This window comes from Schistocerca serialis, chromosome 4 (assembly GCF_023864345.2).
Source record: "Schistocerca serialis cubense isolate TAMUIC-IGC-003099 chromosome 4, iqSchSeri2.2, whole genome shotgun sequence".
Taxonomy (NCBI): Eukaryota; Metazoa; Arthropoda; class Insecta; order Orthoptera; family Acrididae; genus Schistocerca; species Schistocerca serialis.
Window position 1 is genome coordinate 285,382,448 of NC_064641.1, and position 144,179 is coordinate 285,526,626.

A 144,179-nucleotide genomic window follows, 5' to 3' on the forward strand; every position below is an offset into this window, starting at 1 on the left:
TAGGATGGCACCCTCATAGCACATAGTGAAGGAAAAGTCCAGATACCTAAATAATCTTGTACTGCAATTTTTCGCACATCAATATGTCATGTAAGTTCCTACAAATTAATCACTGTAAAAACAAATGAAGTTTGTATTAAGAGAGACACAATATGAGTGAGCATACCAAAAGCTTAACTGCAAACTCCTACCCACACAAGCAGACAGCACACATTCAGTCCAGCAGGGTTTTGCACGTGAAATTGTTTAGCAACATTTACACAGATAACGTCCCACACCTCACGCCGCCGTTCCTTTCGCTTATCATACTGTGTCCAGTTAAAATCACATCGCTGGACCATTGAATGTATTTCTTTGCTGGACCAATGTCTCCAGTCACGTTATTATACGAAATGCAGTGGACTTCGGAATAAACTACACCATGCTGAGTTCTCTTGCCCGAAATTTCACTAGTTGATAGATGTATTGTTATGTACACCACAAAAAGGACACAGCCTCGACGAGGGAGCAATGTCATGTGTATTTAAGAAAGGTAAGGTGAAGATCAGGCCCGACCCACTGTCGCGTCACCCTGCGCCAATGGCATGACTAGACGTGTTACGGAGGGGTATACAGTCAGCACATTGCGCTCCCGAACGTTGTCGGGATTCTTGACCTCTGAACCCCCACTAAGCGGTCTCGGCTCCTCAGCTGGGCACACGAAGCTGAGTGCGTCCTTCACCACTCCTCCCACAGAGCAAAAATCCCTGACAGTTCTGTCGCTGTAGCTCCCTATATCCATTTAAAAGTCACTGTTACGAAACAAGATGATAATTAATTCCATATCTTCAGCTATTCATATAGATTTGTAATATCTGTTGTTATACAGGGTGTAAATTTTAAGTTGACGAACCAGAGTAAGTCGAAAAATAAGCTTCACACGAAAAAATGTGTAGAATACAAAGTTGATTATTTTCGAGGGGGACATCTGCTGGTGCTCAAATTAGCCCGCCACCCTAGCCCCTGGGGGTGGGGCGGGAGGCAACTTTAAAATTTCAAACGGGAACCCCCATTTTTATCGCAGAATCAGATTCTACATAAAAAACTACGTACATTTTGTCTTAATCATTTGTTTTCATTCTTGGTAGTTGGCGCTGTAATTCAAGAAAATCCATTTCTCATTTTTGCGTGGAAAATGGTTGAGGATTAATAAAAAATAATTATTTACTTCGTAAATTTTGATTCGCTAAAACTAAAACTCTCCCTCTCTCCCCATAGGGTGGGGTTTGAGAAAGAGAAATTAGAGTTTTACAAATGTTGACCCAAATATTAATTTTTCCCGCAGATTCGGATAAGTTTTGTTAGTTTCATGGTCAACATTGGTAAAACTCTTTAATTCCTCTCTCTCAAACCCCACCCTATGAGGAGAGAGGGAAGGGTTTTAGATTTAGCGAATCAAAAGTTACAAAGTAAAGAAGTATTTTTTATCTATCCGTAACCATTTTCCACTCAAAAATGAGAACAGGGATTTTCTTGAATTACAGCGCCAACTACCAAGAATCAAAACAAACGTTTAAGACAAAATGTACGTAGTTTTTTTATGTAGAATCTGATTCTGCAATAAAAAAATGGGGGTTCCCATTTGAAACTTTAAAGTTGCCTCCCGTCTCACCCCCAGGGGACTAGGGTAGCGGGCTAATTTTAGCACCAGCAGATGCCCCTCTCGAAAATAATCAACTTTGGATTCTACACATTTTTCGTGTAAAGCTTATTTTTCGAGTTACTCTGGTTTGTCAACTTAAAATTTACACCCTGTATAGTATGAGTAACAGCAGTGTTAAAAGAATTCTACGGTGGATGATGTAATGAGAAAAAATTTTAGTACTCTTATTGGGAATGCTTTTGTGGCTCCAAACTCCTACTTCTTTAGGAGATGATGAGAAAAATCGAGGTTTGTCGAACATTATTGAAGATACTTATATTTTCATCACATTTTCGTCACATTTTGTGTTATTTCCCATACAGGCTTGGCAAAACAGTGAAATCTATGCAACAGTTTTGTGAACATCACTAAATAGAGAATTCTTTCGAGCATACATGGGTTTCATACTGATAACTGTGCTCGCTCAACAAGTTCGTAAAACATTCGCAATGCATTTTCAATACAAATTACAATTTTCAACATAAAAAGTCATAATTGGCGCACATTCTGTGCACGGTACAAAGACTCACTTGCAAACCCACATTTAGACAAAGACTATACCACTCGAGCCCGTGGCAAAGACCAAGAATCTTTGGTGAGTATGACTATCGATGAAGCTCTGTTTTGTTCTAGAACCGGCAATTGGTCGAATTAACTTTCGTGCCAAGTTTTCAGCATTCACGAGTGAACAGTTACTTAGAAACCATGACTCTTGTAACTGGTAAAAGTTATAAAAATAAAAATAATTATATGTTATTGGACATAACTTTGGAATAGATTTTTGTAAAAATTACGGTGTATGCTACGTCGCCAAATTAATAAATATTTTATATTTTGTTTCATATGACTATTTCTTTTACGAAAAACTGAGTTTTCAATCGAAAAATTATAACACTTCTTGGTACAATAGATAATAAAAGTTATGAGAAATTTCGTAGCTAAAATATTGTAAAATGCCAAACATACGTCACATACGGTCAAGTAAAACAAATGGAACTTATAGGATAATTAACTTTCTTTCAAAATGAATAATACTCCACAGTACTACAGAAAAACTTGGAAAACTTTAAAATATAAATAAATATTTGCATACAATACACTGAACCCACTGGCTCGCCTCTTGCACCTCAGACTTGAAATTTTAGGGAAAATCTAGCTAAAAAAAAAGAGCGGAATAGGAAATTTCGTGGCACAGGTTTGTATCGTAATGTACTAACGATCAAAGATCCTCGTCATTTTGTTCGTTATACACAACCGGGAATCGAATCCGGTTCCCCCAGCATGGCAGTCTGCCACACTGACTTCGGAGGTGCACCTCAACTTGAAAGCAACGCAAAAAACTGAACTACCGTTTTGTTCAAACTACTTAAATTACGAGGTGAGTATGTTATTTTAGACTCTATCAAAAACGGGTTCATATGTCAGTCCTAATAAAGAACAGAGCAGCAATAGCAAACGTCTAGTCTTTATGTCACTACGCATCGCTATAATAGCTAGCCAATTCCAGTTCCCGGACAAGTGCAACCAGCAGAGAAAAACTTACAGTGCTTACTCTTAGGCGATGTGTACATTTGACCAAACTTCCGTTAGACATTATTCTCTCCTTCCGTACTAACAACAGCACAGGAATTTCAGCTCGATGACGTGGAAAGGGCCATGCGGAGATCGTTGGCGTCGCCTCCCTCCGACCTATTAACCAACTTTCGCAGAGGGCACGGGAACCTGCCGCTTTACCTTTAAATCCGGACGGCGAAGCGAGTAGGCATTATTCATATATCCGAAACTAGCTAGAGGTTGGGGTCGAGTAAGGGGTCGTTAGAAAATAGGTTCAGAAAGGGGGTCATCCGTCCTCCGTCGGAAGCTCGTACGGGCTTCCGAGTCACGGAAGCGACCCGCGGCACCGTGTGGGGACGCACAGAATGGCCTGTGACTAAGACACATGCTGGAAGTTGGCGGACAGCTATGGAGTTTTGGTCGTTAAGCCGCGACTGGTGGCTGGCGATGTGAAGTGTGCCGCGCAGGCGATGACCCAGCCGCACCGCATTCCTACGGCTCCTGCCCCCGGCGCCCAGCCGCCATCTCGCTACACCTACACGGCCAGGCCGCAATCGAGACAGCTCCGAAATAACAACTGCTGCCTCCACGCTAGGCGCAAATCCTCTACCGTCACCACAGTGGTACCAGGTGGTTATGACTGAAGTGCAGCAACTCACAGAGGTCCAGTGTGGGCTATAATTATTGTATGGCAGCGAAACTTGGTAAATATTGTAAATGAGTCAATGCGAAATCGATTTACACCTAAAAAAGTTCGTTCCAATTGTGACCACCAGGTGCAAAGCTACCGTTGTGAACGCAAGAAAGACACGCAGAAATGTTTTCATATGACATGGATTAGGAACAGGAGAAAATCATAATGTTGATTTTATTATTAACAGCCATTCCCACAGTTTGTTCAATATGAGCACTGGAGACGTCTACGAGATGCTGTACAGCGCCAGATTTGCACCTGGTGGCCAAAAGTGGAACTAATTTTTTTTTTTCCAGCATAAATCGGTTCTCCTTTAATGCATTAGCATATCTACTAAGTTTCAAATGGTTCATATGGCTCTGAGCACTATGGGACTTAACATCTGAGGTCATCAGTCCCCTAGAACTTAGAACTAATTAAACCTAACTAACCTAAGGACATCACACACATCCATGCCCGTAGCGGTCGCGCAGTTCCAGACTGAAGCGCCCAGAACCGCATGGCCACTGCGGCCGGCTACTAAGTTTCACTGCCCTACGATATTTACAGCCCACACTGGGCCTCGTTGTGTAGCTGCACTCTAATTTTAACCAGTCGGTACATTCAAAAAGAATGGAACTGTATCTGTATCGGTAAATTACGACAAAAAGTATCTGGAACTATATGGAATATGTGGTGAAACGTAGAAATCAACATCCCCATAATTTGATAGGTCTATGGGATCTAATCATCAATGAGTGACTTCAGCGCAGGTTGGTATATCTGAAGAAACTTAAGGACCCTCTTTATCGCCGAACAGAGGACGTAATCAAGACTAGATTCAGTGCTACACGATATTAGCATTACGTCTGCAGGGGTGATTAATTTTGTACTTGGTGTGTTTAATTATGCTGCATAACCTCTTTAACACGAATTCGAAGGGATCGAAAAATCAAGGATTCGTGTTAAAAATTTCATATTACGTGAAGAATACAGATTTTTATATGTATATACAGGGTGACAATTACTGAACTATAAGAAAAAACGTAAATCAGTTACAAACTACAACGTGCACACACTTTATACAGTACGTAAAGGTCACACCATAGATATTCGTATTTGGGTTATGGCATGTTCGATATGCCTGCCATCATAGGCAACGATGTGGCGCAGACGAATAGCGAAACTCTGCGTGACCCGCTGAAGTGTCGGGATGTCGGTGCTGTCGATGACCTCCTGAATGGCTGTTTTCACCTCAGCAATGGTTTTGGGGTTATTGACGTACACCTTGTCTTTAATATACCCCGACAAAAAAAAGAATCACATGTGTTCAGATACGGAGAATATGGCGGCCAATCGAGGCCCATGCCAGAGGCCTCCGGGTACCCCAGGGCTAGAATGCGGCCCCCAAAGTGCTCCTCCAGGACATCAAACACTCTCCTGCTTCGATGGAGTCGAGTTCCGCCTTACATGAACAACATCTTGTCAAAATCAGAGTCACTTTGGACAATGGGGATGAAATCATCTTCCAAAACCTTCACGTACCGTTCCGTAGTCGCCGTGCCATCACGGAATATCGCAGCGATTATTCCGGGACTGGACTTATCACACCACACACACACACACACACCCGTTGAGGGTGAAGAAACTTCTCGATAGCGAAATGCGGATTCTCAGACCCACAAGTGTGCCAATTTTGCTTACTGACGAACCAATCCAAATGAAAGTAGGTTTCGTCGCTAAATCAAACCATTATGCGCAAACTAATCCCCATAATGCCTCGCGGCTAACTGTATACTCTGAACGTCCTAACGCAAACCGTTCAGATGTTATGACGATTTTATTTCAGATAGTTCAATAATTCTCACCCCGTGTGTACAGTAGTACAATAATGCGTAATACACTACAGTATCAATCACTTTACATTACTGTAAGTCACTATAAAGAGATTGTAGAATGGTATCTTTTATTCCTCCTCCTCACTCTCTTCTGATGATTCTTCTTGCACCTCGGTCACAGAGTTTGGATCACCGGACTCCGCAGAAGCACAGACGGCAAAACCGTCGTCTGCACTAATGAATTCCTCAAAACTAATTCAGGGCTCGCAACGTCTCGCAGAGCTGTCCGTTTAACAGGTGAAGTGGCATCGTCTAACTGGTGGAGATCTTCAGTCTCGGTATGTCTCCAGGTTTTGTTAAGGCATTTCTGTATTTGATGTGACGACACGAAGTTCCAGGGTGCTGCAATGGCTTTCATTGCGTCAGACCGATTCCAGTTTGGGGTTGCAGTGTTATTTTCAGCAGCACGAATTGCAGCTGTTACAAGTCGCTTGCGATAAGCACTCTTCGTGAGAGAAACGCTGCCTTGGCCCAGGGGCTGAAGGCGGCTTGTAGTGTTTGGTGGCAGAAAACTGAATCTTTATGTTGGTTGGATTCAAATCCTGTACGTTATGGGCAGTCCAATGTAGGAAGAACATGTCTGTTTTGAGCAACCATTCGACTGTTGAAACGAAGAAGCCACTTGCGAAATGATGTGTCGTCGATCCAAGCTTTCTTATGTGATAGTAGATGCAGGGTAAAGTGTCCATATTTACGTTTTTGAAACAAAATTGTTTCTCGGACTTACCAATAAACCAGGGACGAAACCTCTTACTGCCCTCCGCACTACAAACAAGGGCAACAGTTACAACTGATTAATCATTTTTAGGGTTCCGTAACTCAGTCGGTAAAAACTTAACACTTATAGGATTCCTTTGTTGACTGCCTGTTGTCTGTCTGCGCGACTGTTAAAAAACCCTTTTCTGAGGAGCAGATATACGATCAAGTTGACGTTTATGTCGCATACTAATGTCTAAGATCCCCTGGAAGTGCAAAATACCTAACCTTCTATGTCAATCGAAAGATACGGCTACTTATGTCACATATTTCAATGCTCGTAGACTTACTCGTCAGAGTCTGTAGGGTACTTCCCGTTGACCTAGAATCAGGAAATTTATCAAGCAGCAAGTTTCACAGTACAAATAAGGGGAAACATCCGAAACTAGTTCATTTGTAATTATATCACACGAAAAAATATTTTTTGTCATTTCTTACTTGGATTCCTCTCTGTCCTATTGTTCTCAGAAATGGGTTGACGTATATCTTGACTGTATCGATATCGATAACGCAAAAGTCGCCGAGATTCTCGATTCCCAGTGTAGATGTTTTATCTACATACACAATTAAGTTTGCACTGAGTCCTACTGGCGCTTATCCGGATTTTTATTAATTCTCGTTAAAAGCTTCTTCTGTCTTTTCTTCAGGAGGATATACACCCGCGCTCTCTTGAAACCAAGACTAGTTCTAAGGACCTCGAAGTGATGCACCCAGATGAAGACGAAACTACTGTTAAATTTCTTCTAGAACCGGTGAGATGTAGATATAGTCAGCAGCGGCAGCATCGTACTTAAACGATATGTTTGCGATTCATGGGTTACATCTCATTAAACTCTAATAAACTCTAATAACCACCACCAGTGGTTAAGACGGATAGTTTCCCATTTAGATTCTAACCCCTTCTACTACTGATTTTGGTTGTTCATGGTTACACTAAATCACTTAAGGTTAATTCCGGGGACGATTACTTTGAAAACACAGAGGTCATTTTCCTGCCTCAACCTTGTCCTATCTTAGTTCTCCGTCTTCGACGACTTTCTTGTCGACGGAACCCACACATCTAATCTTCCTTTCTTGTTTCCATAGGCGTTCGGCATTGCCTCATTACATTTTATCTGTGATGGATATGTGCCATCTCTTGATGTAAGGTAAGAACGTTTATTATTTGAGCCTGTTAATAAAATTCCTGAGCCTGTTAATAAAATTCCTCCGTAATGAATATGTGACACAGGTATTAAAAACATATGAAACAAAATAACAATAATGCATCTATGTATTACAGATATCGTCCTGTTACACACGTTCATATTCTAATTATTCAAATCTTTTTTATACTTTCCAGATATACAAATTCCATTTTGTTCTGCGTAAAGTTTGCTAATCAGTTATCAACGAATTTATGTTAAAGCATTTGAATCTCATTAGTGTGTGACATATATATTCGGCAGACTCAACATGCAGTTTATATAGACAATCGGTAACTATAACATACTAAATTGAATTACCAAATTTCGTATGTATTTTGAAAATCGATTTTTTGCACTTCGTTCAGTTTACTGTCAATATTACGCTTCTATGGAAAAGTCGAAGCAAGATCACATAGCCCCTAGCTCTGAACTGGACATGGATGAAGAGCTCTGTTCTTCCGATTTGAGCTGCTCTGTTTTCAGCTCGGATTCTGCTGCCATAATAAGTACCAGGGCCATCCAGAAAGTTATAATGTCAACTGCTGTGTCTTCTTGGCGTAGAGAGTTCTCTTCCACTCAGTATAGAGCCATTGCTTCATTTCGCTCTTGAAATTTCTGGTGACGATCTTGGACATTTTGCTAAACCTAGTTCCTAAAAGAGTTCGCTGTCCACCTTGTGTAGTTTCATGCTCGTTCCTAGCAAAGCAATGTCCTCAACAGCGGCTCTTAGTTGAGTGAATTTGTAAGCCAGAGGGTAGAAATTGTGTTATACGAGCAGTATTTATTGACATTAAGAGCGCGTTCGGAAATATTTAGCTCATTTCTGTTCTTACATTTTATGTCAGCTCGTGTGGGTGTTAGGTTAATGGCTCAGATGAAATCGTTGTAGACGAAGGCAACCACAATAGCTGTAGTGCCCAAGAATTCAGTCGAAGGTCCTATATTGCACAATTTCTATCCAAACGATATTCTGGAAACGCTGGACAGTGAGAAAGCTATATGTCACCAATTGAATATAGGGTTTTTAACTGAATTGCAGTTTGACATTTTGTCTCTTTTGGAATCACATTGCTCCTGGAGGAGACACTCTCCATCCTTTTAGTCTGGGAAACTGATGATTATGATGTTCGCAATGGAAGATTTTCTTCTGACATATGAGAGGAAAGTTTCTCGCGACGACATTCTTCTGTACAAGAATCTCGATTTACCTGTAGCGCCAAATCTTAGTTCAGTTTCGAGCTTTCCACGACATTTTCCATCGTCTTCTACACCTACATCTACATGGATGCTCAGCAAATCATTTTACGTGCCTGATAGAGGGTGCATCGAACCACCTTCACAATTCTCTGTTATTCCAATCTCGAATAGCGCGCGGAAAGAACGAACACCCGTGTCTTTCCGCACGAGCTCTGATTTCCTTTATTTTATCAAGGCGATCGTTTATCCCTATGTAGGTCGGTGGTAACAAAATATTTTCGCATTCGGGGGAGAAATTGGTGATTGGAATGTCGTGAGTAGATCCCGTCGCAACGAAAAACGCCTTTATTTTAGATGTCCAGCCCAAATCCTGGTCTTTTCAGTGACACTCTCTCCCGTATTTCGCGATAATACAAAACGTGCTGCCCATCTTTGAACTTTTTCGATGTACTCCGTCAATCATATCTGGTAAGGATCCCACACCGCGCAGCAGTATTCTACAAGACGACGGGCATGCCTGGGGTAGGCAGTTCCTTAGTAGATCTGTTATATTTTCTAAGTGTCCTGCCAATGAAAAGCAGTCTTTGGTTAGCCTTCCCCACAACATTTTCTATGTGATCCTTCCAATTAAAGTTGTTCGTTATTGTAATACTTAGGTATTTAGTTAAATTTACGGCCTTTAGATTTGGCTGATTTATCGTGTAACCGAAGTTTACGGTTTCCTTTTAGCACTCATGTGGATGACCTCACATTTTTTGTTCTTTAGGGTCAATTGCCAATATTCGCACCATACAGATATCTTTTCTAAACCGTTCTGCAACTTGTTCTGATCTTCTGATGACTTTATTAACATAAACGACAGCGTCATCTGCAAACAACCTAAGCCGGCTGCTCAGATTGTCTCCCAAATCGTTTATATAGATAAGGAACAGCAAGGGGCCTGTAACACTACCTTGGGGAACGACAGAAATCAATTCTGTTTTACTGTGACCTCTCTGTCAGGAAATCACAAATCCAGTCACATAACTGAGACGATATTCCGTAAACACGCAATTTCACTACAAGCCGCTCGTGTGGTACAGTGTCAAAAGCCTTTCGGAAATCCAGAAATACGGAATCAATGTGATATCCCTTGTGAATACCACTCGACGCTTCATGCGAATAAAAGCTAGTTGTGTTTCACAAGAACGATGTTTTCTAAATCCATATTGACCGTGTGTCAATAGAACGTTTTCTCCGAGGTAGTTCATAATGTTCGAACACAATACATGTTCCAAAATTCTGCTGCATATCGAGGTTAATGATATGGGCCCGTACTACCTTTCTTCACCAGAAACAACTGACTGTGTCGACTGCGGCTGTTGTAACGATTTATAGCCCATAGACGGCTTGTGACTGATCGCCGTATGTCGTCATTACGTTATGTTGCCAGACACTGTCTCCACTAGTGGCGCCAGTGCTCCCGTAGGAATTTGAACAGTTCATCGCACTTCTGCTCAGTATCGAGAATTCGCTTCCACTCACGACGAGACCACGGCATGTGCCATAACCCGATTTCCCAGAAATTTTCCTCAGTGGAAGAGGATTCAAAATTAGCCAACACGGATCTCGGCTTATCCGTAGATACTCTTAACTTATGTAAGAAACGACGGACAGAGTTTTCGAAGTAATTTAGATTCCTTTTAGAGCAAGACAATCTCAGCCGAAATCGTCGCACAGTGGCTAGCGTCGCGGACTGTCACTTTTGCGCACCATGTTCGAAACTTGATTATTGTTATTAAGTATTTTACTTTATTTTCTGTTTTTCCATTTCTCTACCCATGTCTGCTGAAGGTTACTACACAAATATTTCTTATTAAGTCAACGGATAAAAGTGCGTCACATTAATTGTAAAATTTCAACTGGGTTTCACAATGTCATACATTTATGATACAAAATATGTGTTCATGGTATTTTCAGGGGTTACAATCTTTTTAAATTCGCATATTCCTATATTTCATTCTTATTTCAATTTTTATATTAAATGTTGTATTCTATGTTATGTGTACTCCTCAGGAAGATTTGGTGCATTCCCTTGGATGATACCGATTTTAGAAACAGTAGAAAAGTAGAAAATGAACACTACGAACATCACGCGAAGGCAAGTTTGCCACAGCTACATTTTTTCGTATAAATCTCACTCGGGAAAGAAACGATGTTAACCTTGCTGAAGATATCATGTGTTGGCAAAAATTTCGCAGCAAACCAGTCACAACTGGACATTTTTACGAAAACTGGCGCTTGAAATTTATTATCAAAGAAGATACACCACAGGAATTTCATCGAATTTCACCGAAAACGATTTCAAATAATTTTCTAATTCATTTTTTATACATTCGCCAGGTATACAATTGGTAGACGAAAAATGACAACGTTGTTTCAATATCCACTGCAAAACATTCGTGTAGCTGTCTTCTTCGGTTATGAGTAGATAAATGAGAAACAAAAATAAAAATAGTAATCGGGGTTCGAACAATGGCGCAAAAGTGTGAAGACTCGACGCTAGCCACACTGTTACCGTTTAGATTGAACTATTTACTCACTGAACGGAAAATCATCTACCTTGAAAACTTTGATCGTCATTTTCTCAGAAATGATCGAGTATCTACATATAAACCGAAACACGTGTTCATTTAATTTTGTTCCACTGATCGAAGTTCAAGGCAATATGGTTACGGCACTTGGGTTGTCCTACTCGTCAGCACTAAGTTTACAGCCACTGTCCCGAATGAAGCTGTTCTTGCACTTTCTAATTTCTGCTGCTTCGTTAATAACACACTGCTAGTATGTAGAAGCGTGGGACCAGATCATTGTTTACGATATTGCAGTGCCGGTATTATTCTGAAGTACGGTGCAAAGTTCCGCTGGACATGCAAGCATGTCCAAAGGAACAGACAGTGCGTCGACTACAGCCGCTATGAAATACATTAAATGTATTCCCAAGTGTGAATACTGACAACCATCAGCTGTAGAATGTAATCACGACAGTGAAAATCTATGTCGAACCGGGACCAGAACCCGGTTTTCCCGTTTATCGCGAGCGGTCCTGCTCAGATTTTTGTTGTCGTCATTCCATTCTACAGCCGATGGTGTACATATTCACAACTGCGAATGCATTTAATGTAGATTATAGTTTCGTCAAACATTATTCTATGATTGTAAGACTGTACACAGTAATTTTTGATGTCCCAAGTTCTCAAATTTTAACATGCATTTGCTGTTCTCCGTAACGGTCGGTAATGGTACGAATACACTGATCGACGTAGTTGTTTCCACACTCACAAGGAATCTAATAGGTTCCAGGAACCTTGAGACCGAGACTATCCTGAACTGATCGCAACATCACGTTCACCTGCTTAGGCGATGGGAAAATAGGCCTTAAGTCTGTTTCCCAGGAGACTGCCTGTTCTGCTAGCTGTAGAGTCGCAAAAAGGAAGAAATGCAGTAAGTAGATTGCCGAAATTATTCAACACTTCTGTGATTTTGTTTTATCGAGGGAGCTGCGAAGAAAGCCTCCATAGAAAATCAAGCAGACCAGGCAGTGTAGAAACTGCTGTATCAAGAGATTGACACGATTTATAAATCAAAATAATTAACTCAAAATGTTTACAGAAATAATCCAAATGGATCTCAAAGGGCATGACAGAGGCTTTTCAAGGACACTACAGTAGGTAAACCACTACCACGAACTATGACATGAATCAAGCTTTGGAATATCAGGAAAAAACGAGGGCATCCGAGAAATTTAATACAAGCACTAAAGAAGTTTTGCCATTACCAAAAAACTATAATAAATTCAGGAAGAAAGAAGATAGTATCAGTAAAACCTGAACAGGGAAGTGTGAGAAGGTTTCATCTACTATATTCAACATGTACTTGGATGACATTATTAGACCGTGGAAAAAGAAAAATAAGTAAGGTATCAGATTAATTTCATAACATACACACACATCAACACTCTGCTCTTTGTCCATACCAAATACTTACGCAGAAAATAGAAAATGGCGCCTAGTTTGTAATACACCGCCTTAATCAAATGTATAAGAACTACCAACAAAAAAATTTCTCTATCGAACGGCATTCAAAGGGAAATTTCAAGTAGGCCCCAGCCAATATAACATGTGACACACTTTCAGCTCTTAGGCTACGATATTAGCAGAGAACATGAAAACGGTGTCACTAATAAGTCAAATACAGAGAACACTGGGTGACACGACAAGGAAGAATATAAAGCTAACGTTTTACAGAGTAATGGCTATTACTGCTCTAACATACAAAAGAGAATCTTGAACATCAACTAAAAAAGACAGAAGAACTATACAGTCGTTTGAAATGCTATTGTTAAGTAAATTAAAGTAAGTACCCTCAAAGACGATACACAAAATAATAGTATAAGAGAAGAACTTAATTATACTCCATATATAAAAAAAATAGAGCGAAGACGAGGAAACTGGAAACAACATATCGACAGAATGGGAAATATTACTTAAATAACTAATGAATTATAAAACCAAGAGCAAAGAGATATGGAGGATGACCGAAAAACGGATGGATACAGTGAAGACTGAAAAAGCTGTACAAATGAAATACTGTTTAAATATACACTAACTAAGCGAAAAAATAAAGCAAAGACGTATGAGATGGAAACAACTTATCAATAGAATGGAGGAACGTTTGTTAAACAAGTAATCAATTATAAATCAATAGGAAAGCTGCATGTAGGATGACCGAAAAACGGCTGTACACCTACTCTGTGAAGTCAAGAAGAAGAAGATTGTTTCCTACTTACATATCGTTTCAGATTTGGTGTATCACTTCTCTTCTGAATGATAACAGTTGTACGAGGCGTGCTTTATAAGAAAGTACGGTTTTGAAATTAAAAAAAGACTTGCTAAGATATCTCAATAATTTTATTTTTACATGAAAGCCTGTACCTTAATCTACTTTTCTACATAATTTCCGACAATATTGAGGCACTTGTCATAACGTTGTACCAGTTTTTGGATACCCTCCTCATAGAAGTCTGCCGCCTTACTTGTTAACCGCTGCATCACCACTATTTTGACTTCGTCGTCGTCTTGAAGACGCTGATCGCCCGGGTGTTTCTTAGAGTGCAGGAACAGATGGTAGTCACTGGTCGCAAGATCGGGGCTGTACGGAGGATGATCTAGAGTTTCCCATCGAAAAGATGTGATGAGATCTTTGGTCTGATTCCCCACATGCGGACGGGCATTGTCTTGCAGCAAAACGATGCCCTTGCTCAACTTCCATGGACTGTTGCTTTGATTCTGGTGTGACGTAGGCCACCCATGTTTCATCGCCCGTAACAATTTGGCTTAAGAAATCTTCACCGTCGTTGTGGTAGCGCTCAAGGAAAGTCAGTGCACTGTCTAAACGTTTGGTTTTGTGCACATCCGTCAACGTTTTCGATAACCAACATGTGCACAATTTTCGGTAATTCAAGTGCTCGGTCACAATGCCATACAAAACACTACGAGAAACATTAGGAAAGTCATCCCGCACGGAGGAAATCGTAAAGCGTCTGTTTTCTCTCACCTTATTGTCCACTTCCTGCACCAAACATTCATTAACGACCGAAGGACGCCCACTCCGTTGTTCATCATGCACATTTGTGCGGCCATCTTTAAATGTTCTCACCCACTTTCTTATCATACCATCACTCATAATGTTCTCTACGTAAACTGCACAGATGTCAACGATGAATATCGATCGCTTTTAGGCCTTTAGTACTAAGAAATCTTATAACATCCCGTACTTCACAGTCGGTGGGACTCGCGATTATCGGAGGCATCTTAAACACTCAGCACACAACGTAAACAAGGAAGAATCAGACTGTAATGGCATCAGTGCGTAGATTAAGGTACAGGCTTTCACGTAAAAATAAAATTATTGAGGTATCGTAGCACGTCTTTTTTTAATTTCAAAACGGTACTTACTTAAAAAACACGCCTCGTATTTTCTATGGGGGAAGGGAGGGCACCGCTATTACTAAAATATTACGGCACAAATGTGGTTAATATGGAGAAGCTTACTGAAAAACACTTCGCAAATGTAGAGAGAAAGTACCAATTTTTTTCCTCGGCCAGTTTCGGTCGTCGCCGCCTTCTCGTGGTCCAGCTCAGACTGATCGCCCTCGCTGACGAAAGGTACGTGTGCCTCGGCACATATCCCTCTCCCCAGTAGGCGCCTCCTCCTCAATGCCGCCATCCAGTGGGTGGACACAGTCATCGGCCTCATCTCCTAGACATACGTAGTATTAATGGTAGTGTTAATGAATCTGTTACTAGCGGCGGTTCGCTCTCCTGTCCTTTTAGTGAAGGACATCAGTTCAGTGCCACCATACCACAGTTAGAATACTCGGTGCTTGTGGACGCCTTTGAGGAACGAATCTCGTTCACAGGGATCGAGAATCCGGCAGGAGGGTACTGCGATCCTGTCGTGGAGATGGAGCTCCTCAAGGTCATTAATGATCCGTGGTATTCCAGCATTAAACGCGGTGTGGTGCTGTGCACTGAATTGTAGCAAGCATCCAAAGTTGCCTCTAGTATTGAAGAGGGGAGTGGGGGAGGGGTAGGGGGGGATGACATGATAACGCAGTGCACATTTAACGCCGAGTGCTTTCGTGAATCCCCTTGAAAGCTGTACTGGCCCAGTTTTCCGAGGTGGAAGTCAGAGGATGAGCTAAAGCACTCAGCCGAATACTACACCTGGACATCCATACACATGTCTATGATTCTGTCAACGGAGGATACAGCTATACAGATCTACTGAAAGATACAGCTAATAACAGGGCATGTATTAATGTCAAAAATGAAACGGATCACGCTTGTTTTGCATGGTCATTCCTGGATTCGGAAATAAATTACAATCGGATCATCCAGAGCGCACATCTCGATACAGCAGTTATCTTGACATTCATTAGTGTTATAACTTTGACGGTATCGAATTCCTCGTCAAGATCCGGACACACCTAAATTTCAGGCACAGAATACAGGAATATGTGTTCATGTTTATGGCCTGCAGAAACGCAAATCAGATTAGCAGGACAAGCATATAGTCGTAGGCCGCCTCCATTTCTCAAAATTTTCGTTGAGTGTAAGATGCATGTAAACATGCTCTTATTCTCTGAAGTGAAAAATAAGGTGACAGGCAATTATCATTCAGTTTCGACCAAAGGCCTGTTCCACCTTCTCACCTTCCTGATGAGTAAACATGAACATAAACAGCATATTTGCTTAAGGTGTCTGAATTATTTTTCCTCAGCAGCGCATCTGGTAGACTGTGCTTCCACGGACCCAGTACATGTTATTGTGTACTGAGGAAGACAAATACTTAAAGTTTAAAAAAGCTCACCATCAGGAGCGATACCCGTTTGCAGTGTAGGCCTCCTCGCTCCTGTGAACCAATGTAAAAGTGACCCTACGGCCTCACCTACTACCTGTACAGAAAAGCAGCACCATATGCGGCAGCGTACCAAATTGTATAGTCCCACGACTCAAGTCTTAACAATGACAGATCTTAGGTCGGGGATAATGCTGCAGATTGGCTGCTCATTGAGCTCGAAAGACTATCACAGGAAGTTGTTAAGCTTTACAGTGACAATGATCCCATGAACAAATCGCATCTGAACGAAGATTTGTACAATAACGCGGTTGACTGTCGTACTTGTGGGCTGCCGTGAGATAGAAAAGCGGAAACTCCTCGTAGGAACCTCTGCCATCTTACGGGGAAGTTTCGTGACACAGCTCACAACACGCGCAATTTAAAGTACCAGTTGCCAAGGCACATAGCCGTTTTCTTCCATAATTTGAACGGATATGACGCTCACTTACTTGTTGAGAACTTTGCTGATTTCAGCACGGAAAAAGGTCAGGTCAGTGTCCTTCCTGAGAGCGTTGAGAAATATATTTCATTCTCCAAAAGAATGATCCCGAGAATTACGCTCCACTTCCTTGACACGGTACGTTTTATGCAGGCACCACTCCAGAAACCCGTTGGAACTGTACCTCTGGAGGATTTGCACATCACTCGAGTTGCATTTTCCGACGAGGAAATGTTCAACTTGTGACTAGGAAGGGGTTTTCCATATCAGTATCTGTATAGTGTGGCAAAATTCAACGAAACCAGGCTATCCAACATAACTGCACTCTGCTGCAATCTGAAAGGTTATACCATAACGGATGCACAGTATAAGCTTGCCGTGAGTGTCTGGCAGGAATTCAACATCACCTCTTTGGGAGAGTCCGCATGGCTTTACATGGACACGGACATACGCTTGCTTGCGGAAGTTTTCGAGAAATCCCGGAGTCTATGCGTGACCGCATATTCTCTTTATCCCACCTTGTATTACACGGCAGTTGGGTTGGATGACAATCCAAATTTCATCGTTCTTGTTAAATGTGGTTGATGCATAAGGTTTATGTGAGATGTATTCCTGGTGTGTAATATTCTCGTCATATTCCACTGGACTAGTTATATCGAACGACGTCATTGCGCGGCTTCAGACCGACTGATTTAAGAAACTCGTAGTTTGCACTTGTTATCACCTTGCTGTTCTGTTGCGACGTGCCGCACTGTCCTGTCTTTTTTGCTGACAATACCCGGCTGCTGTGATCCCTGACTGGTTGAAGCTCTCCGACAACGCTTCCGGTCTGGTAACTTAAAGGCTGTCGATTCTGCCTCCAACAGACCCCAGGTGATTGATGCCCATCAGCTTATCAGCGCTTCTCGGTGTCTACACGTTCAAGGTCACTGCCGGTTCTGCTTTAGATGTAGCCGCACAATGATTTTCTCGCCGCGAAAATCTACAGGTTGGTTATCCTGCTCCACAGTAAGTAGCTCCAGTGAGTCCAAAGCTTGAGCTTTTACTGGGAGATAAATAGTGTTGGTATGGGGTCTCGACGATCTTATATCCTGTTCCGACTGATGGGAAGAATCCGTAAATTGTATGAAGCAATCTGTTGTTGAGATAAGACTTTGTTGCAATGTTACGCTGTACACGGATTGTACTGACAGGAAGTATATCCACTGACTTGTCGGATCTGTAGAAATTATTAGGGTCCTTCTTGACAACCTGTCGTGTTGTGAAATACAGTAGCCGTCCCACTGATCCTTTCTGGTTAAAGTCAGTCTTTGAATTTGTTGTCTTTATTTCAGATGTAAGGGTATTGGTGTTTGCTCGTAGCGCAATTCCTTTTCCAAACCGCTTTGAAACTTCATTTAAATCGTTAATATCGTATGCGCCAGGTTCTCTTGACACAATTTCTTTTCCACCATTAAATTCCATATGAAGTTTATTGTTAGCCTGTGTGATATTCGGAATGCTGTTGTAAGCCTCCAGTCTAATCAGCGCAATACTCCGCTCCCCTTTGCTTACATCAGTCGGTGGGAAGTAAGTTGCGCATAATACAGACAATCGTTCCTTTAAAGTCAGAGAATACCACATTGCATCTGAACCTCGACTGATGGTTGGATGCTTAATGCGTCTCCTTATGTATATGTTTCTTCGAAAACTTCAGGAGGAACTTGATGCACAGATGGCTGCATAAGTAGGTATTAAAGTCTTGGTAGCGATGAAACTTGCAGAACACACGTCTTCCGTCTCTGAAGTATCGTTGTAACTCTTCTGGCAGCTGCAAGTCTCCAAATGAGTCGAAATAGTAGAAGTTATTTGTATTTTAGAAGCTGTGAGGACGGGGCGTGAGTCGTGCTTCGGTAGCTCAGATGGTAGAGCACTTGCCCGCGCAAGGCAAAGGTCCCGAGTTCGAGTCTCGGTCGGGCACGCAGTCTTAATCTGCCAGGAAGTTTCATATTTGTATTTTGCTTAACATGCGCCACCCAGTGGGTTCCTGGTTCCATATCAACATCTAAATTTACAATTCCACATTCTCCGGATTTTGAAATAGTCTTCAGTAGTGTGTCTCGCATAAACACACCACAGAATCTTGGAATGCTGAATTTTTTCCTGGCAGACTAGCGTGTCTCGCATAAACAAACCACAGAATCTTGGAATGTTGAATTTTTTCCTGGCAGACTTGAGCAGATTCGTATTTGTGAGTGGTTTGTTCGGTAGGAAAGATAACGGGCTTTTTTTATTTATGAAGAGACCTAGTCTTTTCTTGTTTCAAGTATAGTCCTTTTCCGATGGCTGCTGCTTCCGTCATGTGGTTATGTCTTCTTGCTTCCTCTAGCTGCTCCTGGGAGTTCTGTGCGTTCTTCACTGTCCTGGTAATAGCCGCAGCACCACCAGCTAGTGAACCCATCACTGAGAGACCTGCGAGGACAGGAATGAGGAAGTGTATAATTCCACCTGATGTCTTGGATATCACCAGAACCCTGGGTGCTGTAACAGGTCCTTTATGCTTCAGGGCACCCCTAACTGCATACATCGCTGTCAGGATACAATTTTTAACACTCCTTCTTCTTCTTTTTGACCGTTATCTTCTTCTTCTTCAGTGCACGACGTGCAGCATTCATAACTTGGTTGAAATTCATCACACCTAAGCCCAACTTAATTTACCACGCATAGTTTTATCAACTACAAATGCTGCAATACGCTGTCCTATACCAATACCCTTTCTCGCGCTTATTGCCTTTGCTGTATCGCCTAAAATTCGATATGCAGCGTGACATTCTGGGAAATTTTTATGTCTTTCGTATCCAATGTCATGTTCCAAACGCGGTTCGTCAAGCAGATTATCCTCTTATCACCGTGAGCCAAACGTTTTCGAAACTTTGTACCAGGTCCATAGTAATTATAGCCCAGAATGTGCAGTTCGGACGGGAAGGTTGTCGAGAACACTACCGCTTCCTATAACGCGTCTCCCATCACGCATGTTATGCTACCGTGCTGGTTGTGCTCTGTGCACCCCGTTATATAGCTAATCGCCAGTGTCAGTTCAACTGTTTTCTGTTGCAGGAAAACCGCGCCATTTAAAAAGAGCTTTGCTCCGTCGACGTCTATGAGAGACATTTGTGGTTCTGATCTCTTCTGCATTTCCTCGGTGTAAAAGTACCCAGAAAGTTCAGTGCCACTACTATTCTTTAAGATGTAAGTTCTGAGATTTGCTCTCTGCACCTTGGAAACTTTAAATATCTCACTCGACCAGTTTGTGAGGTATGACTCCACAAATGCTGTCATGTTTTGAGACATATGCCAAATCATCTACATTAAATTTTTGTTTACATAGATCCAGCATTTTAATACTATAGTACACCACATCCATGAGTCCGTTATCATGAAGATTGATTGGTCTTATCTTTATTGTGCTATGTTTGGTTCGATTCTGCTGTGCGATTATTTCTGGGAGGATACCTCCATTTGTATGAGGCGCGGAGATCAAAACGTATCCATATTTGATCTTTTATTGTTCTGTTCAGATATTCCATGATACTCGCCTTCAGGTGAGTAATGTTGAGTAGTAATGTATTCCATACCGCTGCATCACAGTCTTGAAATACCTATTGTAAAACTCTCCACCGTGCTCAATGTGGAGGTTACCTGTGCATCAATTCGTCCCAGTCTGCAACAAACGCTCAAAGACATCGGCAACAGTTCTCCCCGTTTTTATTTTATCAGTAATGCCCAGGCAAACTTGGAGTTTATACCAGTAACCATTGAAATATATTAGAACTTGTGAATATTCCCTCATATCTACAAGATCAGCCTGCTAGAAGTCATCTAAGCCTTTACCCATAACAAGACTACGAGGGTATGTTTTGCATGCTGGTTTGTGCAGTTCTCGTACTACTGTCTCCACACTCATTCGATTATACCTCTCTCTGTAAGCTCTGAAATTATTGAGATAATCCTAATCGAATGAGTGCTATTGCCCACTGCATCTGATGTCATGAGCAGTTGCAGTCGATCTATTAGCTTATTTTGGTTGTTGTAGTATATAAACTGAGGAGACTGATTGCTGACTCTTTTATGCTGAATGTCAATACTCTCACTAGTGTTACACCGTCCATCTAGTAATAATGGTTTTATAACGTCTCTGTATTTCACACTATGTTGGTTTCCTGCTGTCTTGTGTACACTGGTCAGTCATAGTGTTTCACCATATATCTCCACATCTTTCGGTGAAAATTTTACTGTTTTTGTGGGTTTTAGAAAAATGAGATTAAGTAGACCTGGTGTTCTTTGAAATTCCCTATCCCCTATCTCTATGGGTTTTTTTTCATTTAAAGTCATAGGCTGTGTGCCTAACATGTATGGGTTTTCACAACTGACAGTGACTGTTTTGTCTATACTAGCTTTGCTGTCACAGTTAATGAAACAGGCAACAGCATCATCGTCATCGTTATGTAATTTTGCTAAGAGTTCATTGGGAGATTCAGTAACTGATTTGAACTTTTCTCCCAGTGTTTGCTCTCGATCCAAATGTCCTAACCTCTCTCGAACGGCCTTCTGTGCAGCGATGATCTAATGCTTAGTCGATATTTTGCTATATACTAAGCGGGCTGCTTCACAGGCTGCACCTTATACACACTTCGCTCAATCTTTACAGTTAAGTCAATTACTTTCTTTTCAATTCCAACAACTTTTACAGCTAAGTCGTCTACTTTCTTTCTCAGAATAATGTGGGTGTACATTAGTTCCTTAAAACTAGGCCGGCCGCTGTGACCGATTGGTTCTAGGCGCTTCAGTCTGCAACTGCACGACCACTACGGTTGCAGGTTCGAATCCTGCCATCGACGTGTGATGTCCTTAGGTTAGTTAGATTTAACTAGTTCTAAGTTCTAGGGGACTGATGACCTCAGCTGTTAAGTCCCATAGTGCTCAGAGCCATTTGAACCTTAAACTTAGCATCCAATTCGTTGATCAGTCTCAGAAGAGTCTGGGCATATCTCTCTAGCTACTTAACTTTATGTTCGAGAGACTGAAATTTTCCATCCATGTGCACCAATCCGCCCAGGCTGAGCGCCTGACATACACGCGAACTTGTCCATGGTGTGAGGTATGCTAACTTAATCATTACTGTTTCCGTAGCTATATATACAGAAACTCCTGGAAGTTCCATCTATACCTACCTTCTACATCTACATCTACATTTATACTCCGCAAGCCACCCAACGGTGTGTGGCGGAGGGCACTTTGCGTGCCACTGTCATTACATCCCTTTTCTGTTCCAGTCGCGTACGGTTCGGGCGAAGAACGACTGTCTGAAAGCCTCCGTATGCGCTCGAATCTCTCTAATTTTACATTCGTGATCTCCTCGGGAGGTATAAGTAGGGGGAAGCAATATATTCGATTCCTCATCCAGAAACGCACCCTCTCGAAACCTGGACAGCAAGCTACACCGCGATGCAGAGCGCCTCTCTTGCAGAGTCCGCCACTTGAGTTTGCTAAACATCTCCGTAACACTGTCACGCTTACCAAATAACCCTGTGACGAAACGCGCCGCTCTTCTTTGGATCTTCCCTATCTCCTCCGTCAACCCGATCTGGTACGGATCCCACACTGATGAGCAATACTCAAGTATAGGTCGAACGAGTGTTTTGTAAGCCACCTCCTTTGTTGATGGACTACATTTTCTAAGGACTCTCCCAATGAATCTCAACCTGGCACCCGCCTTACCAACAATTAATTTTATATGATCATTCCACTTGAAATCGTTCCGCACGCATACTCCCAGATATTTTACAGAAGTAACTGCTACCAGTGTTTGTTCCGCTATCATATAATCATACAATAAAGGATCCTTCATTCTATGTATTCGCAATACATTACATTTGTTTATATTAGGGGTCAGTTGCCACTCCCTGCACCAAGTGCCTATCCGCTGCAGATCTTCCTGCATTTCGCTACAATTTTCTAATGCTGCAACTTCTCTGTATACCACAGCATCATCCGCGAAATGCCGCATGGAACTTCCGACACTATCTACTAGGTCATTTATATATATTGTGAAAAGCAATGGTTCCATAACACTCCCCTGTGACACGCCAGAGGTTACTTTAACGTCTGTAGACGTCTCCCCATTGATAACAACATGCTGAGATCTGTTTGCTAAAAACTCTTCAATCCAGCCACACAGCTGGTCTGATATTCCGTAGGCTCTTACTTTATCAGGCGACAGTGCGGAACTGTATCGAACGCCTTCCGGAAGTCAAGGAAAATAGCATCTAACTGGGAGCCTGTATCTAATATTTTCTGGGTCTCATGATCAAATAAAGCGAGTTGGGTCTCACACGATCGCTGTTTCCGGAATCCATGTTGATTCCTACAGAGTAGAGTCTGGGTTTCCAAAAACGACATGATACGCGAGCAAAAAACATGTTCTAAAATTCCACAACAGATCGACGTCAGAGATATAGGTCTATAGTTTTGCGCATCTGCTCGACGACCCTTCTTGAAGACTGGGACTACCTGTGCTCTTTTCCAATCGTTTGGAATCTTCCGTTCCTCTAGAGACTTGCGGTACACAGCTGTTAGAAGGGGGGCAAGTTCTTTCGCGTACTCTGTGTAGAATCGAATTGGTATCCCGTCAGGTCCAGTGGACTTTGTTGAGTGATTCCAGTTGCTTTTCTATTCCTTGGACACTTATTTCGATGTAAGCCATTTTTTCGTTTGTGCGAGGATTTAGAGAAGGAACTGCAGTGCGGTCTCCCTCTGTGAAACAGGTTTGGAAAATGTTGTTTAGTATTTCAGCTTTACGCGTGTCATCCTCTGTTTCAATGCCATCATCATCCCAGAGTGTCTGGATATGCTGTTTCGATCCACTTACTGATTTAACGTAAGACCAGAACTTCCTAGGATTTTCTGTCAAGTCGGTACATAGAATTTTACTTTCAGTTTTTTTGATATATCAATAACAAGAAACCCGGACTGTGTGTGATTCCAGCAATCTGCGCATATATTCACAGAATCATGCGTTGAGCATGTATGTGTATTTTCAAAAACGCTGTTTCAACCCAAGTACCAGCTACATGGTTCCTACATGTACCTGGCAAATGTATTTTAGATTCAAATGGTCTTGTTTGAAAGGTTGATTGAGATTTGTATTATCGCTCATCAACTGTTTTGGGATTCTGGAATACGTCTGACTCAAATAAAATACGTCAATACCCACGTGATGACCAAAACAGAAATACTGTCAAATATGAACACTGTGTTTGGCTTTACTTTTTCTGGCGAGGGATTTGAGTGCTTTGACTGAATGTCATGTATGTTACACCGTCTACACCCTGCAATATCTTTTGCAGTAGCTGGTACTTGGGTTGAAACAGCGTTTTTGAAAATACACATACATGCTCAACGCGGATTCCACCTGAGTGTGTTACTAGTGACAGTTATCTTGTCACAGTTAGATGGACCCACAACTATAGCTTTTACATTATCACACAGGAAGGAGTATCCCATTCTTCTTCTCTTTTTCCAGTCTTCTTCCACGCCATCACAGGACCAGTCACTTACAACAAAGTCCTGCCATGATACCAGCTGCATATGGAATGGCCTTTCATAGAAAAAATCTTTTTTTTTCAGTCTTCATGGAGGTGGCTGTGGGAGCAGTCTTCACTTGCATACTTGCACAAAGATGGGTACTTGCACTAGAGTGGATGAATATCTTGCTTCTTGCGCCTCAGAAGATTGACTGGGCTTTTCTCGAATGGTCTACAGTTCCAGCATAGACATTTATCTGCATGAGTTGCCAAGTGTAACTTAACCTTCAGTATCATCGATTTCCAAGCCGTGTGTAGGGAGCTATGGGCACAGTCCTCAACTACATGATTACAGCTAATATAACTATTAAACCCCTCCTTAGGGGCAGAGACATCTCACCCATAGAACATGTAGTAAAGAGTAAACACATCAGTCCTGCCCAATGATTCAGCACAGACTGAAACTCTGTCACAAGTGTAGGAGGTGAGGGGATGTGGGATAGTGAGTGAGAGGTGCTGGTGGGGGTCGGCATGGCCAACAGCTCCCTCTGATGGTGGTATTGTGAACTAGGTCAGTTAGTCTCCATACCTCAAAGTGAAACACAAAATTTGATATTCCCGCCAATACATTTGAATTTCCCGCCATTTTGAATTTCCCGCCAAAATTTCAATTTCACGCCAGTTCCAGTGGCGGATGTGCAGAGGGCAGGGGAGGGGAGGTGGAAGGGGTCCATGTGCTAGCTGGGGAAAATCCATGACATCATCAGGGAGTGCTGCTGAATGTTTGCAATTCGCTCAAACAAACTGCGGCGAAACTGGCTTTGCCTCAGTGATCTAAGTCACTTCCATGGATATGTGTAAAGTTCTGTCATCTGTAGTTGAGGAGGTCCTTATCGACTATGAGCCACAAGAAAAGGGTTCCTCTGTGGTTGTTTCATAACCAGTTTGATACATTGTTTTTTGCTGTAACACAACAAAGCAGTGTATGACTACAGGTATGTGCACAGCCACACATTTTGTTTTTCTACCACATCTTCTGTGTCCGGAAGTAAACTGACATTATTACTTGGTCCACAGTGATAGGGTAGCAGATGTCTCGGTGTTCCATTTTGAAGAGACCAAAAGCAGTGATTCCTCAAATTACAGCCATGCACTTGATCACTGTTTCGTTGCTGGCCATCCCCAGAAGGTGTTGCTCTCACCAAGAATCTCTCCATCTCATACAAGTGGTGTCACACAATCATTCTGTGGTAAACAACAGCATACCAGTGGATGGGTGGCATGGAAAAGATACCATCGATATGAGATGACGTTCTGTAATAAGCACCACAGTTGGTAATGCTATAAATTTTAGTAATTTTTCCAGATTTTTTCCGTAATTTCAACACCAACCGATGACATAGCAGCATGCTTCCCAATTTCTGTATCGTCGCTAACCACCCTCCCATTGCATTGTGTGTACCATATGCTAAATTGTGAATGTAGATACATGACGGTGCAGTACATCCAATCATGGATAATTCTCGTACATATACACCAAGGTATACCAGACACTGTTCTATTCTGATGCAGTTAGGTTATCAACATATTTCTAGCGCTTCGATCATAGTGCAGAATTTGCTATTACGATTGCCCAGCTTTCTCTATGTGGATGGGAGTCACAGAGTATTCTCGCATTCTTAGGATAAAGTTGGAGATGGAAAGATCTCCCCTCATTGTTGTTGACCAACCCTCACTGCAACACTGTTGCCAATTTAATTTGCAACTGACCAGAAGCAGGAGGATGCTATACACACTACATTCCACATCTCGTGAAGCAACAGAGCGACCTGAGTCCATAACTGCTGTTCAGTGAAGACTGTTCTGCACCAGTCTTACTCATGGGATGCATCCAATTGCACAAGATCCCTCCAAGGGTGTGCATGTCGAGAGGTTAGTACCCCATATCGATGTATTGTAGATATGAGGATATTGTGACCATATAACAGACTGTTAAAAAGACACGTTTGCTTTATGGAGCTCCAGACGGGAGGGGTTTGAAGCATTTTACCTAAATCAACTGTGCTATCACTTCTGAAGCATTGTTCTAGTGTCTGAGGTCAGTACCAAGAAGGTATCGGCAAGAGAGAAATAATCGAAGAACATAAACATATGCAGTCCTAAGGCTACATGTTTCTCCACTTAAAAATACTACTCGTATGATGTTACGTCCATGTGGTTTCCGAAATATTAATACGCCTGCTTATCTGAGTGGTAGCATGCTTGCCTCCCGCACAGTGGGCCTGGATTCGATTGCCGGCCGGGTTAGAGTTTTTCCCGTTCATGGACTGGGTGTTTTGTTGTCCTCATCATCATTTCATCCTCATCACCGGCACGCAAGTCGCCCAATGTGGCGTCGACTGAAATAAGACTTGCACTTCCTCGATGGGGCCTCCCTTCCAACAACGCCATACGATCACTTCATTTAAATTGCGAAATATTAGTCATGTGGAGTGTAAAGCTCTTAATATTCTGATGCAGGACATAAATGTCCAACATCTGACATACATTCACCCTGCAAGTTTTCTGTCCTGCTCACTACGGTCACTACTTTAAGACGATAAAACTACTTCCTTCTACACGAAAGAAAGACATAGATTCTTTGTGGGACATGGACAGTGGCGAACCATCCATTAAGGCTCTAAGGCTGAACCTACTCAAAAAATTCCAAAATAATGCGTCCAAACTGAATTTAATCCGATCTCATCATGTAACCTCGTAAATGTTTTCAAAATATTTGTGTTTGAACTTCGTGCCCTATGCGCCCATCAGTACGAGGTGCATTCAAGTTCTAAGGCCTCCGATTTTTTTTTTCCAGACTGGAAAAAGATAGAAACATGCGCATTGTTTCAAAATGAGGCCGCGTTCATTGTCAATACGTCCCAGAGATGGCAGCACCATATGGCAGATGGAATTTTACCGCCAGCGGCGAGAATGAGAACTGTTTTAAATATTTAAAATGGCGACGTTTTCCTTACTTGAACAGCGTGCAATCATTCGTTTTCTGAATTTGCGTGGTGTGAAGCCAATTGAAATTCATCGACAGTTGAAGGAAACATGTGGTGATGGAGTGGGTGCGACAGTTTAATGAAAGCAGAACATCGTGTGACAACAAACCGAAACAACCTCGGGCTCGCACAAGCCGGTCTGACGACACGATCGAGGAAGTGGAGAGAATTGTTTTGGGGGATCGCCGAATGACTGTTGAACAGATCGCCTCCAGAGTTGGCATTTCTGTGGGTTCTGTGCACACAATCCTGCATGACGACCTGAAAATGCGAAAAGTGTCATCCAGGTGGGTGCCACGAATGCTGACGGACGACCACATGGCTGCCCGTATGGCACGTTGCCAAGCAATGTTGACGCGCAATGACAGCATGAATGGGACTTTCTTTTCGTCGGTTGTGACAATGGATGAGACGTGGATGCCATTTTTCAATCCAGAAACAAAGCGCCAGTCAGCTCAATGGAAGCACACAGATTCACTGCCACCAAAAAAATTTTGGGTAACCTCCAGTGCTGAAAAAATGATGGTGTCCATGTTCTGGGACAGCGAGGGCGTAATCCCTACCCATTGCGTTCCAAATGGCACTACAGTAACAGGTGCACCCTACCAAAATGTTTTGAAGAACAAATTCCTTCCTGCACTGCAACAAAAATGTCCGGGAAGGGCTGCGCGCGTGCTGTTTCACCAAGACAGTGCACCCGCACATCGAACTAACGTTACGCAACAGTTTCTTCGTGATAACAACTTTGAAGTGATTCCTCACGCTCCCTACTCACCTGACCTGGCTCCTAGTGACTTTTGGCTTTTTCCAACAATGAAAGACACTCTCCGTGGCCGCACATTCACCAGCCGTGCTGCTATTGCCTCAGCGATTTTCCAGTGGTCAAAACAGACTCCTAAAGAAGCCTTCGCCGCTGCCATGGAATCATGTCGTCAGCGTTGTAAAAAATGTGTACGTATGCAGGGCGATTACGTCGAGAAGTAACGCCAGTTTCATCGATTTCGGGTGAGTAGGTAATTAGAAAAAAAATCGGAGGCCTTAGAACTTGAATGCACCTCGTATAAGGCATCACTCCTCTATTTTTGTAACCAAAAGCAGCGCGGAATTCTGTTCTTGTTACGAACATGCGCAGTAAGCCCATTTCCTCATGTGGTGGACTGAGGTTTCTACAGTGTGGGTACGGTTTTTAAAATCTGGCGTTTGATTTGTTTCTGCATCTCGCCAGCAGGTGGATACACACCTAAGTGTAATGACAAGTCTTAAGCAGTCCCTTAACAGATAGCACTACTTCATGTCTTCTAGCACGCTAGCAGCAAGCCAGGTAGAATGAGAAATCATTAACTTGTAATTTAAGTGGTTATTTAAAACAACAAGAAGAACTAGAAGACATTCATAATTTATAGAAAATAAATGTCAATGCATCATTGGATGTTATTGCACGATGACAGGAAGTAGCTTATGTTTTTCCGTTATTCCTCAGTTTAAAATTTCGTAGCCTTACTTATTTCAAGCTTTTGCAGTTCTGTAGCGTGCCTAGGTTTTCATATCAACATTACTAGACGAGCTTATGGTGAAACCTCGAACATGAATTTTGTAGTTAAAATGAAGTAATTAGTGTAGTAATTAACTGATTAGCGAAGTATATTTTGGTGTGCCATGTCTCGTGTGAGGTGTCATCCTCAGTATGTCTTGTGTTGTCGAAAGGAAAACTGTAAGTTGTCTAATATTTAAATCACCATTTTGTAAAGTATGGTATTGCTGACTACCTCAAACTCCCATGGATGCATGTATTTCATCACAAAATGTACTGATTTTTTAAAGTGAAAACCCAGTATTCTTCCCTCGCCTTTCTTTGGAAGAACACCTGGTGAAAGAACGAAAGCAGACGCCATGCCTGTCTACTAAAAAATCTTATATAAAATTTATAACGCAATGGTACAATACAAATCCGTGGTTAAGTGGCAGCGTCGTAAGGGACAAAATTTTTTGCTTTTACTGTACTATTTGGAATGGATAATGATGGTTTTGATTGGCGTAAGTGGCGAGTAGGCAAAGAGAGTCTTCAAAACTTCCGTTCGAAAGCTAAAAAGCATTAATTTTCCATTTTATATATCACAACAGCAGCTGTTACATACAATCAGCTAGGCACAGTAAGAATTGATCATGCTCTTTCAGAAGCAACACGCTTGGAATCTTTGAAACACGACGAGAAGGTTTATTGAAATAGAACTACACTGAAGAGCCGAAGAAACTAGTACACCTGCCTAATATCGTGTAGGGCCTCCACGAGCACATAGAAGTGCTGCAGCACGACGTGGCATGGACTCGAATAATGTCTGAAGTAGTTCTGGAGGGAACTGACATCATGAATCCTGCAGGGCTGTCCATAAATCCGTAAGAATACGAGGGGGTGGAGATCTCTTCTGAACAACACGAGCAAGGCATCCCAGATATGCTCAATAATGTTCATGTCTGGGGAGTTTGGTTGCCAGTGGAAGTGTTTAAACTCAGAAGAGTGTTCCTGAAGTCACTCTGTAGCAATTCTGGACGTGTGGAGTGTCGCATTGTCCTGCTGGAATTGCCCAAGTCCATCGGAACGTATAATGGACATGAATTCATCACCGAAGCAGGTTTATATTCTCTCATTTCACAGTCAGAAAAGAAAGAAGCCAACAATTCTGAAAATGGGTTACACATGAAGTATTGCCATCACTTTGTAAACGTGGAGAACACTAGATCAAAATCAAGGTGGATGAAGTGTATCAATGCCAAATAACTTGCTTGTAAAATTTAATTTAAATTCGAAAAGATCACATACCAAACATACATGCATAATGCTGGAGAAATAATAAGTGAAAGAGACAGAGAAATAGATATGCTGTTACCACATGTTGTACTTGAAACAGTCAATCAAAATTTTAGACCAGCTTCTGTTCTTTTAAGATTATTGAGTGATAACTGTGAGTATAATTGTTATATCATTAGAGTAAAAAATAAAAACACAATTCAACAATACTAGAGGTTATCATCCAATTTTGTGAAGAAACGTTAAGACTCAGTTAAATTCCTAATTTGATAAATGTATACCAAAGAATGAAAGAAAATTAGTTTATATCTCAATAAAAGTGAAAACCCAGTAACTTTTCTCATAACTAATTTTTATGTATCATTCATAATGATTTTTGTAAATATCTAAGAAACTAGACACATCAAATTCAACTGATTCAGTCAACTCAAATTTGAGATTCTCAGCTAAATCTGACCATATGTCAGTTTTATTAATGTTAAAATACACTCTGCCTTTTTTGATAATACAATCAACAACAGTAATATTACAATAAATTTCAAAGGGTTTCAAAAATTCAGTAACAGCTTCCATTTATGTATATAAAAATTTCATTGACTAATTTTTCCTTTATTTTCCCAAATACATTACATTACATTACATAAATTATCAAATCCTAACCACTTAACATATCATTAATCTCCTTCCTTTCTCAAAATTTTTCAACAAGATATGTATGTATGTAATTAATTTCCTATAGCTATTGTTGATAAAAATTTCCTTTCACTTCTTCTCCATCCAATATCTTCAGCCCATATGTGACTGGATTAGAAAAAATAACATTTCCAATTTCGAAGATATCTGTTAACCAATCAGCAGCAAACGTTTTTCGGAAATACATTTACGATTTCTAATTCCAGCTTTATCTCATATTTTAACTCTTGGTTTATACCATAGCAGTTAGCTTATAATTTCTGTCATTAACTTCTATTCGCTTCATTTTTACTGGTGAATGTTTTGTATTATTTTATTCATCATCTAATTCTATAACTAAGTCACCTAACTTATAATTTACATCCAACATATAATTTCCTTTTTCTTTTAAAGTCTATTAAATCTTTCAACAACAGGTGCTTTTAATTCTGTATGAGTTTGGTAATAATTAATATTATATTTTTTCATAGGTTCTTGAAATTCACTATTGCTGAATTCTTTACCATTATCTGTCTGTAGATTTCTTAGAATTCCATATCTAAATATTTTTCGCAAAGCATCAGCTACTTATTACCTCATTTGTTCTTGATTTGAATTACCCAAGCAGATTCTAAAATATCATCAATAACAATAAATATTTATAACCTTCATTTTTTTTTAATGCCTTTTAAGTTGCCAGAGCCCATTTCTACTAGATCAGCTTATCATAAATCATCTGCACCAAATGCAAATTAATAATTTCTTCTTGAATTCGTCATGAAAGACTAAGCATATCTTCTATGTGTGTATAAAACTGTGTCCCGGCACCTATAAAATAAGAAGACCAAAAAAAGAACTGGAATCTACCAAAAAAGGATACAAAGGCTATATAAATATTGGAGATGGTTGGGTTCATCCTAATAATGCTTCAGTATTGTAGGGGTTTCTGTTACAGATTACCCAAAATGTAATGAAAAATCCAATAAACTATTAATCGACAGTTTTGTGGCAAAGTTGCTTGAGATAATCACCATAAAGAAAGAAAACAATATTTTGTCCTGAATGGAACATCCATTTATTTATTCATCTGTCCTCATACGATTGACATAGCCTCTAGCCAATGAGTTAAATGGGGTAGGTCATATCCACAATAATGTGAAGATAAAAGTAAGAAAAATTAAGTACTTTTTCCACTAGACTCGTTTGGAGGTTTCTTTAAAAACTACAAGAAAGTGATATGGGAAGGTAACATTACTGTAATTTTTACTTGGAGCTCTAGTGCAAACGATGCCATTTTTTGAGGTGCTGCCCATAATCAAGCTGGTGTTGAAGATGTGACCACACTTCCTAAGGAATACAACAATTTTGTGCAATCAATGGAAATCTGTGTTCCTGTGGTTATATACGAAGCAGAATATTCACTCAAGCTAGAGCAAGAAATACTGAAAATTTCGAAGATTCCCATAGCTTTCTTTGAGCCACAAGCCATAGAGACTGCTGGATTGAATGGAAAGAGAAATTTTGACCAGATATCACCAGTTACTATAATTCTGCAGAATTTGATATGCCTTATTTTATTTTTGTCATGTTTCAAACCAATCGAAAACATAATCAGAGGATTGACTCTTCCTTGTTTGATCACATCAAACTATAGAATTACCATATAAAGAAAGGAAGAATTGAAGTTTTTCTCAAGAAATGTGTGATCTAGATACACCAAACAATTATCTGCAGGCATATGATGGTTCCCAAAATTTTAAGTGGGTCACGCAATTCAGTGGTGATGTTAATGTGAATCATATTCATAACAAATTATGCCATCCTTGTCATAAATATGTCAAGAAGAATGAATGTATTGGCCATACAGAAAAAGACAATAAAGCTGTGTGTCACGTTCAGTGACGAAATTTCAAATGAATCTACTGCTTACATAATCATCTCTGGTAAGAGAAATTTAATGTATTATGCTCAGCACAGAAGTTTGAGTGAAAGTATTTAATTATATAAATCAATTAAAAGTTACATTCCATTGCAAAGAAAGGTAGAGGAAAAATTTATTATGTAATTACAAGGTAATTTCTCTGGATAGTCCTTTTTGTGTAGATTATGCTAGCTTTTTGAATTTTAATAGGGCTTACCTGCATGAGAGAACTGAATCTCGACTGGCCATTTCACGAATTGTGCACAGCTGCTGTGCTCGCTTCTCGCTATCAGACCACAGTTTCCTCTGTGTCTGTTACACAAAAGATAAAGTTATCACTCAGCACTAGTAAAGGAAGCTGCTAACAGAGGTCTCTAATCAACTTTACCACTTGAAATCCAACTATATATGTCATTTGTAAACAGTTTTTGCTAGCCAGTATGGGCAAAGATGGTGCTATAGCTAATGGTTTTGCCAGCCATTACTAAATCATTTGCTGTCATGCATTCTTTGAGAACATCTCATAGCTAATATGGCAGCTCTCATCTGGCAGCTCATCAATCTACAAGCAGAAGAAGCTGGGACCGTAGCAGTGTCACAGAAAAAAGTGACAACAGTAGCACCATAAAAAAACCTGGAGGATGAAAACGAGAGGCAAGCAAGAAACATCAAGAAAAAGTCCTCTGGGTTTCTTCAATATGGCCTGGAGTTTTGGTAAATTTTATTCAGAGAAATTTTCTCTTTATAAATGTGTAATCTACTCAAGAAACTCATCAGTGAGAGCAATTCTAATTTGTTTAAAAAATTAGTAAGGTATGGGTAAATTTTTATATAACATTACTGGCTGTGAACGTTTGCATACTAGACACGGTGAAAAATTTGTATGGAGCTCAATAACGATTTTAAAATTATTTTGCCAAACAGATATTATAAATAAATACTGGTTGGGATATTCAACTTTTTGAACATGGAAATATTAAGTTGAGATGCAAGGCAATGAAGACTTTAAAAATAATGATAATTAATTTCATGAGGTAGAATTTCAATTTAAAGTTTACAATTTTATAGATTTCTTTTGGTTGTCACTGCTTTGCCACCACTGTTCTGTTTAATTTTATTGACTTCTGGTTGCTGTTGTTGAGTTCACAAAAGGTATGGGCATTATTTCTTCCCAAGTTCGCTCGATATACCCAGTTAGTAGTTTTTCTTCTGCACATGATAATCGATAAATCAATAGTCAATAACGATAAAAATTATAATTTGACAAGTTTATATATATATATATATATATATATATATATATATATATATATATATATATATATAGAGAGAGAGAGAGAGAGAGAGAGAGAGAGAGAGAGAGAGAGAGAGAGAGAGTGGTCCACTGATCTTGACTGGGCCAAATACCTCACCAAATAAGCATCAAACGAAAAAACTACAAAGAACGAAACTTGTCTAGCTTGAAGGGGGAAACCAGATGGCGCTATGGTTGGCTCGCTAGATGGCACTGCCATAGATCAAACGGATATCAACTGCGTTTTTTTTAAATAGGAACCCCCATTTTTATTACATATTCGCGCAGTACGTAAAGAAAAATGAATGTTTTAGTTGGACCACTTTTTTCGCTTTGTGATAGATGGCGCTGTAATAGTCACAAACATATGTCTCACAATTTTAGACGAACAGTTGGTAACAGGTAGGTTTTTTAAATTAAAATACAGAACGTAGGTACGTTTGAACATTATATTTCGGTTGTTCCAATGTGATACACGTACCTTTGTGAATTTATCATTTATGAAAACGCATGCTGTTACAGCGTGATTACCTGTAAATACCACATTAATACAATAAATGCTCAAAATGATGTCCGTCAACCGCAATGCATTTGGCAACACGTGTAACAACATGCCTCTCAACAGCGAGTAGTTCGCCTTCCGTAATCTTCGCACATGCATTGACAATGCGTTGACGCATGTTGTCAGGCGTTGTCGGTGGATCACGATAGCAAATATCCTTCAACTTTCCCCACAGAAAGAAATCTGGGGACGTCAGATCCGGTGAACGTGCGGGCCATGGTATGGTGCTTCGACGACCAATCCACCTGTCATGAAATATGCTATTCAATACCGCTTCAATCACAAGCGAGCTATGTGCATGACATCCATCATGTTGGAAGTACATCGCCATTCTGTCATGCAGTGAAACATCTTGTAGTAACATCGGTAGAACATTACGTAGGAAATCAGCATACATTGCACCATTTAGTTTGCCATCGATAAAATGGGGGTCAATTATCCTTCCTCCCATAATGCCGCACCATACATTAACCCCCCAAGGTCGCTGATGGTCCACTTGTCGCAGCCATCGTGGATTTTCCGTTGCCTAATAGTGCATATTAAGGCGGTTTACGTTACCGCTGTTGGTGAATGACGCTTCATCGCTAAATAGAACGCGTGCAAAAAATCTGTCATCGTCCCATAATTTCTCTTGTCCCCAGTGGCAGAACTGTACACGACGTTCAAAGTCGTCGCCATGCAATTCCTGGTCCATAGACATATGGTATCGATGAAATCGATGTTGATGTAGCATTCTCAACACCGACGTTTTTTAGATTCCCGATTCACGCGCAATTTGTCTGTTACTGATGTCCGGATTAGCCGCAGCAGCAGCTAAAACACCTACTTGGGCATCATCATTTGTTGCAGGTCGTGGTTGACGTTTCACGTGTGGCTGAACACTTCCTGTTTCCTTGAATAACGCAACTATCCGGCGAACGGTCTGGACACTTGGATGATGTCGTCCAGGATACCGAACAGCATACATAGCACACGTCCGTTGGGCATTTTGATCACAATAACCATACATCAACACGATATCGACCTTTTCCGCAATTGGTAAACGGTCCATTTTAACACGGGTAATGTATCACGAAGCAAATACCGTCCGCACTGGCGGAATGTTACGTGATACCACGTACTTATACTTCTGTGACTATTACAGCGCCATCTATGGCAGAGCGAAAAAAGTGGTCCAACTAAAACATTCATATTTCTTTATATACTACACGAATATGTAACAAAAATGGGGGTTCCTATTTCAAAAAACGCAGTTGATGTCCGTTTGACCTATGGCAGCGCCATCTAGCGGGCCAACCATAGCGCCATCTGGTTTCCCCCTTCAAGCTAGACAAGTTTCGTTCTTTGTAGCTTTTTCGTTTGATGTTTATTTAGTGAGATATTTGGCCCGCTCACTATCAATGGAAAATTTAATGTCACTGGCTGTATACAGACTCTTTGTGAAACTGTGCTGCCGGCCGCGGTGGCCGTGCGGTTCTGGCGCTGCAGTCCGGAACCGCGGGACTGCTACGGTCGCAGGTTCGAATCCTGCCTCGGGCATGGGTGTGTGTGATGTCCTTAGGTTAGTTAGGTTTAAGTAGTTCTAAGTTCTAGGGGACTTATGACCTAAGATGTTGAGTCCCATAGTGCTCAGAGCCATTTGAACCATTTTTTTTGAAACTGTGCTATCTTAATATCTCTGTAGCATGTTTTGATTACAAAAACGAACAGTGAACATTATGATATTCATGTGTGTGGTGTTCTGTGTAATAGAGGAGGTACAATACTTGTAAGTAGAAAAAAAGTATTATCTCTAACATTAGCATATTAAAAACATTCCAAGATCCATTTTCCAATAGCAGTTTAACCTAAAAAAGACAACTGCAGTGCAAGAGAGCAGAAAATCACACTTGTAAATACAGTATTATGTAAACAAATGAATTTAAAAATGAGAATAAATTCAGCAAACACGTTTGCTAAGCATGAAAAAATTAGTAAGCTTTCCAGTTTTTCATTAAATCATGCGTAACACAGTTTCAGGCTTCCCAAAGACATCTATTATGATGAACATAATGGAGTACATGCAATAACTATTTTTCTTCATCTAAAGGGGTTCAATGGTACAACATTATACGCTTAGTTGGTGCCAGTGTGCGGCATCATAATAGGAGACGGCCGGTCGCTGTGGCCGAGCGGTTCTAGGCGCTTCAGTCCGGAACCGCGCTGCTGCTACGGTCACAGGTTCGAATCCTGCCTCGGGCATGGATGTGTGTGTGATGTCCTTAGGTTAGTTAGGTTTAAGTAGTTCTAAGTCTAGGGGACTGATGACCTCAGATGTTAAGTCCCATAGTGCTCAGAGCCATTTGAACCATAATATGAGACGATGATTAGGTGGTTCAAAAGCTGCCACTGGGGTCAAACAAGTCCGAATGCGAAGTGCAAAATTTGGCACACCCTCTCTCTGTAAAGAACTGACCTTGGTTCTCGAAGACAGGAGTATCACAACACAAGCGAAAATGGAAGACGTGTGAATCAGTTATGTCTCAGTTTTCAACAGTTCACACAGCATTTTCAACGTGACAAACTGACACAGAGGGGTTGTTTCACAACTGCTCGAAAGCATTCGAAACGTCCACCGATCCGAGGGCCCAGCGGAAACGTTACAGCTGTGTCAGCTCAACTCATACGTCTTCCTTAACCACTTAATCGCTATGAATGAATGATGGGTATGTCGCTATGGGCCCTGGAGAAAGCAAAAAAACGAGGAGTGGAAACACGTGGATTCACCACCACTGAAATAGGTGGAGACCCAACCATCATCGGGGAAGGTGATGCTAAGTGTCTTTCGCGACTGCTGTTGTTGCTGTTAACGGACTGTGCTCGTAAGGGAGAAACAAATATACTAGACATAAATCTGTGAAACCATCGTGTCTGTCTGTTTGAACACGCTTCTCCAAAACTACTAGAAGAATTTTCCTGATGTTTTCGCAGATAACTTGAGCAAAACTTGGGGCATCGTATAGGCTTTATTTCGGAAAAAAAATGTCGTAATCGAAAGTTTTATCCATACTAATCTTACAAATACGACTGATCCGCAGAACCGCTTTCGATTAAATTTGCTATGGAGTCAGCTTGAACACGGAGGAAGAACACTGGCTAATTTTATGAAGTATGTAGCACAAGAGTTACTGTTTTGAAGAATATTATGCGAGTTAGAGGAAGTTATTTACTGCTTGAGAAAGCTATTAACTCTTTGACTTTTGATCTTGTATCATCTTTGTGTTTTTATTGCTTCATATGTGATATTTGATCCCATTCAAAGTAATGAGAACAGTTTTTTTTTCATTGTGTTTAACCCATACTTTCACATTATTTGTTGCAAACTTTACAGTTATATAATGTATAGCTACTTCAATAGCATGACGCTTAGATACACGCTGCTGTGGGTGCCCCTCTGAGTGCATTGCTTGGGAGCGACGCTGCACATGCTGGCACATGGCATGTTGGACAGCTTTCGAGAGGGAAGAGTGGGGTGCACATCTCAGTCCCAAGTGACTTCTTCCTCTTTCCTTGTATAAAGAAAACAATGTGTGGCAGACATTTCCAGAATGACGGGAAGGTGATTTTCGAGGTGGGACATTCCCTTGATCATCAAAATGCAGACTCCTGCAGCCAAGGTCTTTGCCTAGCTAACCATTATTGGGAAAAATGTGTCACATTGAAGGCTGAACATATAGAGAAAGACCAATACCATCAACAGTTTTCATGGTCCCTGCTTGATTTCTTCAATGGATAATTAAAACTGTATGACTACTTCACATATAACTATTAAAAATAGGACACCTATTGTCCGGCAGTTTTTTAATCTCCGACTGAAGTAAGTTTGGTGACGAGCTAAAAAATGGGTGTTGTTCACAAATTAGTTTGACTAGTGAAGTATTGTAATAATTTTTTCTCAGTTTTCTTACTTCACGTCACGATAATAAAGGAATGATCAGCACATACCACGCCCTAACGTATTTTTTGCGGAAGTGCTGTGTTGCTAGTAACTGAAAAAGTAAGGAAGGGAGGAAGGGAGGGAGGAACGAACGAAGGAAGGAAGATTAGGCTTCAAGGTCCCATCTACAACGAGGTCATTAGAGACGGAGCAAAAGCTAGGGCAGCATTTTTAAGAACGAGGAAGGAAATCTGCCATTTCATTTTAAAAGAACCTCCAGCATTTTCCTAGGGCGATAGAGGGAAATCATGGAAAACCTAAATCTGAGTGCGACTCCATAATGCTAACCACTGCGTCAACTCGTTCTTATTTAAGATCTTCTAGAAATTGTCCTTTTGTAGCATTGTGTTCACCTATACAGGGTGGTCAGAAACAGTCTGAAGAACTTTTAACGGTCTTGTGGGGTAAATATTGCTGAGAAACAACTGTTAAGAAAAAAATTCGATACGTTGCGCCGTTTCCGAGTTAATTAGCATTGAAGTTAGCCTATCAGGCCATTGCGCGCGCGAATTCAAGCGGTCCGTCGGAGAAGGTGTCGCCAAATGTTTTCTACGTTTGGTATCCTAAAACCGAAGAAAAGAGTGACACAAAAATTGGACGTGGGTGCTGGTAAGGATCAAACCCGAACCAATGGCTGAGCAGTCCCGTGCGCTATGGTCTACGCTATGAGAACAACTGACGCTAATTATGGTATCTGGAGCGCCGCTCGAATTTGCGGGCAACGGCCTGATTGGTAAACTCCAATGCTAATGAACTCGGAAACGCGCTACATATCGAACATTTTTCTTAACAATTATTTCTCGTCACAACCTACCCTGCAACATCCTTACAAGCTTTCCACACTGCTCCTCACCACCCCATATATTCAACATCAATCTGTTTTTCATCTCTAATCAAGAAAACGATGTAGCATTTTTTTTCTTCATTTATTTCATCGTATGTAGTTTTACACGCATCTGACACTGTTGTGCCAGAAGCCAATTCCCTTCACCAAATACCACTGTTACTGCTAACTTACTTTTCTCCGTCACTATATTACAACAGAAACTTTCTTTCAGACACAAGATGAAAAGGTGTTCACTGATGACTGATCACTTTGCCTGTGGTCGGTACTGACGCGCTCGCATTCAACAGCTAGCCATTTGCCTGCTCGTGGGAAAGGGAATTTTCATTCACCACAGAGAATCAGGTTACTAGGTGAAGCGTTACGAGTGCGCATTCATCTTAGTTACAGAGTAATATCTTGGAGCAAGAAGTCGAAAATAAATCATTTTACAGGCAGCGGCTCGTGACATAACGTTTACCGGCTAACCTTAGCGCGTTGCTAATGAGCGATAACCAGCATCAGCTGAGGAACGCATCGTTTTGTGTCGAACGTGTGTTGTGTATTTCACGGTCTTACTCGTTCTCCAATGACGTCTATTTTCACGTCTGTCCTAGCGATCTTGAAGGTAAACTGATATACTCATGGTGCTGAGGTGACCCTTGAAGTACGGTCACGCTCGTCACCAGATAACTGACATTCTTGTCCTACAGAGACGTACGCTGCTTACAATCGCTTTGCCCGTGGCGTGTTCTTGCCAGTTACATGTATCTCGGCTCCCAACGTTTTAATGAAATCTGTTAGTAACTACTAGATACTCGTCTTTGAATGACTGTGGATCTATTTCAGACGGCAACGACTAGCGGATAGCGATATTTCTAATCCATCCATATTTTCCTCGGCCTGTTTCGATACCCACATAGCTGCTATACCCAATATCACAGATAATATGTTTTGTGTGCTCAAATCTTTATCTGTCCCAAATGCTACGAGTTCCTTCTGCTTCAGGTTTCCTAGTGTTAGCATTTTAATGCTAGACAACCTTCTGCTACAGCTGAACACTTCCAGGAACTTTGTTACCAGTAGAATTATTTTACCGAAGAATGTTTTCTTCACATGTGTCAGTCCACTTTAGAGCTTTATTTTCTGTTCACTTGCGTCTACAGTACTGCGGCATTGTAGAAATGACATTATTTTCTGAATAGGCTGTTATGAAATGGATGTATTTATTTACTATCGCGATTTCTATGAATGTGACATTCTTAAGTTAATAGCTATGAGCTGGAAAAAAGTTGTCGTTTCCGATATATTTCTTGCTTCGCTTAGCCTGTGTAATCTCGCTTCCGTTAATGTATTTTAAATACTTGTTCCGTGACATATGATAGCCATGTACGCGCTAAACGGATCCTTGTTTTTATTCAGTACGAGTATATTTACGATCGAGCGCTAACAAACTCACACGCTTCGTAATAAAAGTGGTCCACTTCGCGCCGTTTAGGATATGCAAGAGCCTTTTCGTATCAACAAAGGTGTACAGCGGCGCATGATTGCATAAGTCTCACCGCACAGTGAACCTTCTCACTATAACAAATAGCAAGACCACTATTAAGAAACACTGCACCCTCTCGTTTCAGGAGATTTGAAGACATCTGCATTCACACAGAACACAAACTGAGGGCACAGCAATCAGAATCACAATTTTAATAGCTATTTTATTAAGCATTGCACTCTGTTCACGGAGTGATGCTGGCGAGGCCAGGAATGTTACTGCCTACAAACCATTGCCTCACGGATGCTGCTTTATGGGAGGGTGCATAGTTCATGCTTATAGAATCATAGTCTCCGAATTGTCCCTGTACTATACATAGTACACAGTTAGGTTAGGTTCTTCCGCATTTAGCTTTTTGATGAGTGCAATTAGTGGGCCACACCCTAACCACGAAAAACGCCTCATATCGTAACACTATTTCCTCCATGCTTCACGTTCTCCAAACATTCGCGGACTCATATCCTTTCATCGGATCGCCAAATGGTAGAGCGTAATTCATCACTCCAAATCACTAGTTTCCAGAGATCCACTGTCAAGTGGCGTCCCTATTTACACACCTCGAATGTCGCTTACCACTGCCTGCAGAAATGAGTGTCGGATGAGGAGCTGGTCGACCACTGTATCCCACTATTTTTAACTCCCTACGCACAGTCATTGTGCTGCTTCAACTGCTGGTGGCACCTTGGAACTAACGAATGATTCCTACACTGAGTTGGCCGGCCGGGGTGGCCGAGCGGTGCTAGGGGCTACAGTCTGGAACCGCGCGACCGCTACGGTCGCAGGTTCGAATCCTGCCTCGGGCTTGGATTTGTATGATGTCCTTAGGTTAGTTAGGTTTAAGTAGTTCTCAGTTCTAGGGGACTGATGACCTCAGAAGTTATGTCCCATAGTGCTCAGAGCCATTTGAACCATTTTGAACCTACACTGAGTTAATGCGGTTTTTTTACAATCGCCTTCCCCAATGCTCGACAGTACTTGCCCGAAGGTACTTGTCTGGCTGGTCTTGGTTTAGCTGTTGTTGGCTCTTCGCGTTTCCACTTCACAGTTACGTCTCCGACAGTCGACTTGGGCAGCTTCAGAAGCCTTGAAATGTTCCTGATCGATTTGTTGTTCGGGCGACATCCTGTGGCTAGCCTACGTTTGAAGTCAGTTCTCCTGACTGATTTCCTGACTGACCTGCTGTGCTGTTGCTGCGCCTTCACTGACAACACAATACACGCCGCCTCCTTTTATACTGGCAGGTCCTCTTCTCAAGACTTCTAGTGGTCGATTCCGTATAACACAGCAGTATCGGAATACTTTTGATCACACAGTGTTTCTGTGCGTATGATCAGAAGATACATTAATGTCTGAGCAGATTATATTCAGAATAAGCGTGCTCCAATCGCATAACTGTGGGACAATCCCGACGCTAGCTTTATTTCTGGTGACTACTTCCTGGCAAGTAACGGATACTAAAATTTCCTCAAGCCAATTATACCGGGTGATCAAAAAGTCAGTACAAATTTGAAAACTTAATAGACCACGGAATAATGTAGATAGAGAGGTAAAAATTGACGCACATACTTGGAATGACATGGGGTTTTATTAGAACAAACAAAAAAAAACAAAGTTCACAAAATGTCCGACAGATGGCGCTGGACAGCAAGACGTCAGTGACTGCGCATGACAATCGTGTACAAAAGGAGCTGTAATGAGAGATAGAATCAGATGCGCCAGCAGTCGCAGCATGTTGACGTTACCTGAGAAGACGCTTTTAGTGAAGCTGTATTATCAGAATGGGGAATGTGCTAGTTCAGCGTTACTATCCTATCGCCATAGGAAGGAGATTCGAACTGGTAAAGGTCCGTTGACAAATGCAGCTGTGGCGAGAATGATTTCGAAGTTCGAAGCCACGGGTTGTTTAGACGATAGACCCCGTAGTGGCCGACCGAACACAAGACGTAATGCTGCTGAGACAGTTCAGGAAGAAATGAAGACTGTAGTGGGTTCGTCTATGCACGGGGAAGTCAGTGCTCGTGAAGTCGCACGTCGCATCGGCATTCCATACACTACTGTTTGGTTGGCACTTAGGCGTACCCTCCGATGCTATCCGTACAAAATCCATCGGCATCATGAACTGTTACCTGGCGATTTAGGGAAGCGGAGGGCATTTGCGGTGTGGGCGTTTCAAAAGATGGCGGAAGATGACGATTGGTTGAGTAACGTGTTGTGGACCGACGAAGCTCATTTCACGCTCCGAGGGTCTGTTAACCACAACTGCAGAATTTGGGCTACCGAAAATCCTAGAACTGTCGTGGAAACTCCATTGCACGACAAGAAAGTCACGGTATGGGTTGGATTTACCACATCTACCGTTATCGGGCCTTTTTTCTTCGAGGAAATGCGTGATTCTGGTTTTGTAACTGCTGCCGTGACGGGTGAGAGGTACGCCGACATCTTACAGAATCGCATCATCCGCAGCCTGGCTGATAAACACCTGCTGGAACGTACGATGTTTATGCAGGATGGCGCTCTACCCCATATTGCTAGACGCTTGAAAGATCTCTTGCGCGCGTCGTTTGGTGATGATCGTGTGCTCAACCGCCACCTTCGTCATGCTTGGCCTCCCAGGTCCCCAGACCTCAGTCCGTGCGATTATTGGCTTTGGGGTTACGTGATCGACCAACATCTCTAGGGATGCTGAAAGACAATATTCGACGCCAATGCCTCACCAAAACTTTGTACATGCTTTACAGTGCTGTTCACAACATTATTCCTCGACTACAGCTATTGATGAGGAATGATGGTGGACACATTGAGAATTTCCTGTAAGGAACATCATCTTTGCTTTGTCTTACTTTATTATGCTAATTATTGCTATTCTGATCAGATGAAGCGCCATCTGTCGGACATTTGAACTTTTTTTTTTGTTCTAATAAAACCCCACGTCATTCCAAGCATGTGTGTCAATTTGTACCTCTCTATCTACATTATTCCGTGTTTTATTCAGTTTTCAAATTTGTACTGACTTTTTGATCACCCGGTATATTCGAGAAGATATTTCGTGTTGTCACAGTCACACCACCAACAGTCTGCTAAGCAGTATTAGAAGGGTTGAAATGATCTTGTTGGATTTTTTACTCAGGTGAGATCCGATGACTGGTCCACGTTCCACGTTCAGAGTCGCTGAGCTCTCCTCACCGAACCATTGTGGTGTTACTACTTCTCTACTGACAACACAACCTCCACCTCTTTTTATACTGGCTGCTTTCGTGGCATCTAGTCACCAATTCCGCATCACATAGGGTCTCGGCATACTTTTGATCGGATAGTGTATGTCCTTCGTTAATATATTCGACTTGTTCTATTGACGAATTCTCGGTACTTTTGTATCTATTCAATTCTGTAGTATTTAATTCTAGCTCATTTTTGTGTATCCTCCCGGATTTTGCCCTCTTGTTCATAAGTGGTGCAGCTGCAATCGAACCCAGGACTCATAACCTTCGGATTAGTAAATCAAAGACGCCACCCATGGACCACAGTGTCCGATTGGTAATGATGTAATGACGTAGCTCAAAGAAATCGAGCGCGTCGCACATCAACTAAGCTACCGCGGACGAGTAAAATTGCTTGAGAATGCTTATAGACGCAGACGCCCGCAGACCGCGAGCCTCGGAAAATTAAACAGCCGTCTCCAGCATTCTGCAGCAAGCAACGCTTCACTAGTAAGGCCAGCCGGTGTGTCGCTTTCTCGACGTCCCGGAAATGGTACATGTTAGCAGCTCATCGAAATTTGACAGAGTAAGGCGGCGGGGAATGGTGAGAGGGGCGGGGTAGGTGGGGGGAAGGGGGGGGGGGGAGCCTCGGCGCACCTGCGGCCGCTGGCCTCTGCTCTGACGGGACCCCGGAGTCCGGACCCGCCGCCGCGAACGGGGACGGCGGAAAACTCGTTCTGCCTTTGAAGACGCCGAGCCGCCATCTCCGAAAGGGGGATTCGGGGTCGCCGAATACGTCTCGGCGTCGCGTTTATTGTGGGGGGACTTTAACGGTCCATTCAGCGCCACTGCCACTGACACCTGCACGCCGCGCAGGCCGGCACGCGTGGGGCGGCGTCGTCCTGTGGGAATGGGGATGGCAGTCTGCCTTTCTCGGCTGGCCATGTAGGTCGTCGGCTTTCATTCATTTCATCTCGCAACGGGCACATCTCTGAGCATGCGCAACTGAAATGTACACGAGAGTAGGCGAGTGTGTGTGTGTGTGTGTGTGTGTGTGTGTGTGTGTGTGAGAGAGAGAGAGACAGAGAGAGACAGAGAGAGAGATAACCAGCCACAAGAGTTAACGCTTCGGTTTGATACCATCACAAGTGGACTGCCCCCCTCCGTTAACTTTGTCAAAGGTATGAGAAAGCAGCTACCCGTTCCCGTAATTAATGAAATTTCACGACATTAAGGCTGACGTGATGCGAATCCAGGTACTCCCTAATGCGATGATCGTCTGTCAAAGATTAAGGCATAGGGATGAAGAGAGGCAGCGAATTCTTTGATCTACAGGTACGTTAGGCGTTGCCAATTAATAGTTTTTTGCTAACTCAGTGTGAGTAGCCTGAGAGCTCAGGCGTGGATCCTGTGCCGGAGGAGAGGGAGGGAAGGTCTTATTTCATGTCTGTCCCCCTTCTGCCAAATGTATCTCTCTGTCATCCCCACTTTTAACGTGCAAAACAGGCCTAGGATTTTAAAATTAATGACAACAAAATGCTGTGGTAGTTTCCGTTCCTTTGTTGTATGATGAAGGAACAGAACTCATCAACACAAGATACTCTGGAGGACAATTCGTTCACTAGCTTCAAAAACACACACGAGAGAGCCAGCGCAATGCAAAGTAGGCAAAGAACATAGAGCTCAGAGTCTCCAAGTTGAAACTCAGAGGTGCTGTTTTTCAAGTAGATGGTCGCCAAAATATATTTCAAGGGCATCATGATTCACCACAAAAAGCTGCTGATAAAATTTCTATATTGAACAACCAGTTTCGGTCGAAAAACTATCATCAGGTCCATTGAAACCTTTACAACATCGCATTAGGTATAAAAATTAAAGGCGTCCAGTTAGAAGACCCGTGAATTCGTTGCTGTTGCAAAACAGTAAAATAAATAAATAAAATAAAAAAAACGTGTCCGTCTACAAACAGGCCCAACGGTACACTCATCCAAGTTATATTAACAGTCATTACTAAAAAAAATAGATATCGTTAATTATGATGACGTCTGTGTACCGGAACCGGTTGTTCAATAAAGTAATTTTACCCACAGCTGTTTGCAGTAGATCACGACTACTTCAAATATTTGCGAACTGTGGGGCACCACACTCTTAAAATATATCAACATAGTATATCAAATGTAACAGCAATAACGTTTTTACATCGTACTTAAACACTGCGTTCAAGTACGTGATCGTTTCTCCCCCTCTCCCCCCCCCCCCACACACAAAATAAGAATTTCACTAAGTTTGTATTATTGTAATATTTCCCCCTGAACGTGCGGCGGTGTGCACTGAAGATATTGGATTCAAATGGTTCAAATGGCTCTAAGCACTATGGGAGTTAACATCTGAGGTCATCAGTCCCCTAGACTTAGAACTACTTAAACCTAACTAACCTAAGGACATCACACACATCCATGCCTGAGGTAGTATTCGAACCTGTGACCATAGCAGTCGCACGGTTCCAGACTGAAGCGCCTAGAGCCGGCCGGTGTGGTCGAGCGGTTATAGGCGCTACAGTCTGGAATCGCGCGACCGCTACGGTCGCAGGTTCGAATCCTGCCTCGGGCATGGGTGTGTGTTGCCCTTAGGTTAGTTGGTTTAAGTAGTTCTAGGTTCTAGGGGACTGATGACCTCAGAAGTCCCATAGTGACCAGAGCCATTTGAACCATTTTTTGAAGCGCCTAGAACCGCTCAGCCACCTCGGCCGGCCGAAGAGGTTTTCAACGAGTGATGGTACACAACAGACTTCAGTACTTTACTGTATAGTTAGCATCTTTGCACTCTGTAATGCAGATAAAGGACGTCTCTGTGCGCTCTTATTTACATCGCCACCTCCCGAGTCTCTTTGTGGAAACACTGAGGCTACAGACCAACAATTAGGGTATACATTTAAGCAAAAAATGCGCTTTCGTTCTAACATACAACAATACAAAACTTTTCATTGTGTGACAGTTTCTGAAATTCTTCTGGGTGGACTGTTTCCATCGTCATTTCACTCTAATTGCTTACAAATGATCCAATTTCATCGTCAAAATCATTGTCACTCTCGTTTTCACTTAAACGTTCCTCTAGAAGCTCTGCAAACACTTCCTCGGAAAAGGCTGTGCGTAAAGAACTAGCCATTTCGCACCTACTAATTTGAAGGTAATATTTACGACTTTCTGTCAACACAATTGCTACAGTTAGACACCGAGTTATCACAGGCTTCTCTAGAAGGCAGTATGCAGCGTTGACGCCTCGTTGTCAGATTGGGGAATGGAGCGCGTGAGAGCTAAGAAGAATCGTGTCGAATGGGGCTCGACATCAGTGTGGAAAACAAAATTCGCTATGTCCTGTATCACTCGTTCTTGAAACCTGATCTTGCCGACGTGGTATAGCTTACGTGGCTCGTCGGTACAGACAACCATACTGTGGGCACCACCGTAACTGAGGGGTACCTGTGGATAAGCTAGAGAAACGTGAGGTTCCTGATGAAGGGCAGCAGCAGTCTGGATGACCGACTGATCTGGCCTTATAACATTAGCCAACATGGTCTTGCTGTGCCGGTACTGTGAACAGCTGAAATTAAAGTGAAACTACAGCAGTCATTCTTCCCGAGGGCCTGCAGTCCTGTTGAATGATTTTATGAGGATAGCATTTTGGGTAAAACATTTCGGAAGCAAAATGGTCCAACATTTGGATCTCTAAGCGGCAACTACTCACGAGGGTGTTGTCATCAAAACAAGTCTGACATTCTACGGGTTAGAGCTTGGAATGTTAGATCCCTTAATCTGGTATGTAGACTAGAGAATTTAAAAAGTCAAATAGATAGGTTGAAGTTAGATATTGTGGGAATTAGAAAGTGCCGTGGCAGGAAGAACAGAACTTGTGCTTAGGTGAGTGCAGCGTTATAAATAGAAAATCAAACAGCGGTAATGCAGGAGTGGGAGTAGTAATGAGTAAGGAAAGAGGAATGCTGATAAGATTCTATCAACAGCATAGTGAAAGCATAACCATAGTGAAGATACATACGAAGCCAGCACACATCGCAATATTACAAGTTCACATGCCAGCTAGCTCCTCAGATAACGAAGAGACTGAAAGAACGTATGACGAGATAAAAAGAAGTTATTCAAATTTTTAGGGAGGTGAAAATTTAAGTGTGGTGGGGAGTGGAATTCGACAGTAGGGAAAGGAAGACAAACAAATAGTAGGAGATTATGGACTGGGCGGAAGGGGGGCGACGCCAGACAGAATTTGCCACAGATCATAGTTTAATCATGAGTAATATTTAGTTTAAAAATAATGGAATATGACTGTGTGCCTGCAGGGGATCTGGTGACAGGAAGGTTGGAAACAGATTACATAATGATATAACAGAGATTTCAAATCCAAATTTTACACTGCAAAACATTTCCGGAGACAGATGTGTTGCTGAACTGCAGATTAAACTGAAGAAATGGAAAAAATTTAGGAAATTAATGAGATGGGATCTAGATAAGATGAAAAAACCAGAGGTTGTTGACAGTTGTAAGGCTAGCATTAGACAACGTTTAGTGGAAATTGGAGTGAGGAACACAACAGAAGACGAATGGGTATGCTTGAGAGATGAAATAGTGAAGGAAGCAGAGGATCAAATATGGAAAATGACAAAGCCCTGTAGAAATGCTGTGGTACGGAGGAGATACTGAATTTAACTGACGAAAAGAGGAAATATAACATGAAGCATATTATACGAGCAACAGGGAATACAGACATCTAAAGAAGTGAGGTTGGTGGAAAGTGTAAAATGGCAAGACAAGGATGGCTAGATGAGAAATATAGAAACATGCATAACAAGGGAAAGACCGATGCAGGTTATAGAAAAAAAAGATAATTGGAGAAATGATCAGTTTAGAATGGAATGAACGTTTAATCATTTAACGCCAGTTATGTAACGAACACCTGCAGAAAGTTTCATAGACACAGAACTCGTGCTTCAAGGTGTAACACTTCCCATTTCCATCAATTATTTCAAAAATACAGAAGTTACTTGAGACTGCTCACGATTCTGGCACGTTCCAGACTGGTAACTAGGGTAACTTGAGAGTGTTAGCATGCGGAAGGCAGCAGTTGGTGACTGAACAGCTGCCATAGACTATTCTGTAGAAATCTTCATAGAGGAGGTTTAGTCACATCAATGCATGGAGCACAAGCTGTTAAAAATTGTGGAAAGAAATGAGCTGAGCCCGTTTTCAAGGAACCATCACTACATTTGCCTAGTGATTTGAGGTCACCACAGAAAACCTAAATGTAGATGGGCTGCAAGACAGCACGTTTACTCATGAGGACCCTGAGATAAGTACGTGGAGTCCCCTCTTCCTGATGCACCGTATCCCTCCCCACTCAAACGGTTCAAATGGCTCTGAGCACTATGGGACTTAACTTCTGAGGTCATCAGTCCCCTAGGACTTAGAACTACTTAAACCTAACTAACCTAAGGACATCACACACATCCATGCCCGAGGCAGGATTCGAACCTGCGACCTTAGCCTCCCAACTCAAACCTCCCCCATCCACATACATACACACTACATTACACCACGGTCGCTCTCCTCTGATTTGAGTAAAAAAGTAAAGCAAGTTATAAAAACTTTAAAAAACAGCTTTATTTTTAATACTTTTGTAAAGCGAAATGTAATGTTAACAATTTGTTCTACTCTATAAATGACATGAAACAGCTATTCGTCACTACATCATTGCACTTAAAGAAGCCCGCGCAGTAACCAAGATACATTTTATTGTATGTAAAACCAAATGATTTCTTACGGAAATCTCTTTTTAACTGGGATATATGCAACTTGCGAACTGGACTCACAACAGGGTCTTGACGAGACAGGTTGCCGCAGGAAGTTCCTACTCGACGATTCGATATCGTCGTAACGGGAAAATGTTTCACCACCACTCGTGGACTTTGCCAGTTCCATCGAAGAGGCTGGTGGTCCTCTTGCAACAGATGCAGCAAAGGAAATTCATTGGAATCTTTGTGTGTGCTGAGGAGAGCCGCGCCACCGAAGAGCGACATCTCGGTTATGGAGGGCAGCTCCCCATGACTTACGAGTCTACGTGGAGACGGTAGTTTTCAGGTTGTTAATGGTCGAATGTGTGTGAAATCTTATGAGACTTAACTGCTAAGGTCATCAGTCCCTAAGCTTATACACTACTTAACCTGAATTATCCTAAGGACAAACACACACACCCATGCCCGAGGGAGGACTCGAACCTCCACCGGGATCAGCCGCACAGTCCATGACTGCAGCGCCTTAGACCGCTTTTCAGGTTGCATAAACGTAATGCTACTGTGCTCATGACGCGGAAGGACTAAGATCAATCTTTTATTGTGGGACTCAGCGTGCTGTAATATCAACAAGCAATCTACTAACCGAGTGATGCGAAAAACAGCAGAACTTCTACCTAATAGTTCTCTACCAAAGGAAGTCATTAAGAGACTGAGATCAAATAGTTTAGTTCCACCTATGCTGTATGGACAGCCCAAGGTCCAGAAAGAACGTGCGCCTTTATGTCCTATATTGAACAATATTGGAGCAGCCACCTATGATTTGGCCAAGCACTTAGCGTCTTTACTGAAACCGACTGTAGGCAAGTGTCCACATCATACAAAAATTCTAGTCATTTTATCAGCAGACTTCAGTCACTTAAGCTGGAAAGCAACGACTTGTAAGTCAGTTTTGACGTCATTTCGCTTTTTACAAATGTGGGTCTGATGGACTCACTACATCTCATCGTCAAGAGGTTCTGTGGTGGCATTAAAGCGGTGTTCAAGCACATTCTCTCTCCGACATACTTTTTGTTTAAAAACGAGTTTTTTTAATCAATTTGACAGTGTGATCGTGGGAAGTTATTTGTCTCCACTGGTGGCTGATCTCTTTATGCAAGACTGGGGGAGCGAGCACTCGCGTCAACTATTTTAAAACCAACAGTTTTGGCAATGCGTTGATGACATTTCCATAGTTTGGCCTCATGGTTTGGACAGTCTCCAAAAGTTCCTTCAGTATCTGAACTTCCAACATTAAACATAAAATTTACGTTGGGGATGGAGAAAGATGGCTGTTGCCGTTTTTAGACGGTGCGACGTAAGAGAGATGGCACACTTCGTCATTCGGTGTCTCGAAAGCCCACTTACAGAGATCTGTATTTACAAGCTACTAGTCGTCACCATGCGGCACTACCGATGGGTGTTCTAAAGACCTTCATGTAACAAGCCAAACCATCTCAGATGCCGCTAGTCTACAGACGGACATGGAACACGTGCAAACTGTGTTTCTGAACAATGAATATTCGCCTCAGCAAGCACAGAGAGCGCTACAGACGTACAAACAACAGAACCTGGAAGGGGATGAGGCCTTCAAAACGACTGCTTAACTGTCATACAATAGAAATGTTCCAGCGAAAACACGCAGAATACGAAGAAAACAAAAAGTTGAACTAATTTTTTGCACTCATTTCAAAATCTCGGCGCTATTGGGATCTGCGTAAGGCAGGTGTTTACAGATTTCGAGCGAATACAACAAAACTTTATTAATCGAGACGGCGGCTACCTGATAAATTCTGCATGGAATCCTGTCACAGAACAACTTTGTGCTCCGCTTAGCCGGCATCGTTTTGTGGTTGTACCGTGCGAAGGCAATCAATATGATATCGGTTGGACGAGCTTTTACCATGAGGGCGCACCACGCAGCGCACAGACTTGCAGCAGAACCGCATGACATTGTAAGTCAAAGTAGGAAAGAAAAGTAATTTCAAAGAAGTATATAAGTACCGTCAACTGGACATCCAAGTATAAATGCAAGAACTGCTATTCAAATGTGTGTGCTTAGTGACATGAATTCGTGTATTTCCTCTTTCTTGTATGTATAAGTCGGTCTATTATATGAGAAAAATAAATATTTCGTGTTCTTTCATTTTATACCGACATAACTACCAATTCACCTGTACTCTGCGAAGCACTGTAAACTAAACGACAGAGGATACTTTTTACCGCACCACACATTAAGTTCTGCTCCTCTACCACGCACAGACAGAGCGTGGGGAAAAATGTCTGACTGCACGTCTCTGCACGGCCCGTTATTTGCCTGAGTCTGTCTGCAGGCTTCCTGCAGGATGGATGCATAAGAGGCCGAAGGATATTTGTACTTTCTGCGCTGGACGACAGCTCGTGGAATTTTCCAAGCAATTTCTTGCGAGACGAACGGCGTCTTGCTTAGAGTTCTACTGGTTAACGTTTCTCAGAATATCTATTACACTCGCTCCCCAGTAATACATAACACCCTTCTTTTGACAGCAATACCAAACCACGTAACCGTTCCTGCTTCACGAAGGGACCGCATCTATTCGTCATCACTGATTTCATCCGAATATTTGATACACTATGTGATCAAAAGTATCCGGACACCCCCAGACACATACGTTTTTCATATTAGGTGCACTGTGCTGCCACCTACTGCCAGGTACTCCATATCAGCGAGCTCAGTAGTCAGTAGAGAGCAGAATGAGGCCCTCCGCGGAACTCATGGACTTCGAACGAGGTCAGACGATTGGGTGTCACTTGTGTCACACGTCTGTACGCGAGATTTCCACACTCCTTCACATCCCTAGGTCCACTGTTTCCGATGTGATAGTGAAGTGGAAACGTGAAGGGACACGTACAGCACAAAAGCGTACAGGCCGACCTCGTCTGTTGACTGACAGAGACCGCCGACAGTTGAAGAGGGTCGTAATGTGTAATAGGCAGACATCTATCCAGACCACCACACAGGAATTCCAAACTGCATCAGGATTCACTGCAAGTACTATGACAGATAGGCGGGAGGTGGGAAAACTTGAATTTCATGGTCGAGCGGCTGCTCATAAGCCACACATCACGCCGGTAAATGCCAGACGACGCCTCGCTTGGTGTAAGTAGTGTAAACATTGGACGATTGAACAGTGGAAAAACGTTGTGTGGAGTGACGAATCACGGTAACAATGTGGCGATCTGATGGCAGGGTGTGGGTACGGCGAATACCCGGTGAACGTAATCTGTAGTGCCAACAGTAAAATTCGGAGGCGGTGTTGTTATGGTGTGTTCGTGCTTTTCATGGATGAGGCTTGCACCCCTTGTTGTTTTGCGTGGCACTGTCACAGCACAGGCCTACACTGATGTTTTAGCGCCTTCTTGCTTCCCACTGTTGCATCTTTCAACACGCTCGAGCACCTGTTCATGTTGCACAGCCTGTGGCGAAGTGGTTACAGGACAATAACATCCCTGTAATGGACAGGTCTGCACAGAGTCCTGACCTGAATCCTAGAATGCCTTTGGGATGTTTTGGAACGCCGACTTCGTGCCATGCCTCACCGACCGACATCGATACCTTTCCTCAGTGCAGCATTCCGTGAAGAATGGGCTGCCATTCCCCAAGAAACCTTCCAGCACCTGATGGAACGTATGCCTGCGAGAGTGGAAGTTGTCATCACGGCTAAGGGTGGTGCATCACCATACTGAATACCAGCATTACCGATGGAGGACGCCGCGAACTTCTGTATCATTTTCAGACAGGTGTCCGGATACTTTTGATCACATAGAGTTTATGCAGGGCTTGGCCAGAAATGAAAGTGTCGAAACTGGGAGCTCCAGATGGCCATGATTTTACAAAAAAATTGCATTTTCTGCATTGGTCGGATGAGGCATATGTTAGCCGTGTAATTTTATTTTAGTCACTTTGTGGCGAATTAATGAACGACCAAAATGTTACGGCACTTCTCTCGCCATTAATTGTGTTACTAGTAGGCTGCATAAATCTTTTACATTCAGGAATTGTTGGCACTTGTGGAGTGGGCTGCAAGTGTCAAGATGGAGCCACTTACCACGTCCGTCTTCCAAGATGGACGTGAAATGATCACGTTCACGTCTAGAACAGTAATCTGGTGTAACGCATTGCTTAACTTATATTGGAATATCTGATGTTCTATAACTCCTAGGTCACCTACTACAGTTGCAGACGGAGCCTCTGGATCTCTGCAGATCCTGGAAGAGCAGATGCTGGGGTGATGCATTTTGTAACCCCTCATCCTGTGAAAAGTATTCTAGACAGTAAGAGTAGAGATAAGGAAATCGGCGTTGTCCGATACGTATTGTCAGGACGTTACACTTTGAAAAGACTCTTCAGCGTGGTAGACAGTTGACAGCTCCAGCTGTTGAGCTTTTTTACGTAAAAGCTCATCTAACAACGTAAATAAGTACTCACTTAATAAACTGAAAATAACTCCACTATATAAACACAAGCTCAGTGAAGTTGCTTTGTTTACCCAAATAAGAGAACTGGAAAGGAAATGCTGGACAGGTTTAGCCTGTCTGTAAACTGAAAAGCAAGCAGCGCCCGTGGTTGGGGAAGCTGGCTTCCCGGAAGTACATTACAGCTGCCACAGGGGATGACTGTAAATCAGTTTCTCCCCTTGCAATGTAGAGCAGTGTGTAAGGATCTGCGAGGATGATGTCCGTATGAATTACCGTGTTAGTGTTATTAGCAACTAATATCTTTCCCTCCACCGTTTTACAACCCGGGTACACAGTTTGTCCCTTAATACTACTCTACTGCACTCAGATGTGGTATATACATTTAATATTTTTGACTAACTTAAAGAACAATTCATACCGTTGAAACGTTATTTTTAATAATCTGCGATCTTTCCATCCCCTGAACGCGGAAGCTATTAGTCCCAGAGCAAAAATGAATAGGACCCCTTTTGTAGCAAATTTAATGTACTTTAATTTTTACAGGCAAATATTTTCTCTAAAAGTTGAGGTTTACAAATTATGCGAGAGAAACATTAAGAAGTGACATTTAAACTCACCCCCACCGTAACGCTCACCTCCTACCAGCCACTATTTTTAGTACGTTATTCAGGACACTCCCTCCTACCACTGTGCAAAAATTTTTGTACTCGAATTTTCCCCAAATTTTCCTTTTTCCTTCGTTGGCTGGATTAATTGTATATATTAATGTTTCCATAATAGGGCTGAAGAGGAAAGGTAAAGGAAAATCTCTGATTGCAAATAAATTTCTGGGAAGAGGTTGTAAGGTGTATGGAAGAACTTTATATCTAAAGTAGATACTTTTATTAATTTACATTTGATGATTTACACATGCCGTGGTGATAATCATTGTAATTCATATGTAATCTCAAATTTTACTTTGCAGTGCTTTGCTTGATAAATACTATGTACTGTGTGTTATTTCTGCTTATCTGAAATAGTAGTAGCAGTAGTAGCAGTGCAGTGCTTGATAAATACTATGTACTGTGTGTTATTTCTGCTTATCTGTAGTAGTAGTAGCAGTAGTAGCTTTATTCATCCACAATCTAGATCTCTTTTTACAAGGATATAGGACATGTCAAAATATTTACAAGTTTAGATCAATTTAAAAGAAACTAATTCGTATACATATATATTTACAGACTTCTAGTTAGAGACAATCATTAGATTTACTCCTGGTATACAATACTTTTTTTTACAAATAACTTATTAAAAATGTATGCCACACTGTTCACTCGTGTCTCACTATCAGTCACTGCACACACTATTCACACATTGTTTCATAACGCTTCACGCACTACACACAACCACACACATACTACACACACACACACACACACACACACACACACTGGTGATCTCTGGGCCATTTTCTGTACCGCAACTTTCCATTTGCTATCCTGAAAAACTGAGTCAGCATCCCTCCATAATAAATGAGATGTTGAGCTCAGAAAGAGGAAGAGGTGTTAGTATTGTGTCATGCATAGCTTGGAGGTAAGTATTTCTAGAAAGGAAAAAAAGAAGGAGAAAAACATAAAGTGGAGGTGTTATGTGGAATGTTGGATGTTTTATAATCATTGTTATTATTATTTATTTGTATAACATTTTTTTATAAAACCCCTATTCTGTTTTATCTATGTAATCCTTCAATGTATAAAATGTATTGCATGACAGGTACTTTTTAGCTACCTTTTTAAATAAGTGTATTTTTGCAATTTCTTTAATCTCTTTTAGTAATTTATTGTACAGTTTTATTCCTTGGTAGAAAATGCTGTTTTGAGTTTTATGTTTATTTTTTCTTGGTAAATGTAAGTTGAATTTATCTATTTTTGCATGGTCATGGACAGAACTGTTTGTGCAATAATTAACAATGTTATTTTTGATGTGTACAGCTGACTGGTAAATGTATTCGCATGGAGCAGATAAAATCCCCAGTGTTTTGAACAGATCTTTACAATGAACTCGACTCTTATTTTTGGTTATTATTCTTACGGCTCTTTTCTGGTGTTTGAAAATTGTGTTCATATTTTGTGCGTTTGTTCCACAAAAAAGAATGCCATAGCTAAAGAATTGAGTGTACATATGAATAATATGTAACTAAAAGACACTGCATGCTACACACTGATGATAGGATCCTAATGACATAACATGCTGATGACATTCTGTTTGCAAGTACCTTTGTGTGTTCGCACCACTTCAACTGAGAATCAATATTCATTCCTTGAAATTTTGCATTTGTTACAGAGTCTATAGAGGAGCCATCTACATTTAATTTAACATTGTCATTTTTCCTCTTCAAACTGAAATTCATGGCATTAGTTTTCTTTATGTTCAATGTCACTTTATTGCTTATTGACCAATCATAATCTTCCTTGAGAGTTACATTTGCTTTCTCGGCAAGGAGTTCTCTTGTTTTCTCAGTGACTATAATATTGCAGCATAAGTAACGTAAAAATTGTAAATAAAGAAGTTTCCGTGCAGGAACTCACCCCCAGCACCCTCGTATTATTTTTCTGTACTCTTTCTGCCGCACCAGCCGCTTCCTGGAAAGTACGCTAACAGATGGCTCATGCTTCCCCCAATCCGCGCCAAAAATGCTATTTTTTTCTGAACATTTGGCCATCTGGAGCTTCCACTCCTACCACTTTCATTTCTGGCTAAACCCTGAATATATCATAAAGTTGGGTGAAATCAGAAATGATGAGAATGCACAGCGGCCTTGTCAGTGTACAATATATATATTGTTTAAATGTCTGAAACAGCTACTGGTTTTGTTAGATACATCAACACAGTTTGGCACACGCCGGGGTAACTTGATATCAGCTCAGCTATGTCTTGTACACCGAACAGCTTCAATGAATTTCTTGCCAACGCCACCGCACTATTTGCGTTTATATCTTCTACATCTACATTTATATTGTGCAAACCACCGTGAAGCGCGTAGCAGTGGGTACGTCCCTCTGTGCCAGTTATTAGGCTTTCTTCCCGTTCCATTCATGCATGGAGCGAGGGACGAATCATTGTTTGACTGCCTCTACACACGCAGTAATTATATTAATCTTATCCTCATGATCCCTGTGTGAGCGTTACGTAGGGGACTGTAGTATACTCATAGAGTCATCATTTAAAGCCAATTCTTGAAACTTTGTTAACAGACTTTCTCTTGACGGTTTACGTCTATCTTCAAGAATCTAACATGTTCAGGTACTTCAGTATCTCTGCGACGCTCTGCTGCCCCTCTTTGTATACGTTCGGTACCACATGTTAGTCCTATCTGGTACGGGTCCCACACATTTGAGCAATATTCTAGAACCAGTCTCATGAGTGATTTGTAAGCAGCCTCCTTTGTAGACTGATTGCACTTCCCAGTATCCTATCAACAAACGGAAGTCTACCACGTTCTTTACCCACGACTGAGGCTTGTGAACATTCCATTTCATATCCCTACAAACTGTTACACTCAGGTATTTCTATGAGCTGGCTGATTTCAACAGTGACTTGTTGATATTATAGTCATAGGATACCACGTTTTTTTGTGTTGTGAAGTGTAAACTTTTACATTTCTGAACATTTAAAGAAAGTTGCCGATCTCTGCACCACTTTGAAATTTTATCAAACTTTAATGAATATTTATGCAGCTTCTTTCAGATACTACTTCATTATAGGTAACTGAATCATCTGCAAAAAGCTTTCTTTTATTATTAATATTGTCTGCAAGGTCATTTATATACAACACGAAGAGCAAGGGTCCCAACACACTTCCCTGGGACACACCCGAAGTTACTTCTACATCTGACGATGACTCTCCATCCAAGACAACATGCTGTGTCTTCTTTACCTAAAAGTCCTCAATCCAATCACAAATTTCACTTGATAGCCCATATGCTCGTACTTTTGACAATAAGCGTAGGTGTGGCAACGAGCCAAATGCTTTTCGGAAATAAAGAAACACTGCGTCTTCCTGACTGCCTTGATCCAAAGCTTGCAGCATGTCATCTGAGAAAAGTGCAAGTTCGCTATCACATGATCAGTGGTTTCAAAATCCATGTTGGTTGGCAACGAGGAGGTCATTCTTTCAAGATACCTCATTATGTTTGAGCTCAGAATATGTTTTAAGATTCTACAACAAATCGATGCCAGAGGTACTGGACGGTAGTTTTGTGGATCACTTCTACTTGTAAACGCATGAGACCTGTGTTTTTTCCCAAGAACGCGCACGTTTTTTTGTTAGAAAGATCTACGATACATTATAGTTAGAAGAGGGGGTAATTCAGCCGCAAATTGAGTATAGATTCAGAGAGGGATTCCATAGTGCAGTGCAGCTTTGTTCAGTTTTAACGATTTCAGCTGTTTCCCAACATCACTGACACTAAAATTTATTTCATTCGTCTCTTGAGTGGTACGGGGATTAAATTGGGGCAATTCTCCTAATTTTCCTTTTCTAAGGAACATTTGAGAATGAAGACATACATTTCAGCTTTTCTTTGTTACCCTCAATTTTAGTTCCTGTCTCATTCGCTAGAGACAGGACACAAACTTTGTTGCCACTAACAGCCTGCGGCGGGGTGGGTTTATCTCTCACTATCCTTTAAACAATCTGTCCACCTACCTGGATAGGGTTCAGGTTGTCTGCCCCTTCAGTCTGCAGTGGTAGATACTGGATTAGCCGACGAAAGCAGCGTTGAGAAAAAATCGACGAAATACCTACGTAATTCAAGTCCATGGGCAACAGCTGAAAATTAGTTATACTATCGTGTGTTCGGGATTCTTGCATGACTCGTTTGAAAAAAATGTCTAAAATTTCCTCTTAGTGGGTTTACTGTTCAAAGCAATGAAAATAGCTATCAAGTCCGTATTTAATATCCCGACCCAAATCATGCAATGTTACTGACTGTCTCTGTAACAAGTTCTCACCCAAAAGCAGCCAGAAGATATTTAGTCCGACCCGACATTTTAAATTTAGTAAACAATCAGTGACCCACGACTATTGGCGTGTTAACACAGTCAGTCGTTCAGTAGAAAAATGCTCGCCATAATGTCTTGTAATCTGCACGAAACACGCCACGCGGAGTTTACGTACGACTTGGAATGTTCACACACGAATCCCTCCTTAAATAAACCCCTCACAATGCTCAAACTTTTGCAAAATACTCATCACAGTAGTCGCTTTCAATCAACTACACGAGAACCGATCAAACGCGCGTATTTCTTCATTTTGATACAAATTTGATCAGCGCGATTTAGCGTAGGTGCTAACCAGAAGACGGCTTCCGAGCGACTATCTCGACTCACAGAGCTGAGGCACAAAGCCCTACTCAAACGCGCGGGAAATGCTGAATTCCTTTTGTCTAGTATGTTAAGCAGCCAATCATATCACCTCGAGAACTTTTCAAATGGTTCAAATGGCTCTGAGCACTATGCGACTTAAGTTCTGAGGTCATCAGTTGCCTAGAACTTAGAACTAATTAAACCTAACTAACCTAAGGACATCACACACATCCATGCCCGAGGCAGGATTCGAACCTGCGACCGTAGCGGTCACGGGGTTCCAGACTGAAGCGCCTTTAACCGCACGGCCACACCGGCCGGCGCGAACTTTTATACTCGCTGTGTTTCTAATGTCAGCCAATCAGATTATCACACGTAACTTAGACTATAAATCTCGTAATTCTGAAACTAAATAAAATTTAATGAAAACAAAAGACGATTCCTTTCCACAAAATTAATTGCTATTAAATTCTGGCTGCCTTTTACAAAATCGAGCTCACTCGGACATACGTCATAAATTCTCCCCCCCCCCCCCTCTCCCCTCCTCCCCCCCCCCCCTATTACACAACAATTTCACCCAAAACACAATGAAACAATAATTTTCCAGTGTAGTGTTAATTAAGTCAGAAGTCTGTGGCAATGAAGCTAATGAAAATTCCAAGAAAATTAGAATTATATGAACCTATCCTGTTGGTTGTAGTTTCAACTCATACTACAAATGAATTCATTACAGTCCCTAACCCGCTTTTACAATGCGAGCACAGTTATTATGTCTTTTAGGTAAAAATTTATATCTCCGAAAGTATTGAAGTTATTGATTTGAAATTTTAGTAGTATCGTTCTGTTATTTATAGACTTTGGTACACTAAGTATGAAAAAGAACGAGAATTTCTTTGGGTTTTGTGAAAGATCATTTGGCAATATTCTGCTACAGTAGTCATTGAAGGCTTCACACATTGCTCTCTTGACAGCCAAACGCGTTTCATTCAGCATCTATCTATAGCACTACACTTTCTTTTACACCTATTATGCAGTAATCCCTGTTCTACTGGGTATATGTCTAGCTATGCATGGTTAACTATTCCTTTAAACTTGAGCCATAGTTCCACTATATGCTCGTGCCCTGTGCTGCTTAATTCATTACTTGAAACCACGTATTTAATTGTGAGTAAATGTTGCCACTAATTGAGTAACTGTCATTGTAAGTTTAGTTAAGGTCTACGTCAGGCCTTTTTATTGATATTAGAGAATTTGCTTTAGATGTTTCGTCTTCCATAGATGTTATAAGTTTCATGAAACAGTTTGTCGAATGACCCTTTGTGACAGCACTGTTCCTACTAGATCATATGCAACTAAAACGTCCATACTCTCAGATTTCAAAGTATTAGGTACTATATTGATTGTTTTGCGTACTTTACATTAAATAACTTTTGTCACATATTCCAAAGTTAAATAACAGTGTCCCTTCCACTGAGTGCAATGTCTACAGATGTGTGGTAAATTCAGTTAACATTATTTTTAGTGAAAAAGAAGTAATCGTGCTAAATAAAGGATTTCAGCGTAACAGAAGCCCAAACTGAATAAAAATAACATTACAGACACTACAATAGTCGGTGACACAGTGAAACTAAACCAGAATGACTCCATTGTTATAGGCCACAAGCTAAACAGTTTATCACCAAACAAGAAAGTAAGTAAGTAAGCAAGAAAGTAAGGAAGTAATAGTCACATAAAAGACAATGACCAAAAAGTATATAAAAAATCAATAAAAAGTGACAATCCTCCTCTAATTGTAAAGACGGATAACGTTAACTTCTATTCTTGTAAAAGTATGATAGTGAATTTGTCTGTAAAACCGTTGAATTCTTCAACAACAACAATGTAGTAGAAATTCAGTCAGATCCCACTTCTAAATTACAGAATGAACTTAATAATCCAATGAAGAAAAGTGATTTCCTTTTAACCGAAAAAATATACATGATTGCGCTGTTACGAGTCCTTTTGCTCCGAGATTATGAATATTACCTAAAATCCACACACAGAATTGCCTAATGTGCCGTGTTGTGTTGACTCAACAGCCCAACGTACGAAAGCAACAATAAACTGAATGAGGTCCTCAACAACACAGTCAGATTTTGGGAGGCCAGCACAGTTATGAACTATTTAATCACATAAAGTACATTCAGATTCCTGAGATAGCTAAATTCGAATTATTTGACATCATATACCTCTACACAAACATATCTGTCAGGGGAACAACAGAACTAATAAAAATAACTTGCTTAGGCACAAAAATCTGACTTCACTAAAAATGTTTGACTCTATTGATTTATTGACACTAAGCCTTAAGCAGCTGCTTTGGCTACTTACTTGCTGATTTTTTCATCAAAACTTAAACTGGAAATTCTTTAAGGAAAACCTTCAGATAGTTAACAAAGTAATATATTATAAAAGGTATGTTGATGATGTATTGATCTTTAATTGATGGTATAACAGAAGAAACTGAGGACCTTACAAGGAAATATCATCTTCACTGATGAGCACCAAACAGTCAAAGTTTTATATTTCCTGGATCTATCCATGAGCAGCTCCAACAACAGACATAAATTTCAAGTATACGGGAAACTAACATACATAGCTGCCACAATTAATAAAACACATGCCACTCAGTTGAGCACGAAATGGCTTCACACAGAGCAATGCCCAACGAAATGCAGATGACCAAACTGATGAACGGAACACCATTAAAGCAGTTGCTTGCAGCAATGGCTACAGACTAAAATTAATAGTTGAGCTAAAAAGTTAAATAAAGTCCGATATAACCAATCATAACGAGAAATCAGTAACAAATAACACGACATCACAGCTAACAGAAAAATAAGTGAACATGCCATATTTAGGAAAAGTGTCATATAAAGTAGAAAACCTTTTCGAAATCAGTTTTTACTCAGATAACAAAATAAAAGATAAAGCCACCCATAGTATGAAAAATATTTTAATGGAAATGGATTTGTAATGTTGATTGTGATTTTAATGTTAAATTGTCTGTTAGATGATAAACTTTGGGCTTCCTTTTTTGAATGGTATGGGCCGCCACTGCGTAGCTCGGTCACCGTGATAAAATGTTTCTTGCCCGCCGCTGTGCTTATGTCTGAAGGGCTCGACCAATGGGTGGAACGTGGCTAGCAGCCGATGCCAACCTCTCTCACGTAAAGATGTGCTCCGCAAGCTAAGAATGGGAATTTTCTGTAGGATTTCCCAGTATTTACGTAAATAGAACGAAATTCTCACTGGTCGCTGTAGCAACGGCTGGGTGGCCTCATCTCCATGTCGAGTTTTTTTCTAAAAGTAGGGAGTTTGGTTTACGTAAGAGTAATTTTCAGCACTTGCTGCCCTGCCACAGTGGGAGGAGAGACGTGCTGTGTAAGAAGAGAGACTTGTAGTCCTGGCGCCGATTGTGGTGCACGTTTCCCGAGTTTTGAGTAAGTGTCGCAGTTTGCATTAGCGTTATTCACTTTCCGGGCATCTCTGAATTTGTAGGCTTTGCTGATCAGCTTATGTTGCCCCATTAATTGTAATGTTTCGTGGGTCTTCGACTCGCTTATATTGCATTTGCGAGCTGCACAGACTAGTAAAGTTTGTAGCGTTTCCCTGTCACTCTCCCACGTAAATGAGGTGCCTCCACACACGGTTAACGGGACATTCACGATTTAATTAAGCTTGTGGTCTGCATTCCATTATTTCATGTGACTGTGCTCATTGTGCTGGAGCAATTTCTCAGACAATATTACGAGACTTTATATCCACTTCGTTGAAAACGTATTCTCTGTCGTTTAAATATGGTATGTATCGCGGCCGTAGAGTAAATAAATGACTTATTAAACTCAAACCTGATTTGAATCGTGTAACCAAATTACTGTTTGGACGAAATACTAAAAACCAATATAACCCCTGCATTCTTAATTAGTTTCTCTCACTGTGAAGGTGTTCTATGTACGAAGCTTGTGCCGACCCTCTCTGTTTAAATGTTAAATATGAATGTGATGACATGTGATTTATAAGCATCACACTGAGTTCGTCACACATGTGACAAAGGCAGGTTAGAGAGAGACCGTGAAAACTTCAGGGTGGGTTCTGTTCAGAAATTTCTACAATTTACTTTTACAGCCACTCACTAAGTACAGTGGCGAAGAAACATAAAGTGAGTTCATCCAATTTATATAGTAATTCTAATCCAGTAAGTTAGTTGTTCTGCCTTATTGATTGTAAATTTCACTGCAGTTGTATGTGAAACACATTAAACAAATTCTTTTATATGAAATTATTGTATTATTTTTACAATAAAGAAAGTGGTTTAATTAATCAGCCTCCATCTCCAATGAGAACCCAACTTGCGCCAAAACCAACCCTCTTTCCTGTGATGATATTACTGTCTGACAAGGTACTGCTCTTGTTCACAGACATCCACGTTGAGAGAAGTCATAAAAAGAACATTTTGGAGAGCTAAGCCTTCAGAACTAGACCTAAATCTTCAGATTTGCAGTAGCTATATCATTTGACATATTGTCACAGGGCTTTGCACACACATAGAAAAACTCAAAAAGGTTTTTTTTTTCAGTTACAAGTGCTCTATATGTTCACAAAAACCATAAGAACCTTAATGTGGTATGATTTTTGTTTTGACCAGCACAGCTATCCTTTGGAATGCAACTATCTATGTAATGCAGAAGAAAAGAAGCTACTTCATTTGGTCCTTTGTTACCCAGAGTTTCATCACAGAGGTAATAATGACCTACTTCTGATTTTGCATTATGAATTTCAAAAACGTTGAAGGTTAACTGTCGAAGGTAAAACATTTCCTGCATCGGAATATTAGGCAGTGAAGTATTCCGCACGTAATCAGATGTTATAACAGTCAGATCCTCCCTTTCTTTGCACATATTCGTTGAAGCTTGAAGATTATTGTAAAAGTTTTAGCTCTTCATCTACATCTACATCATACTCCGCAAGCCACCTAACGGTGGGTACTCTCTCCAACCCTGTTCCACTCGCGAATAGTGCGTGGGAAGAATGATTGTCGGTATGCCTCTGTATTGGCTCTTAATTTCTCGAATTTTCTCCCCGTGGTCAATACGCGAGATGTATGTGGGGGGAAGTAATATGTTGTCCGACTCCTGGAAAGTACTGTCCCGAAATTTCAACAGTAAATCTCTCCGTGACGCACAACGCCTCTCTCGTAACGTCTGCCAGTGGAGTTTGTTTAGCATCTCCGTAACACTCTTTCGCCAGCTAAACGATCCCGTGACGAAACGTCCCGCTCTTCGTTGGATCTTCTCTATCTCTTCTATCAGTCTTTCCTGATAGGGATCCCAGATAGATGAACAATACTTAAGAATCGGGCTAAAAACCGCCTTATAAGCCCTTTCTTTCGTGGATGAACTACATTTCCTTAACATTCTTCCGATGAATCTGAGTGTGGTGTCTGCTTTTCCCACTATCTGTTTTATGTGGTTATTCCACTTAAGGTCGCTCTGGATACTTAAACCTAGATATTTCACGGCAGACACTGTCTCCGGCTGTTTATCATCAATAGTGTAACTGTACAGTAGTGAATTTCTTTTCCTTCTTTCGTAGATAATTAATTCTGCTTCAGCAACCTTCTATGCTTTCTCGTTAAGGAATGGGGGCTTAAATTTCTGTTCCAGAATTTGATACGTACATCAGGTATCTACCTAAGGCTTCCCAAAGCTGAGGGGAAAAAAGTGTTTGAGGTATTTGGCACAGTACTGATACGTAATGTCTACGTCAGGATGTTTTTCTTTAAACGTCTGAAACGTGATTTTCACATTTAACTTTGAAACAAGGTAATTTTTCACCTTGGAAAAATAGTGTGTTTTATTGGAAAAGACTCGATATGTTGCTGAATGAGCATCTTAATCTCGGCAGGCTTTGAATTTTCTGTGGGGTTTTTTCCTCTTAAATCAAGTCGAGACTTACTGGCTATCAACAATTATTTTAGACGACAGAGTCTACTGTCGCCCTTAAGACCATGGAAAGCTATAAATGCCTTCTGGGCGTCCTCTTTCCATTCATCATTGAGTATGATGAAGTACTTAATACTGTGACACGCTTAATGGATGACACATTTTTAGACGGACGTGGTCTTTGTACATCGTTACAGGCGATAATACCTTGTAAGTATATCCTGTTCGTCTTTGCTCTCGAAACTATTAAATCTAGCTAACAAAGATGTCTGATGAAGTACATCAACATAAGCAAAACATGCTTTCTTACAACTATATTTCTCACTTGTTTTTCTTTCCGGAATTATTTTTCCTGTATGGTTTATGTGTTCACTTCCTTGAACACGTGCTCTTTTAATTACCTCACCCTTGTATTCAGTTTCGTTCTTCACACCACTCTCTCGTTTTGTGAGATTTCCATTACCACAGAACTTTAAAACTGCTATCAGCCTGCACCTTATAATCACATAAGATAACTACGACCAAGAATGTTCTCTTCTGTGTAAAAGACAACAAACTCCTCAACAATGACAAATCTTATTACCATATTAAACAGATCACATAGCACTGTCGACAGAATCAACAGTGCTGCCACGTTAAGATTAAAAACACCAGAACTCCAGCAGTTACGTTGTTCGTAAAGCTTACACAAACTTACCAGACACGAAAAACATACATAGGCTGATGGAAATAACGTAGTTTCTGTACAGAACGCTAGGGGCATCTCTTAAAGAAGGTTCAAATGGCTCTGAGCACTATGGGACTCAACTTCTGAGGGCCTCAGTCCCCTAGAACTTAGAACTACTTAAACCCTACTAACCTAAGAACATCATACACATCCATGCCCGAGGCAGGATTCGAACCTGCGACCGTAGCAGTCTCGCGGTTCCAGACTGTAGCGCCTAGAACCACACGGCCACTCCGGCCGGCTCTTAAAGAAGGCATGGACGTAAATAACTAATTTTTCATAAAATGTGGAATCACGTTCTTTCTAAAATGACAGATCCAACTACTACTTCTCTTTTCATGTCCTTCGGCTCTTTATAACTATCGTCTCGTGCCTATACAAGCTGAAACCAACCTTTCGCTCCAAGTATTTAAACCATGCTACCTTCAGAATTTCAAAGAGTGTATTCCAGTCAACATCGTCAAAAGTTTTCTCTAAATCTACAAATGCTATAAAAGTAGGTTTCCCCTTTTTCTTAGCTATCTTCTAGATGAGTCGTAGGGTCTAGATGAGTCGTAGCTTTTACATAACTCCTGAACCCAAAAAGATCTTCCCCGTGGTCAGTTGCTACCGGTTCTTTCATTCTTCGGTAAATAACTCGTGTCAGTACTTTGCAACCAAGATTTATTAAACTGTTAGTTTAGTAATATCCACACCTCTCAGCAACGGCTTCATTTGGAGTGGGAATTATTACAGTGTTCTTGATTCCGGGGGTATCAAACCTGTCTCATACATCTTGCGCACAAAGTGGAATAGTTTTGTCATGACTGACTCTTCTAAGAACCTCAATAATTGCGAGGGAATGTCGTCTACACTAGGGACCTTGTTTCGACTGAGGTCTTTCAGTGCTCTGTCAAATTCTTCTCGAAGTATCATATCTCCTATCTCATCTTCATCTACTTCCTTTTCTCTTACTATAAAATTGTCTTCGAGTTCATTTCACCTGTAGAGCTACTCTATATATTTCTGCCACTTTTCAGCTCTCTTTTGCTTAGTGCTGGCTTGCCATCTGAGCCTTTGATTTTCCCGTTCCTCCAAAGGTCTCTTTAATCTTTCTGTAGGTGGTATCTAGCTTCCCCTAGTTGTACAAGCTTCTGCAGCTTGCACTTGTCATTTAGTCATTTCTACTTAGCAATTTTCCACTTTTTTCCTTTTTTAGACGTCTGGATTTCCTTTCGATTGCTTAATTTTTATATCTTCACATTTCGTCAATTAAATTCAATAACTCCTGTGTTATTCAAGGATTTCCGCTAGACCTTGTCTTTTTAGCTACGTAATCCTCTGCTACCTTCCCTATTTTATCTCTCAAAACTATCCATGCCTCTTCTACTGTATTCCCTTCCCCTGTTTCAGCCAAAAATTGCCTCATTGCTCTCTCTGAAACTCTCAGGATATCACGCCTTTCAACTTAGCCAGGTTCCATCGCCTTAATTTCTTACCTATTTCACAATATCTTATATTTTAATCTGTAGTCCATAACTCATAAATTGTGGTCAGAGTCCACAGTTGGAAATATCTTACAGTTTAAAATCTGGTTTCGAAATCTCTACCTTATCATTTTACAATCAGTTTGAAAACGTCCAATCTCTCCAGGTTTCTTCCGCTTGAACAGCCTTCTTATATGATTTTAAAACGAAGTGTTACTAATGATTAAATTATGTTCTGTGCAAAATTCTATCAGTCGGCTTCCCCTATTATTCCCTTCCCTCCACCCCTCTCCGCCCCCCTCCCCCCTCCCATCCATTATCTCCTACTATTTTTCCCTCTGTTCTTTTTCGTACCATCGAATTCTTTCAATCACTTCAACATCTATGGAGCTATTCGACATATAAATTTGTACTATTGCGGTGGGTGTTGGCTTCGTGTCTGCCTTGGGTACGATAATCAGTTCACTATTCTTTTCGTAGAATATTACCTGCATTCTTCTTTCCATGTTCATTACTAGATCTAATCGTGCATTATCCCTACCTGATTTTGTATTCATACTCTGTACTCACCTAAGCAGATGTTCTTTTCTTCCTGCCACCGCACTTCACTAAGTCCTATTATATCTAACTTCAATCTATACATTTCCACTTTTAAATATTCTAATCTCCCTACGAGGTTATGGGATCTAACATTCCACGAACCGCCCCCTAGAATGGTGATTTTGTTTTTCCTGAAAACGATATCCTCCTGAGTAGTCTCCACCCAGAGATCTGAATCAGTGACTACTTTGTTATCGGAATATTTTATACAAGAGGACGCAGTCATCATTTAACCATAATGAAGAACTGCATGCCCCCGGGAAAAATAACGGTTGTAGATTCCCCTTGCTTTTATCCATTCTTAGAACCAGCACAGCAAGGCTACGTTGGCTAACGTTACAACACGAGACTGCGCAAGACTGCTGCCCCTGCAACTATCGAGAAGGCTGCTGCTTCTCTTCAGGAACCACATGTTCGTATGGTCCCCTCCCCCCCTCCTCCCCAGCTACCCCGCCGCTGTGATTGCAGCTACGGTACAGGTACAGGTATCTACATAGTTAAGTCCCTCAAGCCACCCCCGTCTGGTAGATATTTGACAGTCTTACTATTTTCACTGATTTAACGTCTCTCCTCTTACTTTGGTGAAACACTACACGTTCGTTTATATTATGGATTAGCCACCAGTCCTTGTACCAAGCTTCAATCCCATGCAGACCTCCAACATATCCCTATAATTTTCTGGCGTTACGAGTTCGTTGTCCACATCATCCTCGAACTGTCTCACGCAGTGTCCAACGTTACCCACCTAGGCGTTTAAATACGTCATGAACAGTTGCGGTCCAGTAATACTCACTGAAGGATACGCCGAATATACTTTCACGCCTGATCATTATCGCCTTTAAGAACGATGTACTGACTTGAGCTTACTACTGCAACAGACTCACAAAGCTGGTCTCATATTTTATTAGCTCGTGTTTTACTCACTAGGCGACATATCAGAAGTCTGTCGAACTCCTACCAGAAGTCTAGTAACACGTCATGAATCTGGGTGCCTCTGTCTGCAGCCTTGTGGATCTCATAGTCGAACAGAGAAAACTTGAAACATCCTGGCAGATTAAAACTGTGTGCCGGACCGAGACTCGGACTCGGGACCCTTGCCTTTCGTGGGCAAGTGCTCTACCAACTGAGCTACCCAAGCACGACTCACGACCCGCCCTCACAATTTTACTTCCGCCAGTACCTCGTATTCTACCTTCCAAACTTCGCAGAAGTTCTCCTGCGAAACTTGCAGGACTAGCGCTACTGGAAGAAAGGATATTCACTTCATTCTAGAGAAAACTTGGTTTCAAAAGTTTTCGGTCTTCAAAAATGTTTGCGAGCATAAAATCTATTATTGCTAAATTATTGTGAACGATCAAGTTTCTCGGTTGTGAAAGACTAAATATAAATCTGAAACTATAAAGAAGAGTATGGTCATTGAATAGCTAGCACACTGGACTCACATTCGGGAGGACGACGGTTCAATCCCGCGTCCGGCCATCCTGATTTAGGTTCTCCGTGATTTCCCTAAATCGCTCCAGGCAAATGCCGGGATGGTTCCTTTGAAAGGGCGCGGCCGATTTCCTTCCCCATCCTTCCCCAATCCGATGAGACCGATGACCTAGCAGTTTGGTCTCTTCCCCCAAACAACCCAACCCCATTTAACAGCAAAAATTATGGATAAATGAAAGGACCAATGAGACACGACAAGATTTGATACGGGGAAGTGGTATGGAAAAGTGCAACCCACTGTTTTATCTAAAATCTAATTTAAAGGCCACGATTTACAGAGTGTGATTTGGACACGCGAAAATATCTCATCTGCACAGAATAAACATAAGGGTAACTCTATTTTGTGACTGCGTTAAGCAGTCGGTCATCTGTTGTCCTTTTGAAATAGTCTTAAAGCCTAGCATTGCTGCAAGTGGTAATGGCTTATAGGCAGGGTTGGGGGTTATTGTGGTGGAGGAGACCAGACAGCGAGGTCATCGGTCTCATCGGATTAGGGAAGGACGGGGAAGGAAGTTGGCCGTGCCCTTTCGAAGGAACCATCCCGGCATTTGCCTGGAGCGATTTAGGGAAATCACGGAAAACCTAAATCAGGATGGCCGGACGCGGGATTGAACCGTCGTCCTCCCGAATGCGAGTCCAGTGTGATAACCACTGCGCCACCTCCCTCGGTTTATGGACAGATGTTTAGCTAAGTTCATGTAGTATCACCTAAAAATCATGACATTAGGAGTAGATTATATAAATTTTGTAATCTAATTTTGCCTTTACAATGGACGATTATCTTTTTCTTAGACTGTCCCTTGCCAGCAATCGATATTCAGGGAAGAACGAAATATGGGCACGCTGGACTGTGAAAGTGTGTAACCTCCCCACAAATAATAAAGAAAGATATTACTCAAATGTAAATGGACATAGAGCTAAGTGTAACCTCCCCACAAAAAAATGAAATGATATTATTTTAAATGTGAATAGTCATTGAGCTGAGTGTAAGCTCCCCACAGAAATTTTGAAACACAATAATTGAATGTTAACCAGAATAGAACCTAATGTAACCTCCCAGGAAATAAATTTAATGACAATGACAATTAAATAAGAATTAGCAATCTGGCCCTAGTGTAAGCTCCCCACAAAATGAAAGTTAATTCAGTGATAAGAAAATCTCAGTGACAATGAAAATAGACCGAAATGTCGATCTTAGGCCCTGTTCAATAATTAAACTCAAATTCTTACCTCCGTAAAACTGCATCTGCTCTTATTTTTCGCCATAGCTTGAAGGAAATGCATCGCAAAATATTCTTTTTTTTTTTTTTTTTTTTTTTTTTTGAAGTTAAAGGGAACTTTTCTTTATGGAAATGTAAGGCAAATATTCTGTCAAAAAAAGGATTCTTTGTTAAAAATGGTTGGTTTAAAAACAAAATTATTATTGGGGCGATTCTTGAACAAATTAGTTACAGTTAATTTACATCATTAGCTGAGCGCAATGCTGCTTCATTACCTTATTTGAAAATAATATACCTCGTCCTGAATCTTGACCAGAATGCCATGTCGACGCCCGCCGACTGCTCACACACAACTGCTAACCCGCAACTGAACTGTCTCGTAACTCGACTGCCACTGAACTGAACTCTCGCGCGGTCAAGCGCAGACTAGGAACGACAAATAGCTCTCTGGTCAGAGACTCTGCAATGCCTCGCCATCGCCGCCACACAACATACGTGTTTCAAGTGTCATCATACTTCTACGCCGCAGTGCCATACCAAACATTCAACCTGCGTACATTAGGAAGACGTACCAAGTGCTCTTGGTATAGTCTGATATACCTGTTTAACATGGTACTTGACAGTACGTAGCCTACAATATTGATATCGGAGAATTCTTAGTCACTTTTTAAAACTAGTAAACTGCCTTTCAACTGGCGTCAAGCCTACATTATTATCTTGTGCTAATATTTCCACCTCAGCGTAACCTCCACGTCGAACGTTATGTGTAACATATGATGCATACCCTAGTCTTTGCCTGCTCCCGAAATTTTTCTTAGCTACTGTTCCTTCCGGCTCCGTGCTGACTGGTTGTCGTTGCGAAACTCTGTGCTACCAATAACGTGTCCTTCTTGTGGTAAGATTTTCCTATGCGCATTTTTCTTCGTCTTCTCTTATTAGTTTATCACAATGTACAGTTGTTTTCCTCTTTTCATTCTGCGAGGGCACATTTCAAATATTTACATTCCTATGGTCCATGTTTTACTTTCACATAACACAGTGCTCCAAAAAAGGTTTCAAAAAATGCTTATTCAGCCTCATGCTAGTATTTGCCAACAAAAGGACCTTTTTTTCCTGCTCCAACCTAGTAGTCCTTGACTTATTCATGCTGTATAATCTTGCTATCCAGTTGGGAGAGTTTCTTCTATCACTATATCAATCCAAATTGCATACTACACAAACCGATAAAAGTTTTCTTAACATTGTATTCCTCGATCTGCGCAGTTCACGGGCAGATTGGCAGTTGTTTATTAGTAAATCTTCTTTCACTCAATTCAACCCCGTCCCCTCAAATTCTACTGTGTGAACAAATCCTTACCAAGAATCTTAGCTAAGTACTCGAAACTGCAGGTTGAACGACTCATTATCTCTAAAGTCTCAGTCCATGGCGATAACCTTCTTTCAATTACAATTACTCGTGAAGCAAAACTGTTATCTGGACATTCTTACATAATTGTAACTAATCACATGCATTACACTGTGTAAGGCACTACGTATTTGAATAGACAAGGAAGAATCTGGGTCACTTATCGTGTTGGTGTTTGTCCTCGACATTGCCATCACAACATAAGAAGTCAACCGCAGAGACTCCGGGGAGCACGCTGAGGTATCATCGGCATGCGGCAAAAATGGATGGCCTCCTTGACCACCACGCGAAATGAAACGTGACGGGTTGCACCTCTGAGCGAACAACGCAGTCGAGTCTAACCTTGAAAGACAACAGTATTTCCACTCGTTTCTCTTGATGCTTTCCTTTCTTTCTAAAACGTCGATTAATTTCTCTCTTTCAGAGAGGATGTTAAAAATATCAGTGGCATGATCTTCGGCCCCTATACTCACTGAATGAATTATTGGTTCGCTCCAGTGGTCATCGTCACGACGTGGTTGACGGATTGAACAACACAAATAACAGACAAATTGCGCTTCACACTTTGAAGTATTTCAAGTCAAAAAAATACAGTAAAGCCGCGCGGGGTAGCCGTGCGGTCTAAGGCGTCTCGTCACGGTTCGCGCGGCTCCTCGCGTCGGAGGTTCGAGTTCTCCCTCGGGCATGGGTGTGTGTGTTGTCCTTAGCGTAAGTTAGTTTGAGTTAGATTAAGTAGCGCGTAAGCCTAGGGACCGATGACCTCAGCAGTTTGGTCCCACAGTCCTTACCACAAAATACAGGAAATACACTGACCAGCCAAAGAGTTATGACCACTGCCCACCGCGATGCTGGATGCCGCCTGGTGACGTTCGGGCACGTGACGCAGTAACAGAATTAGGTAAGAGGAGCAGATACGGACGGGGGATCGTCCTAGCAAAGATATGGGCTGCAAATGTGAAAATCCATTGAGATAAGCAACTTTGGCAAAGGGCAGCTTATGAACGAGTATCTTGAAAATGCTGAAGCTGGTAAAATTTTCACGTGCTACTGTTGTGGGCATCTACAGAAAAATGTAGAAGTACAGTGAAACTGCCATTAGGCGCTAAATGGTTGGACGTCTACGACTTTTCACAGAATGTGGTATTCGGAGGCTTCTCTGCTCTGTAAAGCAGGACAAGTGTCGATTTGTGGGATCTCTGCCGAAAGATCACAATACTGGTGCACGGACAAGTGTTTCGGAGCACAACATTTATCGTACATTGTTGAACATGGAGCTCTGCAGCAGACCACCCCTACGTGTTCACACGTTGACCCAACGACGCCGTCAGTTACGATTGCAGAGGGCACAGGGCCATCGGGATTCGACCGTCGATCGGTGGAAACGTGTCGGCTCTTCGGGTGAATCACATTTTTGCCTTACAAGGGCGCGTCGTTTCCACAAACGCCGTCATCGAGGTGAACGGCAGCTCTCCACGGACCTCAGGTTCGTGAGAGCACTATTATGCTACGGTAGACATTCTCCTGCGCTTGCATGGGATCTGTGGTAGTAATCGAAGACACGCTGACAGCTGCGAACCAGCTGCATCCCTTCATGATTGATGTCTTCCGCGACGGCAATGTCATCTTTCCAGCAGTATAATTGTCCACGTCTCGGAGCCAGAACCGTGTTACAGTGGTTTGAGGAACGTCATAGTGGACTCACGTTGATGTCTCGGCGATGAAATTCGCCTGATGTAAATCCTATGGAACCCACCTAGGCCGCTAACGGGCGCCATTACAGGGAATGCAAATCAGCGGCCCGTTATTTAATAGAATTACACGATCCGTGCGAAGATATCTACTGCCACATACCTCCACTAACCTACCGCCAAACTGTCGAATCCCTGATACGCAAAATCAGTAATGTATTTCTTTCCAAAGACGGACAAACAAGCTTTTAAGCAGGTGGTCACAATGTTTTGGCTCACCAGTGTAAACACCAACACGTCATTTTAGAACACTTTTACATTTTCTCTTCTCACCCTGGCCCCCACCTTTGGAGATAGTTCAGGTATCTTAATGCCACAGTATTTTTACGCAAATAATGAGTCATGTTTGTATGTACCAAAGTTGGCTGAAATTGCCCCAGTTGTTCTTGATTTGTGCTTTTATATCACCCATTTTCACCCTCTCTTATAGGGGTGATTGGAGTGTCTTACTGCCACTGTAATTTTTTCCATGTTGCAAGTGACATGTGTGCAAAGTTCCCTAGAAACTGCTTCAGGCGGTACAGAGGTATACTAATATGTCACTGTCTTTGCACCAGTCCCTCTCCAACCCTATGGTGAAACGTCTTGCAGAATGTCTTTAATGAGCCTAGCGACTATGGATTCGATACTAATATCAGTCGTTATCGAATATTTTTACGTTTCACAGCTTCTCACCTTACCTCTGTCATGAAGGGTAATAGCGGTATATTACTCCCATACTATTTTCAAACGAATAATACAAAAATGTGTCAAGTATGAATAAGATATAGTTAAAATCTCGCCAGACCTTTCTGAGTTATACTTCTGTGTCACCCCCTGTTCATGCTCATCCTCACCTCTAGGGGAGGTACGTGGTTCTTACCCCACAGTGATTCTTCCCAGATGGTAAGTGGAATGTACACCAGTTCTGATTGAAATGGGTCCAGTGGTTGAGGAGATGTGGAACGTTCGTACATATATACATGTGCAGACTGAAACGAGGAACGAAAATTTCTAGCATGGCTGGGATTCGAACCCAGGTCTCCTGCCCATGAGGAAGATGCGCTGACCACTACGCGACCCTGGCACAGTGGCTTTGCGCGGCAGCACGGACTACCTTAGCACGCCTCCCTCCTCAGTCAAAATTCCCATTCACAGCTCAGCCCACTTGTATTCCCCCTAAACTCAAACAGCACTGCAGAGACTCTCCAACTGTATTGGAACAGCTCCTCAGCACCGAACCACGGGGGATACCAAGTGGGTTCAGGCGTGAATGGAAATTTGGACTGAGGTCGGTAGCATGCTAGGGTAGCCCGTGCAGCTTTGCAAAGTCACTGTGCCAGGGTGGTGCAGTGGATAGCTCATCTGCCTAGTGAGCAACAGACCCGAGTGCGAATCCCAGCCTTGGTACGAATTTTCATTCGTGACTTCAGTATGCGCGTCACAGGTCTCTGGAACCAGGCAGTTTCATTTGATTAAAGTACATTTATTTGTTTATTTTAGTTTGATGTGGCCTGCCATAAATTTCTCTGCCGTTCTAGCCTTTTGGTACTGGAGCAACAATTCCAGCCTACGACCTTAGCAGTTTGCAGGATATAATCCAGTCTCTGTCTTCCCCTACAGTTCTTACCCTCTACAACTCTTTCTAATACCATGAAAGGTATCCCTGATGTCTTAACAGATGTCCTATCAACTTGTCCCTTCTTCCTGTCTGTGATTTCCATACATTCCTTTCCTCGCTGATCCTGCAGAGAACCTCCTGATTCCTTACCTCATCAGTCCAGCTTATTATCAACATTCTTCTGTAGCACTACATCTCAAATAATTCAATTCTCTTGTGTTCCAGTTTTCCCACAGTCCATGTTTCATTTCCGTACAATGCTGTGCTCCAAACGTAAATTCTCAGAAATATTTTCCTCAAATTAAGGCCTATGTTTGATACTAGTGGACTTCTCTTGCCCAGGAAAGACCTTCTTGCCGGTGCTAGTCTGTTTTTTATCTCCTTCTCGCTTCGTCTGTCAAGGGTTATTTCCTTGCGTTGGTCCTGTTTGGACGCATTTGGTGATAACGTCGCCGTAGGTCACGTTTCCGCATTTACTGCATGCACGTCGGAAAGACACGATTGACACACTGATCCCTTGCCTACATGTCGTGCTGCAATACTCCCACAGGAGTCGCGCTACGTTGTATATATGCTGCAGGCATGCCCTCAAAAGGAAACTTTTTGATCTCCCTTTATAATGCAACAAACAATGAACACATTTGGGTTTCTGTCAGTTAACCCATTATTGAGTAAGTTCAGAACTTAAGCGAAGTAGGGATAGGATCACACATACAGCACATTCAGTTGACAAACGGGTGAAACTATGTTAAGAATAGAATTCCCTGCTACCTACATTCGGTAAAGTTCTGAGGTACACAGGTAAGACACACAAGTAGAGCTGCTGAGGTCTTACCAACGCAGACGTGAAATGCTGAACAGCCTTCAAATGATTGCTTATTACATCATGACTGTCGACTCTTAACGCTTGACTTCTCACTAATTCCAAGACTGTCAGCACAGGCTTTGTATGCTACTCTGCTTACAGAGCGCGGTGGCGCAGTGGTTATCACATGGGCCTCACATTGGGAAGGACGACGGTTCAAACCCGCGTCCGGCCATCCTAATTTAAGTTCGCCGTGATCTCCCTTAATCGCTTCAGGCAAATGCCGGGATGCTTCCTTTTGAAGGGCACGGCCTACTTCCTTCCCCATCCTTCCCTAATCAAATGGCACCGATGACGTCGCTGTTTGGCCCCCTCCCCCAAATCAACCAACCAACCTACTCTGCTTGACGTCAGACACGAACTTCCCCCGAACTCGTGTCATATTAGGCGATGTTTATATTCTATCGTACGTCTGATGATATTCAGAACTTCCCCAGGTACCTTGCTAATGTCACGTACCTCCTTTGCCAGGAGCAGCTACTTCTGTCTTTAAGAATATTATTTTATGGCACGCACCTTCTTAACCTAGAGCAGCGCTTCTGTTGATAACATTATTCCAAGTACTCCTCAAGCTGATGTTATTTCCGAGCGCATAGCAACCGATCCACATCCTCTGGCTGTTGCAGGCGCCTAAACAGCGCCATCGCTGGTGTTAATTGAAACACGGCTTCCACTTCTATGCCAATGCTTGTAGTCTTACTTAGAAATACAAATACGATAGATTCGCATTTCTTTGACAAGCTGAAAAACAGCTAGGGATAAAGAGATAATCCAACGATGAGGACGCTAACACAGCGGTTCTCGAATGGTTCCACGACCAAGGAGCGAGTTTCTTCTTCGAGGAATTCAACGACTTATAGAAAGTTCCGATTGTTGACAGCGACTTGGTTACTAAGTTGAAAAAATAATGTCATGTACCTGTACCACTTACAAGTGCAGTAAAGCATTAACGTAAGTGACTTGGCCGCCATAATAAACTGTAACTTACTTCTGGAACTCCTTCCCTACACAAAATGATGTTTATAAATACCGGATGATCAAAAAGTCAGTTTCAATTTGAAAATGTAATAAACCACGGAATAATGTAGATAGAGAGGTAAAAATTGACACACGTGCTTGGAATGACATGGGGTTTTATTAGAACAAAAAAAACTAAGTTCACAAAATGACCGACAGATGGCGCTGGACAGCAAAACGTCAGTGATTGCGCATGACAATCGTGCATAAAAGGAGCTGTAATGAGAGAGATAATCAGATGCGCCAGGAATCGCAGCATGTTGACGTTACCTGAAAAGGCGCTTTTAGTGAGGCTATATTATCAGAATGGGGAATACGCTAGTTCAGCGTTACGATCCTATCGCCATAGGAAGGGGATTCGAACGGGTAAAGGTCCGTTGACAAATGCAGCTGTGGCGAGAATGATTTCGAAGTTCGAAGCCACGGGTTGTTTAGACGATAGACCCCGTAGTGGCCGACCGAGCACAAGGCGCAATGCTGCTGAGACAGTTCAGGAAGAAATGGAGACTGTAGCTGGTCCGTCTATGCACGGGGAAGTCAGCGCTCGTGAAGTCCCACGTCGCACCGTCATTCCATACACTACTGTTTGGTTGGCACTTAGACGTACCCTCCGATGCTATCCGTACAAAATCCATCGGTATCATGAACTGTTACCTGCCGATTTAGTTAAGCGGAGGGCATTTGCCGTGTGGGCGTTTCAAAAGATGGCGAAAGATGACGATTGGTTGTGTAACGTGTTGTGGACCGACGAAGCTCATTTCACGCTCCGGGGGTCTGTCAACACCCACAACTGCAGAATTTGGGCTACCGAAAATCCTAGAACTGTCGTGGAAACTCCATTGCACGTCGAGAAAGTCACGGTATGGGTTGAATTTACCACCTCTACCGTTATCGGGCTTTTTTTCTTCGAGGAAATGGGTGATTCTGGTTTTGTAACTGCTGCCGTGACGGGTGAGAGGTACGCCGATATGTTACAGAATCGCATCATGCCCAGCCTGGCTGATAAACATGTGATGTCACCGCCAGACACCACACTTGCTAGGTGGTAGCTTTAAATCGGCCGCGGTCCATTAGTACATGTCGGACCCGCGTGTCGCCACTGTCAGTGACCGAGCGAGGTGGCGCAGTGGTTAGACACTGGACTCGCATTCGGGAGGACGACGGTTCAATCCCGCGTCCGGCCATCCAGATTTAGGTTTTCCGTGATTTCCCTAAATCACTCCAGGCAAATGCCGGGATGGTTCCTTTGAAAGGGCACGGCCGACTTCCTTCCCCGTCCTTCCCTAATCCGATGAGACCGATGACCACGCTGTCTGGTCTCCTTCCCCAAAAACCAACCAACCAACCACTGTCAGTGATCGCAGACCGAGCGCCACCACACGGCAGGTCTCGAGAGACTTACTAGCACTCGCCCCAGTTGTACGGACGACTTAGCTAGCGATACAACACTGACGAAGCCTCGCTTGAAGATAGTTAGAATAGCCTTCAGCTAAGTCAATGGCTACGACCTAGCAAGACGCCATTTATCCTTTGCTATGTATCTAATGAAGCATGTACAGTAACAAGACCAATGTTCACCAATTGTGGATTAAAGTTAAGTATTCCAGCAGCTACGTACTTTTCTTTATAGCATTCATTACGTATCCTGTTTCAGACCTCACGCCACCCTGCGTGAGTTTAAGCGCGTGCCTTTCGGTTACCCGTCACTGTGGACTGGCTGTCTTGTCAGTCCACAACAAAACACCTGCTGGAACGTACGATGTGTATGCAGGATAGCGCTCCACCCCATATTGCTAGACGCTCGAAAGATCTCTTGCGCGCGTCGTTTGGTGATGATCGTGTGCTCAGCCGCCACTTTCGTCATGCTTGGCCTCCCAGGTCCCCAGACCTCAGTCCGTGCGATTATTGGCTTTGGGGTTACCTGGAGTCGCAAGTGTATCGTGATCGACCGACATCTCTAGGGATGCTGAAAGACAACATCCGACGCCAATGCCTCACCATACCTCCGGACATGCTTTACAGTGCTGTTCACAACATTATTCCTCGATTAAAGCTATTGTTGAGGAATGATGGTGGACATATTGAGCATTTCCTGTAAAGAACATCATCTTTCCTTTGTCTTACTTTGTTATGCAAATGCCGGCCGCGGTGGCCGTGCGGTTCTAGGCGCTGCAGTCCGGAACCGCGGGACTGCTACGGTCGCAGGTTCGAATCCTGCCTCGGGCATGGATATGTGTGATGTCCGTGGGTTAGTTAGGTTTAAGTAGTTCTAAGTCCTAGGGGACTGATGACCTAAGATGTTAAGTCCCATAGTGCTCAGAGCCATTTTTTTGTTATGCTAATTGTCGCTATTCTGATCAGATGAAGCGCCATCTGTCGGACATTTTTTGAACTTTTGTATTTTTTTGGTTCTAATAAAACCCCATGTCATTCCAAGCATGTGTGTCAATTTGTACCTCTCTATCTACATTATTCCATGATTTATTCAGTTTTCAGATTTATACTGACTTTTTGATCATCCGGTATATGCACCGCCTGGCAGGAAAAAGTGAAGCACCTAGAAGGTGGCGGAGAAACTAAATGAAACTTCACGGGTTGAGAGGATGAGCAGTGATATTTCTGTGATTGCTAAATCGAGGCGTTTACAAAGAAGTTAATAGTATGAGCGTACTTATCAGTACGACGTTGCACCCCCTCTGGCCTCGATGCATGCGCGCCCTGTGTCGGTTCGGATGGGTGTCATAAAGCCGTCGTATCCTCTCGTAATGCAGGCTGGCCCATATCTGTTGTATCTGGCCCTTGATATCTCGATACTGGCACTGCGACAGAGGTGACACCGGAGCTAGTCGCACATACAATCTGTCGGGGATAATTCTGGGGATTTTGTGGGCCTGGGCTGTACCTCAACATCATGCAGACATTTCATAGAGAAACATCCCATGTATGGACGAACACTGTCCTGGTGAGGAATCGTGCCACGAAATTTTCACAATGAGAGGTAACACATGAAGAGCAGGACCATGTTTCTCCACCCACTGCACTGTAAAAATAACGAAAAGCCGCTTCAGTTGTTATTAGGTGCCTTATTATGTCCTCGGCCAGTTTCGACCTTTAAAAACCAGACCATTTTCAAGTGTGGCCGAGCGGTTCTGGGCGCTTCAGTCTGGAACCGCGCGACCGCTACGGTCGCAGGTTCGAATCCTGCCTCGGGCATGGATGTGTGTGATGTCTTTAGGTTAGTTAGGTTTAAGTAGCTCTAAGTTCTAGGGGACTGATGACCTCCGATGTTAAATCCCATAGTGCTCAGAGCCATTTGAACCATTTTTTTGAAAATGGCCTGACTATAAATGTCTAAACTGGTCGAGGACTTAATAAGGCATCTGTTAGCAGCTGAAGAGGCTTTTCATTAACTGAGTACAGTTGCGAAAGAATAGCACCCTCCAAACATGGAGAAGCTAAGCATTGTAATGTGCTTGGCATGCTGTTTACAGGGTGCTGTGCAAGTCTTACCAAACTTTGACAGCACCTACCTAAGGTTACCCAGCGTTTCAGGAGGGTTCCGACGACGACACGCTCCATACCTTAGAGCATGCTTAATCTGGTTCCTGCCAGCAGATACCACAGGCCATTCCATTCGTTTGATTCCTGCCTCCTGAAGGAAACTCTTCTTGAAGTGGACATGCTTTGCATTATCTTCTGGAAAACCAGACCCATCGCGGAGTGGGAGGAACAGCTTTAGGATCCTGTTCCGATATCGCAGTGCCCCTAAATTACCCTAGAGAGCGATGAAAGGCTTCCGAGGTCCGTACGTGATACCAGCCCAAAACATGACTCAACCTCCTCTCCGATGAACCTGTGGCACCGCAAACGTGATGCTTCAGTTGTTACCTGGTCGCCTCCGCACCCTTCTACAACTAATTATCAGGGGTCAGACAAATCCTGTATTCATCAGTAAAGATGATCCAGGATCCATTCGATTCCGTTGCCCAAAATGTGTGCAAGCACAGGTACCAGGTGGTGGGGTCTGGGCATACGATTGTTAATAATGATGCCCAGAGCCCAGAGTGACCATGTGAAAACAGTTGTGTGCTCTCTGGTCGGTACTCCTTTCCCAGCTTCCGTCTGAGAGGCAGTGCGCAGTTCTGTAGCATTCTCCTCCCACCTACGACATTAATTTGGAAAATTCTTCATTTCTGTGGCCTTGTTGTCCGTAGTTGCTTTACAATTCATGAGGGTATTTTTGTTCTGTCGTTGTAACTACAAAAATGCGTGCTTTTTCATCAGAGGCGTTTCGCTTTATTGAGGTAAAGCATCATCAGTGGCCTGTAAGTAAGTATTGGTTGCTAGATGCTAACATGATTCAAGCCGGATCCCTCCTGCACCCCAGACGTGCTCTATGGGATTCAAATCGGGAGAGCGAACAGGCCACGCCATGCGTGCTGTCTTCCATTTCCACGAAAACATCAACCACCCGTGCTCTATGAGGTCGAGCATTACCGTCCGTCACTACGATGTCTGGACCCACAGCACCTTGCAACAACCGCATATGAGGTCCCAAGATCTCGTCACGATACCTGACATGATGTTAAACCTTGCCGATTCAAATGTACAATTTCATGAAGAGTGGTTCGTGTCGTAAACAAAATTCCTGCCCACACCATTATGGATCCTTCTCGATCTCGATCTCTTTTCGCAATGTTTGGATCACAAAATCATGTTCCACGTTCCCTCCAGATGCGAATCACACAGAAGCATGTGACGTTGTTAGTATTTGTTAAAGTTTGCTAATTTCTCGATCTAGTAATTTTTTTACTTGTGACAGGTTACATTAATGGAAACCGCAATGGGAGTGTTATTATTTCTCTCTAGCGACCTTTAGATGTATGAACATTTGAATGGAAGGAGGGGGATTGGGGAAAATAAGAACTATTTTGTACGTAGATATGTCTAACACGATGGTGGCGGAGGGACTGGAGCGCATAGGTACTTGTGTCTTTGGTAACAATGCAATTGTTTCCCTCCAGCGAGCTGTGGCTCTAAAATATTGAGTGATAGGATTGGGGGTAGATAAGAACAATTTTGCAGAACATAAAATTATTTATTTATGTGTATTTACATTACATTCAGTCCATTCTACAATATCCTGCACACTATTGCTATCTACAGGCCTGAAGCGCGTTAAGTCTTAGAGGCGAAATTACATACATGGATATTCTGTCAATATACTCCGCTTCTATGGATTTCATACCTATAGAGTCGACAGGGATCGACTTGGGCGCTGGATGAATTGAAACGTTTATACATTGTTCTAAATTACTCGTATTTACACTATGATAGCGTAAATAGTCTACAAATGCATGGTATAAAGCTCCGACATACAGGCACCAACTCACAATCTCTCTGTCGCTGTCGCTAACTCACAGCATAATTCCCTCAAGTCACACCACTTGAGTGTGTATTGGAAATACGTGCTCTCCTAAAGTTAGTTCCGGAAACGCTTCTCCACACTTAAGTACCGACTATGGACACCTTCCTTCCAACCATACGCACGTCAACTTGTGTATTGGCAGAATCGTAATCACCAGTCATCTTCCTGTCAGTGTAGTCCATCATGTTGCATAAATCGTCCCACTCGTACCACGTGTATTGCATTCTATTACCAAGCAGTTGGACATTCTCCACTTCAATTAACACATGAAAATCAAGTGTCAGGCCTACGTCCAAACGTTTTAACCCGCTAGCAGTCACATATTAGGCATTGCCGAAAAGTCATTCTTCACAAGAGACTTCTATTCAAATTACGTGTCTACGAAGTATCCTCTCACTTGTGCCATTGAGTTTGTGTTTTCTTGTCAGATACGTCGCAGTTCGTTGTAAGTGACGGACAGTCATCAAGTAAGACAGAGGTAACTTCTGTCGTTCCCCAAGAAATTGGATAGACCTTCCGCTGTGCCTGATCTACACTACTGGCCATTAAAATTGCTACACCAAGAAGAAATGCAGATGATAAACAGGTATTCATTGGACAAACATATTACACTATAACTGACATGTGGTTACATTTTCACGCAATTTGGGTGCACAGATCCTGAGAAATCACACCCAGAACAACCACCTCTGGCCGTAATAGCGGCCTTGATATGCCTTGACATTGAGTCAAACAGAGCTTGGATGGCGTGTACAGGTACAGCTGCCCATGCAGCTTCAACACGATACCACAGTTCATCAAGTGTAGTGATTGGCGTATTGTGAAGAGCCAGTTGCTCGGCCACCATTGACCAGACGTTTTCAATTAGTGAGATATCTGGAGATTGTGCTAGCCAGGGCAGCAGTCGAACATTTTCTGTATCCAGAAAGGCCCGTACAGGATTTGCAAACTACGGTCTTGCATTCCCCTGCTGAAATGTAGGGTTTCGCAGGGATCGAATGAAGGGTAGAGCCACGGGTCGTAACACATCTGAAATGTAACGTCCACTATTCAAAGTGCCGTCAGTGCGAACAAGAAGTGACCGAGACGTATAAGCAATGGCACCCCATACGCCAGTATGGCGATGACGAATACACGCTTCCAATGTGCGTTCACCGCGATGTCGCCAAACATGGATGCGACCATCATGATGCTGTAAACAGAACCTGGATTCATCCGAAAAAATACCGTTTTGCGATTCGTGCACCCAGGTTCGCCGTTGAGTACACCATCGCAGTCGCTCCTGACTGTGATGCAGCGTCAAGGATAACCGCAGCCATGGTCTCCAAGCTGATAGTCAATGCTGCTGCAAACGTCGTCGAACTGTTCGTGCAGATGGTTGTTGTCTTGCAGACGTCCCCATCTGTTGACTCAGGGATCGAGACGTGGCTCCACGATCCATTACGGCCATGCGGATAAGATGTGTGTCATCTCGACTGCTAGACCTGTATTACCCTCCTGAACCAACCGATTCCATATTCTGCTAACAGTCATTGGATCTCGACCAACGCGAGCAGCAATGCCGCGATACGATAAACCGCAATCGCGATAGGCTACAATCCGACCTTTATTAAAGTCGGAAACGTGATGGTACGCATTTCTCCTCCTTACACGAGGCATCACAACAACGTTTCACCAGGCAACGGCGGTCAGCAGCTATTTGTGTATGAGAAATCGGTTGGAATCTTTCCTCATGTCAGCACGTTGTACGTGTCGCCACCGGCGCCAACCCTGTGTGAATGCTCTGAAAAGCTAATCATTTGCAAATCACAGCATCTTCTTTCTGTCGGTTAAATTTCGCGTCTGTAGCACGTCATCTTCGTGGTGTAGCAATTTTAATGGCCTGTAGTGTATATACTTGTAAACGATTTAGGAGACAATCTGAGTAGCCCTCTTAGATTGTTTGCAGATGATCTATCATTTATAGTCCCGTAAAGTCATCAGATGTTCAAAACGAATTGCAAAATGATTTAATCTGATTTGATGCGTCACAAATGTTTTTGAAAGCCTGCGATTCCCATTTTGAAGTGGTTTTTTGTGTGTATTATGCCATTTCTATGTGATGTTGTCGATATGTGAGAGTCTGCATCGTTTCGTTGACTTTCATTTTTCTAATGGTCCAATTGTGCAGGGTTGTGTGTGATGCTTAGTGTGTATGAGACTCTGCACAAAATATTGCAATGAACGCAAGAACACCACGACTACATGGGCAAGCAAAGCGTCATAAACCTCTTATTCCAGCTTGTCCAGCTGTTAACAGTATTAATAGTCACAATTATCTTATCAGCAAGAAATTGGATATATTACTCTCAAAATTAAATACAATTGGAAAAATGTGGAAATTTGTGGTAAGGTTTTATGGGACCAAATTGCTGAGGTCATCGGTCCCTAAGCCTATTCACTACTTAATCTAACTTAAACGAACTTACGCTATGGACAACATACACATCCATGGCCAAGTGAAGACTCGAACCTCCGACGGGGGGAGCAGCACGGACCGTGACAAGGCGCCCCAGACCGCGCGGCTACCCCGCGCGGCAATTAAATACATTCAGTACCAGATTCACTATAAAAAGACTCACATATACTGGCATAAAAAACAAAGGGAATCAAAATTCCACCTGATCGTAAACCAATATCCTTTGGTATTACCAAACCGTATACAAATATACCAATGCAAGAAGTAACTACAGTCATACAGAATAATCTCTCACAGTGTAGAAAAATTTCAATAGCAAGCATACAAGATGTAATAGACCTAGTCAGTTTAGTCACAAAACGACATTATTTGGAATTCAACAATAATACATACTCCCAATTAGACGGAGTAGCCATGGGTTGCAGTATTGCCAGCGTCTTAGCAGGTATAGAGAAAAAATTTACTGCACCCGCAAATTTCCCAAATCAAGAAGTTTACCTGTTATTTTACATAAGTGAAAAACATGCTTTCCCTCATAGATGAAGATAAACTTGACATCAAACATATCCATCAAGCACTAAACTAGCAAATCAGCAAAATGGTTTCAACCCAGACACATTAAGGTAGATAGACAAAAGAACTATCATACATCTACGCAACCAGAAATTAACAAGGACATAAAATTATCCAGAGAAACACCAAAAAAGACTAAACCGGCATATATACCTATAACATATTTAAGCATAATATCATACAAATTAAAAACACAAATGAAGAAACAAATATTCAATTGGTGTATAGAACCAACAACAATATCCGCCATAGACTTAACTCAGTAAAAACAAAATTATCGATATACACAAATCCAGGCATATACAAAATCGAAAATTAGGGTTGCAATAAATTTTACATAGGACAGACAGAGCGCAACTTCAGGACAAGATACCGAGAGCACGTAAGAATTGGCGAAAAATAATCCTTCTACATTCTTCAGCCACATAAAGGACGATAACAACAACCCGGAACGAACGGAATTACTAATGAAAATTTTATGTACATTTCGTAAAGTTTAAAAATGAACGTACTTGAAAAGATAGAAATCTACATACACACAATACAATGCGCTGATGACACCTTAAATGAACGAACTGATTTAAAATATAAACATTTCATTGATAAGAAAAGATAATGGATAGTCACGAACAAGTATCCACAGACCACAGAAACATCGATTACAAACATGATACCACGATCATAAATACAGCCCAGAATAACATCGCATCACAGCAACTGAAACCGTATAGCATCTCTGACCAACTGTCACAACTGTCATTCTGTCAAATCTGAAGATAAAATGTCGAATTATAAAAATTACGAGGAAGGACGATTAACAACAGCAGCAAACCACAAAACTGCTTATTGCATAAGAGTTCTAAATCTACATCACGTAGTAATAAACTGCAGAGTCACTGCGACGACTAATGGTATATGGGCGGACGTACAAAATGTGTACATGGAAAAATACGATAACCAACATTATAATAAAATATTGTGTAAACTTCACAGATAGTCTAAAGACGGCAGTCAAGCCGAAATGGATCTGTCACAATAAAAACACTAAACTATCACGGCAGCAATCTGGATTTTATTACATAGTGTCGCTGATATGACAAGCATTTTTTTTGTTGGGGAGGGGAGGGGGTAATCATTTTTTTACATAGGCGTTTTTCGTTGAGGGTGGAACTTCTCATGAAATTTCAATCACAGACTTTCTCCTGCAAATGCGAAAATATTTTGTTGGCGCCCACCTTCGTAGGAAGAAATTGTCATCATAACATAAGAGAAATCAGAGCTCACACGGAAAGATTTAAGTGTTCGTTTTCCCCGCGCTGTTCGAGAGTGAAACGGTAGAGAAATAGCTTGAAAGTGGTTCGATGAACCGTCAGCCATTTAATCGTGAATTGCGGAGTAATCATATGGATGTGGATGTATACAAGTCCTTCTTTGGAATGTTGCTCAAGTCGCATCCGTCATTAGGTCTTAAATGCTTAAATGTAAGTTATGTCATCAAAGCATTGATCTTTCATATGAATTTGTGAACTTTGTCATTTTGCGGTAGGTTCGTACTGATAACGAATTCTTGTCTCCAGTGACGACTTTTTCCAGAAAAAGAATTGTCCATGTTTTAGATTTGAATCAAGTCGCAGCAGGCGTCCACGTGCCGTAGCTTTTGTTCGGAAGTCAAGATGTGCGGGACAAACTTCACACACTCTTTCTTCCTCAAAACATTTTGATTTAGAGATGTTCAGTTCGTTGCTCCATTGTGATTAGTGACAACAACAACTTTGGCACACTTCAGCCGCACGTCCACTACGTAACACTGCTGCCCAGAACAGACTGGTCTAAGGCACATCTATTGTTTACAGTTGTTAAGTTGCCATCGTAGTTCTGCGCTGACGTCGCTATTGAGGAGGCAATAAAATTAGTTCCAGAACTTTTTGGACGGACAGCTAATTTTCAGTGAAATGGGTTTTGAGATTACTTACAACCGTACAGAGAACTTCTGGAGCTGGTAAGCAGGAACATGAAGAAGATTTAGAATTTCATCTGTAAATGGAAAACGGGGTTTGAGCACAGATTGGACAGGGATCGGCCAAATACGGACTTGTGTCCCAACCTCTACATCACCTCGCTCGGCAGCAAACCATCGAAAAAGTTCATGATATGTTAACGGAAGACCACAGTATGAAAGAATATTTTCGTCACTTCCCCGACATCTAGCACTTCAGCTGTATTATATATCCCAAGCAAAAGAAGCATTTGGTCTCTTTCCCCAAACAATGCAATCCAAAAGAAGCACTTGAATAAATGTATGTTGTACTCGGTCGATATTTACAAGCAGAATGTGACAATTTTTAGGCGAAATCTGTAGGATTTTCTCACATTAATAATGTGGATTGTATTTGGATTCATTACGAAGCCACAGTCAAATCGAAGCACTGGATGGTAAGCTGGCGATAGCACAATAAAGAAAATGGTGAATGCTCGATTTCTTAATTGTGCTCTATAGATTTTCTTAATCAGAATTAATGCTTAGAAGTCAGGTTTGATGGAAACTACACGTCATTCGTGGGAATTACTCGCCAAGTTATCTTTTTGTGCAGAGCCGGCCATGGCAAGCCAAACCGCACGCAAGGAAGTTGTGCGGGCCGTGTGTGAGCCGATGTTCGTTCAATCGCGGGTTTGCTCGGCCGTTTTCGGAAGTACCCGATTCAGAGCGATGCTTCATTTAGTGTTACGGTGTGGAATTTTTCAGTTGGAACAATCCTTCGCAATTTGTTCGTGACATGAAGGAAGTTCATCTCCAGTGGCTGTTTGCACGAAAAGAGGCAGTCTAGTGATCTAGCGTACAAGTCTTTATAACTGAAGAGGTATGACAGGAGAAACAGGTGAGAGTTCTCAATATCGACCTTGCAGTTGCATAATCGAAGGGTACTGCAAATCTGCAGAATTTACAAATTGTATTGATAATGAAAGAGCAAAACATTACGACAATAGTTTGATGGGATTCGTTGTTCAATACACTAGGGGTTAAATTTCAGGGATGGATCACACGAAGAAATTGGTGGTACGAACAGCAAAATTTCTGAGGACTCACACATTGTTCCTCTGTCAGTTGAAAAAGTTTTTGATGGCACTAAAAGAGAAGGGTAGAGACTTTGAATTTCGTTGCTAAGTACGTTGGTTAAGTCAAGTGGCAAGCTGGAACGATTTGAAACTCGGTACTGTAAGTGGACTTGCAGCACACTGCCCACAATAAGACACTACAAGTTGTGAAACAGCTTATTTCTGATATGTTTGGGATGCAGTTAAAAAGAAAATCGCACTGCAGAAGGGACAAATTGCGAAAAACATGACGTCAAAGAAACCGCGAGGTTTGAAGAACTTATAGTTGCCTTGAAAGAATTACAAGGATAGTTTTCTGAACGATCTGAGGACACTGTCAATCTTTCATCTGTTTCCAAGCTCTTTTCGATGCCGTTTGCCGTTTCAGATGAAAATGTCCCTCTGCGTAAGCAGATGTAACTGACTGATCTACAAGTAATAACCTTTTTAATGACAAATCGTTTTACGTTACGATTGTCCAGGACATCTACTTTGTTTCTCTCGGGCAGAATTTCCATGCCTCCATAATGAGGTTGCAAAAGAACTACAATATTTCGGTCAACGTATGTGTGTGAAAGACGTTTTTTTCGATTATGAAAAAAGTACGTTACGATTACGTGGCAGCCTAAATGCGAAAATCTGGTCGTAGGCTGTGTTCCTAAAATGAACAGCATAGAAACGAACTAATGACTCTTTCTGCAGGACATGACCATCATTTTGCAGGACAATGCTCAAGTACGTACAGTGCAAGCTGTTCTGATTTGTTTGACTGATGGGGCTATGGGGCTGCTAAGTGCTATACCAACTACTGCACTCCACTGACTTAAGCCCTCGCAAGTTCAACTCAATTTCTAAACCGAAGGAAACACTTCACGGCATTCGCTTTAGAACTGCTACAAATTCGTCGGGCAGTAGACCGCGCCGCTCGAACTATCAACACAACTGGCACTGCTAAAAGTGTCCTACGACTTCCACATTTCTGGCAACGGGTTGTACATAATGCTGGTGACTACTCTGAAGGTCAGTAAAACTTTGAAACACGTATCTATTTTGTACGAGCTGTAAATAAATAGTTGCCACTATTAAAGTTCCAACCCTCGTAGGCAAGGAACAGCAGAGGGCCTGTAACTCCACCTTGGGTGACGCCACAAATTACTTCTATTTTACTCGATGACTTCCCATCAATTACTAAAAACTGTGACCTCTCTGACAGGAAATCACGAATCAAGCCGCACAACTGACAGTTTCATTACAACCCGCTAGTGAGGTACGGTGTCAGAAGCGTTCTGGAAATACGGCATCAATCTGAAATTCCTTGTCGATGGTACTCAACACTTCGTGTGAGTAAAGAGTTATTTGTGTTTCACAAGAACGATGTTTTCTTAATCCGTGTTGACTGTGTATCAACAGACCATTCTGTTCGAGGTAACTCATAATTTTCGAACACAGTATATGTTCCAAAATCAGGTTGCATATCGACGTTAATGACGTGGTCCTGTAATTTAGTGGATTACTCCTATTATGGAGTTATTGTATCGGCATACTATGAAAGAACTTAATTGGTATACAGTCTGGACCGGAAGACCAGCTTTTATTAAGTGACTTAAATTGCTTCACTACTCTGAGGACATCTACTTCAAAGTTACTGATGTTGGCAGCTGTTCTTGATTTGAATTCATGAATATTTTCTTCATCTTCCTTGGTAGAGAAATTTTGGAAGATTGTGCTTAGTAGGTCTGCTTTGGCAGCAATGTCGTCGATAGTACTTCCATTGCTATCGCGCAGAGAACGCACTGATTGTGCTTTGCCGCTAGCATACTTAGCATATAAGCAGAATCTCTTTGGATTTTCTGTCAGATCTCGAGACAAAGTAACTATTGTAAGCAGCTCGCATTGAAGTCCGCGCTAAATTTCGAGCTTCTGTAAAAGATCGCCAATCTTGGGGATTTTGCGTTCGTTTAAATTTAGCAGGCTTTCTCACTGATTTTGTAACAGTGTTCTGGTCTGTTTTGTGTACCAAGGGGTATCAGGTCCGTCGTTTGTTAATTTATTTGGTATAAATCTCTCACTTGCTGTCGATACTATTTCTTTGAAGTCAAGCCACATCTGGTCTACTCTTACAGTGTTAATGTGGAAGGAGTGGAGATTGTCTCTCAGGAGAACGTCAAGTGAATTTTATATGTTTTGCTGAATAGACATATATTTTGTTTATTTTTGAAGTATCCGGGAATTGCAGTCATCAGTCTCGCGACGACAAACCTGCGTTTACTAATCCCTGTATCCGTTTTGATATCTGTTGTTAGCTCAGGATTATGTTGCTAAGAAGTGTAGTATGTTTTCACAAACGTTTGCTAGTCGAGTGTGCACATTAACTAATTGCTGTACTAACTACAGGAACTATCTACTTCAATTTTGCTACAAGATAAACTATTTCTAATAGCAACAAACACCCCGCCGTCAACTGTATGTAGCCTATGCTTTCTGGATACCGTTAAATCCTTCACAAAAATTTCGGCTGAATTTATTTCCGGCTTTAGCCAGCTTTCAGTGCGTATAATCATTTAACCATCAGTGCTCTCTATTAGCGCTTGGAGTTCTGGTTGTTTCCCAACACAGTTACGACAATTTAAATTGTTATACCGATGATTCCTAGTTCTACGTTCTTCCAGTGTTCGACCTGCACCCTTTGAGACTGATGCCCCTTTTGTGTTTCTACGAGACCCTCCAACCAAAAAAACCGCCTATTCCACGCCACACAGCCCCCATTACCTGTGTAACCGTCTCCTGTGTGTAGTGGACTCCCGGCCTATTTAGCTGAACAGCCCCACCACACTATCGCACAAGTCAAAAAATCTGCAGCTTACACGGTTGCAGAACTGTCTGAGCCTCCGCTTCAGACCCGCCACTCGGCTCTACACCAGAAGTCTACAACTGGTCCTGTCGACTGTGCTGCATATGGCGAGTCCTGCTCTCATCTCACAAGCAACACTGGCAGTCTTCACCACTTCTGACAGCCGCTCGAAACCATAAAGTATCTCTTCCGATCCAAAGCGGTGCACTTGGCACCTATGTCCTCAAGGGGTCCCATAATGCACCTAACATTCGAGCTCTCAACTACCAATAATCCCACCTTCTGTGACCGCTCAGATCTTGCAGTCTGAGAGGTTTCTTCTGAAATAGGACAACCGACTGTATATGGCTGAGAGACAGTGTCTGCCACAGCCTGCAACTGGAACCTGTTTGTCAGACTGACTGGGGAGGCCTTATATCCCCCCTCCCCCTTCCTGGGTAGTCTTTAGCAGCCTGCCATTACCTGAGGCGACCTCCCACTCGACCACATGTGAGGGATCAACCTCAATGCGCACAGTAACTGGGTTTGCTACCAGTGCAGACCAATCAGCAGACTCTTGGGTCATGCAGAACTCCTTTGGATCCTTACAGCCAGCACATAAGAGCGATGCACATCCACTGCAGCCCCAAGCTGTGTAACCGAAGCCAACGCAGCCTGGAGCTGAGAGCGAAATGTAACCAACTTGGCTCACATCTACACACATCAATCACTATCCCTATGCATTTTAAAGACATTATACTACTTATAAGGACTATCGACAGATGGCAGAATTTTACTGCAGACACTGACGAAAACGGAAGAACTATGTCTAATAAGTTTGATTAACATGTGGGTATTCAAAAACTAAACTACCAGTGCACACAAAACTCTCTTCCTAAACTCCTCCCGAACAGGCCATGAAGGCGCAACGGTATCGACCGGCCGCCGTGTCAACCTCAGCTCAGAGGCATCATTGGATGCGGATATGGAGGGGCATGTGGTCAGCACACCGCCGTATGTCAGTTTCCGAGACCAGAGCCGCTACGTCTCAATCAAGTAGCTCCTCAGGTTGCCTCACAAGGGCTGAGTGCACGCCAATTGCCAACAGCACTCAGCCGACTAGACAGTCACCCCTTCAAGTGCTAGACCAGCCCGACCGTGCTTAACTTCGGTGATCTGACGGGAACGGGTGTTACCACTGCGGCAAGGCCGTTGGCACCAATGCATACAGGTGAGATTAAATTATTCTCTCCTGATTAGGAACTTCTAATATGTCATAAAAATCGGTTTACTTTCTGACACAAACGAAACCACGAGAACAGTGTCTATTAAGTATTAAACTAACACACAGAAATTGAAAAACTAGACTACAAAAGCCCACTGATGAAACTATGTAATACGCTCCTGGTTAGGAACTTGTGAAATGTCACAAATTCTATTACATGAGTTTTGCTGCTCTCTCTTTGCCGGCGACTGCTAGCTGACTGATTTCTCGCCTTATCAGGCAAGAACAGATGCTGCAAGAGAGAGGTATGCAAGCTCAATTCCCGAGTAGAGGTACCCTTTAACTTAAGTATTCAGTGCAGCCTATAAACATCTCATCACTCCCTCGTCTGTTGATACAGTAACAAATGTATCACGAATAGTACGTGTTCTGCATTTCCCTGTTCCGAATAAAGTAGAGCTAATATTTTTGTTAATGAGGCAGCATCAAGGATCACGTATCTTTTCCGTCTGTCACCCAGCATGAACACCGTCTCGGGCATTTTTGATTTCACTAACCAGGAAGCATGCAGAGAAAGCCCTACTTTTGACTAATGGGGCCTGAATTTCACGAACGAAGAAAGAACCAATTTACTGCTTCAATGGCTGCGACGATGGGTAAAGCTGTTAAGCTTTAATACTGCTGCCGTCAACTTTAATGATAGCCTGTCGCGCAGCCCAGTAAAGATTTTGGAGGAAGTGGTAATAGAAAAGGAACAAGGTCAGATGTAATTCAGCAATGGAAGCGGTGAAACGAGAAATAATGACAGTATTGCCACGAGTACCTGACCTGGATAGCTGGCAACAAAGATATGGCCTTTCCCTCAAGGGTTCAAATTCTTTCACCCGTTCGCATCCCAGCAAGAAAAGTGACAAATCTAAAAACGGTACCCCAACGTGCACGAAAAATATAATGGAATTTACTGCCAACAATACTTACTTGCAATTTTAAAGAAGCAAGCTTAAACTATTTCAGTATAAGTTTTATAGAGTTAATTGTTAAAGTCGAATTTTCTCAAGTACGGGAATTTTGAGTTGGGTCAGTGTTCTTGCAGGGATGCTAATTGGAAAATATAAATTTACGCTAGAACGTACTCCCGGAACACTGGCCATATTGAACAGACTTCGTTTTACATGTACAGTTCTACAACCGAACAGTGGAATAACCACGCAAAAATATTAACAAAGGCAACACAAGCAAATTATGAGCTTAGAATCTCGTCATCACTGTCTAAGAATGCCTTCTAACTACAGTACATGCTATACCTGTACGTTTTCAGTACCTAATTTGTCAAGTCTAGCTGTTATATACTGCACCTTTCCATTACAGCCAGGAAATAAGTGTTAAAATACCTTTTACCGAGTTTCTCTGAACTCGACCACGAAGGTGTATTATGGTCGTACTTTATGCCGAACCCACCTGTACTGCGTCAGCGCCAGGGAGACCTTTTTCATGGGACATAATACCGGTACGAGCTCGATGGATTAAGATCCCTAGAACGTCCATCGTTTGTGCCAGATGGTGGCAAGTAGTAGCTTGCAGATACAGGTCTGTACATCTAATAACGGCAAGCAACCATCATTCTCCATCTCTATAGCAAATTGTATGTCTTCATGCAGTAAATGAACACACCTTTAAACAATGTGATATCGTGTGTCTTCACTGTCGGCAAGTTACAATCTTCTTTGCTTAGGAGGAGCCGGGGGTTAATTGTGTGACGTGGGGCGCAAAGCTAACAGGTGAGGATGTTCTGTACCAACACCCATACGCCAAAACGCTGTTCCACGTGTGAAACGGTGTTTATCACTTTCCAGGAGGCGGCACTGTGGACAGAGGGCGGTATCCGTCAACCCTGCTCTCCACACCACATGGCATAGTGTGGCCAGGTTTTTAGTCTCAATCACATTGCGAGGAATGTATTTCAGCATCAAACGATAGATTTCCCTCGCCTTCGGAGGTCGAGTGGTGGGCAAATCAGGGTTTACATAGTTATATTCCAGTATGAATGACGATATGTGGAAAAGAGAGGGACAGGATGCATGCCAACATCATTTCCTCCAACAGACTGCCCTTAAGTGAAATATGTTAACAGGTTCACAGTTTCGCCATTGTGCACAAATATAAGGCTGCTGCCGTCGCTTGTACATTTGTAAGTTCTAATCCACCTTCAAGCAGAGGGCGCATGAGGGTGTCGTAGCAGACTTTAAAAAGGACTCCAGCAGTAAGGTAATAACGTAATTCCACTTGTAATACGTGTGCTATCACTGTCGCTAGTGGGAGAATCTGAGCCATGTGTATCAATTTGCCCGCCATATGAAGATTAAGATACTGGACACACTTTAGGAGCCCGCATCTCGTGGTCGTGCGGTAGCGTTCTCGCTTCCCACGCCCGGGTTCCCGGGTTCGATTCCCGGCGGGGTCAGGGATTTTCTCTGCCTCGTGATGGCTGGGTGTTGTGTGCTGTCCTTAGGTTAGTTAGGTTTAAGTAGTTCTAAGTTCTAGGGGACTAATGACCACAGCAGTTGAGTCCCATAGTGCTCAGAGCCATTTGAACACTTTAGGAGGCCCATTCGTCGAAACAGGTTCTGATGGACTTCTGTGTGTTTCACCTGCCGTAGTGGTCTATAGTTCATGGTAGCTGTGCGACGCACATCTTGTGTAAATATAATGCTCAAATATCTGATCACGTCCACCTGTGGGAGGGGCGGCACGCAGCCCTCCTGGAGGCGCCTCCCGATATGCATCACCACCAAATTGGCTACATTCATGTGGATTCTCATCACCAGTCCATAACGATTAATCCATTCAAGCAAGGAGCGCACCTCATCACTTGATGAGACCAGCAGTAGAAGGCCGTCGGCATAGGCCCTGCAGCGGAGGGTGTGGTCCCTCAACGTAACCCCTGAAAGTCTGCGTTTCAGCTCGCCTATGAGCGGTTCCAGTATGATCGTGAAAAAAATCGTGGAAAGTGGGCGTCCTTGTCGAACCGAACGCCAGATTGGCAAGGGTCCCACCGTACGTCCATTTACCTGTACATGGGATGATGCTCCACGTAATGGGCGCAAAATCATTTCGAGGAAGTCAGATGGGAAGCCCATGCAGGCTTCAAATGACATAAGAAACTTGTGGCGTACTCTGTCAAAAGCGTAGTCGAAGTACATTGGGATCACAGCAGCTCAAAGGCGACAGGATATGGTGAGAGCTATCAAATCCCTACATTCACCGCCGGCCGCTGGTGGCCGAGCGGTTCTGGCGCTACGGTCTGGAACCGCGCGACCGCTACGGTCGCAGGTTCGAATCCTGCCTCGGGCATGGATGTGTGTGTTGTCCTTAGGTTAGTTAGGTTTAAGTAGTTCTAAGTTCTAGGGGACTTATGACCTCAGCAGTTGAGTCCCATAGCGCTCAGAGCCATTTGAACCATTTGAGCCTACATTCACCAGTGGCTGTTTGCGTGCTGGACTCTCCTCCTTGAGTCGTTTGCGCCGTTGAAAGGATTACTGGTAGGGCCTCCTTTATGCACACTGACAGGAGCCAGGCAACGATCTTATAGTTCGAATTTAACATTGTAAACTGGAAAGCCCGATAGAATTCGAGCGGCAGTGACTTGTTAAGTGCACCCTTATCTAGCGCGTCCTCAGTGTGTTCGCTAAGCATCGTATAATAAAAGTGCAAACTATGACGATCCCATGCGGTGATGTCCTTTCCACATCGTATTGGTACCCCGAACGCTGGTTTTGCACATTCTGTCCACCATGCCAACGCTAAGGTAATTGTGGAAGACATGTTTCGCAGTTCGCCAACGCGGTGGCAATAATCTGACGGCATGCTGTGTGACACATTCTCTTCCACATACCACGGATGCACCATATACGTTGTTGCTGGAGATTGACTGAGCATGGTCTGCATTTCAATAGGTATGGGAAGGGGAGGCTGGAAAAGCTTATAAGTGGCAGTGTAGTGGGTGGTGGTGGTGGGGTCACTCATGGAAAAATTCCTGTCGTGGTTGCTGTTAGAGCTGCACCTTTTTTAGGTTGAGGTCAGCTGATAGGTATATCTGCTAAAAGTGAGTCTCTCTAACTAAGCAGTCACCTTCAGAGCACGTCATGTTTCCAAGTAAAGAAGGAATTAGCATATTTCATCAAAATATAAGAGGTATTAGAGATAAATCTAATGAACTGCTAATAGAAGTTGACTGTGAAATCATTGTTATATCGTAGCACAACTAAATAATTTGACAATTCAGAGGCTTCCTTTACCAGGATACAGATTAGCTGGCTGTTTTTCAAGGAGTTCCTTGCGGGGTGGGCCACGTACGTAAAAAACAGTATTCCATTTGAGTCCATAGATGTACCACGGCATTGCACCCAAAAGATATTTGAATGTTGTGCAGGGAGGTTGAATTTAGTGAAACCAAACTTCTAATTTTTGTTGTTTATAGGTCCCCTGACTCTGACTTCAAAGCATTTCTGCTCAAGCTAGAGAGGGTTCTTGATTCACTTTGTAGAAAGTACCGGAAATTAATTATATGTGGTGACTTCAGTATTAATCTTATATATGACTGTGCAAGAAAAAGGATGTCGGTAGATCTCCTAAATGCATAAGGTCTGATGCAGACTGTTTTATCCAACTAGGGTGCAGGGGAAGAGTAGCACACTCATAGACAATATCTTTATTCATTCTCCATTACTAGATGGGCATTCTGTTATTAAAAGTGTGAATGGCCTTTCAGACCATGATGCACAAATTTTAACATTAAAAGGCTTTTGTACAAACAAATGTCACATATAATTACAAACTATGTTGGAAATTTAATCCAATGCGAATAGAGAGTTTTTTTTTTTAAACTCATCAAGGAACAAGTGTGGCAGGGTGTTTGTAGTGCCAATAACACAGATGATGAAAATAATGCTTTCCTTAACACATTTCTCACGCTCTTTGAGAGTTGCTTTCCATTAGAGCGTTCTTAAATCCGGGTACTAGCAGTAAAAGCAGCCTGGGTGGCTGACTAGTGGAATGAGTATATCAAGTAGAACAAAGCGGGAATTATATAAAATATTAGAAGTAGTCACCATCAAGCTACAGTAGCCCATTACAAACAGTATTTTAAGGTGCTTAAAAGCGTTATTAGGAAGGCAAAGAGTATGTGGTACGCAAATAGAATAGCTAATTCACAGGATGAAATTAAAACCACATTGTCAACTGTGAATGAAGTGTCTGTCAGCAGCACAGGGTCGACGATATAAAGTCAGTTAGTAGTAAAAATATTTCTGTCACTGATAAATCAGACATATGTACAGTATTTAACAATCATTTTCTGAGCATTTCTGGTGAATTACATAAAAATATAGTTTCTACAGGGAATCATATAACTCTCTTGGCAAATGCATTTCCGTCCGAGATTGATGTCTGAAACTCCTCTGTGATACAGGCAAGGGGGAGTTTGAGTCAATAATTAAATCACTGGAGACTAAGGACTCTGATGAGTTTGATGGAGTGCCTAGTAGAATATTAAATTATTGTGCTGCACATGTTAGCCCTGTACTCAGCCATATTTGTAATTTTTCTTTTAGGAATGGTCCGTTTCCTGAACGATTTAAGTACTCAGTAGTAAAGCCGCTTTATAAAAATGGAGAAAGAGATACTGTAGACAATTTTAGATCTATCTGCATGCCATCAGTATTTGCTAAAGTTATTGAAAAGGCTGCATATGTAAGGATAATTGATCATTTTATGTTACATAATTTGCTATCAAACGTACAGTTCGGCTTTAGAAGTCGTTTAACAATTGAAAATGCTGTATTCTCTTTTCTCTGTGAGGTACTGGATGGGTTAAACAAAAGGTTTCGAAAGCTAGGCATTTTTTTAAATTTATTTAACTAAGCGTTTGATTGTGCTGATCACAAAGTATTGCTCCAGAAGTTGGGCCATTATGGAATATGGGGAGTAGCTCACAATTGGTTCACCTATTACTTTAACAAAAGACAGCAAAAGGTCATTATTTACAGTGTTGAGAATGGCTGTGATGTGGGGTCTGAGTAGGGTACAGTCAAATGGGAGGTGCCCCAGGGATCAGTGCTGGGGCCACTCCTGTTCCTTATTCATATAAATGATATTCCCCTCTGGTATTATAGGTAACTCTAAAATATCTTTGTTTGATGATGATACTAGCTTGGTAATAAAGCATCTTGTGTGCAACATTGGCTCAGTTTCAAGTAGTGCAGTTCATGACATAAGTTCATGGCTTGTAGAAAATAAACTAATGCTAAATCACAGTAAGACTCAGTTTTTACAATTTCTAACACACAATTCAATTAAACCTGACTTTTAATTTCACAGAATGGGCATATGATTAGTGAACCTGAACACTTCAGATTTCTAGGTGTGCATGTAGATAGTAAGCTGTCGTGGAAAGCCCACGTTCAAGATCTTGTTCAAAGACTTAATGCTGCCATTTTTACTGTTCGAGCGGTGTCGGAAGTAAGTGATTGTTCGACACTAAAATTAGTCTACTTTGCTTATTTTCATTCGCTTATGTCGTGTGGTATCATATTTTGGGGTAACTGTTCCATTCTAAAATGATTTTTTTGGCTCAGAAACGCGTTGTTCGGGCAGTAAGTGGTGTAAGTTCGCGAACCTCTTGTCGACCCCTGTTCACTAGTCTGGGTGACATTGGTCTCTCAATACATATATTCTTTACTGTCGTTTCTTGTTAACAATATCAGCTTATTCCCAAGAATAAGCAGCTTTTATTCAGTTAATACTCGGCAGAAGTCCAATCTGCAGTTGGATCGGACTTCCTTAACTCTTGGGCAGAAAGGTGTGCAGTATACTGCTGCATCCAGTTTCATAAGCTACCACAAGAATTCAAAAATCTTAGCAGTAATCCACGCGCTTTCAAGTCGGAACTGAAGAGTTTCCTCATGGGTCACTCCTTCTATTCCGTTGTGAAGTTCCTTGAAAAATTAAGCTGATTCTTATGTAATATTGCGTGTACTTAAACTTAATGGCCTGACATTTTTTTGGCTTCATATACATTTTATTTTATCTGTTATTACTTTTATGTTATAATTTCATGTACTGACATGTTCCATGACCTTGGAGATCTCTCCTCAATTTGGTCCTATGGAACTTGACGTATAAATAAATAAATAAATATGAAGGCATTGTGATCGGAGAAGGCAAATGGCCACCGTTCAGCACCCAACACTCCCAGCGCAAGATCATGTGAGACACAGATGCTATCAAGATGACTAATCGAATGATTAGTACGAAGTCTGTGTCTGGGGCGGACGCCTTCCGCTTTCTCCCAAATATTGATGAGATGCAGTCTCACACGGATATCCGAAGTTTATGAGTAGTGGAAAAGTGTGCGACCTAGTCTCTGGAGTGGAGCATACAGTTAAAAATCACCGCCAAAGATATAGTGATCTTAGCAACTAAGAAAGATGGGGACGATTTCCTGCCGGCCGGAGTGGCCGAGCGGTTCTAGGCGCTTCAGTCTGGAACCGCGCGACCGCTACGGTCGCAGGTTCGAATGCTGCCTCGGGCATGGATGTGTGTGACACATCCCAAACCACCATGATCGACATTCACAGCACCCACATTGTCATCAGCGTGGCAGAAGTGGAAGCCTTATTTTGATTTCCAAAGGATCCGTTACAAAAAAAATGGTTCAAATGGCTCTGAGCGCTATGGGACTTAACATCTGAGGTCATCAGTCCCCTAGAACTTAGAACTACTTAAACCTAACTAACCTAAGGACAGCACACACATCCATGCCCGAGGCAGGATTCGAACTTGCGGCTGCAGCGGCCGCGCAGTTCCAGAGTGTAGCGCCTAGAACCGCTCGGCCACCCCGGCCGGCTCCGTTCACACGTTGCATCTTTGACGATCTTCGCATAGACTATACTGTTCGCAATGGATAAATGTATGCCGATGATGTTGACCATGGGATTTTCACCTCTTCTTGTAAGAATCGTTCGACTTCTAGTGCTTTTGGTCGTGCAAGCAAATTTCAGCATCGATTTTCTATGCCGGTTCGCCTTGTTGATCTACAGTATATGTTTAGGCCGGCGGACGCGAAACGACCGAATACTGAGTAAAGAAACACAAGCGCTCACTCCGCAGTAATCTCATGTACTGAAAACTAACAAAACAATGTCTTCCAATATAAGGACAGGGGCATGCATAAATAAATAAGCTAAAGTGAAACGCATTTTGGAGATGAACTGAGCAGGTGGTTAATGGCATTGGAAAACCCACATTATTCCTTTTAACGTAAATATGGCCAGGACCGAGGGTAAGTGGCTGCACGACTTTAACAGGGCTAGCGGCGACCCGGCAAGAAAAATGAAAATTCATCTCTAACGAGACGGCGGTTGGCTGAAGCCATACTGGGCGATGCAAATGCGACATGGTGGGGAGATCTCCATTGTATAAAAGCATTTTGAGAACCAAAAATTTCTAGATCTCTCTCATCATGCGACAGACTACACAAGTGCGTGGAAAATAGCGAGGGCGTTGGGAGCGTTGCATCTGCGAAGTGTGGACAATATGCTTCACCTATCGTGGCGACAGATAGCAAAGAGGTAGTTGATTATTCCTGCGGGAATTTTTGCGGGAAATGAAACTGTGCACGTCACTCCAACCCTTATCGAGTGTGCAGTAACCTTTATTTCAACTAGGGAACATAAACGCTCTACGGAACGCAGGAAAGTTGAGACTGGGTGAATTCAGTGAAGGCCAGAGTAAGGAATTAGCGTTTCAGATCCAGCACGGAGACAACGACGTTTCAGATCTCGATTGGTAAAGTACCATCGCACATTAGGCCACAGTAAATGTTGAGTCGAGATTTTGCTCACTCCAACCTGCGTACGCTTTGACCATTGATATCAAAAGCGCCGGCCGCGGTGGCCGTGCGGTTCTAGGCGCTGCAGTCCGGAACCGCGGGACTGCTACGGTCGCAGGTTCGAATCCTTCCTCGGGCATAGATGTGTGTGATGTCCTTAGGTTAGTTAGGTTTAAGTAGTTCTAAGTTCTAGGGGACTGATGACCTAAGATGTTAAGTCCCATAGTGCTCAGAGCAATTTGAACCATTTTTGATATCAAAAGCTAGGATACTATCCTACCGTCACATTGAGAACATGAGAGTTTTTTCATTGGCTTAAAAGGTAAATTTATTCTCCATCAACTTAGTGCATTGACCAGCTACGATATGGTGGAAGTAAATTCAACAGATGAAAATTTTTGATCATTCTTGCCTGTGATAACATTTTCATTTGTAGAGATAACGATTTAATAATTGCCAATTCAATATGTCCAAGACTTAAATATCTTGTTATTGAGTGTTGAAAGTAATTGAACATGATCGTTGTGTATCACTTGACCCCTGAAATCACAGTTTATAAATTATATGTAGAATGAAAAAGGGAACAGCTGTTTTGTCTTTCTCGAATAGATCCAAAACTTTCACTTTTATTAATTCATGCATTCTAGTTACGTGACAGCAGCTTTTCTAATTAATTTGTTATGATCCGCACCTAATAGTAGCTGCCTTACAGGGCCAAATTAATATCAATATAGAATGTCTGTTTAACACCCTGTGCTTGAGAAGACAGTTCATATGTTTTATCCATTTGATCACATATCTTACAGGGTGAGTGCCTCATTGCTCATTGGGGTTATTCCTGATTGGCATACCGATTTATTACTGAACGGCCTTCGGATCGCCGTTATAGTAAACTCGTGTTGATATCTTATGTACCAAATTCAGCTGAACATGATGCAACACAAATGTGAAGCTATCATGCGCCATCTCCGCGCCCACGAACCACATGGCCATAATTTACGGGAAGTGCGTACCTTAGAGCTGGAAAGTTGTACAGATCACACCAACATGCAAGAAAGCAAACGGAAACAGTCCGCTGAATTACAGACCCATATCACTGACATCGATTTGGTGTAGGATTTGGAACATAAACTGTGTTCGAACGTTATGAATTACCTCGTAGAAAACGTACTGTCAGCATGGACTCGAAAAAGTATCGTTCTTCTGAAACCCAACAGGCCATTTATTTATGAACCTCCAGCATGTTGTAGGGAAATGGGCCAGCAGCTTATTTTCATGAACACTATTATTTGTAATTCTGTCGAAGTTATGGTGACAAAAATCATTTACTTGAGGTGACTAGTTTTGGACATCACGTCGATTATCGAACCATCGCCTTCATTGTGTCAATACTTACGATGAAGGCGATGGTTTGATAATGGACGTCATGTCCAAAATTGATCACCACAAATAATGGATTTTTCTCATTGCAGCTGCGACAGAAATACAAATAATAGTTTTAAGGCTATTTATTCACACGACGTAATGACTGCTATCGACAGGGCATCTTAAATTGTTTCCATTTTTTGACACAGTTTCTCACAAGCGATTTGTAAAAAAAGTTGCTTACTAACTGACTGAAAGTCACTGAGTAAACCAGAAGTGATATCTGGCGTTGCCTACAGTCTACTAAAGTCGTCAGATCATCAGAACCAGTTACAGACTACACAGAAAGAAGGGGTTAAGTCCAAATGTGACAGTATGGGTTTAGGTGTCATTATGTAGTTCATAAGACATACTTACAGTTGCGTCAAGTTACCTGAATGTAATATCTTTAGTCTTAGAGTTATAGCCAGGTAAACATATGGTGTACACTGAAAAAACGGATCATCCAAAACACGGACAGAAGGAGCGCAGTGCTGCAAGATGTGGGTTTCTGAGCTGTATTGACTTTTGTCTCGTTTTATGAAAGTTTTACTGTTGACATTGTCAATGTCATTGTTAATTTTTCTTTTATAGTGTTGAAGTTCGTGATTTATGCTCACACAGAGATTTGTTTCTTAGGAGGAATTCAATTTCGTGTAACAGTCAGTTGCGATCTGTGTTTTCATTGATAATGGGATGTCCACAGTCAAGCAGCAGTGGTAAGTCTAGAAAAAGACATAGTTATAGACAGTCTGAAGTATCTTAAAGAACTAAGAACTACGTAACACGAGGCAGGAGAGCATTACAACTACTACTGATGTGGTAACTGATGCAGAAAAGTCTAAATTCATATCTAGTGTCAACGTACTGAAGGACTGGAGTGAGCAAAGTTGTCTCCTGACAGGACAGGCCTCTACTGATAATATTCAACGCCGAAGGCCCCGCAGAGATGAGATAGTATCCACTTTGCGTGATTTTACATTTCGTTATGACGTATGAATAATGAGAGATAGAGCTGTGACAGAACTGGCTGTTTGCAGATGGCCTTTATAACACGGCATACGATTTCAAAGAAATGATTGGAAGCTATGAGGAATTCCTCAAAAAATCAAAGCATGTCTTTAGTTGACAAATGAGGAAAACACAGAAAACATCTGCACTCACATTGTGTCTTTTAAAGGCAGGTCCAGTTATTACATGAACAAAACACAGAAACTGGATCTGCCTGAAGAACTAACTATCAAGAGGATGTTTCAGGAGACACATTCTACTTGTTCAGCATCATACGAAACCAGTCGTAAAATATTTAATATAATGGAAAATCTAGGATGGAATGTAACAATATTATGAAAAGGAATGTTGCTACTCACGATCTAGCGGAGATACTGAGTCGCAGATAGGCACAACAAAAAGACTATCACAAATAAGCTTTCAGTCAGCAAGGCTTTCGCCAAAAACAGATGACAGACACACACACACTCACGCAAACGCAACTCGTACATAGGTGTATAAATTGCACAAGAAAATTGTAAGGGTTCCAACTTTGAAATTGCTCCCCTGAAAAATCTATAAAATAGACCTGACTACTTCTTCCGGTGTAGTGGTTAACTGAAAAATGGTTTAGACAAGGTATCTGAATGGTGTGAAAACTGGCATTTGACTCTAAACAATAAAAAGTGTGAAGTAATCCACATGAGCACTAACAGGAGTCTGGTAGATTTCAGTACACGATGAATGACACAAATGTAAAGGCTGACAGTGCACGTAAATACGTTGGGATTGCAATTATAAACAACTGAAATTTGATCGATCACATAGAAAATTTTGTGGAGGATGTGAACCAAAGACTACGTTTTATTGACTGAACACTTAGAAGAAACAACATGTCTACCACAAAGACTGCCTACACTACGCTTGTCCATCATCTTCTGGAGCACCAGTGCCGGTATGGGATGCTTACCATATACACTGTCCAGCCACATTAATATGATTACCGCTTCTGTTCGACGTAAACGTGCGATAACCACTCACAGATGCCACGTGACAGCACTAGCAGTGTAGGTTGTATAAAGTGTGTCTGGGGGTAGTCATTGTCGTAATGTGGAAACGGAACGATTTATCTGACGTCCAAAAGAACATGATCGTTGGCTTTTGGACAAAGGGTGGAACAATTTCCGAAACAGCTAAGTCTGTAAACGGTTAGTCTGCCACCATGGTTAAAGTATACTGTGTAAGATAAAATGGCGCTATCTGAAATCAGTGCCGAGGCAACTGTGCTGCACCACGGCCCATAAGTAAGAGTAATGAATGACGGCTGCAGACATGTGTGGAGACCAATAGATATGAAACTGATGAGCAACTGACAGCCCAGATGAACCAAGGTGCTACCAACAGTATAGTCTCAACGATCATTGAACGAACGTCGCTACATATGGGCCTCTGCAGCAAGCATCCGCTTCATCCGCCCATGATGAGTGCTGTTGATCGGTAAGGTAGGCTGGAATTTGCACACCAGTACCACAACTGGACATCCACTGAGTGGCGCCAGGTGTCTTTTCAAATGAGTCACGTTTTATGCTCCATCTGGCAGATGGCCGTTTGCATGTACAGCGTGAAACGTCTAAAACAAACGGCCTGGAACCATGAGGGAGCATTATGGTGTGGGAAATGTTTTCTCGGCATTCTCGTGGCGCTTCTGGAAGGCACAGTAGAGTAAGATAAGTATGTGACTATCGGTGGGGACCGAGTACACCCCTACATGCGATTTGTTTTTCCTCACCGCGATGGCATCTATTAGAAGGATGATGCAACGTGTCACTCAGCTCACAATCTATGTCTATGGTTTGAAGAGCACCGGGATGAGTTTATCGCAGTCCCCTGGTCACCAGGCTCCACGAATTAAAACGCAATCGAGAATCTTTGGGACGACATCGATTCGGCCGTTCGTGTCGTGGATCTCAGCCGAGGAACCTGTGCAGCTGGCCACCGCAGTGGAGTCGGCATGGCTCCACAGCCCTGTCCGTACCCCTCAGAAGCTTACTGACTCTCTACCTGCACGTCCGCGCTACAAAAGATGGTTAATCAGCTTCTGACAAGTGGTCATATTAATGTGACAGGACAGTGCAGTATTTACGGAGGATAAAGAACAAGTTCAAAGAAATGTAGCTCGTTTCGTGTTGTCGTGAAAATGGGAAGAGTGTGTCATGGATATGATATGCGAGTTGGTGTGGTAATCGTTAAAACGAAGGTCTTTGTGTTGTAGCGTGATCTTTCCACAAGATTTCAATCTCCTCCGCATGCGAAAAATATTTTGTTGACTCCCACGTACATGGGAAGAAAGAGGATCATAATAAAATATGAGAAATCAGAGCTCATACGGAAAAATTTAAGTGGTCGGTTTTCTGATTTCCTGCTCGAGAGTGGAACGGTAGGGAAATATTCCGCAAGTGTTTCGATGAACCCTCTATCAAAAACTTAAGTGTAAATTGCAGAGTAGTCATGTCGATGAGACGTAGACCTCTAGCGTAGATATCTGATGCCACATGCCTCCAGAAACCCAGGAAGGACTCGTCGAAAACGTGCCGGGCGGAATCGCTGTTGTGTTGCATTCCAAAGGTGAACCAATACGCTGTTAAGGATATGGTCTTGTGGCTCACCAGTGTATGCAAAAATCCACAGCATCGTCATTAAGTCTGAATTCAGAATATGCTCTAGGACTGTGCAACAGACGGTCGCTGGGTGTGGACGGTGACATAATGAAGGAGAGAGACGACGCTGTGAAAGAGGCAGGAAATACCTGACCGCGCGAAGCTGGAGAAGCGGAGAAGCGTGAAAGAGGTCCCAGTGCAGCCGTGGACGGGCGACCGGGCGATGATAGTAATCTCTGCGGCAGGCGTATCATTTGGGCTGGCCGGTAAGCAGAGGTTGCAGGAGGTGGCGCGGGGCGCACGTGTGCGCTGCGGGACGCACATCCGGCTGCATGCAGACGGCGCTGCCGATGTAGGCCGGCGCGCCGCGGCATTCCAGCGCCGGAATGTCGACCGGCCGGACAGCCCCCGGCGCAGCGCCACGCCGCTTCCTGCTGCCTCCGAGTGTGGCCGCACGTGCTGAGCAAAAGCTTCGGGAAGGGAGCCTCACCGTACACTGTCCGAACAAGAGTACCCGTACACCCCTACGTCATTCGGAAATGACCATTACACGTCGCGAGAGGCAGGTCAGCCAGTACCGAAGCAGGCGGTGAGCATTGTTGTCATCAGAGAAGCCACGAAGGCTCAGTACTTCGAACGTGGACTACTCATTCGATGTCACCTGAGTAAAAGATCCACATGTGGCATTTCAACCCCTCTAAAGCTGCCCAAATCGACTGCAGGTGACGTAATAGAGACGTGGAAACGCTAAGGAACTACCGCAGATAAACCAAGACCAGGCACGCCTGATGTACTTCTTAAGTAATAGAACCCAGTACGTTGTTCTCGATGGTGAGTGTTCATCGGAGGTGAGGGTATCATCTGGAGTGCCCCAGAGAAATGTGGTAGATCCGCTGTTGTTTTCTGTCTACATAAATGATTTTTTGGATAGGGTGGATAGCAATGTGCGGCTGTTTGCTGATGATGCTGTGGTGTACGGGAAGGTGTCGTCGTTGAGTGACTGTAGGAGGATACAAGATGACTTGGACAGGATTTGTGATTGGTGTAAAGAATGGCAGCTAACTGTAAATATAGATAAATGTAAATTAATGCAGATGAATAGGAAAAAGAATCCTGTAATGTTTGAATACTCCATTAGTAGTGTAGCGCTTGACACAGTCGCGTCGATTAAATATTTGGGCGTAACATTGCAGAGCGATATGAAGTGGGACAAGCATGTAATGGCAGTTGTGGGAAAGGCGGATAGTCGTCTTCGGTTCATTGGCAGAATTTTGGGAAGATGTGGTTCATCTGTAAAGGAGACCGCTTATAAAACACTAATACGACCTATTCTTGAGTACTGCTAGAGCGTTTGGTATCCCTGTCAGGTCGGACTGGGGAAGGACAGAAGCAATTCAGAGGCGGGCTGCTAGATTTGTTACTGGTAGGTTTGATCATCACGCGAGTGTTACGGAAATGCTTCAGGAACTCGAGTGGGAGTCTCTGGGGGAAAGGACGTGTTCTTTTAGTGAATCGCTACTGAGGAAATTTAGAGAAGCAGCATTTGAGGCTGACTGCAGTACAGTTTTACTGCCGCCAACTTACATTTCGCGGAAAGACCACAAAGATAAGATAAGAGAGATTAGGGCTCGTACAGAGGCATATAGCCACTCATTTTTCCCTCGTTCTGTTTGGGAGTGGAACAGGGAGAGAAGATGCTAGTTGTGGTACGAGGTACCCTCCGCCACGCACCGTATGGTGGATTGCGGAGTACGTATGTAGATATAGATGTACTGACGGACAGGGAGCGTCCGACACTGTGTATACTGAAGTGACAGAAGTCATGGGATACCTTGTAATAGCGTGTTGGGCCTTATTTCGCCTCTCGTAGTGCAGAAACTCGACGTGCCATGGACTCGCCAAGTCATTGGAAGTCCCCTGCAGAAATATTGCTGTCGCTATAGCCGTCCGTAATTGCGAGAGCGTTGCTGCTGCAGTATTTTGGCAAAAACTGACTTCTCGATTATGTCCCATAAACGTTCGAGGGGATTCATGTCGGGCGACCTGGGCGACCAAACCATTCGCTCGAACTGCCCAGAATGTTCTTCAAACCAGCCGTCAACAATTGTTGCCAGGCGACATAGCGCATTGTTACCCATAAAAATTCTGTGTGGGAACATGAAGTCCATGAATAGCCGAAGATGGTCTCCAAGTGGCCGAACATAACTGTTTTCAGTGAGTGATCGGTTCAGCTGGACCACATTCGATGTAAACACAGCCGACACCGCTATGTAGCGACGATCAGCTTGCACAGTGCCTCGTTGACAATCTCGGTCCATGGCCTCGTTCGGTCTGCGCCACACACAGATCCTACCATCAGCTCTTACTAACTGCAATCTGGACTTATCTGACCAGGCCACGTTTTTCCAGTCGTCTATGCTCCAACCGATCTGGTCACGAGCCCAGGAGAGCCTCTGCAGGCGACATCGCGCTGTTAGCAAAGGCACTCGTGTCGGTCGTCTGCTGCCACAGCCCATTAAATTTCGCTGCACTGCCCTAACTGATTCGTTCGTCGTACGTCGCACAATGATTTATAAGATTATTTCACGCAGTGTTGGTTGTCTGTTAGCGTTTAAGACTCTACGCAAAAGCCGCTGCTTCGGTCGTTAAGTGAGGCCTGTCGGCCACTGCTCTGGCCGTGGTGTGAGGTAATACCTGAAATTTGGTATTCTCGGCACTTTCCTGACAGTGTGTATCTCGGAATATTTGATTCCCTATCGACTCCGAAATAGAACGTCCCAAGTGTGTAGCTCCAGCTACGATTCTGCATTGAAGGTCTGTTAATTCCCTTCATGCGGGGCATAAAATCGCCTCGGAAACCTTTTCACACCAATCGCCTGAGTACAAATGATAGCTCCGCCAATGTACTGTCCTTTTATACCTCGTATAAACGGTACTACCGGCATCTGTACATGCGCATATCGCTGTCTCATGACTTGAGTCACCTCAGTGTAGCGTAGCTGTAAAAAATAGCATGTAATTAGCAGAAAGAATCACTTGTAAGTTCCAAAGTGCCGCCGTCAGTTCAGCCACCACAGTGACTGTGTCTGAGGAGTTAAAAAGAACGGGGTACCGTTGTCAAGCAGCTCCTCATAATATTTTTGCAATTAGTGCTAAGCAACGTTTGATACAGTGTGAAGAGCGACGCCATTGGACGTTGGATTGCTGGAAACGACTGATTTGGAGTAATAAATCACACCATACTCCGCGTCAGTCCGATGGAAGGGTTTGAGTTTGGCAATGCCTGGAGAACTTAGCCTACCATCATGTGTGGAGCCAATAGTGAAGTATTGAGGAGACAGTGTTATGGTACAAGGGTTTAGTTAAAGTGTGGTCCGTTATTGCGCTTCAAAAACGACAAATCCGGAACTATATGAACACATTTTACAGTTCACTAAAAGAAATGTTGAGAGACGATGACGTATTGTATCAACATGGCAATGCACCCTGTCGTAAAACGGCACCAGTGAGGCAGTAGTTTGATGAAATGGACTGGTCTGCGCGGAACACTTCTGGAACGAGTCAGAACGTAGACTCCGTCCAACCTAGTCACCCCCCCTGGTTTCTGCTTTTGAGAAAGAGTGAGCTGCCATTCTTCCGCAGAAATTCAGAAACCTCACTGAAAGTGTCACCAGCAGAGCTAAAGCCGTCATAAAGGCGAAGAAAGCCACACTATGTATAAATATCCACTAACAGGTGTCCGAAAATTTTTATGTGATACTGTATGTACCATTGTACAGAGTGTACATAAAGTCCGGGAACACTTTCAATTACTTATTGCACAAGAACGAAACATTGTACAGATATCATACATATATCATATTGAAGAAAAACCCTCAAAGTTTTTTTGCATGTATACAGCCACAGCGTAGTTTGCTAATTTGCCGATAAGTCAACGCTAGTCGCAAACGTGGCGATGGATCAGCCGTACTACAGAAGGGGACAGCTGTTTCATGAAATGGCCTCCCCGATCACCAGGTCTCACTACGTGTGACTTTATTCTGTGGGGACACATTCAAGGTCTGGTGTATGTACCGCCTCTACCACGTCACGTAGCAGAGCTTCGGGAGAGAATACGGGAAGCGACTGTCACAGTCGACGATGCTATGCTGAGACGCGTGTAGCAAGAATTCGATTACCGTATTGACGTCTGCCGGGTCACTCATGGTTCGCATATCGAATGTCTGCAAAAAAAAAAAAAAAAAAAAAACTTTCAGAGTTTCTCTTCAAAAGGCAATATGTATGACATCTGCACAATGTTTAGTTCTTGTGCAATAAATAATTGAAAGTGTTCCCGGACTTTATGTGGACCATGTTTTTGTTGATTACGAGGGCTTGTTGAAAAGTAATGCCTCCGAATTTCTTATGTGAAAAATCTTAAAGCTGTATAAATAAAATAAACGTTGTTAACATTGTACGTCTTTATTCTTCATGTCTACATATTTGCAGTTAGCGGTCTCCGAATTGTAGCTTGTAACATAGAAGTAAGCAGCGCAATCACGTCGGTGCGAGACAAAACACGGTGCTGTAATAGAGTTCTAACCGCAGAAAACGTGCCACCAACTGAAATCCGTAGAACAATGATGACTGTATCGTCAAGCATATGTGCTTGGAAATGATTAGACATATTCGAGTAGAGTGCTATACTATACCATCCGAGCAGAAAAATAGTGCATTTGCGCTAGGTATTGACACCTGTACTGCATTTACAGGCAATTTTAGATTACGTGAAGAGAAGTGATGTCATGATCGCATTGACAGAAGTGACATAATATCGATAAAATTACGAAATTGACGGAAAATACGTAAAAATGAGCGAAAATACTCCAAAATATGGGGAAATTGAGGGGGAGTGATGGAGTGCTTGCATGTCTTCTGCCTGGAGCAGGAAAGTACTTGTACATGTGAACGAGTATGTGACAGCAAGAGGAAAACGAGAAGAAGTTGGCATGGAAGCACTGGGAAATAGGGAAACAGTCATTTTCCGTGGACAGCGATAAGACGACTGGATAAGAATGTTTAACGTCGATGACCACCAAATTAGAGTAGTAAATTAATATGCAACCACCTTATAGACTTTTATACAATGTCCTTACCTAAGTGCGTTGTATTACCAGCTGGGGGAATGCAATATACGGCTACAGAACGGATTGTGTTTGACTGTGTGCAAGACTGTTTAGGTATTTTGAAGGCCAACAAACAGTATTTACAGCGTGCTTCTCTGTACTCACAACTACGCGGTGTCGGCTAACAAATACCTTTTGAACTGTTGCTTCACGGTTTTGTAGAAAGAGTCTACAGTATGTCTATTGTGTTAATAGTGATAAATGCAAATTGACTGATGTCTTTGATGCTTTCCTGGAAGAGAGAACCATCTGCCCCTAAACTGACTTGAATCTGCGTTGAAGGATGATAGAAAGTAGGTGAATGACCGGTTAAGAGGGGTTGTAACGAAGTGTGATTTAATGGTAGACTGATGATGCATTCTAAAGAGGTGGAGATGTTGCTGAAGCTATCACCCATTTAACCATTTTTTCCGGTGTTCTCTGGGGGTGCATGAATTGTGTGGTATAACTTGTGATCGAATTGTATACAACTGGGTGTTCTGCCTATGACTTAGAATGTTATCTACCTGCAATCGTTAACAGCAAACGTCTCCATTCCACAGTTAGCAGAGCAATTACAACGCATGTGTGATGAATCATGACCATCAGTGGAAAACCTATTTCAACACTCTCCTCCAGACGAATAAAGATGTATGCAAAGTACTCCATTACTCTGCCACATCTTGGACATAAATCGAGTCATCAGTTCCATAACTGTAGTGATTCTAAGTTACTGACAGGTGTTCGTGAGGTTCTGCAAGTCCTATGTATACATTTACTTGACAGTTGTCGTATTTATGGATTTAGAAAAGCAAGGCGTGTAATTTCACAGGTCAAGCACTGCTGCTGTGCATTTGTCTGTTCCCTTGTAAGGGACATTTTCCGTTGCTGAAGACCATTTTATAAAACTGATGCGAGCACAGTATAATTTCTGAACCGTAACGGGATGTGATCAGTGGGCTCTATAGACATCTGAAAAGATCCATTATGCATGTATCACAAAGAATCTACGTTTTTCTTTGGTTTAGAGAGAAGTAATTTTATCATCTTTAAGTTTGTCACCGTAGTGAGTGGGATTGAAAACTTTCGGGGTGAATGTATGTCAGGTGTTGGACATATTTATCCTGCATTAGAATATTAAGAATGTTGTATTCCGCATGACAAATATTTCTGAAACTACATAGCTTTAACATTATAGCTTGCTTAAGTGTGAAACGGTGTAGCTTTAGGAATGCGTGTGTTTACGTTCTACGGTAATTTCTCTCTTGGCGATACCTTCTTGCGGAACTGTGTTTGTTGAAGAGCAGTTACGGACAGCTCGCTCTATTCCTCCAAAAAACGTGGAATGTAGTGGGTATAGTACCCTCCTACTACCGGTCAGGTGCAAATTGAAATGACGACAGTATTATAGAGAGGGTTTCTCAAAGACAATACAGGGAGGCCTTTCAATTTCCAACTTTATCCTAAGAATGCGAGAATACTCTGTGACTCCCATTCACACAGGGAAACAGGGACAATCGTAATCGTAAATTATGCACTATGATAGAAGTGCCAGACATATGTAGATAACCTAAATGCATTGGTATAGGACGCTGTGTGGCATATTTTGGTCTACAAGTTCAAAAATTTGCCGTGAATGGACATACTGCACGGTCTTCTATCTACATTCGCAATCTGATATATGGTACATGCAAAGTAGTGGAGGGATGGTTTAGCGATGATAACAGAATTTGAGAAGCATGCTGTCATTTCATTACGGATTGGATCGTGGCTTAATGCTTCTCAATACATTGCAGTGCACTTTGTCTTGTGGTGGCATTTGTTGTTGTTACTATCTTTTCATGCCTTTGACACTTTTCTCCTCCTTTTTCGTCCTGGTGTAGCTAAGAGAACCTAATTTACGACTTCTATTGTGCTTTATAAAATACAGTTAGCTGAGCTATAGTGCTCGGGAATTCCACAACCGTGACGGTAAAAATTAACGCTGTTATATGAAATTCCAACTATCATTTTATACAACACCACTTCCAATCAAGACGTCAAATTCCCGATTGTTCAATTTATTGTTTCCAATAGTGATTCTGCGAGCACACCCATCAGTCCAACCACTCTGCAGATTGTTTGAGGAGATAGCAGGCAACTGAGCTGAAACTTGAAATTCTCAGCTACCTCCAATGTAACGGACTTCCTACCAAAAGATGTTCCATTATCTGCCAACGCGAGGCAAGGAGGAAAAAAATCCGCGAGGGTATGGAATGCGGGCAGGTGCACGAACAAATCTCGGCAAATATACCAGTCCTCATATCCACCAATGTGATTCAAGGAAAACTGTTCCACACACAGGGTCTGGATTTAATTAATTAATTAGTCAATCAATCTGATAGGGTGAGGGAATATTTCCAGGACACCCACAGCTGGTGATTTGCCAGGTAGTCACATCGAAGAGTTGCCGCCAGGTGCTTTGTCCGACTGGAAGTAACTGGTGTGAACCAGCCTATGTTATGGGAGCAAATTGTGCAGGTGCTGCAACCAGAAGTAACCACTTGAGGAGGCTGCGGTTTTGGGGCTGACATGGCTGCTGGACGGTCACAAAAAAAAAAAAAAATGAGTGCTGTATTCTGAGACACTATGGCCTCCTGGTTTGGGCAGCCCGGTCGGAATTCTTCACAGGAAGTAGCCAGTAAGAGAGAGAGAGAGAGAGAGAGAGAGAGCATGTGTTTCGACAGGAATTTCTCAAGTATCAAATATCAATGATTTGCTGCCGCCTGACGTTTTGTTTGGGGATTAGAGCGACTTACGGCATGCGCGTCGCCCAGTGCAGCAACCGATATGACACCACTCGCGGGGTCTGAGCGGGTGTAGTGCGGCCTGCGCGTGCTTCACTACGGGAAGTGATGGCCCAGTGGGGCATGGGCGCGCAATGCCCTGCGGTTGGGGAAAAGATTTTTAAAAGTGTAATTACGTGGTCTGGAATAAAAAACTGAGTGCTGCAAGTCCCTAAACTCCCTTGTATTCCATAAACTATTTAGTCAATATTCCACACACTGTAGTCGATTTCCCACCAATCAAACGATATTTCCAGTATTCGCCAAGGAAAACTGAAGGATATCGAGTTAATCATTAAGTCAATCAATTTGATGGAATGGGAGGTGGGCTATTCAAACATCCAGAAGCAGCTTTCGAATATCGAAAGTGGCACAGTAAGCTATTTTCACCGATTTTTTGTGAAATTTAATTATTTAGTCAAATTGGCTAGGGTTTTCAGAATTTCCTAGTGGCGTTTAACAATATGTTAAAGACCTGTCAATCAAAATAGAACAATAGGTTGTAACCTCCCCCTCACTTATCGACCTTAATGACAGTGAAAAATTAAACCGCGTGTACCTAATGGGAATTTGGGAAAAGCAATCGTCACCGAAGTTTATCTGTCGGTAAAGTGGGAGGAAAGGGTTACAGCTAAATGAAAGGAAAAATGCAAATGAAACTGGTGGAAATTTATTTTGAAAAGGGGTAAAGTTAATAAAGAAAGTAAATGTGCGGCCGTTACGTTAACAATTAACTAGCGGTAATTGGATATTTGAGATTTGGGGAAAATTACGGTCGCCAGTCCTATGGACAATTACTATAGTAACTGAAAAAGAAAGGTTATTGCACATATAATTAACACTAGAAGCGTGGCAACTGAAGGTTGACACGTGTAGTATGAAAACTGAATGTTTGTCAGAAGTAATAAATTTCGCTACACTCTGACTTAATATAGCAAAAGAATTAATAAAACCGGAAAATAAAAAGTTAAGTTAGTGACTGAAATTAATAGTGTGCTTTGTTTCTGAAGCACATCGAAATTCAGTAAAATACAGTTAGTCTCGGGCTACCTCAACAATCATTTCAAAAGCTACTTGAATCTACGCAATTTAGAAATAAGAGATTTAACTTTGAACTTGAATTAAATGATTCTGAACAATTAACAATAGTAAAATTTAGTACGTACCAAGCTGAGCTGCACTCACAGGTAGGGAAAAATATGGTAACAAAACTCGCACTCTTAATTTGTGCTTGTGTAATCTAAATGTTGTAGCTAGCTATGAATACTTTAACTGAACTTTGAACTTAAAGCAGTGAAATGGAATGATATTACTTTAATGCTGGCGTATGAATTTCAACGACACTCGGGTTCATTCCGGAAAAGGAAGGGACCCCGCTTGGTAATGCAATTGGGACAATGAGCAAAAAGGTTCATGCTACGTTGCTGTAATTTTGTGATTTGAACAGTTTTAAAAGCTGAGGTCTGCCACACAGTTCTAAAACGTTACGTGCTTCCAGTCTTCCTTGTTGGTTGATTGAAGATTTGAAGCCGTCGATCGAGGAGGTGGCGACAGTCACTCATTGTCGGCCGTCGCTGTTGCAGAAGCTGGACGCTGGCGCGCCTCCTTCTCGACACGGTCACCAGGCGAAACGGGCTCTTGATGTGCGCCAGCTAATGCTCCCCTTCCGCGACACCGTGTCAGAAACTATCATAGCAAGTCGAGTGCAATTACATGCTGCCAAACCCCGAAAGCGCGGCAACTCGTGGGAGCGTCACACATGACACCTGCTCCACCGCCCTACCCCAACCACTCTCTCTCTGCTCTGCCCGCGCTCCACGCGGCAGAGTTAACACTACCAAAGATCCTAAACACTTTGGTTCTCCACACGACCTATCGATGTATTCGTTCGATAGCATAGTTTTCCCTAGGCAAGACCCAGCGTAAAAATACAAATAATATTCACAAAACAACCAATTATACATCGACATAAATGCATATACACTCCTGGAAATTGAAATAAGAACACCGTGAATTCATTGTCCCAGGAAGGGGAAACTTTATTGACACATTCCTGGGGTCAGATACATCACATGATCACACTGACAGAACCACAGGCACATAGACACAGGCAACAGAGCATGCACAATGTCGGCACTAGTACAGTGTATATCCACCTTTCGCAGCAATGCAGGCTGCTATTCTCCCATGGAGACGATCGTAGAGATGCTGGATGTAGTCCTGTGGAACGGCTTGCCATGCCATTTCCACCTGGCGCCTCAGTTGGACCAGCGTTCGTGCTGGACGTGCAGACCGCGTGAGACGACGCTTCATCCAGTCCCAAACATGCTCAATGGGGGACAGATCCGGAGATCTTGCTGGCCAGGGTAGTTGACTTACACCTTCTAGAGCACGTTGGGTGGCACGGGATACATGCGGACGTGCATTGTCCTGTTGGAACAGCAAGTTCCCTTGCCGGTCTAGGAATGGTAGAACGATGGGTTCGATGACGGTTTGGATGTACCGTGCACTATTCAGTGTCCCCTCGACGATCACCAGTGGTGTACGGCCAGTGTAGGAGATCGCTCCCCACACCATGATGCCGGGTGTTGGCCCTGTGTGCCTCGGTCGTATGCAGTCCTGATTGTGGCGCTCACCTGCACGGCGCCAAACACGCATACGGCCATCATTGGCACCAAGGCAGAAGCGACTCTCATCGCTGAAGACGACACGTCTCCATTCGTCCCTCCATTCACGCCTGTCGCGACACCACTGGAGGCGGGCTGCACGATGTTGGGGCGTGAGCGGAAGACGGCCTAACGGTGTGCGGGACCGTAGCCCAGCTTCATGGAGACGGTTGCGAATGGTCCTCGCCGATACCCCAGGAGCAAAAGTGTCCCTAATTTGCTGGGAAGTGGCGGTGCGGTCCCCTACGGCACTGCGTAGGATCCTACGGTCTTGGCATGCATCCGTGCGTCGCTGCGGTCCGGTCCCAGGTCGACGGGCACGTGCACCTTCCGCCGACCACTGGCGACAACATCGATGTACTGTGGAGACCTCACGCCCCACGTGTTGAGCAATTCGGCGGTACGTCCACCCGGCCTCCCGCATGCCCACTATACGCCCTCGCTCAAAGTCCGTCTACTGCACATACGGTTCACGTCCACGCTGTCGCGGCATGCTACCAGTGTTAAAGATTGCGATGGAGCTCCGTATGCCATGGTAAACTGGCTGACACTGACGGCGGGGGTGCACAAATGCTGCGCAGCTAGCGCCATTCGATGGCCAACACCGCGGTTCCTGGTGTGTCCGCTGTGCCGTGCGTGTGATCATTGCTTGTACAGCCATCTCGCAGTGTCCGGAGCAAGTATGGTGGGTCTGACACACCGGTGTCAATGTGTTCTTTTTTCCATTTCCAGGAGTATATATATATATATATATATATATATATATATATATATATATATATATATATATATATATATAGTAAAACAATTACCATATATAAAGACACAGAAATGTCATATCTTGAGGTAACAAAACAAGGAAAAAAAATTATAGTACAATAGATGGAAATAGGAGGATAGGCATTTCCGGCGTTACAAGGTTAAGGGGGTATTATAAATTTGGCAATAATGCTGAGTAGGGTGATACCGCCATTCGATCTTGTATGAATTTGGCAACGACACAGACTGACGTGATGCCGACTTTATCCCCCTATTCTCCTGGCCCATCCAGAGGGACCCTACAGCTCTCAAGCCCACGGAGCAAGTCTAGGAAGTCACCACGTAGCTTATGGCAGAAAGTGCCAGTTCTCTTTCCACTCCACTCAGAACCAAGGGGCCACTATCAGTTTTGGGGACAATGCTGCAGACTGTGAGCTTTGTTGAAACACCATGCACAAAATTGGTCTTCTCAACCTTCTCTGCCAGTACCTGCAATGATTCAAGTATGCTCTTCATTCCCAGACGACAATCATCATTTGTTACAATATACGCCACAATCTGCAGTTCGTTGCTCCCTGCTTCGTCAATGGCTGCCGAAATAGCCACTTCAACACGATAAATGAGACCCCCAAGCATACACACCGAGTGCACCTGGTATCCTTTCCTGTCTCTCGCTCCCATTTCCCTAAGGGATACCATAATTCACCGTACGTTTGAAATACTGATGGTTAATAGACCCTTACTCTTTTGTGTTTGTCTCTTCTCCACACCAGACAAAACAGGTTTCCGCAAAACATTTGAAGTGAGTCCCACTGTCTCAGTTTTAGTTTCGGTGAAAGGCGGGAGGATCGTATAACACTGTGAGTCCATACTGGTGCAAGCTCACTCTGTACAGGGCACCTAGATCTACCATTGATACGCCGCTCGCAGTCAAGTGGACAAGTAATGACAGATCACATACTTTCTGCAGAGGAGACAGGATCTACAGGAGAGCACAGTTCTTGAGGTACCTCTGGTACCGATACCATAGGCGCGTGACTCTCAAGAACTCGTCTAGCAAAAAGATTTGCAGCAGCTGCCAATCGTTTGACAGTAGTCAGGGCGATTTCCAGCTTGTTACGAATGTCTACCAACTCGTCCCGTATTTGGGAGCAACATTCACAGTGGGGCTGCATTTTGGTTGGTACAGTGCATTAGGGGACAGAGAGCAAATAACTTTAAGCAAAGCCTGATAATTATCTTTTATTCTGTTGAGCTAAAAAACTACTAATTCCCTATGATGTTGGAAGGAAATACACAAAATGAGATTTCTGTTAACACAACAGAAAAACCTTAGATAAAAATTACTAGTTTTCTAAAACTTTTTGAACTTATGTGTCTCTGGTTTAATCTATGTTTAAAGTTCCTATATTTCGGTTTCCGCATGTTCTTGTTGATGTGTTATTCCTCTGTACTTGAGTCATTACCTGACTACCCAAATCGTCTCTTTGACATATGCTACGGTACCTGCAATGTCTCATTTGTTTATAGACAGTGAGTTCTGTCTTAGAGTTATTATCTGTTAGTTCACTTAGTTATACCCAGTTTTGTGAGACCCTGAGTGCGTGTTGTAGTGTTTCCGGTTTTATTTTAGTTGTGTTTCACCATGTGTGTGAGTACCGTTGACATTGCAGCGCGATGTGTTCAGGGAAGCCATGTTCACTGTCTTGGCAACTGCTGTCCGCAGAAAGTGAGGCATGGTATAGGAGCAATGAATTATGGGCCATGATCAGTCGGAAATGAACCATACCACAGCCAGAATTGGCATGATTCATCCGTATCTGCTCCCCGATGTTCGAGAAACATATGTACACCCTACAGCCTTTATCACTTTGGTCCCACTCCCATTACCGGACATTCACCCGCCAAGTGTTTGTTTCATGTTTGCGTCCGATTTCTTCCCCTGCTGTTTCCCTGGTCTTTTCTGTCTTGCGCTCTTAAGCCAATAGCACGTGGCCCGACATCTAATTGTTATGTCGATCTGAAAACACCCAGTACCGCAGACATTGCTCTGTTGAGTTAGTGCGGAATGCCCCCTACAGCCTTTGGAGTTCATTCCTTTTTACACGTCTTACGGTTGTTTTGTTGGTCAGTATAGCAAGCCTGTGCTCCTGGACACTAGCGGTGAAGGTCTTCACTGATTCGTAGAGAGCACATTTGTGTGCTCCGACGTGTATGATTGGTAGTTGGTGCTGGAAATGTTTACGGGTAGAGCTTTGTAGAGTATTTTCTCTCATTTACTAGTAGCTTCGCATATGTGTAAGATAAGACTGTGTTTTTCCTCAATGTACACTCCCAGGGGTAATATCTGTGCTGTTGTGTACTACGGTTGTCAATTTGTTTGTATTGCACCAATTTTGTATAGAGTTTAGAATATGACAGGCTTTGCCCTCTGGTGACTACTGCTTGTCTGCAGAAACTACTAATAGACCAGCTTCACATGCTATGACCTGTCAGTGCCTGGGTTCTTCTTTATGAGATGCTAGAGGAGCTCGATTGCCATGTTCCAAAACATAGGTCGATAAATCGAGCCTTGGGGGCAACGATTTGTAAACTTTTTGACTAATTCCGGTTTCCTGCCTGCCACTCTACAACTCTGTTTGTCTAATAATCGAGGAAGCTATTGTACAAAGATATGTGAATGTCTCAGAGTGAAGCAGAAAATGCAATCCACCAAATGTTGTCAAAGGTGCTGCAATGTGGATTAAGACAATGACAGCATACTTATCTTGAGTGTGCCCTATGATGTGAAAGACTGTACTTACTTCATCGTCTATCGATTTTTCCTGCTTGGAACCCATCCTACTGTGTGCTAATTCTGCATAATTCTCCATGTTCCTGTGGGCGGTTACATAGGACCCGTTCCTGCACCTTAACTTTTGAATTTATGAGACCTGTAGGTCTGTAAGACTTAGGTTATGATGAATTTTGTCTGCTGGCAGTATTGTCTGTTTCCTAGCCACAGAGCGTCATTTATAATTGGTCTGTCAAATGAGATGTTATTAATGGTGCTGCCTGCTGTAAAGTTCCAATGTAAATGTTATCTGGGCCGGCAGCATTCTTTTGCTTCCGACTGGCAACTGCCAATGCCACCTACTCCCGTGCAATTGGGTATGTAATGTTCCCAGTTACGTATTTATTGTATAGTTCGCAGTGGCATGTAGTGACCATTCAGATAGCCGATGAACTAAATATTATAATTACGAGAAGTATATTATTAATTGTATTGTTATACGTTATATATCATTACACAACGTGCTTCTTTTAACTGGAGATAACTAAAAACTTCGAAAGCGACTCATCATACGAAAAATATGCTCTAGGCGAAAAGTTGTTACATCCACGTCGTTGTTCGTGGATCACGCTAAATGTAGTTTCTAACCAGGCACTGAAACGGCTAATCGTATTGTACTGCACATTCATATTTACAACACAAAAGTATATTTCGAACATAAATATCACGCGCTGGAACACAGAGGTATGCTTTACACCATATGAAATGCTCAATCAAATGTTCGGTTCTTCACTGCAAATACAGCCACACCTGATATTTGTCGATCACAGCGCCATTTGCCACGAATGGTAAACGACCTTATGTATATTTTGGTGTAGAGTACGAATATGCAATAAAAATGGGAGATTCCCAATTTGAAATACAAGTTCACCCTGCCCATGCACGACGGGTGGTTGTATCACAAGCAAGTGTTGCCTTTCCCAATATAAACTTTTTAACTGGAAAATTTTTTTTGCACCACGCGGTTTCAAGATATTTAGCTGTCTCAAGTTAAAACAAATACTCTTTGTATAAGTTTCATTTATATCATTTATTGACTGATAATATAAATATTATAATTTTTAACAAACAATAGTAAATCGAGGGACAGGCTCGTTTTGATAACACTCCAGCGGGTAATATTTTAAGTTGAAAGAATAAGCATTAAAGATTAAAGTCACAAATGGTAATAGTTTAAAGTGAAAGAATAGACAGGGAAATATTTAGACCTAATATCAGTTTGTATTACTAGAATCAATTTTTTATAGAATGTCACTAGTTTCCGACTTTAAACTCAACGTTGACACTTCGGTAGAACACCTCTGCCAGATTAACGGAATTGAAATTCCAAATTTGGTAGCCACCTCCTAAAAGAAATGTTCCTTCTTTCTGAGTTCTTAGTAGACGAGCTTAAATTGAAATAATTCCAAAATGAGGCACTGTCTTCCCCAGCAGAATTTCACGGATAACTTTTGATTCTCTTCAGCACTGAAAAGACCTTACCACTGAAGGTATACGAACAAGAATTTTATACAGTAATGACACTAACCTATTAAACCGCCGAAGACTTTCGTTCAGCTTTGAACTAGTGCTCAGAAGTTTTGCAACTTCACTCATGGTTTTATTTCCGCCCGCATCTCGTGGTTGTGCGGTAGCGTTCTCGCTTCCCACGCCCGGGTTCCCGGGTTTGATTCCCGGCGGGGTCAGGGATTTTCTCTGCCTCGTGATGGCTGGGTGTTCTGTGCTGTCCTTAGGTTAGTTAGGTTTAAGTAGTTCTAAGTTCTAGGGGACTGATGACCATAGATGTTAAGTCCCATAGTGCTCAGAGCCATTTTTTTTTTATTTCCAAACACATTGTTCTTTTCACGACAGTGACCTCATTTTTCAGTCAAATGGCGTCGAAGAACTAGCCTTATGCATCTGAGAGATTTTGGAAGCTGCTTTCAAGGAACAGGTTCGAATATTGTCCATCGTTTTCACATAACAATAAAACTAAAAATTTTAGTTTAAAATAATCTTGAAATCTTAAATCCAAGGGACTGTCAATGTTATCAGACAGATTATAATAGATGCGTTTATAGTTGGTATTTCTCCTCTTCGAAGGTTCTCGTACTTGAGTCGCTCTTTCTTGGAAAACTTATTCTCAGTCCTCATTTTGCGCGCTATGGAGCGGCGAGTTTCTTGGATTTTCCGTTCATTGTACAAAATAATACTTTCTTGGTTCTGAAGGATGTCATATGACATATCGGTGAAGATAAATATATTGTCTAAAGGATTCAACAGAAAAACAAATTTGAAATCTTGTATAAGTGCCAAAAAGCAATTAATTGACGCTAGAATATCTGAATCAGATTCTTCATGAGTAATTACATCACACTGAACAGATACAAGGAAGACGACGCTCCAAAAATTTTTCCAAAAGTTTAACACAACTATGAGATCTTGAAAAGCAAACTAAAAGTCTATTAAGGGAAATAAAAAAATATTTTACGCTCTGATATTTTGTTGGTGTTATGAGACAAAACAAAGTTTAGTACATAGGCACAACAGTGAAAAATGTGGCTCCAGGAGGTGTGGCTTTGATTAATGCTTGTACTGCATTCAAATTTCCCATCATAGACACCATACCATCAAGCATTTGTGCAGTGATAACTCGTGCAAAATTTTATCAGTGTGTTACAATGTGGCGGCCTATAACAGTTTTTTTACATACAATGGCAGTAGTCATAGCTAAATTGAATATGTTAATTTTACTTACATACACTGCACTGTTCGAAAACGTTTAAAATTTATAATTAATTGTTTAACGCTGGGAGGAATATGAGGAATAAGCTAAAGAAAAGCAATGGTATCAGAAGGAATTGAATCTGAATCACCGAATTGGCAGTCGGTGCGGTTGCACACTTTTGTTATCGAACACAGGACCTTGTGATCTACAGGCAGCGACGCTAACAACATTTTTTTTGCTACGTTCTTCATATTCCTGAATATACATAAGCCTGCAAAAAAAGGAGTAGCTAATGCCACCGCCACTTTCACCCTAAAATTGAGAAGACGGTCCATAACGTTCCACCACTTCAGGTGTTGGCACCTATCAATAACATCTGCCAAACAGAAGAAAAGAGAGTACAAGGGAGGTTTTTTATATTTATTTTATTTATTTGTTATATATTTTTTGATTAATCCATATATGTCACACCAGGACGTCCTCTCAAAGATTGGCGATCGCTTCCGACATCAGTAGGAGAAATATTGTCGGTATCCAGCTGCAAGGGGGTTTGCAGAAAGCACTCCAGAGAAAGCTTGAGAAATATTGTTGGTACTTAGCGTTCTTGACGACTGCTCAATGTCGGTCGTTAAGGTAGTTCCAGAAATCGAGAGCTTGTTTGTCAGCACCAACAAGCAGGTGGCAGGCAGCGTACCCACTCATCCAAGTCACTGAGCGGGTCTTCGCCCATGGGAAAAAGCCCATGTCCCAACATCTGGTGCACCAAACGCCAAACTTCACTCGCCTCGTCACAGGCAAGTCGACGGCCATTGTCTTCTTGCACACCATACGTGGTGCGGCCAGATGTATCTGCCGGAGATGCGACTGGCACGCCTACTTCTCACTAACCCTCATGTACCAGGTGGATTTGACATCTGACACAAGAGCAGGGGTGTGCACTGCCCCCCACACAGCATGCCACAAGATGATTTCATCAATCACATTCGGCAGAAGATACGATGGCAATGAGGCATACACAATCTTGGCCATCGGTAGACATGGACGGAAAAGCCAAGTCTGGATGTAGCTGTACTCCAGAAAGAAATAGCTCAAGTAGAAAAAGCGCACTGGAACGTCTGTCAGCAGCAATGGGACATCGAGCGAGCTCAGAGTATGAGCCCTTATCGATAGGCTGGTGAAGCAAGTCAGAGTAGGTAGCCGCATCTTGACATGCGTGCTTACAAAGAGAGCTGTTGCTCGATGTTGGATGTGACATAGATTGAGGCTTCCTTTTCCCTTGGGAGAATGAGCGTCTCATACCTGACTTTAAATAACTTGCACTGACACACAAAGGAACCCAGTGCTGCCAACATGTATCTAGCCACAGACAGCAGGAGAGGGAAAGTCTGGTTCACATGTGGCATTCGAAACGCGACATAAACTTTAGCATACTATGGGCGTTGTAGCATGTCCAGGGTTCGGAGTCGATGGTCATAGAGCTCCACTTTGATCTGACTTTATATTCCTACAGTTAGGGATCAGATCGCAGCATGTCGGCCATAAAATCAATGTCCAGACATCTTATCACAACGTAGACCTCCAGGCAACCGAAGCATTTTATTTATTTATTTTTATTTATTTATTTATTGTTCCGTGGGACCAAATTAAGGAGAAGTCTCCATGGTCATGGAACGAGTCAATACACGAAATTATAACACGATATTAGAAACAGATAAAATGAAATATAAAAAAAACATATTCAGGTGACTAGTCGTAAGTTTAAATAAGGAAAATCAACAATGTAACACTGGAATTTGCTTAACTGTTTAGCTCTTCCAGGAGCTTCTCGACAGAACAGAAGGAGTGAGCCATGAGAAAACTCTTCAGTTTAGACTTAAAAGAGTTTGGGCTGCTGCTAAGATTTTTGAGTTCTTGTGGTAGCTTATTGAAAATGGATGCAGCAGAATACTGCACTCCTTTCTGCACAAGAGTCAAGGAAGTGCATTCCACATGCAGATTGGATTTCTGCCTAGTATTAACTGACTGAAAGCTGCTAACTCTTGGGAATAGGCTAATATTTCTAACAACAAACGACATTAAAGAAAATACATACTGTGAGGGCAATGCCAGAATTCCCAGACTATTGAATAGGGGTCAACAAGAGGTTCTCGAACTTACACCACATATAGCTCGAACAGCCCGTCTTTGAGCCAAAAATACCCTTTTTGAATCAAAAGAATTACCCCAAAAAATGATACCTTACGACATAAGCGTATGAAAATATGTGAAGTAGACTACTTTTCGTGTTGAAGTGTCACTTACTTCAGATACTGTTCTAATGCTAAATAAAGCACCATTTAGTTTCTGAACAAGATCCTGGACATGGGCTTTCCACAACAGCTTACTATCTATCCGAACGCCTAGGAACTTGAACTGTTCCGTCTCGCTTATAATATGCCCATTCTGTCTGATCAAAATATCGGTTCTTGTTGAATTGTGAGTTAGAAACTGTAAAAACTGAGTCTTACTGTGATTTAGCATCAAATTATTTTCCACAAGCCATGAACTTATTTCATGAACTACATTATTTGATACTGTTTCAATATTACACACAAGATCCTTCACTATCAAGCTGGTGTCATCAGCAAACAGAAATATTTTTGAATCACCTGTAATACTAGAAGGCATATCATTTATATAAATAAGAAACAGCAGTGGCCCCAGCACTGACCCTTGGGGAACGCCCCACTTAACAGTGCCCCATTGGGACTGAACATCACTACCACTCTCAATATTGCGGAGAATCACCTTCTGCTTTCTGTTCTTAAAGTAAGAAGCGAATCAATTGTAAGCTACTCCCCTTACTCCATAATGGTCCAACTTCTGCAGTAATATTTTGTGGTCAACACAGTCAAAAGCCTTCGTTGAATCAAAGAAAACACCTAGCGTTCGCAACCTTTTATTTAATCCGTCCAAAACCTCACTAAGGTCAGCCAGACTCTCTCCTTATATGCAGTGTGAGAGGTTTTTGAGTGTTAATGGCGTTGCCTAAAGCAGTGCCATAGGACTCCATCCACCCCAACGCTGCTTGAACACCACTGCTGTTGTGCAGGTGGAGAACCAGATTGTCTCCACAGGCTGTGCAACAAAAAGTGTTGCCACCAAGAGTCACTCTGGTGAGGCATTCGCAGAGGCCGCAAAGCAATGGTTCCATGGTGAGAGCACACAGTATCACGGAAAGAGAGCATCCTTGCTGCATCGATCGTTGTACTGTGATGAACGGCGTAAGACGGCCACAGTACAGCATCCAAAATGTCATGCCCTGGAGCAGACGCATTATTACCTCGACAGATCTGTCTGGGAATCCCATATTCTGCATCAATGTTGCCAGATAGGGGTGATATACCTAATGAAAGCCCAGCTGAAATAAAGGAATACCAAGACCCACTTCATGCACGATCATCTCGCGGTATCGACGTAAGGCAATCTAGATGTTGTGATCACCTCCTGCAGGTGCCTGATCATGGGAGACTGTAAAGTAGGCGACCCTTTGGAGGCATGCTGCCAAAAGCCTGGTAAAGATCTTTATGTCAGAGTTCAGTAGCAACAGGTGGTAACAGTCACTGGCACAGATTCCACCATTTGGTTTATGGACAGGAAAAAGTACCTGTTCAAGGAAGACACCAGGAAGCTGTACAACAGGGGACATCAGGTCACAGCTTATAGCCATCAATGTCGGCGTCAATAACCAGCGGTAGGTCCTGTAGAACTCTAACAGGAGGGCATCAGGTGGAGTGTGGCAGCCAGTGTAGCTGCAGTAACCCCCTCCTCTGTCATGTCTTCAAGTAACTCCAATTGCACATACCGTGGTAGTGTGCCACATATAAGGCGAGAGATTTCCTCAACTGCATCTGGAGAATGATGGCGGTCCACAAACAGTTGATTGTAGTGAGCATAGAGAGCATGTCTGACCTCACATTGTGTAGTGACACAGCGACCATTGGCCAAACTTACAGCATGGATCAGAGCCCATTGTGTAAGCATTCAGCAGTGATGTAATACATCAATGGCACTTCATGGTCCATACTATCCATGGTGTGCACACAAACAACTATCCCTTCAAGGTGTCACCTCGTGAGTGCCATGATACGTGCTTTCGTGTGGTTTATTGTTTGCTGATGGGCAGGTGAGTGCGACACTGCAGAACAGTCACACAGAAAATGGTAATAAAAATCTAATGAGTGCTGCCTCCAGGTGACACCTCCCTGCCATGACCAGTCAGCATCTTCCTAAGAGGCAATTTGGCGCATAGCAGCCACCAATGGCCTGTGGTTGGGTAAGCTCCTCATTAATTGGCACAGATTGTCCATGTTGCCTCCATGAGTAATCAGCATTCAGGAGAATGTAGGAGTGACATGTTCAATTTCCAGGGGCCTCCCCCATGACATACGATCTGGTGTCACGAGATGACAGTGCACATATAGCCTTCATGGTCCAAAAAGCCAATAGGTCCTATTTCAGTGTCCTGTGTGCCCCAAACAATGAAGAGCAAAAGATAGACACTGTCTGTACTGCTGGGAGAGTGATAGGTACAGTGCATGAAACCCTCCCTATGGCCATGTACATACCCCAACATATCTGCAAGTCGAACACTGGTTATGATGGTAGAGTGAAGTGTGGTAGTCAGTCCTTCAGCAGCCAGGTGGAGTTAAAATTCCCACCGAAAATAAAGGCATCCTGATAACCCAGAAAAGAGGTGGACCATGTCTGCAAAGAAAGTGGACTCTTCACCACCACTTCCCAATCTGGAGGGTGCGTAGATGTTTATGATTCTGAAATCATGGAGAAGGATTGTCATGCCTCTCGCATTTGGGAGGAGAGTGACGTCTTCAGAAATTACACCATCAAGGAAAAAGACTGTCATGCCACTGCTAGATGCAGACGCACGGAAGACATGAGTGTTGTATCGAGAAAGGCAGACAAAATTCGCGACTTAGGCCTCCTGGAGGAGGACTATGTCTACATCCATCACATACAACATATCTTGTAACATTGTCAGTTTATGGTGTGCACGGATGTTACTGATGTTGAGAGGAGCTAGTCAGTATCGGCTGGGAAAGTGACATCCACTCTGGTAGCGGCCATCTGGGGTGGGCCATCTGCAGCATCCAGTCACTGTGTCGTTGCTGTACCTGACCCCTCCATTGGGACACTCTCTATGGGTACCAGCTGGTACCATAGTGTCACTGTCTCCCTCATCCACCCAGGAGCTTGTCAGTACAGATATAGTATCCTTAGGTGGGTTGTGCGCTGTACACACAGTTGAAGTCATCACTGCAGGCGGCATGCCACCTGGGACACATGGGGGAGAGATAGGTATGACCGAGTCACTAAGATTTGAAGTGGTCATGGGGTGACGTTTTGCAACATTGCCCTACTGTATTTAAGTGTCAGAGGAATTGGCGTCATAGGACATTTTGTATTCATAATGTGGCACCATTAATTCAAGGTAATCATCTGATCATGCATGGTACCACTTCCAGCACTTTTGTGGGGATTTTTTTTATGTACATGATATTCACAACCAAAATGACAGCAGTTGTCCATCGCCTCCTTACTGCGTTGTGATCATTGGCGCTAGGCAGGCGAGTGTCAGTAGCGGGACAAATCGGGTGTCAGCGCATTTTGTTAGTGCGGGTTGTCTACATCAAGTGCAGGTATGCACTCAGAGGCAAACCTATTGTTCTCCTTTGACTGACAGGTACTTAACTTATTGTTCTGCTAAAAGGATCCTTCCTTTTGACTGACAGCCACTTAACCTGTTGTTCCCCCTCCCCCCACCCCCCACCCCCACCTCTCAGGAAACCCCAATCCTCGCTGCTACAGGTACACATTCATGTCTGAGTTACTGCAATAGCCACTCTCACTCACTGTTTTCAGATCGACATAACTCATTCTCACTCACAATTTGATTGACTACTTAATTAAATTGATAACTATCTTTTAGTCTGTTGAGCCAAAAACTACTAATTCCCAATAAGGATAGAAGGAAATACACAACATGAGATTTTTTATGAGCACAACAAAAAAACCTTAGATAAAAATTACTAGTTTCCTAAAACTTTTTGAACATATGTGTCTCTGGTTTGATCTATGTTTAATGTTCCTATATTTCGGTGTCCACATGTTACTGTTGATGTGTAATGTCCTCTGTACTTGAGTCCTTATCTGTCTACCCAAATCGTCTCTTTGACATATGCTACAGTACCTGCAATGTCTGTCCGCAGAAAGTGAGGCATGGTGTAGGGGTAATCAATTATGGGTCATGATCAGTCGGAAATGAACCACACCACAGCCAGAATTGGCATGATTCATCCGTATCTGCTCCCTGATGTTCGAGAAATATGTGTACACCCTACGGCATTTATCACTTTAGTCCCAGTCCCATTGCTAGACATTCACCTGCCAAGTGTTTCTTTGATGTTTGCATCCGATTTCTTCCCCTGCAATTTCCCTGATATTTTCTGTCTTGGCTCTTAAGCCAATAGCGTGTGGCCCAACATCTAATTGTTATGTCGATCTGAAAACACCCAGTACCGGAGACATCGCTCTGTTGAGGTAGTGCGGAATGCCCCCTACAGCCTTTGGAGTTCATTCCTTTGTACACGTCTTACAGCTGTTTTGTTGGACACTAGTGCTGAAGGTCTTCACTGATTCATAGAGAGCACATTTGTGTGCTCCAACGTGTATGATTGATAGTTGGTGCTGGATAATGTTTACAGATAAAGTTCTGTAGAGTATTTTCTCTCATTTACTAGTAGCTACGCATATACGTAAGATAAGACTGTGTTTTTCCTCAATGTACACTCCCAGGTATCACATGGCTGTTTCTCTTTTGATGTTTGTGTTGTGTATTTTAATCGATGGGTGTTGTTGTAATGTTCCTTTCAGTAATATGTGTGCTATTATGTACTGTGGTTGTCAATTTGTTTGTATTGCACCAATTTTGTATAGATTTTAGAATATTACAGGCTTTGCCCTCTGGTGACTACTGGTTGTCTGCAGAAACTACTAATTGGTCAGCTTCATATGCTATGACTTGTCGGTGCCTGAGTTCTTCTCTATGAGATGCAAGAGGAGCTCGATTTCCATGTCCCGAAACATAGGTCCATAAATCGAGCCTTGGGGCTTTAAACAATCAGAGGCAGAACCGCCATCCAGTGCATTCACCATGAGGTCTGGAGTCCAGCTGACCTAATACGCAGTACCACCACCAGAGGGCACTGTTGACCCACCCCTGACATAAGCCAAGATATCAGTCTGGAGGGGGAAATATGGCAGGAAAAGTACTCAGCCTGTTCCAGGCTGGTGGAGAGAGGAAGGAGCATACTTTTTTTTTTGGAACAGTTTATTTAATGACGGATTTGACATAGTATATTCATTACACTGATACAAAAAACTCACTCTGACGTGCTTGGAGTCACAATATACAGTTTATAGACCTGCAAACTACTCGTAAATTATGCAGTCCACTGATGTTCGGACACGAAAAGAACTCGTAAATTGCCGAAATGATGAAGTACACACCATACAGACTCGAAGACAAATTCTATATTGTCAAAATAATGCATAAGTAATGCTCTGCAAACATGCTTTCTAATTGTAAAGCGTCGAAATAAGGCATAGCGCGCAAATTACTCGTAAATCACCGTAATAATGCTGTACACTGATGTACAGACACGAAAACAACTCATAAACTGTTGGCATAATAGAAACAATTTATTTAGGGAAGGATTTCACGTAGTTTATCACTGATACAAAACACTCTTTTCTAGCTGTACTTGGAAAATATGATTGACCAATGCTCATTAGATGACAAAGGAGTAGAAATTGGAGGAAGAAGAGTAGGGCGCTTGAGATTTGCTGATGACATGGTCCTTCTAGCCACAGGGGAAAAAGAATTACAGGATTTGGTGGACACCATTGCAACTAATGGAAAAAAATATGGAATGAAAATTAACACAAATAAAACAAATGTATTGGCAATAGGAGGAAATAAGGAAATAAAAATTGTGCTGAATGGAGAAACACTAGAACAGGTGCAAAATTTTAAGTATCTTGGAAGCAGGATAGACACCGACTGGAAGTGCACCACAGAAATTAAAAGAAGGATAGCAATGGCAAAAGAGGCGTTTTATAAGAAAAGGAGAATCTTCTTCAGCGGTCTGGACAGAGAACTCAGAAAGAGACTCATAAAATGTCTTGTATGGAGTGTTCTTCTATATGGTGTTGAAACATGGACTATGAGAAAAAAAGACAGAGAAAGGCTGGAGGCTTTTGAGATCTGGACATGGCGGAAGATGGAAAGAATAAGTTGGATGGACAGAGTAAAAAATGAAGAGGTACTGAGAAGAGTGGGAGAGAAAAGACAGTTACTAGATGTAATAAAGAGAAGAAAAAGAAATTGGATTGGGCATATATTAAGAAAGAATGATGGACTGATAAAAACAGTTTTAGAAAGTTATGTAGAAGGGAAAAGGAAGGGAGGAAGGAAGAGGTTCCAGGTACTGGATGACATGATGGACGGTACAACATACAGCAGCCTTAAGAAGGAAGCAATGGATCGCAGAAAATGGAGAGGCAAAGGACCTGCTAATATAGCAGATAACTGATGATGATGACAAAACACTCACCCTAGCGTGCTTGGGGACTCAGTAAAAATGGTATACAGAGATGTAAACTACACGTAAATCACCGAAATAACGCAGTACATTGATGTACAGACACACATACAACTCGTAAACTGTCTAAATATTGCTTTGCAGAGCATACAGACATGCAAACTACTCGTAAACTGTCGAAATAACGCATTGAACAGCCTACAGACACGCTAACAACGCTTAAACAGCTGAAAATAATGTGTTGCACGAACACTCAGTACACATAAGAAACGCAACCTATCAGGGAACTGTTCCAATGCGTGCACGCACTGATGCCACCGACTCCGCACACATCCCCCTTGTGAGGTGACGATACGGCTGTCAACTGCCAGGCCACACACAGGTGTCTGTTTGGGTCAAGCAAGCATGAGGCGGCGGCATCCCTTTCATACTTGACACCTGAGAAATACCTGTAACAATATGTGTTCACCTAGGCACAAGTGCTGATGCAATGATGCATAGCTGCGGTACGGGTCCAGCGCCGAGAGAGATATCTGAATAGCAGCTAAAAGGTTTGCATATACTGATGTCACATGTATATCTAAATAATCGCCAACTCACCCTCTGGGCCGCTGGCGCGAAACCTCTCTACCTATGGGTACTAACGTCACAGGTCGTATTATAGAAATATGTTGCAATGCTTCCCAGAATAACATCGACTGCTTTCTTCCTAGTGATCCTAACGGGTCATGTGAGCTGCATCTAGCAATGCATGCATGCCCAGCATGGCTGACACATCACTACAAAATGTTCGTCCTGCTGTCAACATAGGTCTCAGAAATTTTAAACACTCTCACCGCTTCTTCGTGTCTGTGCACACTTGTGAAAACATCATTAATCACAAAAGCATTCTTGTTGTATGGAAAGAGAGCACTGTCTAAGCACAGATGGGGGGGGATCAGAAGAATTATGCAAACAGAATTCGAAGCACTGTCCTACAGAGGAGAAAAATGGTGGGAATTTTCAGTATTGTACAGCTACTGGTCAGGAGATATCCTAATACCACAGTGGCGGATGAGTGAAGGCGTCTACACCAGATACGGATGGTCTGCTTCAATTTGTCTTTGAACACTTGCTTTCTCAGAACTCTCCAAGGATACTTTGTCTCCATCTTGTTTAAATCAGTTTGTAGTGACTCCTATGTCCCAGCACAAAGGATGTCTTGTGAATGAATGGAGCATCTGTTTGGCTGTCATTGAATTTACCCGCCGAACTACTGATGCTGCTAGGGTGGAAGCACTGCCTGCCTTTCCTTTTCTTTCTGCAGATGAGACTTTCAGTGGCGAATTACTATTTTGCACAGACCACCATATTGCACCGACAATTAAACCTTGCAATGTGGCCTACAGATCGTCAAATACAGAAAGACTGTTACTCAGCTACACTGGTCTGTCACTGAGGACAGGAGCTTGAATATTAGAGCATGAAACCGATCTACGGCCCAGCAATATATCACCACGTACCGTGTTGATGTAGATAACACACAACTTGTATCCTGCGCCATACAGAATCGCCCCTTTTACATCATTCATATAGCTATCGGCCGCCAGACACTCATACATATACTACAAAGACAGACAACATAAACACATCACCTTTGGTATACCCCTCGCTGCACTAGATGGTTCAAATGGCTCTGATCACTATGGGACTTAACTTCTGAGGTCATCAGTCCCTTAGAACTACTTAAACCTAACTAACCTAAGGACATCACACACATCCATGCCCTAGGCAGGATTCGAACCTGCGACCATAGCGGTCGCGCAGTTCCGAACTGAAGTGCTTAGAACCGTTCAGCCACTCCAGCCGGCACTGCACTATATATTTCTCGCGAGGTTAGGCAGTCATCCACTACCAACACATGACCAGGTGGCTTTAACAGACCAAAGTCATTCTCAGAACTATTCTACAAATTTGGAGTCGGCTTGCCTCAGCACAAAAGCGTTACTGCTTCTGGTCCTGGCCTACTTGCTTCCCTGATTTTCTGCACACATCTCCAGACTCTGGGATTACAAGAACATATGTAATTTTGCATGGTTTGCCAGAGTATCATACCATTTTCGAGATACATCTCGATATCAGGCACACAGCAATATCGCTTGCATAGCAGTATTGCTTGCGCAACATAATTCCGAAGATATAGACTGGAAATTATTTCTCTAGAAACTCGAAACTTTAGCGAGGTGGAAGATGCTGTAAACGACTGAGTAACTAGAAACTTATTTCGTCTATGACGTCCATTACATGAAACTCGAAAAAAATAGAGGAAACTGATATTTCCACTCGCGAATACCATTGTCGGTGATGTTACAGATTCCAAATCATTCCTATAATTTGTTGTGACTTGGCAAGACAGCCAAGCCACTAGGAGGAAGCCGAAAGGCACGTGTTTAAGCTCACGCAGGCTGGCGTGAGGTCTGGAACAGGTAAAGTAATTGAGACTAGCAAGTAAAGTACGTAGCTTCTTGAATACTTAACTTTAATCCATAATTGGTGAACATCGGTCTGACGGTACATGCATCACAAGATAAATAGCAAATGATAATGGCGCCTTGCTAGGTCGTAACAAATGACGTAGCTGAAGGCTATGCTAACTATCGTCTCGGTAATTGAGAGCGTAATTTGTCAGTGAACCATCGCTAGCAAAGTCGGCTGTACAACTGGGGCGAGTGCTAGGAAGTGTCTCTAGACCTGCCGTGTGGCGGCGCTCGGTCTGCAATCACTGACAGAGATGACACGCGGGTCCGACGTATACTAACGGACCGCGGCCGATTTAAAGGCTACCACCTAGCAAGTGTGGTGTCTGGCGGTGACACCACATAATTTACAAAGTCAACTAAGGTGTGTCTCATGTCTAGAGAACCAGCAAATGTGTCTTCCACCTGTCTTTTACCTGCTAGTTGCACACACCGCAATCTATGTTCCCTCAACTAAATAAAGGCGCAAAATGTTCAAAAGCAGTCAACCAGACAATTTACATGGAAGGGAATAATGGTCCAGCGCAAACACATATCCATATTGAATCTTCTAGAATATCTACGCGAACACGAAAGCTCCCAACACATACTAAGTATTAGTTCACTATTCGGCCGTCTAGAGGGCGACACCCTTAAGTCAACTGCATTCCTGCATCCCAGCAGGCCTTTCCATTCGGACGGCTCCTGCTGTTAACGGGAAACGTCCATCACTCCTGCCACAGGCCACCGGCGCTGCAGCCCAGGCACGCATGGGCAGAATCATCATCATAGGAAATCGGTCATATATATATTTGATTGCTATATTTACAACTAAATGTTGCGACTGCGGTCTCAGTTGAACAACATTCGACTGTGAGCAAAGAATCGGAAATAGACCCTGCTGACGGCGACACATGCATATACACAGACATACAGAAAACAGCAAACACACTGCAAATGTAGAATATGTGGGTGAAGGCGACTGGATGTAATACAGTACAATGCTATACTACACATGCCGATCAGAAAAATATTGAATTTGCGCTAGATGTTGGCAGCTGTACTACATTTATAAGCAGTTTTAAAACACGGAAGGAGAGCTTATGTCATGATCGCGTGGGTAGAAGTGACATAAGAAGTCGATTGAATTGCGAAAAATGATGAAAAATACGTATAAATTGAAGGAAAATACCGTACGTTGAAATGCGGCGAAATTGAGGAAGTAATTGCATGTCTTCTGGTTGGCGCAGAACAATTCTCGTACATGGGGACAAGTATGCGACACCAAGAGGAATCCGAGAAAATGTCGACATGGAAGCAAAGGGAACCAGGGAAACAGCTACTTTTTTCTGTCAAGGCAGCATTCTACTGTATGTCTATTGAGGTAACAGTGACACACGCGAGTTGACTACTGTATTTGACGCTTTTAAGGAAATCAGAAAACCATCTGCCTCTAAACTTACATACGTCTGCGTTAAAGGATAACAGAGAGCGGACAGGGTGACCGATTGAGATGGAGCTGTAACGAGGTACGATTTAATGGCAAATTCTAGAGAGGGAGGGAGATGTTGGTGCATGTCATTTGACCATTTTTTCCGCTGTTCTGTCAGGATGCATCAGTCTAACGACATATCCTGCGTTCGACTAGTATACAACCCCGTGTTCTGTATTTGACTTAGAGCGCTGTCTACATGCGAACGTTAACAGCAAACCTCTCCGTCATCAGAGGACTTCCATCTCATGTGTGATGAACGTGACCATCCTGTTTCGACACATTCCTCTAAACGAACCAAGATTTATGCGATGTACTCTATCCCCTTGTCGCGTCTTGGTATAAAATCGAGACCTCAGTTTCATATTTAAGACGATTCTAAGTTAGCAATAGGTGTTTGTGAGACACTGCAATCCCCATGTATATATCTGCTTGACAGATGTCCTGATTACAGAGTTAGTGGCGTTACGACGATTAATTTCACATGTCGGACGCCACTACTAAGCGTTTATCTGTTTCCTTGTAAGAGGTATTCTCCGTTACTAACGATCATTTTATATAGAACTGATGCGAGCATAGCATAATTTCTGAACCGTGATCGGATGTGAACAGTGGACGCTATATATCTCTGGAGAGCTGCATTGTGTCCCATAGTGCTCAGAGCCATTTTTTTGGGGTGGGGGAGGGGTGGGGGGGGGGGGGGGGAGGCACCTTCTGCACCGAAACAGTGATCGTGTACATGACTGCAACATGATGAATCAGTCGAAACGGAATGCAGAGCCATCAGCTATTCCGTCACTGTGACAGATGATTTTAAATGTAGAGGCCGTCAATCACTTTTGGACTGCAGTTTGGAAACTCTCCACAACGCCGCCCAACTCTTCCACTTTCCTTATGTTGTAACGGTCTTTACTTAAAATCATCCACTGTGTGTGGTGTGTTATGGTAGCAACAGTAACAATTTACACTATGCAACGTCTATTTTTCTGTGAGAAGCACTGGATCAGAAAGTGTTAATGTCATTTTAGATCCTTACACAGACTTCAAAGTCGTGGCAGAAAGACAAAATATATGGCAGTGTACAAAGCGTGTTACATCAGAAAAAAACAATATTTCAAACTACGACACAGGGTGACAGGGAGCGTCTCTTGTGATTTACAGTATAGTCTGTGTGATATCATCATCCTCCTACAGTACAGGTGATGAAACTTTAAACCGGTCTGTGCAGTTGATCATTACCTGTATATATAATAGGATCGTCACATGTGTTCAATGCCGGCCCCCATGCGGCATTTATTTACGATATATGGCAGGAGAGAGGCGCAGTAAAAATCTTATCGAGTTCTCTATTAGATGAAGTTAGTGGAGCTTTTATAGTTCATAATTTTTCTCTGTTGGATGATACAGAATAAAGAAGGTAGCATGTTGGGGTGATAGATGTGAATGGGCCCTGAGGGATGCGGATCTGTATTACTTGTTTGCAGTTTGGGGACGCACCACAGTGCAGTAGCAAAATCCTCATCCTTCACCCAGCACTCGTTTTCATCGAATGGTCAAAAACACGGTCTTGTCGCAGTAACTCACATCACTCTGTTTCTGCACGGGTTGTAGAAGGTGGTGGATATAGCTCTCTCCAAACTTCTGCTCAGCTCAGACAGAACGACTACATGCACAAAGCTGCAGAAATGGCAGCAGTTGTAGGAGGCGTAGGGACTATCTAAATTTTTACTGTAGCTGATGCGTTCGAAAAAGTTGACTCGTTTCGAGATATGAAAGTGCCAGAAATATGATTCGCTAAAGGACTTCTCCATAGGATACAACACAGGAGTGCTTGAATGGAAAGACTTGATTCCTACTCCCAGACAGAATTTCTACCAGGGAGTGTAACAGTAGAGATCTGAAAAGCTAGTGTACATTTCTTACGACCTCAATCAGCACACCATCTACGGTTTGTGATCCTGCTCAACCAACCATCGCCTATAACCCACTGGATATATCGCAGAACCTCTGACATGACATCGAGACAGAATACATTACAAATACTAGAGAAATATCTAGTGGCAGCATGAGGAAGTTGCAAATACCAAATTCATACCACGTTCCTTAACCGAATCACTTTCAAAATTCCTTGATTTTATCATGAGGTTGCATCGTGGGCTATGTGTAACCGCACTGTTGGTCTGATACTATACACCCCGGTGATCACTGTCTACATTCAGTGTCACAGTATTTTTCTGAAAAAAAAAAAACATTTTATTGAGAGGTAATACCATATGTAGATTCATCAAGTGGGTGTAGCTATTCACATTGATACTTGTATGCACCTGTAGAACCAAGACCGTTTGTGATGGTAATATGGTTGCGTTTTTTAACATCTGACGCTTTGTAAGACGATTCTGCCTATCTTTCTAAGACACAGTGGTACCACTCGCAAGAAAAAAACTTATGAGAGACATGTCCACCCAACGCTGATTTTCTCTCAGCATTATTTCATATTGCCAGCAAACAGTTATTGGCGAAGTATTATACTTAGTAGTAAGGGATATGCGATAGGTTCACCTTGAGCATCAGGCTTGTACAGTATGTGTTTCTGTTCCGACATGTGTAAAGGAAATGACTATGTCCAGTCATAAGAAAGGTATGGATTCGACATCGAATACTGAGACAGCAAAGGGAAGAGTATGTCAAGTAATAAGAATGGTACAGATATTTCTGTTTCCAGAGCCACAGCCATCAGCAGGGTGTATTTCTGATACTTAACTCATTGTTGAATGGCGTTCAACTGAGACCACAATCGTAACATTTAATTGTAAGTATAGCGATCAATATATATGTGATCGATTTCCTACGATGATGATTCTGCCCATGCATGCTTTGGGTGCAGCGCCAGTGGCCTGTGGTGTGAATGATTCACGTTTCCCATTAATGGCAGGAGCCATCCGAATGGAAAGGCCCGCTGAGATACAGGAATGTAGTTAACTTAATGGTGTCATCCTCTAGATGGCCGATTAATGAACAAATACTTAGTATATGTTGGAAGCCTTAGTGACCGTGTGGAAATTATAGAAGATTCAATATGGACATGTGTTTGTGCTTGACCATTATTCCCTCCCATGTAAATTGTGCAGTTGACTGCCTCTGCATATTTTGCACCTTTATTTAATTGAAGGAACATCGATTGTGGTGTGTCCAGCTAGCAGGTGAAAGACAGGTGGAAGAGACGTTTGCTGGTTCTCTAGACATGAGACACACCTTAGTTGACTTTGTAAATTATAGGAATGATGTGGAATCTGTAACATCACCGACAATGGTATTCGCGAGTGGAAATATCAGTTTCTCTATATTTTTTCGAGTTTTCATGTAAAGGTCTTTGTGGACGAAATAAGTTTCTAGTTAGTCGTTTGCAGTATCGTCCACCTCGCTAAAGTTTTGAGTTTCTAGAGAAATAATTTACAGTCTATATCTTCGGAATTATGTTGCGCAAGCGATATTGCTATGTGCCTGATATAGAGATGTATCTCGAAAATAGTATGATATTCTGGCAAACATGCGAAATTGCATATGTTCTTGTAATCCCAGAGTCTGGAGATGGGTGTTGAAAAGCAGGCAAGCAAGCAGATCAGGGCTGGAAGCAGTAAGGCCTTTGTAGAACTAAGAGTGACTTTGGTCTGCTGAGGGCGCTCTGGTCATGAGTCAGGAGTGGATGACTGCCCAACCTAGGAGGAAATATCTAGTGCAGCGAGGAGTATACCAAAGGTGCATGTGCTTATGCTGTATGTCTTCATGGTATATGTATGAGTGTCTGGCGGCCGATAGCCATGAATGATGCAAAAGGGGCGATTTTGTATGGCGCAGGATACGAATTGTATATTTACTACATCGACATAGTAAACGTTGATATATTGCTGGGTTGGTGATCAGTTTCACGCTCTAATATTTCATCTCCTGTCCTCAGTGGCAGAGCAGTGTAACTGAGTAAGAGTCTTTCCATATTTAACGATCTGTAGGCCACTTTGCAAGCTTTAATTGTTGGTGCAATATGGTGATCTGTGCAAAATAGTTTTTTGCCACTGAAAGTCTCGTCTGCAGAAAGAAAAGAACAGGCGAGTGGTGCTTCCACCCTAGCAGCATCAGTAATTCGGCGGGTAAATTCAATGAGAGCCAATCACAATGCTCCAGTCATTCACAAGACATCCTTTGTGCTGGGACACAGGAGTCTCTACAAACTGATTCGAACAATATGGAGGCAAGGTATCCTTGGAGAGTTCTGAGAAAGCAAGTGTTCAAAGACAAGTTGAAGCAGACCATCCATCTCTGGCGGGGATGCCGCCACTCATCCGCCACTGTGGGATTAGGACATCTCTTGACCAGTGGTTGTAGGATACTGAAAATTCCCGCCATTTTTCTCCTCTGCAGGACAGTGCTTCGAATTCTGTTTGCATAATTCTTCTGATTTCCCCCCATCTATGCTTAGACAGTGCTCTCTTCCCAAACAACAAGAATGCTTTTATGATTAATGGTGTTTTCACGAGTGTGCACAGACATGAAGAAGCGGTGAGAATTTTTAACGTTTCTGAGATGTATGTTGACAGCAGGACGAACATTTTGTGGCGATGTGTCAGCCACGCTGGGCATGTGTGCACAGCTAGACCCAGCTCACATGTTCCACTAGGATCGCTAGGAAGAAAGCAGTTGATGTTATTCTGGGAAGCATTGGGGCATATTTCTATACACGACCTGTGACATCAGTATAACACTGCGAACCTTTTAGCTGCTAAGCAAACATCTCTCTAGGCGCTGGACCCACATCGCAGCTATGCATCATCGCATCAGCAATGGTACCTAGGTGAACACATATTGTGACAGGTATTTCTTAAGTGTCAAGCATGAAAGGGAAGCCGCCACCTCATGCTTGTGGGACCCAAACAGACACCTGTGCATGGCTTGGCAGTTGATGGCCGCATCGTCACTTCGCAGGGACCACCCGTGCAGCCTGTCTCCTGGGGGACGTGTGCAGAGTCGGTGGCACCAGTGCGTGCACGCATTGGAACAGTTCCCCGATAGGTTGCGCTTCTTATGTGTACTGAGTGACCGCTACGGACGCAGCTTCGAATCCTGCCTCTGGCATGGATGTGTGTGATGTCCTGAGGTTAGTTAGGTTTAAGTAGTTCTAAGTTCTAGGGGACTAATGACCACAGCAGTTAAGTCCCATAGTGCTCAGAGCCATTTGAACCATTTGTCACCCTATTTATGCCATTTCATTGTAAGCTAACCATTTTTGTTACTGTTTTGTGGAAGAAAAAAAAAGAAAAAAATTGCGTCAGTATCATTTTCTTTCTCGTTCACTTTGAAATACCTGCATCTCTTAACTCATCATCATTTTTTCTGAATAATGCACGTCTTCTGTTTTTAATTACATACTGGACGCGAAATTCCTGTTTCCATTTCAAAAAAAATTCTTAATTATCGATAATTTATGAAAGACTGTTCATAAAAGTTATTTAAATTAAGAAAGCATAACAATTTAATTTTTTAAGGCAAAAATGAAAGACAAAATCTTCCTTATTTGGACTGTGTCCATCGTTTTATACCACAGATATAGATAAGTATCGCAGAAACATGAAAAACAATCATTTTCACAGCACCGAGCATATCATACAAATGCCGCACTTTCATATTTGCTGCTGTGCCATTAGAATGTGAACCCAACAGGACTGATCTGGAGCCAAGCTGCGGAATCTAGCCCGAGAAGTAACAAGACTATTAAGCTGCCAGACGTACTGGAACTAACGTACGCAGCTTTTTCACACGTCACTGGCGAGCGCTGCGATATAGAACGGCTCGTCATAAAAGAAGAAGAGAAAATGCTGCGCCTGGTTGGCTGTGTGGATTCTGTTGTTGACAGGCTTGTTCTCGGGGTAGCATTTGACAGTTCCAGAGCTGAAATTTATTTCTGGGATTCGGATAAGGAATGCGCTAAGAGATTACTAGACGACTGACTGCAATACTTTCTGTGGCTTCAATATTTAAGTATATTGTGAAATCCTTCAATACTCTCTTACGTTACACACAGCTTACTTAGAAAAATTACGCTGTTGTTAAGTCAGGAATTTTCATCATTCTTGTTTTTAATTACAATAGCATGTTAGCTAAAAACGATAACATGTTGCTGGTTTCGTCTAGTCGTGGGAGCATATTGTGGGAGATTTGAGCGTATTATTTGAGTCTGCTTAAAAATGAAATGACATTCGAAGCTGTATTGCTCCTCTGCTCGTCTCTGTTTACGTGTGAACTGCAGCTGGCCACGTCACTGCAGGCTGTACCAGCTGAGGCCGGCCGATGTGGACGAGCGGTTCTAGGTGCTTCAGTCTGGGGCCGCGCGACCACTACGGTCGCAGGTTCGTATCCTGCCTCAGGCATGGATGTGTGTGATGTCCTTAGGTTAGTTAGGTTTAAGTAGTTCTAAGTTGTAACGGGTGATGACCTCAGATGTAAAGTCCCATAGTGCTCAGAGCCATTTGAACCATTTGTACCAGCTGATAGGCCAGTGCTGTCCAAGCTAAATGCGCCGATAAAGCTGTTTTCCCGTATTATTGTTAAGTAGAAGCGCGCGTAATTCACAGCACAAAACGTGTGCTTATTATCGTACTTGACCGTACTCGAGACAGCTTGGCTACAGTCCCAAGTGAAACAGAAATCCAATGAGGTCCTAGCAAACGCGGAAGAATACATAGTGCAATGTTTACATCAGGTTTATTCTTATGATGAATTCATTATACCCTGTTTCGCTGCTATACGATAATTACAGCTCATATCGGACTTCTGTCTGTAGCTGCACTTTAAACATAAACACCCACTATAATCTGCAAACTTCGTCTCGACAGTGAAGTGATAGAGACTGTCCAAGTTAAGCAAACCGTCTCCTATTCCCCCCAGTCAAACGTAAGATCTCCAAAACAGTTAAAAATTCTGCCAGTAATCGTGTTGTTCAAGTAAAAATAACTAAAAGTTTTACAGTTACATTTTATCGTTTACTCGACTCCCCACTCGTAC